Below are 144179 nucleotides of genomic sequence, written 5' to 3'. Positions count from 1 at the left end.
TCAAGAAATTGAAGAAATTAAAGATCCAAGATAGATATACTTTAATAGAGTTAGATTAAAAAATCAAGTTCACAGGGTTAGTGAGGTGGGACAGTGGATAGAGATCAGCCCTGAAGTCAGAAGGACCTGAATTCAAATTTGACACTTCTGACACTTCACACTTCCTAATTGTATGAACCTGGGCAAGTCACTTAACTCCAATTGCCTCAGCCAAAAAAAAAAAATCATGTTCACAGCAACAAGAAGATTATACTATGATCAATTCTGATAGACATGGCTCTCTTCAACAATGAGATGATTCAAACCAATTCCAGTGATCCTGTGATGAAGAGAGACATATACATCCAGAGAGAGGACTGTGGGATCTGAATGTGGTTCACAACATAGCATTTTCACTTTTTTTGTTGTTGTTTGCATGCAAATTTTATTTTCTTTCTCATTTTTGTTTCCTGTTTGAATTTTTCTTGTGCAGCAAGATAATACTATGATCAATTCTGATAGACATGACTCTCTTCAACAATGAGATGATTCAGACCAATTCCAGTGATCCTGTGATGAAGAGAGACATATACATCCAGAGAGAGGACTGTGGGATCTAAATGTGGTTCACAACATAGCATTTTTACTTTTTTTGTTGTTGTTTGCATGCAAATTTTATTTTCTTTCTCATTTTTGTTTCCTGTTTGAATTTTTCTTGTGCAGCAAGATAATTGTATAAATATGTATGCATATATTGGATTTAAAATATGTTTCTACCATTCTTAACATTAAAAATCATATTCAATACTACAATAAGAAAAAAAGACATAAAGATATTCATTTACTAATATAATAAATAAAAGCTTAATTCTTGTAATATATAAGGAACTGTTAAAAACAAATTCCCAGTGTTAAATTCTAATCTCCAACCTGGTTGAAAGATATGAAAGGAATATTTAAAAAGAGAAAGACAAATTATTAATTATTTCAAAATATTCAAGCCGATTACCAATAAAAGAAATAACAATAAAATAACTGAGCCACTCTATACTCAACAAATTGCCTAAAATAATTATCAACAACACTCATTGCTGTTGGGCTCATGAAGAATCTCATTCTCTGCTGGTAGAATTGCAATCCTATGAAATATTTTTGGAAAGAAATCTGGTAGCACATAGTAAAAATTATGAAACTAATCATACTCATTGAACAATAATACTGTCATTGTGATTACATACTAAAAATATCATGCAGAAAAAATGTGCTATCTGTTCAAAAGATAGCACACAATTATATTTATTTAGCACTTTGTGATTGACAATTCAGTTAAATTTAACTGGAAGTTATTAAGTATTCCTGATGTGCCTAATGCTGGGGATAGAAAGACATATTTTTCTGCCCTGCATTCCACTGGGGAGAAAACAAGTTTCATAAATAAGTTATTAATCATCTGCAAACTTCACATGATTGATTTAGTGATGAAAAAAGTGCTAACAAATGCAGGCAACAGAAAGAATATGTTCTAAAAGATGAAAATTTAGGGAACTAGGAATTCCAAGAGTAGAAGTGAGGCATGTGCAAAAAAATAAGCAGGAGATGGCCTGTCATATGCTGTCAACAGTAAGTAGATGAGTTTAGCATGAATGTAGAGTATGTGGTATGGATTAATAGGAAAGAAAAATATGATTAAGCTTATAAAATTGTGAGTTGCAATTCAGATACATTTCTTTTACAATAAGTGAAATGTTTCCAGTTGTTACCAAATTTTGTTGTTTCTTCTTCAACAATATCTCAAGTATCTTTGCTTTCTCTCTACTTATACAGTACTGCCCTAATTCATATCTTTATCAAATCTCTTACCTGGGCTATTACAGTACGTTTTTCAATAGTTTCCCTGTTTCAGATCTCTTACCCTTGCCATTCTATCTTCTATATAGCTGCCAGAGAAATTTTTTCAAAATGTAGATCCATGTTATTCATTTAAGTACAGTTGCTCCTTGTTGCCTTCAGAATCTAATATATGTACTCTTCTGTTTTGCATTTGAGATTCTTCATAAACTGCTTCCAAACAATCTTTATTTAAAAAGCATTGTGAACTTGACAGATATTAAGAAACATATTTCAACATAAAATGAAAATATAGAAATGGGATTGTGTGTGAAACCATGAGTCTCCATTACATACTATTTTTCTAAAAGTGTATATTAATATTGTCCTATTTTTCTATATTTGCTTCCAAAATTTCTCCTGCTAAATTATGTGTATTTTATTTCTTTTGTTTTAAAAAAAAAACAGCTTTTATTGATACTTACATAGATCTGGAGATCTGTTCCTATCCCACCAACTCCCTGAGAGCCATGCCATATAACAAATAATACTTTTTTAGAGACCAAAAAAAGAAAGGAAAAGAAGAAAAAATTTAGCTTACTTACTAATATGTTGAAAAAGTATGAAAATATGTGCCATACTTGTGGACATTCTACTTTTATAAACAATGGATTGGGAATGTCTTCAATTAGCTATCCAAATCCATTTACATTGTGTTATTGAGTGTGTATGTTGTTTTTCTGACTGCTTACTTTATTCCATATCAGTTCGTGCAGATATTTCCATGAGTCATTGTATTCATCATTTTTTACAGCACAATCATATTCCATTTACATTTATTTATCCCAATTTGCTTAGCCATTCCTTAATTGATGGACATCAACTTTGTTCCCACTTATTTGTTATCACAAAAAGGACCGCTAAAAATATTTTAGTCTTTATAGAAATTTTCTTCTCAGTGATCTCCTTGGTGGGGTTTAAGCCTATAATGGAATTTCTGGGTCAAGTGGATATAGATATTTTAATGAATTTATATGTATAAATCCAAATTGGTTTCCAAGGTGATTGTACCAATTCACTTCTCTAGCACAGTGCATCAGTGTCCCTTTCTTCCCACAACTCCTTCAACTTTGACTATTGCCATCTTTTTTTTTTTTTTTTTTTCATCTTCACCAGTTTGCACATTTGATAGATGAAACCTCAGGGTTCTTTTGATTTTCATTTCTCTTATTGTTAGTTATTTGGAGCATATTTTCACACAGTTGTCAATCGTTTCAAATTCTTCTTTTCAGAACTATTAGTGTTTATCCTTTGATTATCTTTTTGGGGACAGCTACATCTACCCATACTATGTGCATATACTGACATACATTGCTTATATATCTTGCATAATAAACTAATATTAGAGAAATTTGACACAATTTTTTTTCTTTTAATCAGTTCCATTTTTATTCAAAGTACATGAATTTTGTAAGTGCAGAAGTTTTTTAGTTTCATGTAATCAAAGTTATTTATTTTTGTGTTTGCCTCTCTCTTATTTAAATGGATAAGAATGAATCTACCTAACCCACATGAGAAATATGCAATCTGGTTTTCTTCTAACTTTTTAGTAGATCTAATAATTTTTAATATTGAACATCATGTACCCATTTAGAATGTATCATGGATTATGGTATAAGGTGTTGGTCTAAGCCTTGTTTCAACCACATTGCTTTCAAATTTTCCCATGAATTTTTATTAAATAGGAAGTTCTTTAACAAGAAATTTATGTTTCTCAATTCATTAAACACTGGATTATTCAGTTATAATATTTTTAATTCTCCTTTGTCTACTTTGTTCTATTGATCACCCTTTTAAAATCAGTATTAGATGATTTTTATGACTTAGCCTGAAAGTGCTATTCCCTCTTCATCCTTATATTTATTCCTTTAATTTCTTTCTCCTGTCTTATTGCTATTGCTAACATTTCCATAGTGGTATCAGATAATAACAGGGAGACTAGATACTTTGTTTTTCTTGATATTTATTGGAAAATGTTCTAATGTATTCCCATTGCATATAATAATTAATTTTTATAATAATAGAGGATCTTCTATGTCTATATTTTGTAGGAGTTTTAGCCTAAATAAGTGTTACACTTTGTCAAAGGCTTTTTCTTCTATTGTGATAGAGGTGATTTTGAAACTTTGAGTTTTTAACATGATTAATTATGTTGATTATTTTCTTTATGTTAAATCATTCTTTCATTGCTCTACATAAATATATCTTGAAATTATTTCTTGGACAAATTACTATGCTCTCTTTGAAAGAATTTTATTTTAAAAATTTTGAATTGGTATTCTTGAATGATACTGGTTTATACTTTTTTTGTGTTTTATTCTGCACTGTTTTAGATAATTAGGATTCTATTAGTTTCTTAAAAAGACTTTGGTAAAGTGCTTCCTTTATCAATTTTTTAAGAGTAATTTGTGGGGTGTATGGCTCCTAATTGTTTTTTAAATGTTTGTCAAGATTCTTCTGTGACTCAATTAGGACCAGGAGTTTTCTTTTTCTTCTTAAATTTTTTTTGGTAATTCTATAGCTAGTTCTGTTTCCTTTTCTGAGATTACATTATTTAAGATCTCATTTGGCATTCTATTAGTTTGAATGATTTATGGTTTCAAAGTATTCTTATTTGTATATGTTCTCAGTTTTGTTATCAAAACTGTTCTTGATTATTCAAGCATCAGATCTGTTTTCTCTTCTTATTTCTTCTCATTTTGTGGTGATTTAACCTTATTCCTTTGTTATTTTACTTATTTTATTTTCTGCTTTAATCATAATGTCTAAATGTTCATAAATTTTGTTGGTCTTTTAAAATAGCCAGCTTTCAATTTATCATTATATAAATTTATCATTATATAAAGATATATATATATCTTTAGTTTCTAGGGTTTTAAAAAGTTCTCCTTTGATTTTTAAATATCATTTCTCATGTGTTTTTTTAATTTTATTTTAGGTTTACTTATTTGTTGACTTTCTAATTATTAAAATGTATGTTCAGTTTGTTAATCATCTTATTTTCTGTTTTAGTAATGTATATGAATATGATTTTTCACCTGTGTACTACTATAGTTGAACCCTAATAATTTTGGTACGTGGTTTTATAATTACAATTTTCTTTCGCACAGTTATTATTTCTATAATTTGTTCTTTGGCTTACTTATTGTGAGGTTTGGTGCTTTTTTTTTTTTTTGTTACATCTCCATTTGGATCTGCCTCTTATTTGTAGTCCTGGATTTTATGGTGTCATGTCCTATACATAATAAATTTACTATTTCTTTTTACTTTTTATATTTGTTTGCATAATCTCTGTCTGAAGAATATAATTTTAATAAAATTTCCATGTGGTACTGAAAATTATGAATATTCTTTAGCATTCCATTTAGAAGACACCTTATGTTTTTTACTCATTTTTTGCAACAATTTGTTTAATTTTATATTTGTCCTTTTTTGTTTTTCTGTTAGATTTCAGGATTATAACATATGTAAAATGATTAGCATAGTGCCCAGCACATAATAGACACTGCATAAATATTTATTCCTTTCTCCCTTCCTTTCCCTTTTCAATAAATTCCAGTGGCTTTCTGTCACCTTCAGGATCAAAACTAAAATCCTCCATTTGACATTCAAAGCCCTTAATGAAACCTACCCCCCTCCTACCTATCCTGTTTTCTTATATTTTGTACTTCCCCACTCCCCACCCGCCTTGCATTTTGGTGATACTGTCATTCCTCCTTTCAACTCTGGGCATTTTCACTGGCTATCCTCTTATGTCTGGAATGTTCTCTCTTATTAGTTCTTTGTCCTGGATTTCCTGTCTTTTTTTCATGTCCAAGTAAAAGTCTACAGTGTACAGGAAGTCTTTCCCAATCCTTCTTAATTTTAGGGTCTCTCTCTGTTTATTATTTCTAGTTTATTTTATTTGCAGCTGGTTATTTTCATGTTTTGTTTTTTTCTTACATTACAATTGTGAGTTCCTCAATGGCATGCTTGGACTGTCTTTATTTTTTGTGGAATTTGATGTAGCACTCTAACAAATGTGTTCTTAATCCACAGCTATAGATAATTGTTAACTGATTGTATTTAAATGTAAGATAACTATAAAACCCTGAATCTTCTTTATTGCAATCACTATTCTAAGGAACAGCAGCAGAAACTGGCTATCATCTCTTTCATCATTGATATTTTTTCCCTAGTTATAATAGTGCCTTGGCCTCTGCATGCACTGATTCATCACTCTTACTTGAATGCCAAACTCAGATTTCATATATTCCCAAGGGAAAATACTTTTTGTACAATAATCATCAGTAGTTTCCCATTGCTTAAATTTGTTGGAGATCTTGGGTATAAATTGATTAGTCATCGTCCTTCAGGACTAAGATGATATCTCTATGTTGGTGTCCAGGTACAGCAAGTCTGACTGTGGCTGATCAAAACAATATGAGCTCAAAAGGCTCTGTCGTGGGTCGGGCACACATAATCCCCATCAACATTTGGAATGAAGATGCCTCTAAATTTGCTCATCTCATGTTTCTTTTGAGCTATTGCAATTCTGCTTTGTTCATAGAGCTTGGTGGCTTCTTTAATGTGGACGTGCCTTGCTGGGTGATCCTGTGCTGGGAGGTGCAGCCAGTGTCTCTCACAGCTCTAGGATAAAGGCCAGGAACAGAGCCTTGGTGTGTACATAACGTTCATTCATCTGAACAACACTTTTGATACTTTCAGTTGCAGGGGCCCGTGGAAGATTATGGCAAAATTTAATTGCCTAATAAAGTTCATCAGTTCCATGACAGCATGCTTGCACAGGTTCTGGATAATGGATGCACTTCCCCAGTCACCAAATGATGTGAAGCAGGACTGTGTGCATGTTCCCAGGCTTTTTAGCATGATGTTTATAACAGTCTCATCATTTTCAACAAAATAACAATGGCATCAAGGTCAGCTACCACATTGATAGCAAATTTAACTGTAAAAGGTTACAAGCCAAGACTAAATTGAAGGGAGGATTGGTACATGAATTTCAGGTCACAGATGATTGATTATGTACTTGATAGATTAGTTTTCTGTCACTTGAGCAAGATTTGACCTGACAATTAACAAAATTCCCCACTAGCCAGTACCACACCATCTATTCATGGAAGCATTGATTATTCCAAATGGAAAAATTTTAATGCTGTAGATACCTTAACAGTATTTTTTCCAGGAATTGGTATAAATTACTGTAACTTCACAGTCATAATTTACTAAAAGTGTTTTTCATAATTCCTCTTTTCTTATCCTTCCTCCTTGTGACTATGGTGTGGCTGTATTATGCATGATTACCCTACATCCTATTTTGCATTATTGCTAGAAGTGGTAATGGTAGAAGAAGTTAACAGGGGTCCTTAAACTTTTAAAATAGGGGGCCAGTTCACTGTCCCTCCGACTGTTGGAGGGCTGGTCTATAATAAAAACAAAAACTTTGTTTTGTGGGCCTTTAAGCAAAGAAACTTCATAGCCCTGGGTGAGGGGGATAAATGTCCTCAGCTGCTGAACTTCCTCAGCTGTGGAATCTGGCTCTTGGACGGCAGTTTGAGGACCCCTGAAGTAAGAGCTATATTTTTATGATTTCATCTTTTTTTAAAAAGGTCATCCCATAATGATTACTTATGTGTTCATATATAGGGCAGGGCTTCTTAAACCCCTTTTCATCTGAGAAATTTTTATGCAACCCTGGGTGTGTAAGTAGATAAAATAAGTATATAAATCAAACATTTATCGATAATACTGATAATAAATCATAATTTTGCCACTGCCACATTCAGCCACTGTTTAAAAAGCTTTCATATATTGCAGATGATATGATGGTATACCTAGAGAACCCCAGAGATTCTACTAAAAAGCTATTAGAAATAATTCATAATTTTAGCAAAGTAGCTGGCTACAAAATAAATCCCCATAAATCCTCGGCATTTTTATACATCACCAACATAACCCAACAGCAAGAGATACAAAGAGAAATTCCATTCAGAATAACTGTCGATACCATAAAATATTTGGGAATCTATCTACCAAAGGAGAGTCAGGAATTATATGAGCAAAATTATAAAAAAGTCTCCACACAAATAAAGTCAGACTTAAATAATTGGAAAAATATTAAATGCTCTTGGATCGGTCGAGCGAACATAATAAAGATGACAATACTCCCTAAACTAATCTATTTATTTAGCGCTATACCAATCAGACTTCCAAGAAAATATTTTAATGATCTAGAAAAAATAACAACAAAATTCATATGGAACAATAAAAAGTCGAGAATCTCAAGGGAATTAATAAAAAAATCAAATGAAGGTGGCCTAGCTGTACCTGATTTAAAATTATATTATAAAGCAGCAGTCACCAAAACCATTTGGTATTGGCTAAGAAATAGAGTAGTGGATCAGTGGAAAAGGTTAGGTTCACAAGACAGAATAATCAACTATAGCAATCTAGTGTTTGACAAACCCAAAGACCCTAACTTCTGGGATAAGAATTCATTATTTGATAAAAACTGCTGGGATAATTGGAAATTAGTATGGCAGAAATTAGGCATGGACCCACACTTAACACCATATACCAAGATAAGATCAAAATGGGTCCATGACCTAGGCATAAAGAACGAGATTATAAATAAATTAGAGGAACACAGGATAGTTTATCTCTCAGACTTGTGGAGGAGAAAGAAATTTGTGACCAAAGATGAACTAGAGACCATTACTGATCACAAAATAGAAAATTTTGATTACTTCAAATTAAAAAGCCTTTGTACAAACAAAACTAATGCAAACAAGATTAGAAGGGAAGCAACAAACTGGGAAAACATCTTCACAGTTAAAGGTTCTGATAAAGGCCTCATTTCCAAAATATATAGAGAACTGACCCGAATTTATAAGAAATCAAGCCATTCTCCAATTGATAAATGGTCAAAGGATATGAACAGACAATTTTCAGAGGATGAAATTGAAACTATTACCACTCATATGAAAGAGTGTTCCAAATCATTAGTGATCAGAGAAATGCAAATTAAGACAACTCTGAGATACCACTACACACCTGTCAGATTGGCTAAGATGACAGGAAAAAATAATGATGAATGTTGGAGGGGATGCGGGAAAACTGGGACACTAATGCATTGTTGGTGGAGTTGTGAACGAATCCAACCATTCTGGAGAGCAATCTGGAATTATGCCCAAAAAGTTATCAAATTGTGCATACCCTTTGACCCAGCACTGTTTCTATTGGGCTTATACCCCAAAGAGATACTGAAGAAGGGAAAGGGACCTGTATGTGCCAAAATGTTTGTAGCAGCCCTATTTGTAGTGGCTAGAAACTGGAAATTGAATGGATGCCCATCAATTGGAGAATGGCTGAGTAAATTGTGATATATGAATGTTATGGAATATTATTGTTCTGTAAGAAATGACCAGCAGGATGAATACAGAGAGGACTGGAGAGACTTATACGAACTGATGCTAAGTGAAATGAGCAGAACCAGGAGATCATTATACACTTCGACAACGATATTGTATGAGGACATATTTTGATGGAAGTGGATTTCTTTGACAAAGAGACCTGAGTTTCAATTGATAAATGACGGACAAAAGCAGCTACACCCAAAGAAAGAATACTGGGAAACGAATGTGAACTATCTACATTTTTGTTTTTCTTCCTGGGTTATTTATACCTTCTGAATCCAATTCTCCCTATGCAGCAAGAGAACTGTTCGGTTCTGCAAACATATATTGTATCTAGGATATACTGCAACATATCCAACATATATAGGACTGCTTGCCATCTAGGGGTAGAGGAAGGGAGGGGAAAAATCGGAACAGAAATGAGTGCAAGGGATAATGTTGTAAAAAAATTACCCTGGCATGGATTCTGTCAATATAAAGTAATTATTAAATAAAAATTTAAAATAGAAAAAAAAAGAACCTTAAAAAAATAAAATAAAAAGCTTTCATATAGAGAACAGAGAGCTAAACTCGATCCTATTTCTGAATCTTATTGATTATGTGACCCTCGCCAAGTAATTTAACTTAACTTTGTGAATGTTTCCACATTTATAAAATGAGAGAATAGACCCAGAGATTTAAAAGCCTCTTCCAAAGATAAACTTAAATTATAAAGTTGGTGGAAACTTAAATATGTGCGCGCGCACACACACACACACACACACACACAAACAAACAAACACAGTCATTGTTACTTGGACAGATCTATAGTAAATCATCTTGCAAGATTAAATTGGCCTTGGGACTCATACCACATTAATGCTCTCTGCCTATTAAGGACAGGAGACAGGATAACCATCTGTTTATCACCAGGGTATATTCTTAAACTTCTTTATACTTCTCCATTATGTCATCATGCCCCTGCCTCAGGTACCTTCTCTTTCCCTTTCCTTTTTCCCACCTCTTTTTGTGTGCTATGTTTCTCTATTAGATTGTAAACTCCTTAAGGGCAGTTTTTATTTGTATTTGTATCTCCAGGGCATAGTATAGTACTATGACACATAATAGGTACCTGATAAATATGTATTGACTGATTAAAATTATACTTTCTTCCCTTCAAGTAGCAAAATGTTTAAGTTATATTTCTTATGAAAGCTTGAGGTTTTTGGTTTGGAAGTGTCAAGTTTTATATTTATCACATTGTGATAATATTAAATATTAAACAACCGATCATGAACAGTATATTATTTATTCATTTTCACAGAAGAGAGATTTTGTGAAAAGAGGAATCATTCAGTTGGCTGATTTATTTTTATATTTGCATGAACACCTAGGCATTTCTAACAGTGCTTAAATCAGTCACATTGTCAGTTAAAGATGCTCCCATATCCTAAAAAATTCACTCAGAATGAAAAGTATCTTTGTTGGTAGTGCTGCATTGCAAGGATGCACTTTTGTAGAATCATCATCATGACTGAATAATAGATCAAATTGTATAGCATTACTCAGACACAGCATGGCTCAATCAAGCAAAAAGCGTTTATTAAATGCTTACTGTGTGTCAGGTACTGGAGATACAAAGAATTAAATACTTCTTCCTTTTAAGGAGCTTATGTTATATCAAATGAAGCAATATGAACACATAAGTAAATGTAAGACATCTGTAGTGAGGGTAGAATCATGGTACCAACAATGGAAGGATCAGAGTATCTTCCCCTTGATAGGGGTGGCATTTAACCTGAGCTTTAAGCAAATCTAGGGATTCTAAAGACAGAACTGAGGAAGCATGATGTACAGCACTGGAGGTTTGAGATAGAGTCAGTTGTGAGGAATATAGAATGATTGAAAGAGAGCACGAAGGAAAGCATTTTTATAAAATAAGCCTAGAAAGATAGACTAAAGTCAAATTGTAAAAGACTTTAAATATCAAAGAAGAGAACTTTTATTTTGCTTACAGTCAGAATGGAGCCATTGAGTTTATTAAATATGATCAGACATATGCTTCAGGAATATTAGCTTGGTAGTAATATGAAAAAGGAATTGGAATGGGTTGATATTTGAGTCAGAAAGACCAATTAGACTATTACTATAGCCAGTAAAGAGTTATTTTTGTGAGTATAAATGGACTAATGGGGAAGGTACTTTGGAGGTAGAACTATTAAGACTTGACAAGTTGGATTATAGGATATATGGAGGAATTAAAGATGTAGAATGACTCCAGATTTGGGAAAATTATGTGACTAAGATAATGGTAAACTCTACAGAAATAGTAAGTTAAGAAAGGGGAAAGGTCTGAGGCAGAGGGAGAGAGATAATAACTTTTGTTTTCATTAAACATCTAGTTTAGTTATATCCAATAAATAGTTGGTGATTTGAACTAGAACTCAAAAGAGACCTAAAGCTATATTATAAAATAGCAGTCATCAAAACTATTTGGTACTGGCTAAGAAATAGCGTAGTTGATCAATGGAATAGTTTACATTCATAGGACACAATAGTTAATGACTATAGTAATCCATTGTTTGATAAACCCAAACACTCCAGCTTTTTGGATATGAACTTACTATTTGACAAAAATTGCTGAGAAAATTGGAAATTTGTATGGCAGAAACTAGGCATTGACCTACACCTAACATCTTATTCCAAGATAAGGTTGAAATGGGTTCATGATTTAGACATAAAGAATGATATTATAAGCAAATTAAAAGAACAAAGAAGATTCTGCTTCTCAGATCTGTGGAGAAGGAAGGAATTTGTGGCCAAAGAACTGGAGTTCATTATGGAATGCAAAATGGATAATTTTTATTATATTAAGTTTTAAAAGGTTTTGTACAAACAAAACCAATGCAGTTAAGATTAGAAAGGAAGCAACAAACTGGGGAAAAATTTACATCCAAATATTCTGATAAAGGCCTTATTTCTAAAATATATAGAGAATTGACTCAAATTTAGAAGAATACAAGTCATTCTTCAATTAATAACTGGTCAAAGGATATGAATAGACAATTTTCAGATGAACAAATTAAAATCATTTTTAGTCATATGAAAAGGTGCTCTAAATCACTATTATTCAGAGAAATACAAGTTAAAACAACTCTGAGGTACCATTTCATACCTCTCAAATTAGCTAAGATGACAGGAAAAGATAATGATGAATATTGGAGGGGATGTGGGAAAACTGGGACATTGATATCTTGTTTGGTGGAGTTGTGAACTGATCCAATCATTCTGGAGAACAATTTGGAACTATGTCCAAAGAGCTATCAAACTCTGCATATTCTTTGATACAGTCTGCATCCCAAAGAGATGATTAAAAAAGGGAAAAGGACTCACATGTACAAAAATGTTTGTGGCAGCCCTTTTTGTAGTAGCAAGGAACTGAAAAGTGAGTGGATGCTCATCAGTTGGAGAATGGCTGGATAAATTGTGGTATATGAATGTTATGGAATATTATTGTTCTATAAGATATGATCAGCAAAATGATTTCAGAGAGACCTTGAGAGATTTACATGAATTGATGCTAAGTGAAGTGAATAGAACCAGGAGAACATTGTACACAGCAATAGGAAGATTATATGATGATCATTTCTGATGGATAAGGCTCTTTTCAACAGTGAGGTGATTCAGATCAGTTCTAATGGTCTTGTGTTGAAAAGGGCCATCTATACCCAGAAAGAGGACAGGAGGAACTGAGTGTGGATCACAAAATAACATTTTCACTCTTTTTGTTGTTGCTTGCTTACATTTTGTTTTCTTTCTCATTTTTTTCTTTTTTATTTGATTTTTCATGTGCAGCATGATAATTGTGAAAATATGTCTAGAAAAATTACACTTGTTTAACATATATTGGATTACTTGCCATCTGGGAGGAGGGAGAAAAAGGAGGGAGAAAAAATTAGGAAAATAAGATTTTGCAAGGGTGAATGTTGGAAATTATCTTTGCATGTATTTTGAAAATAAAAAGTTTTAAAAATGAAACAAAATTTTAAAAAAGAAAAAAGAAAACTATTAGTTCTTATCCTTTGATTATTGATAGATGGTTCTTATTCTTATCAGTTTAAATCATTATTTATATAACTTGAATATTATACCTTTGTCAGAGAAACATTTCAAAGGTTCAAGTCAATCCCTTCACTTTCAACTATATGGGTTTTTTATGCAAAAACTTTTGGATGTGATATAATCAGAATTGTTTATTTTATCTTTTGTGATCTTCTCTATTTTTAGATCTATATCCATATCTATAGATTTGAATGGTAACTTCTTTGTTTCTTTAATGTCTTCATTTATGTTTAAGTACTATATCTATGTGAAATGTTGTTACTCTATGCCTTTTTTTTTTAACCAAACTACTTGAAAGTTTTCCCGGTTCTTGTCAAAAAATGAGTCCTTATCCCAGTAATTAAAATCTTTGCATTTATTGAATACTGTGCTACTCTGTTCACTTGCTTCTGTGTATTTTCATCAATATGAAATCGTTTTTGATGATTACTTCATTCTAGTATGATTTGAGAACTGATAGTATCGCTCTTTAGTTTTACTCTTTTTTCCTGAAGGAATAATCCTTTGAGAGTCTTGTCCTTTTATTCCTCCAGATGAATTTTAACATATTTTCAAATTCTATAAGTAATCCTTTGATAGTATAATTTATATAGAATTCAATAAATTAATTTTGATAGTATTGTCATTTTATTGTATTGATTTGGTCTAATGAACAAGTAATATTTTTAATATTTCTCCAATTACTAGGCCAATGTAAATTTTTGAAGATAATGTTTTATTGTTACATTTATATAGTGCCCATGTGTGCCTTTGAAGATAGAATTCCAAGTATTTTATATATTTAACAGCTTTTTAAGTGGAATTCTCCTTTCTCTGTCTTCTTATCCAGTTTTGTTGGTAACATTAACAGAAATGTTGATATTTATATGGATTCATTTTATATCCTGAAATTTCACTAAATTTATAGCAGCTTAAATTACATTTTTATTGACTTTTTAGGATTTTCTAGAAGTTTACTATTTATCATCTGAAAACAATAAATCATTTTCTTTCTAGTTTGGGTTTATTCCCTATATTTTTTCTTATGATTTAATTAGCATTTCTAGCACTCTATTAAATAGTAGTGGTAACAATGGACATCCTTGGTTTACACTTCATCTCATTAGAAAAAACTCTTCAACCTTTCTCCATTACATGTAGTATTTATTCTTGTTTTAAGTTTAATGAAGATGCAATGTACCATGTTATGTACTTATGCTTTCTATGTTTATAACTTTTCTTAGAGTTTTTTACATGTTGAACAAATTGTATATAATCATATATTCCTAATATAAATCCAGTCTACACATGAGTATATATAATCTCTTTTAAAATGTTATTGTTATTTATTTGCTAATATTTTATTTTAAAATTTTTATATGTGTTCGTATAGGGCATTTGCTCTCTAGTTTTTTTATTTGCATTTTCCCTATTTTAACTAATTAAATCTATGTTTGTAACATAGAAAGCCTTTACACCCTTCTTTTCTAGTTTTAAAAATAATTTATATAGTATTAAAATTAATTGTTCAATCAAATGTTTGATTAAAACCATTTATAAATCTATTTCATCCTGAAGTGTTTTCCTTAGGAGATCATTTATGACTTGTTCAATTTATTTTTCTGAATTTGGTTATTTGGAAGAAAACTGTTTCTTTTGTTAATCTAAGTATTTTATATTTTTGTGAGTATCCATTTTTTTTAACATTGCCAGTTTTGTTGGCATATAATGGGATAATTTATTTCCATTAGTTTATTTCCTCTTCATTTCTTGAAAATTCTGCTTTATTTATTTATTTTTTTACAATTTTGTTTAAAAAAATCTCATGAGCTATTTATCAATTTTTTAAAAAAAAACTATTAATTTTATTTATCAGTTCACTGAGTTGGTATTTTTGTTTATTTTTGCTTTCAACTTGGTTAATTTCTTCTTTAATTTTCAGAATTACTGCTTTTGTATTTAATTGGTTGAGGTGGAATAGGGTAGTAGTAAGATGGGGAAAAGTAGCATTGCTTTAATACTTTTCTAGTGTATTTTGTTTTACCCTTTAGTCAATGATTTTTTATTTCTTTTATTGATGAAAATATTTGAGTTATATCTCATAAATTTGGGTATGTTGTCCCAGTGTTGTCTTTTTCTTTGATGAAATTGAATAACATGGCTATGAGACATGCCTATGTATTGTGGCCCAGTTCTCCCATGTGGCCACAAGTAATAAAAAATTAGCCTCTGCTAAGCTCCCAAAAAAGTGCCGAGTTAATTCTTTGACAGATTCACATAGAAAGGTTGGCATAAGCCATAGCAAGAAGAAATGTCATTTCTTCATCATAGAATGGAGTAAGAGAAGAGAGAAGATGTAAAGTTGTTGCAAGCTATAAAGGAAAAAAACATGATTTGAGCAAATTTCATTACTGAAAAATCTCCATTTATTTTAAAACTAACTACAATTTTATCATGGACGATCTATTTTCATTAAGCTAATTTAACTATTTTTAAATGGGTATAGATAAAAGATGAAAAACAGTTTTGCTGTTATCTATTCTTACAACCAAAAGATAACACAATATTTAGCTACCATTTCTTTTGAATCCATTCCAGATCTTATTGCTGTCTTTCTGTCTTGAAGAAAGGTGGCTGTTTTTGATTCTTAGTTCCTGAGGCATTCCATTTAGGTTCTGGCAAGCTTTTGCCTGTGTCAGAAAGAATGAAAATCTGTTTTAACCAGACTACAGAAATTTTTTTTCCTCTGCTTTGTTTCTTGCAAATCTCTGGGGCTTTCCTCCTCTCATAGTTTTATTTTACTTTTTTAAACAAACCAAATTAAATATTCATTTTGTTGTTGTTGTTGGAGAGTCCTTCAGATTCCATTTTTAAGTGTTTCATTTTACCTATATGAGGAATTAGCAAACTTTTTCTGTAAAGATACATCCAGATGGTAACTATTTCAGGCTTTGTGGACCAAGGACAAATTGAGGCTATTATTTAGGTAATCTCTTTAACAAGAGATAAAAAAAATTTTCTGACAATATTTTCTTAATGAAATTCAGAATATAACAATAGTACATTTATTTTGTTTTGTTAATACAACTCTACTAATGAGAAGAATGAAATTCTCTTTTGGGGGATAGTATTTTACTTAATAGGAGTTCAAAGTTAGAGCTCCTTATCATCAAAATTGATTTCAAATGTTCATCTGTTAATGTTGAGCTATTGTTAATGTTGATCTATATTGAAATTTTATGTATTTCATCTTTGAAAATGTCTTTTCCCACAAATAGGTACTGCCAAATACTTATTTCAATTCATGAGCATATGATTTTAATTGAGCCAAAAGGCTGATAGTCTTAAACAAGTTTATTTTCTTTGGACACATTTCCTCGGCTGATGCAATCAGATATGATTTAATTACTTCACCATCTGTAAACAGCTTTCATTCTTGGCTAACAAATAAGCCACCTGGAAACTTACTTTGGTTGTAGCCTTATTTTCATTTTTATTTGTTTTAAGAAATTCGACTGTGATGAGATAGTCCATTTTAAATTTTCTAATTTTTATGACCATTGCTTTCCTGTAAGTTAGTAATGCTTTGATATGTGTTTAGCCAGTAGTAATGTTGATAAATATATATAAAATATCGTGTTCTTTTAGCATCGCTACAGTCATTGAATAATAAACACAATGCTCTGTGATCTAATTTGATAACAAAATAATCCACCATTTACTGTTCCTTAAATGTAAGACATTTGAAGTCCACTTTTATCATCTTTTCATATTTTGAGATGATAGGTATTAAAAAATAAATTATCATGGTACTCTAACACATTTGACACTACATGCTTTTGAGTTATAACTATTACTGATGTTTATAGTGTGTCAAACAGTACCATGAAACAATGAGAGTGTCCTATGCAGTCTCTGCACTGTCACAACTACTCAACTCTGCTATTGTAGCATTTTGTAGCAGCCACAGACAATATGCAGATGAGTGAGCATAACTATGTTACAGTAAAATTTTATTGATTCTTAAAATTTGAATTTCATACAATTTTTACATCATGAAATCCTCCTTTTAGTTTTTTTTCCAACTAATAAAAAATGTAAAAACTAGTTTTAGCCTGTGAGTCATACAAAAATAAGCAGTGGATCCATTTATAACCCTGATCTAGACTGGAGGGTCTTTTTTATTAAAATGTTTAATTGAACCATTCCTTAAACACCAACACTTGCAAGGGTCTATAATCATAGTGTATCTATATTTAACATATAGATGTCTCTTTTTCCTGGACCTGGCAAAACTTTCAACTTTTCAACTTATTTGTTAAAATTCACATGAGCTCACATAAGATGACAGAAGAGAAAGGGTCAGAAAGCCACTTGAATACGTATAAGTGTATTCATTCAGACATCAAATATACAGAGATAAAGATAATTCAATTCCCAATTGAGTGAAAAATATTCTAAAATTATTTATAAACTTTGTCCACATATGGTTGAAGAAAGAAATAGTCCTTCAACACTAATTTTTCTTTCTGCAAGTTAAGATTTCAATTTGTTTTGGTAAATCTATTCATTAGATACTATTCTAACCTTAGTGCTGATACCACTATTTTTTTTTTTTTAAACAAAGGCAGAGTTTGACAAATCTGGCAACAAATGACCAGATGCCTCCAAATGAAAAACAGGCAAGTACAGCCAGTTTCATTACTGAAAACTCCAGTAAAGATTTCAAAAGACCCCTTACCTTTACAAGTAGAACCTGGGTTTTAGGAGACAGTGACCTATGTTGGAAAGCTACCTTCTGCTGGAATCCAGAGATTGTAATTTTCAATCACAACACCATACTTGTTGGAGAAAAAAAAGACTCATGTTATGTCTAGGATCAGATATTCCCAAGTCACAATTATTTATATTTACAAGCAGTCTATAGGAAGACTTCTTAAGCTAGGCATTAAATCCTCCAAGCTGCAAAACAGACCAGCAGAAATTTTCTATATTTATATGTTCCTGTGTACATGCGTACATATATACACAAATATGTATATTGGTGATAGGTATGTGCATTTGAATGTGCACATGTATGTCAGAGAAAAGAGAAGTGAAAGGACGTTAATTGGGATTTCTCTGATCAACTATCAACTATCAATAAGCAACAATTATTCTCAACTCAATTTATTAAATTACAGACGATACAAAACAGGTAACAGATAATGAGGTGTAATTATATATGTATACCTTATTCCTTTTTTATGAAGTGTAAGAAGATATGTGATCAAAATTTGTGGAATTACAGTATAGCTAGCTCTGGCTGATAAGAATTGGTTGCTAAATGCCCCTTTAAAAAGGGTATTCATTTAGAAGATTAATAAAATTTTTTAAGCTCCACTGGTGATACAACGAAAGGCAAGAGAGTTCCTGTCCTCAGGAAGCTCAGAATCTACTAGGGGAGAGAGCAAGTAAACAAATACATGCAAACCATTTGTACAAAATAAATAGAAATAATCAGTAGAGAGAAAGCCCTAGAATTAAGAGATATTAGGAAAGGTTTCCTGTAAAAAGTGAGGATTTAGCTTATACTGAAGGAAGCTAGAAAAGCCAGGAGACAGAGGTTTGGAGTAAGAGAAAATGCCCCAAAATGGGAGTCTTGCTCAAGGAATAACAAGGAGATCAATATCACTGATTCAAAGAGTATGTGGTAAATAGCTGGTGGTCGGAGTGTAGTAAATTACAAGAAAACTGGAAAGGTAAGGATGGAGAAATAAAAGATTATAAAAGACTTTGAATGCCAAACAGAGGATTTTGCATTTGATATTGGAGGTGTTAGGGAGCCACTAGAGTTTATGGAATAGAGAGAGGAGTACATGGTCAGGCCTATTTAGGAAAATCACTTTAGTGGCTAAATTGAAGATGGGTTGGAATGAAGAGAGGCTTGGCAAGCAGATGAAGCAGCAGACTATTTAACTACTCTAGGTGTGAGGTAATGATGGCCTGCACCAGAGTGTTGTTCGTGTCAGGGGAGAAAAAAGGGTGTGTTCGAGATGTAGCAAATGTAAAATCAATGAGTTTGGCAACAGATTAGTGAAAGATAGTGAAGAGTTGAAGATTATGCCTAGATTGTAAGCCTGGGAGACTGGATGGGATGCCCTCAATAATAATAGGGAAGTTTGAAAGGGTGGAGTGTTTAGGGAGAAAGATAATGAATTCAGTTTTGGATCTGTTGAGTTTAAGGTATCTGTTAGACATATTTGGAAGGCAGTTGGACATGGTAATACCAGAGGTCAGGTAAGGGATTAGGGTGGATAAGTAGATTTGAGAATTGTTAGCACAGACGTGGTAATTAATGGAAGCTGATAAATTTCTGTAGGGAAATAGTATAAAGGGAAAAAAATGAAGGAAAAAAAATACATCGCTGTGGGATACCCACAATAGCTTGATATAATTGGGATAAGGATTCAGAAAAAGAGACTGGAAAAAGAGCAGCCACATATGTAGGAGAACCAGGAAAGAGTGGAATTTGTCCCAAAAACGTAGAGAGAGATTATCAAGGAAAAGAAGGTGATCACAGTGTCATAGGCTGCAGAGAGGTCAAGAAGAATGAAGACTGAGAAAAACCCTTGAAATTAAGATATTTATAATTTTGGAGAGTAATTTTGTTTGAATGATGAGGTTAGAAACTGTATTGTAGAGAGTTAAGAAGAGTAAAACTAGAGGAAGCAGAAATATCTATTGAAGATGGCCTCAAGGAGTTTGGTCACAAAGGCAGAAGAGATATGGGATGAGTAAGGGAATGGAAGGATCAAGTCAGGGTTTTTTGAGGATAGAGGATTCATGGGCATGTTTATAGACAGTAGGGAAAAAAGCCAAAAAATGGAGAGATTGAAGATAAGTAATAAAGTGGGAATGACAAAGGGCAAAAGCTGAAAGAAGAGGCAATATCCTGGGATTACTTGTGCAGTTAGAGGTGCAGGTAAGGAATGTGGCTACTTTGTGTGAGATGAGTGAAGAAAGAGATGGGACAGAAAGCATCTGATTGATATGAGACGTACTCTATAAGGAGTTCTTTGAGTCAGGAAATAGTTCTGAATAATGTGCACATTGTCAGCAGTGAATAAAGTCAAATATAGAGGAAGAATCCAACTCTTGAGAAGGAATCACTTTTTTGCTCACATATTTATCAGATGGCATTATGCAGAGAGGGAATTTCTTTCTTCCATAGGTTATAGATACTATAAACCTTATAGATATTGCTCAACAAAAGATATCACATCCATCAGAGAGTGCTCTCAACAGTAAAAGTAGACAGTATCTCTAAAAATATGACTACTGTGAGTCAAAAAAAACCCTGCACTGGCTATTGAGTGATAAGCTATGGAGAGGAACAGACTCAGGGAATCCTGTAGAATGATGCATCCAGCAGAACCACCTTACTCAGGAGAAGTCACATCAGGGCTTCGCAATAATGGAAAGAACATTGGGGTCTTCTGGTCTTATTGATCTGAGTTGACTTGGCCACATCTTCCCTAAGTCTGAGCCCTTATTTATTTACTCTAAATGTGTGTCCTCTTAATGTATAGAAGAGTATGTCATAGGTTTATGTATAGGTTTTATATAGGAGTGTTTGATAGTGGTTGTTTTTATGATACTATGTTATAAATTCTTTTGCTTAAAATTCGGTTTGTTTCCTTTTAAATGTCAATTTATCTGTGGGGGTTTGTGAGCTATATAGTTTTATAAATGAGGATCCACAAAAAACTTTTATTTTTATTTTTTAATTTATTTTTTATTTTATTATTTTTTTAAATAACTTTTTATTGACAGAACCCATGCCAGAGTAATTTTTTACAACATTATCCCTTGTACTCACTTCTGTTCCAACCACAAAAAACTTTTAACTTGGGGATAGTTGATCTATGAGGATTCAACCCATGAATACAAGTTGGGGATGGAGAGGTAATCCAGAAGGAGACCTATTATAAGTAGTATCTATAGGTATCTACCTATCTATAGGTAACTATATATCTGCATATCCATGGATGTACATAAATAAAAATGTGATATCTCTCTAGATACTCCTACATGTATATATATGTAGATGTAGATATGTATGTGTATGGACCTATTTATATGTCATGTATATGCATGCATACATATCACACAGCCCCAGATTTTTTCCACTTAGAGATCCATTTCTCAATGGCACTTATAATTGGCATATATCAAAGCCCAACTCAACAACTACTGCAGATTGCGTTTGGGGAAGGGCAGGTTAAGTCTGAATAATGATTAGGCCTGAAAGTTTGTTGTCATGGTACATAGGTAGGTAAGCACTAATGCAGGGTGCCAAAGAACAGTTGGAACTGAGTTATTGCCAAATGTAAGCCAAAATATTTCACTATTATTTCAGTCTTTAGAGTAGTAAAGGAGGAAATCTGCAGACCTGTAGCACCAGACAAGATCATTGTTTGCAATTGGTTAAAGGCACCTATTTAAAACCTACTTTACATATTTGGATACTGTCCTCAGTTGGCACTGATCATTTTTGAGTTAATAGAGTTAAAAGTTATACCTCTCATAGTCTTTATTGTTCAGTAAAAATGAAGTAATATTTGGATATATTCCTCATTTTTGTACACAATTCATTCTTTTTATATTGAGTTGAGTTTTGTTCTCTTAATAATGGAGAAGTACATGACCTAGCTGTTTATACTACTGTTTATACATGATTTTTTAATATCTGCATTTAAATGTGATTTGTTATTAAGTTTTTTTTTCTCTTAGAGGTAAGCTTTCAAAAAGGTTATAAAAAGCTCCATGGATATTTCTGCTATTCTGACATTTGTGAATCACTCTAGTTGGTGATAGAGATGATTGACTATAAGAGCCCCTTTTCTGTCACAGAGTCCTTATGAAGTTTTCCCATGAGGACATATAATGGAGTTTATCAAAGTGAAAAAGTCACAGAGCTATTTTATCTACTCAAGCCAAAATGATGCTGACAGCTTTCTGGACACTTAGGTTCTTCTAAATTATAGAGATTACTAGGGGAAATAGTTTTTGTATCTCCCAGTCTTTTTGAGTAAAAATATAATGTGGAATATAGCTACAGGGCTGTTATTGTCTTTCATTTTATTCTACTTGTAGGCATTTTGCTATCCTAAGAAAGTTGTTCACAATGTCTTCCAGATGCCTCTTTTTCAAAAGAGAAGCTTACTTACTTCTTTGACTCTTGTAGTAGAGAGAGATGTTCTTGGCTGTGAGGTTCCAAGCAGTAGGTAAGGAATGGAAGTCTAAGGACATATTCATAATTCAATGTCAAAAAGAGTCCAGTTAGTATATATAAAAGTTGTTTATAAGAAGGGCATTCTGAAATAATAATTGTGATGATTTTATGATATTTTTGAGATTTGCATAGCACTTTGCATTTATTATTATATTTGATCTTTATCATGGCACATTTGTTATTTTCCTGGGATTATAGAAATTAAGTGACTTATTCATGAGTTGTACAATTAGGAAGTATTAGAGACTGTATTTGAAAGTATTCCTATCTATAAAGAGTAGAGAAAGAGTGGATGTGCTGAATAAAAGTATAAACAAGGAAAAGGATTTATTCTTCAAATATGTACTGGACTAAACGACTTTTGAGTTCATCTTCCTGAGTTCAAACGTTTACTAACTGTGTGACTCCGGGCAAGTCACTTAATCTAATTTGTCTTAGTTTCTTCATTGCAAAATGATCTGGAGAAGGAAATGCAAACATTTCAGTATCTTTGTCAAGACAACCCCAAATGGGGTCATGGAGAGATGGACATGACTGAAACAATTAAAAAATAATAACAACTAGTTTGCAAATTGTTCAGCATATTATTGTGTTAAAATGGTGATGTAATTGAAGAGCTTACTAGTAGTCATTATGTTATCTATTAGAATAAAAACTCCTTAAGGACAAGGACCAACTTGCTTGCTTGTATTTATATCTCTAATATTTAGCATAACAGTTTCTGGTACATAGAAAGCACTTAATACTCTTTCTCTCTATTTAACCAACCTATGTATCTATCATCTCCTATCCTAAGCAGAATTTTATTAAAGGAGTATTTCTATTAATAATTTTTGCTAATATTTGCAAATAACACTTTTCTTTTGAGCCAAAAGTTCAAAAAACTTTTTTCAAAATTCAAAAATCCACTCACATAAGTTTTTTCTCTTCATAAGAGGTTATAACTAGGGAAACTCATTACATCACTGAATCAACTTTATCACATGTATTTTATATTTACAGACTTTATTATAACATTTGAAACACATCCAACTAATAATATAAGGCACTATTCTAGAGACCATGAGAGGAAGAAAGAGAGCAGTGTCTTTGTCTTCACGTTACTTATAGTGTGATAGATATGATATGTGCACATTGTGAAAGCTCAGTAAAAGAAGCACAAATTACTGTGTATGTTCAAAATAGAGAAAGATAATTTTGACCTGTCTTCCGAAAATTACATGTTTGACCTTGCAAAGGGCAGGAATTGGTAAAGTGAGAGGCTTTCTAGGAAGACTATGAACAAAACTATAGAGATAGAAAAATATTGGAGGGTGACTGGAAAAAGATTGACTAGTGAGCCAAGTAAGATATAGGAAGGAGAGCAAAGATAAATTTATAAAAGTAGACCTTAAATATATTTATTTCAACAGAGTATGATATTTTCAGCTCTTTAAAGAAACATTTTATGAAGTTCTTATTAGTGGAGAGAGAATGATATCATCTATACTTAATATGTTACAAAATATAAGTGAAAGCTGGTGTATTTGAGTTGAGAATTTAGCTTTGCTTAAGTATTTTCAAATTGTATGATACCTTTACTTTAATATCTGTGCCTGCATCTCTTTCATAAGCATTTTTGTATGTGTGTTAAGAAGGAAGAAATTATATAGATTTTCACTTAAGTTTTCACTTAAGTGTAGAAATAGTAGTATTAAGACATTTGTCAGGAATACTTGTTACAAATTCCCTTCCATAAAACTGAGTTTTCAAAGGGACAATGTAGGATGAAAAAGAAGATGAGGAAAATGGTTCTTCATTGTATTGCAAGAGGCTGCATTTTCACATAGTTGAGAAAGGGAATGAATAGAGCTGGGTAATAGTCCACCTGAGGTTTGTGTCCACAATCCAGAATTTTAGAATAAAGAACAAAGGGCTAGAAGCTTTTAAACAAAAAAGTTAATAGTTTAGGCACAAGACATTGAGCTGTGAAGCTAAAGTATTAGAATAGTACAACTTGATGGATTCAAAGTTATATGAATAACCAAATCCAAAGAAGAGTAATTAGTGGAGGGAAGTTCTTAGTATAATGACCCAGAGATTTCTCTTTTGCCATATTCTGTCTACACTGATGACAACATAAATAGCATGTATATGAAATCTGTATTTGACGTGAAATTGGGAGTAAAACTAATAAAGTGAATTACAGATTTAGGAATTATATTTTTGATATCTATAGAACAATGGACATAGGACACTAGCAATACGAAATTTAATAGAGATATTGGTCAAGTTCCACGCTTGATTTTTAAAAACTGAATTGCACAAGTATTGAATAGGGAAAAGCTGGCTTAGACATGGTTCCTATTAAGAAAGACCTGGGTATTTGAGTGGATTCTAAGCATTTGAGTCAGTAGTATGACATGGCAGAACTTCAAATGAATGTGGTCATAGGTTGAATTAATACAGACACAATGTTCAGAACAAATGTGATGATCCCACTATATTCTGTTTTATTCAAACTATATCTAGACTTCTGTGTTTATATAGGGAACATCACATTTAGGAAGAATATTGTGAAAATGGAGCAAGTCCAGAAGAAGATGATCTGGTATTGGGGCTTTAACAAAATGCTCTTAATTATTAATATAAAGCAGCTGAATCAGCCAAACAATTTTTAAAAGAAAAGGCAAGAAAGAATATTGCTATCTTTAAAGCATACTAATAGAAATCATTGGGACCAGATTAAGAAGTAGCAAAACAGGAAGTTGTGAGGAAGCCTGCAAAGATTTATTTTCAGAAGTTAAAGTAGGAGGAAGGGAATGAGAAGAAAGAGGAGGAGGAGAAAGCATAAACTAATTTGGTAACTGCATTCAGATTATACATATTTATCATATATTATATATATATATGTGTGTGTGTGTGTGTGTGTGTGTGTGTGTGTGTGTGTGTGTGTTCTTAGAGGCTTTTTGCATTGGACTTTTGGTAGGCAACTATTAATTTTGAAGGTCAGTTGAATAGACTAGCATCATCTCAGAAAACAAAACAATGTCTGTGTGAGACATTGTTTACAACCAGCTATTGAATTTCTAGCAAGACTGAAAAGGCTGGCCAGTGAGCAGCTAGCCAAGGGAGCTTTCCTCAAGAGTTATTGACAGGGATGATGAAAGACTGCTAATTTCATTTCCAGCTAGTGTGAAGATATTTGTAGTCACTTTTATAGAATGCACTGTATTTGTTGGTTATGGCATATTGTTTATATTATGGCTCCATAACCATTATTTGTACTCAAAGCTTAGACTAGTCTCCCTAGAAGAGAAGGTAAAAGGGCTCAAGTGCACCACTCTGTTTTCCAAGTTGTCAGGGAGGATCCAGTATTCCTTGAAAGAAAAAAAACAGAATAAAAAAATGCCCCAAATCTTTAATAATGAGAGAAATGCACATTAAAATTTCTGAGATTCCATTTCACACTTATCAGATTGGTGAAGAAAATGACACTGACCCAACAATGTGACATAAAAGGCAAAAAAATCACCACCACAACAAAAACAAAAACAATTTAGGATGGCTTTAAGTAGGGACTAGTAGGGACATCATGTCTAGATCAAGTGAAGTGACAATTTTATTGTGGTCAGGGAGGCATACTAATGTGGTAAAGCTGCAAATTATTCCAAAAACATTCTGGAAAATAATTTGAGGCTATACCAAGTCACTATATTTTGTGGAGCAGCTTGTTGGTGCAGTGGATATAATGTTTGATCTGGAGTCAGTAAGACCTGAGAACCAATCCGACCTTAGACAATTACTAGGTGTCTGACTATAGGCACATCACTTAACCTCTTTCTGCCTCAGTTTCTTTATCTGCAAAATTATAATAATAATACCACTTACTTCCCAGAGTTATTTTGGAGATCAAATGAGTCAATAATTTCAAAGTGCTTAGGACAGCGTCTGGCAATGATAGCTATTATTAATATTGTTATTGTTTACAATTTTTTTTGCCAGGCAATACTGGAAACAAAATAGGAACCTCCCAGTTGATGAATAACTGAAACATTGTGGTATATAGATGTTAATGAAGTTATTATTGTAATATAACATGATAAAAGAAATGGATTCAGAGAAAACTGGGATAACTTGTATCCCCTAATACAGAATAACATGTGCAGAGCCTGGAGAAACATTTACATGATGATGAAAGTACTCAAATGGATATGTGATCTCACTGAATTTGGAGTTCTCTTCAATTATGTAGACCTCAATCCATACTTGCTTATCCTGTGGAACACATGCCAGGAACCCCCAGGGAGTCTACTCCCATCCTGAAGGTCTTCAACACTTACTCCTAACTTTTCATTTGTGCCCAGGGGACACTTCTGGCGACCTACCTCTCAGCCTTCATTCTTCCTCTATGACCACCCAATTTTTTCCCTATCATATACTCCATTAGTCACCTCTTCTTCAGAATTTCTCACTTCTAGGCTGCAACCTTTTCATACCTACCACATGCCCTAGTAATTTCTCTTTGTGTGATAATTTTTGGTTCTTCAAAGGCATTTGTTTTTCATGTTTTGCTGTCTAAAGCAACAAGAGTTGGCAAAATATTGGATATGTAATTTAAATGTTGGTATGAAAAAGATGGGCATGAGACTATTAGGATCAGTAAAAGAGCTTTGCAGTTTAGTAAAAGCAATCCAGACCACTCTCTTTTTTCCAGTTAACTCTAGTCCAATTGTGTTATCTGACCCAAATATGCATACAGCGAGGCAAGCTCTGTAGGTTGTTCATTTAAATGCATATTGTAAACTATGCAATATATACTTTTTAATCTATTTAAATCTATTTCCTTGTGCCTTAGGACAGGCCATATTCTTTTGCGTGATTATAGACCTTCTTCTTTTGAGCGATTACAGAAGATTCTGGAATATAAGGAAATGCATAGCATGTCATCTACAACCAGGAGCATCTGGAAGACTTTACATTATATAGGGATCCTCTCTTGGACTTGGATTTGGTGTTGTATCTTCTCTATCACTGTGGTGGATGTATTTGGTGAACATATTTTCCCATTTCATGTCTCACCTCATATTTATTATCAGAAAGTTATTTTGCATGGTTAATTCTATATTATATATTAAATGCAGAGAGACTAATACAATCTTGGACTTTATTAATACTAGAAAAAAGGCAAATTCACTCTTAGTATTAATAAAGCCCAAGATTTCTTCTGCACTTGGTATCTTCCCCTCCTTCAGAAACTTTGTATTAGTCTCTCTGCATTTCAAACACATTGTCTCCTTCATGGATCTCCTCTATATCTACCTTTTCTACCTTTTTTTCTTTTTAGCATAATTTCTAATACCTCTATAACTAAACCTCAGATTGTGATGTTAGGCTTCAAATGTGCTACTTCTACTTTCTTTAATGGAAATAACTTATCATAATGATTTTTTATCAATCTTTTCCATATTTCTTCTATTTGTATTCCTCCTTCCATTTCCATCCCTATATGTCCTTGGGATGGCTTTGTTTAGTTTGATATCTTGTCAAGCTTTTTAAAAATTGGTTTTACCCTTCAGTGCTTCTGCTTTATGAGATGACATTGCTTATAATCATTCATTATCCATCCTTATAAGATTTATACAATGAGGTTTATATTCTATCCCACTGCTGACTTTAATAGCCTTCTCTCTCCATTCTGCATTTAAGTCAGATGCTTGCTAAGGATCTTCATCAGAATGCTACAGTAACCTTTACTTGGCCTTCTGCTCTATAACATTTTAATCATTAATATGCATAAATGCACAGATATCATGCTTATTTTCCCCTAAACCCAACTTTTTCTCCCAACTATCCTATTTCTATCCAAAGATATCACCATTTTCCTAGTTACCGGGGTTCACTTTTACACATCAACCACATATCCATCTGATGCCGAGTCTTGTTTCTCCTTCACACTCTCTCACCACTGCCACTCTAATTTAGGCCATCATGACCTCACACCTGGGCTATTACAATAGCCTTTTAAGGTCTGCTTGTCTCCAATCTCCCTCCTTCCCCTATTCCATACTCCACTTAACTGCCAGAGGGATTTTCCATTAAAAGGATGAGTCTCTTCATATCCCTCCTCTCCAAAGAAACACTGGTGATTTTCTATTATTAGCTTCAGAAGTTAAATATAATATCCTGTGTGAACATTTAAAACTTTTCTGTCCTGGCCCCTTTTTTCCTTTCCAGTCTTTTTTATATTTTACTTTCTTCATCATATTCTACAATTGAGCAACTGTCATCCTTGCCAGTCCTCTTACATGATGTTCCATCACCTAATTCTGGGCTTGCTCACTGGCTGTCCCTCATCTCCAGAATGCTCTCCTACTTTGCCTCCATCTTGTGGCTTCCCTCAGGACTTCCCTCATGATTCAGTTCAAATCTCATTTTCTGCAAGTTTCCCCCCAATTTCCTTCTCTATTTGTTTTCCATTTATATGTCTGGTATGTTCTTAGTTTGTTCTTACTTAGTAAGTATGGACTTAGTTAGTCCCCCTTTAGAATGTGAGTTCCTTGAAGGCAGAAATTGTTTTTGCACTTCTTTGTATTTCTAGATCTTAGCACAATGCCTAGCACATTGTAAATGATTACTAAGTGCTTATCGAATGATTGTTTATTAGATATTCAGATAGCATAAAATTTGGAAATCAATGTGTAGAGTCAGAATGCCGCCCATTTACATGTAAACAATATTACAAATGTGAAGTACATTTGAGTTGGAAAAGGAGTTTTTAACTTTAAGGAGGAAAAAAAAAAACAGTTCAGGTTTCTATATTGGCTCAACATTGTTTTTGTCCTAAATTATATTTTTGTCCTAAATTATATCTTTTGTCTTTTGTTTTTAATGGATCAAAAAATATTTTGTCACTTTTCCAAATTCTGTTTTATAGATTTAGAGGGTTAGAGGGAGATAGTTTTAGTTCTCCTCAGAATTAACAGAGGAGAAATTATGTCTGTAAATATTGTAGTCCAAAATGATACAATTTTTCAATGAATTCTTCTGATCATCTAAGTCTACCACATATTATATTAAAAATTAAAGCTCTAATTAAAGTATAACAAGAATTCTCACTCATTCACAGCAAACTGCATTCAAAGAATGAGAAGAACACCTCCATTGGATGAATTGCAGCCACCACCATATCAGGATGACAGTGGCTCTCCACATCTCTCATGTACACCTTCAGAAATTGGTGACAGTAAATGTGAATTTTCTCACTGTAGCAACAGCCCAAGATGTTCATACAATAAGTGCCCAAGCGAAGGAAGTACAGGACATGAAATAGAAAGTTTTCATAATAAAGGCTATGAAGAGGATGTGCCCAGTGACAGTACTGCTGTTCTTAGCCCAGAAGTAAGTAAAAGGGTACATAATGTTTCCATATGATCTTTTGGGTAAAGGTACAGTGCTGTGGTTGTATTTGACCTTGTCTGTGATAGTTTGTTATCCCAATTTACATCTTAATCCCTTAATCTAGTCTTTACACTTTTGATCAGGGCCACTTAAATTCAAGTTAGGGAGTCTTATACTTCTTATATACTTCTAGTATTTTGAAATGCTTAAAAGAGACTAGTTGTAGAAAAAAGAAATGACTTTCTAAATAGGCTTGCGACATTATGGTTTCAACTTTAAAATAGAAATGTCAGTTCCCTGCTTAAAATGAATTTTGCTAATGGCATTGTATTGATATCAGCTATAGTTATTGATTTTTTCTTTGGAGAGGAATTACATTTCTAACTCATAACTCACAACAGTAGCAACAGCTTAATATACATACAACAAAAGTTGTATTTTTTATATCAACATAAATAAATGGGTTGAATTCATTTTATTTCCATTATAAGGTTTGAATTCATGGTAAATTTGATTTGGGGGATATTTCAGTGTTTGTTTGTTTTCGAGACCAAAATGAGAAAAAGAACGAGTATTCATATTAGATTTTGGAAAGATTTGGTATATTTTCCCTTTTTCTATAGGAATACAGCTGCAACTTTAATTTTAGTTACTTTTTCCTAACTAGGGCCTTCAATTTGTAATTTCTCATTATAAATTAAAACTATATCATTGTGGGCATTAATGATCATTACCATTTAGATCAGGGCTTCTTAAACTTTTTTCTACTTGTGACCCCTTTTTGCATGAGAAATTTTTATGTGACTCTGGACATATAGCATATAAAATAGGTATACAAAGCAAACATTTGTTGATAATAAATCATAATTTTGGACCCTTACATTCAGTTATGATACCCCATATAGTCTCAGAAACCATATAATATGATGATATCATATTATATATATATATATACATATATATTTACATGTAATGTGTAAATAGTATAATAAAATAATTGATAAATAGGTTTATACATACATATATGTATATATGTGTATTGTGTGTATATGTATGAGAAAGAGACAGAGAATTAAGTTTTAAACCTAAGTTTTCAAATGCATCGTCTTGGAATAGCTGAACTTTTAAATAGTGAAGTCAGCACAAAGACAACTTGATATAAAATGACAGCCTAGTATAGTGGGGAAATCACTTAAGTTTAGAGTCTTGACATTGGTATCAGATCTCAGTTCTTCTACTTCAGAGATATATAACCTTAAGTAAGCCACCTCACTTCTCAGTACCTCAGTTTTCTCATATATAAAATGAGATTTGGAAAATCTAAATTTTCTCTGAGGTCTAAATCTATAGTATAATAACTCACTGATTCTAAGATCAGGGAGAATTTTTCAGACAACTGATTAAATAAAAGTTTTAAACTATTGGGAAAGAACATCTGATGTAAAACTTTGAAATCTGTTAAAGTACCTATTTAAAATCAGTACTTAGTTCTGGCTGCTAACTATTCGTAGGATCATTTCTCAGATTCACATGACCTGAAGAAGGCAAAACAAATGAGCTCTGGAAGTCCAATGGCACATCTGTTACCAAGATTCCAAAGGGAGATATAAGCATTTTTCTTATTCTGATATCAAATAGAAGTCCTAAATAATAATGGGGAGGACCCAGATCTCTAGACTAGTGAATCTAATACTGTGTGTCATATAAGTTGTGTGTGTTGACAACCTAATGTAATTCTAGGGAATCTGTGTCTGTGTTCATGTTTTGAGAACATATTGTGCTTTGGATTGGATTGTTATCTGCTTAAGAGTTTTAGGCAGAATTCACTAAAGGTCTTAACAGTGAATACTTTGGTATCATGAAGCAGGTTGGTAGCATGGTGAATAGAGCACCAGGCCTGAAATCAAGAAGACTCATCTTTCTGAGTTCAAATCTGGCCTCAGATACTTATTAGCTTTCTGCCACTGAGCAAGCCACTTAACCCTTTTGTCTCAGTCTTTTCATCTGTCAAGTGAGCTGGAGAAGAAATGGCAAACCAGTTTAGTATCTTTGTGAAGAAAAATGCAAATGGGATCATGAAAAGTCAAACATGACTGAAATGATTTTTAAAAAACTCTATGACACAAAGTAATTAGTAGTTTTAATAACTATATCTTTGCCCAAACCTTGTGAATGGGTCAGAGCCAAGATGGTGGGAAAAGATACAGACTCACCTTTGCTCTCCCAAATTCTTCTTCAAACAACTTTAAATAACTGCTCAAAACCAATTCTGGAGTGGCAGAACCTACAAAAGGACGGGGAAAACAATTTCCTAAACCAAAACAATTTAGAAGGTCAATAGAAAAGATCCATCCCACTTTGGTGAGGATAGAGCATAGTCCAGCACAGGCAGGCAGATTCCAGCAAACCAGCAGCAAGCCTTGGGGGTGATTGAATCAACTGTCTGCTGTCCAGAATTCTCAACCCACAGATGCTAAGGGAGTTAAATAACTGGTCAGAAGGAGAATATAGGAGTCCCTTTACTGGCACTCTGTTGCATTTACTGGCAGGACTCTGTTGCATTGCCTATAAGTGGATACAGAAAGGATCACTAGCACACCAGAGATTGTGGCCACAAGAATTAGGGATCCTATTCATAGTTTCAGAAATGGAAAAGTATACTTGTGGTCACCCACAGACCAGAGTACAGAACAGGACAATAGGAAATACACCTCTTCTTAGGTTTTACCACCTAAGAAAAACAGAAAATTTATAGATTCCTAGAACTAACTTCTCAAAACAGCTGCAAAACAAACAAACAAAACCCAAAAATACCCTGAAGATTGGGACAGTGCTCCCTTTACCCTGGAGCAGAGTTCAACTTTAACATAAAGTTAAAAGTCAAGAAATATACTGGAACATTAGCAAGCAATTAAAAAGAATTTGATGATACAAAGTTACTATAATGACAGGAAAAATCAAAACACAAACTCAGAAGAATCAACAAAGTCAAAACTGCTACATTCAAAACTTCAAAGAAAAATGCAAATTGGTCTCAGGCCCAAAGAGAATTCTTGGAAGAAAATCCTGGAAGGGTTTTTATATTTGAATAAGAGAGGTAGAAGAAAAAAATGAGAAAAGAGATGAAAGTGATAAAAGAAAAACATGGGGAAAGACTCATCAACTTAGTAAAGAAAACACAAAAAAAAATATTGAGGAAAAACCAGAATAGGCCAAATGGTTAAAAATAAAAAACAAAAAATAAATGAAAGAATACCCCCTTAAAAACAAAATTGGACACATTAAAAAAAGGAGGTATAAGAATTCCCTGGAGAAAAGAACTTCTTTAAAAGTAGAATGGTCTAAATGGAAAAGGAGAGATACAAAAGCTCACTGAAGAAAATAATGGACAAGTGGAAACTAATAATTCCATGATCTATCAGGAAACAATTTTTTTAAAAAAATGAAAAAAATAGAAGAAAGCATGAAATACCTAATTGGAAAAATAGCTAATCTGGAAAATCAGTCAAAAAGAGATAATTTAAGAATTACTGAACCTTCTGAAAGCCATGATAATTTTAAGGAAAGCTGCCCTGAACTAGATGGTAAAATAGAAATCAAAAGAATCTACTGATTACCTCCTGAAAGAAATCCCCAAATGAAAACTCCCAAGAATATAATAGTCAAATTCCAGAGTTTCCAGGTCAAGAAAAAAAAAAAACATTGCAAGTAGCCAGAAAGAAACAATTCAAATAACATGGAGCCACAATCATGATTACACTGTATTTAGCAGTTTCATTATTAAAGGATAGGCAAGTTTGGAATATGATTTTCTAGAAGACAAAGGAGCTAGGATAAGAGGCAAAAAATATCTATTTAGAAAAACTGAGTATAATGTTTTGGTCAGAAGCATAACAAGATAAATAGGAAAGATAAAACATAAGGAATTCAAAAAAGCTTAAATTGTTTATATTCATACCTGGGAAGATGATATTTGTAACTTCTAAGAATGCTTAGTATTAATAGGTAGGTAAAAGAATAGATAGAAGACGTATACACAGACAGAGAGCACAGTATGAGTTGACTAAGACAAGAAAATATCTAAAAAAAAAATTTAGGAATGAGAGAGAAATGTACTAGAAGAAGGGGAAGGAGAAGTAAAATGGGGTAAATTATATTGCATAAAAGGATCTTGAAAGAGCTTTTACAGTAGTGAGGAAGATTGGGGATGGGGAGAGCATGCTTTAATCTTATATTCATAGGAATTGGTTCAGAGGAGGAATAGCATACATATTCAGTTGAATACAGAAATCTATCTCATTCTACAGGGAAGAAGGAAGGGAAGGGGATAAGAGAAAGGGCAGAGTGCTAATAAAAGAAAGGTTAGATTAGGGGAGGTAATAGAAGCAAAATGTTTTTTGAAGATAAAGTAAAAGGAGAGAGAAAAGGATAAATGAGGAAAACAAAATGGAAGGAAATACACAATAAATATAACTGAAAACATCTTTATATTAAGTTTCTTTTATTAAAGTTTCATTTCTCAACTCTGTAGAGAAACTTAGTCAAATTTATTAAAAATAAGAACTATTTCCCAGTTGAAAAATGGTCAAAGGACATGAATAGGCAGTTTTCAGAGATTATCTATAGTCATACGAAAAAAGCTCTTGATCATTTTTATTAGAGAAATGCAAATTAAAACATATCTTAGGTACTACTCCATATTTATCTCCTATCAGACAGGATATCTAACATGGTTTTAAAAAAAGTTAAAAAAAGGATAACCTAACATGAATTTTAAAAAATGAAAATATGTTGGAGGGAATGTGAGAAAAATTGACACATTATTGCACTATTACCAGATTTGTGAATTAATTCAACCTTTCTAGAGAGCAGTTTGGAACAATACCCAAAGGGGGCTATAAAACTATATATATCCTTTGACCTGAACAATACCATCACTATGTTTATATCCCAAAGAGATTTTTTTAGAAAAGAAAATTTTAGAAAATTTAGAAAAAAATTATGTACAGAAATATGCAGAGCAACTCTTTTAGTTGTGGCAAAGAATTGGAAATTGAGAGGATGTCTATTGGGGAATGGCTAAACAAGTTGGATATGATAGTGCTGGAATACTATTGTACTATAAGAAATGATAAATAGGATACTTTCAAAAGAACTTGCAAAGTCTTACATAAACTAATGTAAAGTGAAATGAGCAGAAACAATAGAACATTGTACCAAGTAACAGCAATTGTGATGTTATAATGATAACCAACTGTGAATGACCTAGCAATTCTTAGCAATACAATGATCCAAGACAATTTCATAGGACTTAAGGTTTAAAAAAATGCTGTCCATCTCTAGAGAAAGAACTTATTGAGTCTAAAATCATATCAAAGCATTTTTTAAAACTTTTATTTTTTGGGGGGGTTTTGTTTTCTTTTACAACATGACTAACATGGAAATAAGTTTCGCATGTCTGTATGTGTATAACTTATGTCAAATTGATTGTTTTCTCAATGAGTGGGGAGAGAAACATAGAAGGGTGAGAACTTGGATCTCAAATAAAAAAAACTACTGTTTTAAATTGTTTTTACATGTAATTGGGGAAGAATAAAATATTAAACAAGTATATAAAAATGTAAGCCCTTCCTATTCAGTAAACATGCACTTTTGCAGAAGCATCTGTGTCAGAAGTTATGAAATTCTGGCAGTCAATAGTCACAGGACCTTGACAAAAGGGACACATGATATATCTTATTTTGATCATCTGTTCCTAAGAAGTCTCATATACTTCTGTCAATCCTGACAGGATGCTCCCCTGCAGATGTTGTAAAGAAAAATTATGAAAGGCAAGCAGTACTGTCTGACATTCATTCCTGGGATGCCCAGGGTAGTTGGACTGGCATGTAATTGATAATTCTCAGGAGAAGAATGGCTATAACAGGGAAATTCTTTTCTTACACCTTTGTAAAAACTTTAAATTTTTCCAAAAGAACTTTAGAACTTCAGAATCTCTTATCAGTAATGAATTTATGAAGTGTTTTGTTTTGAATAATTGTTAATGAAAATGTTTTGAGAGTAAAACACAATCGACATAAAGAATATTTGGAGGAAAATTTTTCTGATACTGTAATGTTTATACTTTCAAATTAAATTTCCTCTATTTTTCAAGTCTTGGGTTTTTTTAATATTAGTAATGATACTTCAGAGCAATCCTTGAAAAATAAATTTAAATTCTACTATGCTTTCACTTTCTTCTAATTTTTAACTAAGCTAAATATAGGCTAGTAAACATGTTCATAATTTTAAAAGAAAACTTTGGAAGTTTTCTCAATTTTACACATTTCTATTTAAAACGATTCCCCTCTTCCTCTTGAAATCTGAAATGACATATATGTTTTAAAAGGCTAATATTTTAGTGTAACATTGTTGCTTAGGTAAACTACCTTGGCCTCATAGATATATCTTTTTTGGGTTTTTTTGGTCTTCATTGTTATGAATTAAGTTCATATTAATATCACCAGGCTTTTAAAAGGTCATGCATATCATTTTCTACTAGATTGACAACAAGACTTAAAAATTGAAACATTTACATTTATTTTTCTTAGGATGTGTCAGCTCAAGGATCATCTTCACAACTTCCTAAACCTTTTGATCCTGAGCCAGAAGCTAAATATGGCACCCTGGATGTGACTTTTGACTATGACTCACAAGAACAGAAGCTCCTAGTAACAGTGACAGCTGTCACAGACATCCCAACATACAACAGGACCGGCAGCAACTGCTGGCAGGTGCACCTTGTTCTTCTGCCCATAAAGAAGCAGAGAGCCAAGACAAGCGTCCAGCGAGGGCCATGTCCTGTCTTCACAGAAACATTCAAGTTTAACCATGTTGAATCTGAGATGATTGGAAATTATGCAGTTCGCTTTAGACTCTATGGTGTACGTCGCATGAAAAAAGAAAAGATTGTGGGTGAAAAAATTTTTTATTTAACAAAATTGAATCTTCAAGGGAAGATGTCATTACCTGTGATTTTGGAGCCTTCTTACAGTCTTTCCGTGAGTATCTAACAAAGTAGCCTTTGAAGAAGGTACTACATGCATGCACACACACGTGCACATACACATATACATATACACGTGTTTCTGCATGGATGGATGGATACTGAAATATATATATAATATGTATATATATACACATAAATGAAGTATATGCTTTATGTCATAGACACACGAACATAGTAGATGGCCTGGGTTCTCCATTTACAAGATGCAAACTATTGGATCTCTAAACGCCTTAGGCACTCTTTAACACAACTTATAGATGGGTTGCAGTCTGCATTAGCGGAAGAGATTTCAATCCTGAAAAAAAAATTACATGTCCTTTAAAAAATTAGCATATGTAATATAAATACATATGTAATCAATCTATTTTTTCAAACTGTTTTCTACATGGTAGTGATCCTGTTATAAAAAAAAATTCTCTTTTATTTTGTAGTTTCAAAATTATAGATAGTTAGGAACAATTACTTTTCAATTCAAACAGCATTTGCCATGTTTTTCTTTATTGTTGTTGTTTTGAGTCCTCTTTTTATTATGAATGAAATTTTATAAACTAAAATGATATTTGAACTCGGGTTGTGGTAATTAAAGAATAGCATAATGTCTAATCAATATGTGGCGATGGTGGTTTTTAAAATCAAGAAGCATATTTTTTTAAAGTTTTGCAAATTAATGTATAAACTACATCTGACATAGTTCTCAGTAATTTTATTTTAAAATTTTGGCATTTCCTGGCAAAATCCTAGAACTGGCAAACCGTGTTAGCATATGCTTTCATCTATATCAGAGATGGAGATTTTGTGAGGTTTTTTTACATAGACTGTTAGATTATTGAATTATTCAAAGGGATCTTATAAAAGAGGTATAAATCAGTTCTTCTCTGTGTCTGTGTCAGAAAAAGAAGAAAATATAGACTTAAATTTAAGCAGGTGAGTGTATTAGCTGGTCATAAAAGGAAGAACTTTTCCAGGAACACTCAGTAAAAAATTGTTAAGAAGTACCTGAAAATGCATGGATAGGGCCATTTGCATGGCTGTCATAAATTTTAAAAATGTACCCTCTGTACATTATAGTCCAGCCAAGACTTTAAGCCTTCTTTCTACCACTTGAGATTTACAAATGAATATATTCATTTCATGGAGAGTAGAATTTTATCATGTTAACATGCATTTATAAAAAAGTCACATTAAAGAGAGTTCTTCAAGGTTTTGGAGAAAGATCCAGCCAAAGTTGTCTTCACCCCTTTACAGGCTACACTGCCAACATCTCTCCACAGGATTTTCTCTTTTTGAGATCTTTTTGGGTGATTATATGCTATTGTCACCATTCTGATGTTTAATATGGAAAGAATATCAGGTCAGATGATAAAGAAAATATAGAGATAAAATTGACAGCATGCTAGTAAAGAAAGCTTGAGATAGTAAAAAGAGCACTTGACTTGAGAATCATGAGACCTGAATTATAGCCCTAGTTTTTATTAGATGCATGTATAACTTTTTACAAATCACTTTGCTTCTAAGTCTTGGTGTATTCAGCTCTAACATAAGGATATTGGCTAATCATCTCTAGGATTCCATTTAGCTCTAACATTTTACAAAACAGCTCAAGATTACATTAAGTACTTACTGTGTGCTAGGCCTTGTGTTGAGTTCTAGGAATATAAGGAGAAATAAAGAAAGTGATATAGTCTCAAGGAGCTTGCATTCGCAAGAGAGATGACATTCATAAAAAGGACCTGAAAAGGGCATGAGGGATGGAGAAGGGACTCTGAACAGGGACGTGGGAGAAAAAAATTCTGTGGAGATGAGTTAGCAGTATAGCCTGCAGAAGTAGCAAGCCATCTTTGGCCTAGGCCACCTCCTTTAATTGCAGGCTTTTAGGAGAAGCCAGCTAGTCATATGGTTAGACCACAGAAGGGTAGAAACTTCTAATGTGAGTAGTCCAGGAATAGAGTGAGTTTTCAAAATAAAGAGGTTTCTGTGGCATGATAGAGAAACTTCTGAGGAGATCAGTTAGCAGTGCACCTGCAGAGGGCTGGAGAGGAATAAAATTGATATGAATCAAATGTAATTAGAATTTTGAAGAGAAATATATTTCCATCCCGGAGAGATCAGGGAAGATTCCATGGCATAAGTGGCACCTGAGCAGAGCCATCTAAGGGTGAGTAGAATTTCAACAAGTAGAAATGTATGGGTAGGGTCCTCCAAGGGAAGTACAATAGCAGAAAATCCTGGGATCTGTTCCTAGAATAATTAAATCCATCAAATTGATTACAGAAGTGTGGACACAATAAATTCTTGTGGACTCACTGACCAAGCTAAAGAATTAGAACTTTATTGTTTAGGAAATAGTGAGCTAGTGAAGGTTTTTGAATAGTGGAATGCTATGGTGATGTCTCTAAATTATGAAAATTAATCTATCATTGTGAAGAAGAAATAAGGAATAGGACAAATAGAGGTGAAGAAACCAGTAAGATTTCTTGGTTGATCTGCAATTTCCAGGCAGTAATGAGAACTAAACTAAGGTAGTGGCAAGTGGGAAACGAAGCAAGAAAAAAATGTGAGTCATTGCAGGTATTGAATATATAGAACTTGAGGAGCCAAAGATGACAGTAGAGATTTGAAGCATGCCATAAAATCAAGAAAAAGAACAAGGTTTGCGATAGAGTAGGTTTCGTTTTAGATTCTTGAGTGCCAATATCAAGACTACTAAAAGAGATGATCAAATTCAATATAAAATTAAGAGGAATCAGGAGAAACGTCTTGAGAAGAAAAGAAATTTTTTTCCCATCTATCTACATTATTGTATCATTATTTATATTGTTTTGATTTTTCTTGCTTCACTTTCCATCAGTTCTTCTTATAGTTCTCTGTCTTTATCTTAATCATAATTTATCATAATTACAGACAATACTTTTTAGAAAATTGTCTTTCTGACAATACCATTTCTGTCCATATGAAGCACTATAAATGGTTCATAGTCCTCCATTTTGATAAATCTTGACAACTTAGCCATTTGGTCTTAGATATATGCCTCAGGAACACATTAGAGAGCTCTACTGCAGTCAGGTCAGCAAATCACTGTTTCAGTATCTTTAAGGAAGATTACTAGTCTTCTTTTGTCCCTTAATGGATTATGTCTCACCTGGCATCCTTTTTAAAGTTCTAGTGTAACAAGCAGCTTCTTCTTCCTTAGAGCATCTATTGCCTCTCTAGGAAGAGTCAAATTTGTTTTTAAGTCTTAAGTGTACAGCTTTTTCTTTGTCCATTTCACATAAAAATGAGGTGACTGTTTTTCCTTTGTATACCCAGCACATAGCCCAGTGCCTGGTTCATGTTAAGTGCTTAATAAAAGCTATTTTCTTGGTTGATCTGCAAGAGTTTTTAATCTGGTTTAGCTCATAGCAACCCTGTGAAATAGACACTATAAACAATGATATCTTAATTTAGAATTGAAGAAATTGACATTAGAGGTTTAGTATTTCTTCACTCAGTGAGCAAGCATTTATTAAATACACCAGACCTTGGGGATACAAATTCATGCAAAAAGATAGTCCCTGCCCTTAAGAAGTTTATATTCTAATGGCAGAAGACAGAAAAAGGGAGATCAAAAGATAGGAGATAGGAAGAAAAGACACCCAAGTGGGGGCATATCTTGCCAAATATTTTATAGATTTTTTCAAGAATAGTTCATCTTTTTTCACCTAGATATAAAAGCTGCTAAGGTTATAATTGATTACCTCACCAAATCTGCTATGAAAATTGTGTGTGTTTAAAAAGCAGTATGACTTTGCTTTAATTTCTGCCTTCTTTCCCCAGTTTTGCAGTGCTTGCCGAAGAATTGCTAGCTTATTGTTAGGGAGTTCTTTAACTTTTTTCCTTTTTTTTCTGGTTATTAGACATATACCTCAGTCAACATATTTCTGGCATGCTTCCCATGAGGTCCAGCAAATCACAAGAGAGAGAGAATTGCTATACTGTTTACTTGAACAAGGAAGATACATTATGTCACTTTCTCGTTTAAATTAGGGTAAAATCTGTGATATGCAATGAGTATAAAAATGAACTATATTTTTCTCTGTGAAAAAATGAATTAAAAAATTTAATGATAGAAAATAAAGCAAATACTAGTTTTTACATCAGCTTGGGGAGAGAGAGAACTTTAATATGTATGAATATAACCCTAAGGTTAGTGTCTCATTGAATTCTTACCATGTAGTAGCCTTGAGGTGCCTTCATTCACAGGGGAATTGTTTCATTTTTATTAGATGACATCAGTGTCTTTTAAAATCAAAAGGTGATGGTGAAGGTGATAGATTGCTATTGCTTAGTAGACTGAATTTCAGTTCTTATTTAAAAAAAATTAGAAGTCTGTTAGATGTCTATAAAGATTGGGGTTGTCTTTCTTAGAAATATCAAGAGCTATTTGTGTGAAAAAAGAATGAGAAGTTGCAAACAATAGTTCATAAGAAGAAAAAAATTTTAAACTCTTTTTTAAGTTAAAAAAAGAAACATTCTACACTTTTAACTGTCATATACATTGTCTGAATAAAAACTTGCTAAAATAGGAAAAATGTAGTCATTTCTTAGAATAACTCTGATCCAAATTAGAAATTAAAGACAAACTATTTTTGAGGGAAACATTTAAGATATTGTATTTATCTCAAATTACATTTATTCTAGTTTCATTTTGTTTATCATTCAGTTCATTTCAGTATTAGTTGCTCCTAAAACACAGAAAATGGTTTTTATGGATACAAATGCTTCTCTGGCCAAAATACTTCCAAATAAATTTGTAAATAAGCATGTTCCCATTAGGGTAAGCTTGGAATCCTATATGATTAATAGAATCAATAGAGAGATGAACTTTGGCAAGAAGGGCTATCTATTTCTATGAGATTGAAGTAAAGATATAAAAAAGCTTTAAAATAAGAGAAATAAATTTGGAACAGCTAATGAATAGATTGAGGACTCATCAGGGAGAAATGAGACTTCTATCAGTAGTAACCTGAGTCACTAGCCACAATAGTCAAGTCTAGTGATGAGCATAGCTTTAGAATCAGAGAACAAATGGAGAAATTGAATCCCCCAGTAGTCATCTGATGGAAATGCCAAATTAAAACTCCTAGGAATATTATAGCGCAAATCCAGAATTTCCAGATTAAAGAAAATAACAATGTAAGTGTCCAAAAAGAAAGAGTTCAGGTATTGTGGAGCCATAGTCAGAATTAAACACAAATTTGATAGCCTCTACATAAAGGAACAGAGAGTTTAGATATTCCAGAAGACAAAGTACTTGCAATAACTAAGAATAACTTACCCAGCATGACTGAATACAACCCCAAGAGCTAACAAGTATCTTTAATGAAATAAAGTATTTGCCAGAATTCCTGATGAAAAAACTAGAGATGTGTAAAAACTTTGATGTATAAATGCAGGAATCAAGAAAAACATTAAAAAGCAAAAATGAACTGACTGTCATAAGGGTATAAACAAAGAAGTTCATTTCAGTAATACATAGGGAAACAGTAGAGAAAGAGGACAAGGGACATAAAAGGGAGAATAGATTAAAGGAAAATTTTGTTTTAAGCAAAACAATCCCTAAGGATATTAAAAAAAATATGTATAAGTCTGTGGTACCAAAGATTAGATAGAACCTTCTGTGAATGAAAAGATAATTGCCAAAGGAAATAAGCTAAAGAGCCTTCATTTTGTGGATGGGCTCAGGGCCTGCCTTCATTCCCCTCCCTGTCCTGTACTTGACTTTCTAAACTTCAAAACAATACCCTGAGACTTGGTACTTTCCTCCTCTTCCTTCTTCTCCTCCTGGATTTCAGTTCCCTCTTATGTATTTGTAAGAGGCTGAGGCTTGAGTTGATGCACTGAGATCCCAAGCACATGAGGCTAAATAGTAATTGGACCATACTCTATTAATATATATGCTTGGAGAAAGAATGGCCCCTGCCCACTCTTTGTGCAAGTCCTGATGTGTTGTACAGGAAATGATGATTTTGATGGGTGGAGGCAGGGGAGTAGAAAAGGAAGGGGAAGGAGAGACTGCTTGCATTGCCATTGCCATGGCTTTTCAGCTCAGATCCCCCTCTGTTAGCTGGCTTCCTGTCGCAGCTGCCCATATTGCTATCACAATCTTTCTTGCCCATATTGCTATCACAATCCTTATTCACCTCTTCACTTCAATAAAGATTGAAGATTTTTTCTTTAACGCCTGATGCGGGCTGATTTTAAATACGTGGTCATTACATGTATTGTCTTTAACTTTTAGAAAGGAAGCTCCTTGAGGGCAGAATTTTACTTTCTTTTTTATTGTATTTAGCTCTTAGTACCATGCTTGAAACATAGTAGGAACATTCAATATTTATTGATCTAACTTTTAGTCTCTTAATTGTAACTAATTCTGCCTAATTTGATCTTTTGCAAAAAAATATACAATAAGTCAATTTCTTTATTTTGATTCATATTTTTGGAAGTAATTCTGTAATGTGCTTCCTAGAGCCCCCAAATTAGGGTGACAAAATGTACCGTTGATTTCTAGCGCTCCCATGCTAGAGTGCAAAAATATACTGTTCAGACTAGCTCTCTGGAGCATCTTGGGACCACCTAAGTCCTTGGTCACAAGCCCAAGTCCTTGGTCTTAGTGGAGGAATGATGAAGGCAGGAGATTCACAAGGATGATCAGAGATGGAGTTGGTTTATTTCAAGTCCTCTCAGCCCTAAAATACCTTAGTATGATTACATCACTATAGCATACTGAGCATGTGCCAACTGTAGAACCATTGCATCACCATCTCATACTGAGCAAGTGCTAGCTATAAGCACTCTGTTATTGATAGTGAAGTGGAAAAGCACCCCAAATGGGACTGGGAGAAATATAATCTTGAATCTTTTTAGTTAGAAGTTTATTACTAGTTCTTCATGCCCTAATGTAGATGGTATTTTTTAAAAAATCCATCGCCAATTATGTAATAGCTGGGTTATCTTTAATGGAGACCTGTGTGTAAAATTTGGAGCTGTGGCCAACAAAATTTTCCACTCTGGGATAGTTTCACAGCATACATTAATTTGTGCATTGGTATAAAAGGTGTATATCTTGTCAAGTCTTATCCCAGATAATTGTACAATTTACTTAATGGCCTTTAATAAAATTCTAGCCACAAGCACTGGGTAAGGAGTAAGGCTTTGTTCTGGTTGTGCTGGGAGATTCACCCACTCTATCACACTGTCTCCTTGATGAAGGACTGCTGTGAGTGCCTCTTTCATAGCAAAAACCATTATTTCCAAGAGTTTTTGAATAACTCTTTCAAGCACATTGGATAAAGTCAGTTCAACTTTTCTCAAAGCCTCTTGTCCTTCTTTTGTAAGTTGGCATGGTGAGTTTAAAGCATTGTCTCCCCTTAAAATGTCATATAATGATTGCAATTGATAGGTAGTTAAGCCTAACACTGGAGACATCCAATGGATGTGTTAAACTGAAAGTTTTTGTACTGTGAGTATCTTAGGATATACTTCATATCCTAAATATTGAAAAGGAGCATGCTTTTGAATTTTTTCTGGACCTATATGCAATTTGTAATTCCTTAGTGTTTCTGTAATCTTTTGTAGACATACTTCTAATATTTGTTCCTCAGGTGCACATCCCAATGTATCATCCATGTAATGTAATAACATAACTTTTGGAAATGCTTTTCTTACTGGAGCAAGAGCAGCAGCAACATACGTTTGACACATAGTAGGGCTGTTTTTCATTCCCTGTGACAAAACTGTTCATTCATATCTTTTATAAGGCTCAGCTAAGTTAACGCTGGGCACTGAAAGGGCAAATCTTTTCGTATCCTCCTTATCTAGAGGGATAGAATGGAAACAATCCTTAATGTCCATAACCAAAAGAGGCCATTCTCTAGGCAATTGAATAGAAGATGTAAGCCCAGGCTGAAGAGTTCCCATAGTTTCCATCTGTTCATTTACCTTTTTTAAATCAGTCAACATCCTCCATTTTCCAGATTTCTTTCTTACAACAAATACTGGGGAATTCCAAGGACTTAGAGAAGGTTATAAGTGTCCTTGGTGAAGTTGCTTCTGTACTATATCTAATAAGGCCTGAATTTTATTGTTACCTAAGGGCCACTGTTCTATCCACACTGGTGTATTAGTTTTCCATTGGATAGGAACAGGTGAAAGCAGCCCTGCCTAAAAAGCCAAAGTACTCATTTGTAATCCTAACTGTTGTAAGATGTCTCTTCCCCATAGATTGAGGGGGATTTTATTTACTAGAAAAGGAGTAAAAACTCCTGTTTCACCTTCAAATGTTCATCTCAAAGGGGTAGCGCTAACTTTAGCTGCTATTGATTTTCCTATGCCAGACATATGGGTGTCTATTGTAATCTTTGGCCAATGACTGGGCTAGCTGGCACCTCTAATGACTATACGACGTGTACTTGTGTCTACCAGTACTTTCTATGGTAGGCCATTTACATAGATAGTGAGCATTGGATGGTTAGCTGTAACAGCTGTAGTCTAGAATGTTCCTGGATTCTGTTGTGGGAGTCAAAATCTAGATAAATATCACCAAGTTGCCTATCAGGAGTGTGAATCAGTAAACCTGATACTACTACTTCTCCTGGGTGATAGATCATACATTGTCTACCTGTATTAGTGACTGGAATATTAGTTTCACATTCCCCAGTTTCCCAAATCAGTGTATGTTTTGTAAGCATTCTCAGGAGGTGAAATGGTCAAGCCTATTGTGCCTGGAGGCAAGGGATCCATAGGCTGGACAAGGACAGATTTCACCTCTCCAGGGGATATCTCAGTAGTCCCAGCTGTGTACAATTCTGTTCTCTCCAATTGTAATCCCTTTCCCTCATCAGGTTGCTTCTTGGCTGATTGATCATGTTGGAGTACTGAACTTTTAAAGACTCTTTGGGTGTAACATTGGCTGCCATCATTACTCAAGTGTTTTTGCCTAGGTGTTGGAGCTGAGCCCCATCTCTCTAATGAGCACATGGAGGATGGGCAAAACTGCTTCATGGGCGGTGCTGATAGTATCATTGCCCCTCCCACTCCTCCTCCTCCCTCCCATGAAGGCTGAGTTGAGGGAAGAGGGTCAGGAGATGGGGAATACCCTAAGGGCCCATGCTTGGTTGTAGGCAGAATTGAAACCGAGCTTTGAATGTGAAAAGCATTACACCTTTTCTCATCAGCAAGGTTCCTAATGTACTTAATTCCTTTTCTGCTCAATTAGCCATGATACTTAAGATACTTAACTCTTTTCCTTCCCAAATGGCCCTGCCCTGTAAATCTCCTAGAGCAGTAACAAGCAAAATAAGTCAGTAAAATGCTAAAAAAGACTTCTTTAACTATTTTCTACAACATGTTGTACCCTCTAAATCCAAAGCCAGCAGTCCTCTGTTTGTTTCTCTCCTGTTATTTCCTTATTTGGCAGTCCAAGTTAAAATCTCTAGAGGATCTCGGGGCCAGCCCAAGTCCTTGGTCTAAGTAGAGGAGTAAAGAAGGCAGGAGATTCACAAAGATGGTCAAAGATGGAATCCGTTTATTTCAAGTCCTCTCAGCCCTTAAATACCTTAGTAAGATTACATCACTACAGCACACTGAGCATGTGCCAATTGTAGAACCCTTATCACCATATCACACTGAGCAAATGCTATTGAGCTACTTTGCTATTGATAGTAAATACCTCTCTTTACTGTAAGTATCCCTTGCTTCAAGTAGAACACAGGTTGTTACTGCCCCCTGACTTCTCAGGAAGGCCAAGAGTTCTTAGGGAAGATGGAGAGCTGAACCAGACATTGTCAGCTGGTTTCCTTTGGGCTGAAAGGTCTTATACCTCACCAAGAGCTCCCCCATATCTGAGGGCCTCTACATAATTCATTGTAAAATCACATCAAATTGAAGCAAATGTAATTGCATTCAACATTGTCTATTCTTCTTTCTCACTTGATGTTTAATTTGACTGTTTTGACCTTTACTATAACCATCTGACTGTATGCTACTGATTGTAATATGATTTCTACTTTCCTAGTTGTTTCCTGAATGTTAAAATGTAATTTAATTTTCTTCGTATTGTTTTGTACCTGCTGAGTTCAGCACTTCTCTTTCCCTTAAGAAAATATTTAAGGTATAGTTGTGAAGTTTCTACATAGCTTAAAAGTTTCTTTTCCCATTTATTGATTTCCTGGTCACATTTTCCAGCTTAATTTTTGCCATCTTCCTTTGTGTTCAGTTTTTTCATTTAAATTGCTGAGTTTCATAAGATATGGTTACATAATTTATTATGTCATTCACATATTGTCTCTACATTTTCATCCTGTGCAAGAGATACCAGTATTTGTAAATTCCTTAAATTCAAGAAGCTATTTTGTCCTTATGTTAAAATCTTTCTGTCTAGCACTGTCTGTGGATTGTAGTGTTTAATAGTTCCTTAATACATACTTGTTTGTTGGTTGAATAGTAGATAAAAGATATGGGAGACAACTCAATATCAGTTTGAGAAAAATCTTAAGATTTAAGTGGGCTTACAAGGTAAGTGAATCAATAATGTGGCATAACAGTTTAAACAAGCAAAAAGAAAACAAATGCAATTTTAGTCTACATTAAGAAAATTAGAGGCAGGTAGGTAGACAGAACACTGGCCCTGGACTAAGGAGGACCTGAGTTCAAATCCAGCCTCAGACACTTGGCATTTATTGTGTGACCTTGGGTAAGTCACTTAACTCCAATTGCCTTGCAAAACAAAGAGAGAAGATATGGGATCATTTACCTGACTTGTGCTTTATCTAGAGTATTGTAGTCAGTTCTGGGTGCCATATTAGGTATAGGAAAGAATACTTTCAGAATACAAGAAAGTCTTAGAATTCATCTCATATTAGGATTAATTAAAGGGATTAGGAATATTTAACCAACAGAAGAGAAAGAAGACCAGAATTGAAAAAAGATTATTTTGAATATGACTTCATTTGTTCTGGTTGGCTTTATATGGAAAAAATAAGAGCAATGGACTAGAAACTGTCTAGCTATAGTGGCAAAGATCAAGGTAGTCAAATTAAACATCATGTTAGAAAGAAGAATAGACAATGTTGAATGCATTTATATAGCTACAGTTTGATGTGATTAAAAATGTACTACCCCCCAAAATAGGAAATAGATCCAAGTAAAGAAAGTGACTTATACTAATTTTTTTTGCAAAAGATCAAATAAGGCAGAACTAATTACAGTTAAGAGACTAAAGAGTCAAATTTATATAAAAACAAACTTCTTAATAATTAGAACTATCTAAAACTATAGAATGGACTCCTTTGGGAGACAGAACTCAGCTCTGTCATTAGAGTTCCAAACAAAGGCCACATGATTGGTTGTCAGAAAAGTTGTAGATAAAATTCTTATTTATTAAACTTGATTGCCTTTGTTGTCCTTGATCTGAAATTCTGTGATTTTAAAACCTCAGAGCAGGCATATAACTTCCCTATGACTTCTTTTTCTCATTTGTAAAGTGAAGAAGTTGGAAAAGTTTACCTTAAAAGTCCTTCAAGCTTTAAAAGTTTACTACAAATTTCCCAAAATATCATTAAATGGTTCTGCAGAAACATTGTGTTATGAAAAATAATGTCTTACAGACATTTTGTTCTATCTGTCCAGTTGCACATGGAAAATTAACAAAGTTTCATCATTTTACAAGGGATGGAGATTATTATTAATTTGTCATTAATTGATTGTGTTATGTTATTATTAACTTCAATTGTGTATATAAAGCCATTGTGGACAAAATATTTTTATTTAGGCTATGACAATTCTTTTTTAAAAATTTATCATTAAATAGATGAAATTTTTAATGAATTTTGATTGCTTTTGTTTTTGCATCATCTACATTTCCCAATGTATACCACAACATTTCTCTCACAAAATCATCCCTTATAAAAAAATTTTAAAAGGAAGAAAGACCTCCATGTCAAAAAAAAGTTTCACATTATCTTCAGTATTTCACATTCATAGTCTTCTTTTTCTTTAAAGAAGGAAGGAAAGTTCCTTCATGTGTCTTTTCTTTAGGGCCACGTTTGATCATTATAATTTCTTAGCATTCTGTTTCAATTGTTTTTATTCTTTACATTTATATTATTATAGCCAGAGTGTACATCATTTTCTTGATTTCTGTTTATTTTAAATAACATCTCTATTAATCACATTGTTTCCTAAAGCACAGTAATGTTCCATTATGTTCATCTATCACAACATGTTTAGGCATTCAGCTTTGTTTTTGGTTCTTTGCCACTATAAAAGTGCTATCATGAATACTTGATAATCTAAAATTCAGTAAAACTTAATGGCTGTCACACAGTAAACATTCAAGACACACTTTTTTGTTCTTTTTTTTTTTATCATTGAGCTGCTTGGGATATATATATGACAACAGAACTTCTGGGTGAAAGGGAATGGAGTTCATAGTCATTTTCTTAACATAATTCTAAATTACTTTTCAAAATAATTATAATTTACACATCCATCAATAATTCAGTATTCTTGTTTTTCTACTGGATAAGTTTTTTCATTGTATACAACTGTGTTTACTGTTAAAAATAATCATGTGACTTAGAATTTGCCTGAGAAATCTCCATAATTTCTAATTATAGAACATGTATCCTATAACTAGAACATCCTTATCTACCTAACCCCACAAGCTGTGTTTCCCCTATAATCCAAATACTTTTACTTTTGAAAACTTATCTCTTTCAGATTTTAAGAACTGCCTCTTTCATTCAAATTGTTGGGAAATTGGAAAAAATATTTCATATTTACTTTACCTATACCTTCCATGATGTTATTAGCTTCTATCATATGCTTTCATATTTCTAAACTTAAACTGATCAGAAGATTCTCTATTCAAGGCTCTCTCAGTCTTCTCTTGAGTGTGTTAGTTGGCATTCTTTGGATATTCTCTAGCTTCCCTATATATAAACTTAACATATACATCTAAATCTTTTTTGTCTATCTTGAATCATATGCCACAACCACCAACTGAAAATAGAAATTTTTCTTTCAAACCGTTATCTTGTATACTTGATACTGAATAATAGTTTTTTAACTGATTTTTTTTCATTTAGCACATTTAATTAAGATTTGAGACCATTTAGATAACCTAAGACTGAAAATTTGTAAAGAATAGAGATGCCATTTAAACTTATGCAAATTTATTGAGTTATGTAATTTTTATATAAAATATTTTCATATACCATCTACTAAAACACATTTCCAATGCCTCATCAGAACATGAAAATAAGAGGGTTATTGAATGTCTGTACATCTATGAGTATATATGCTTAGATTTGATGAGCTTCAAAAGGTTAAAATGACAGTGAAAATAAACAACAGGATTGAGGAAGTCCTAAGTGAAAATTTAATGGTCTAAACATGTCAATACTTCTAACAACTAGGAAGGTTTTGATTATGGGCCCAGTAACATACTGTATCTGTCATCTGAGAACCAGGATAGATAAACTTAGCAGTTTGAATACCAGGTGATGATTTTTTTTTTCTTTTGACCACAGCAACTCTTTAAACCAATCATTTAAATCAACTAGTAAGTTATTGAGGTACTGCAATTTTTTATAAGAGCATATTCACATATTTTCTTGTGGTATCAAAACATTTTCATATGTGTGTTTATAGATTATTTACTTTAAAATTATTATTTGCTCTAAATAAGCCCCCTTGATTGTTATGGTAAAATTTACAAAAACTTGATTTGCATTTTTTGGAATACATTTTTTGCATGATATAATTTTTTTCCTGTAATTCTAACAGGTCTGCCTCCAGTCTTTTCCCCTTTCCTGTCCTTCTTATTCATTCCAACAAGATTAATTTACTTAAAATGTTACTTTTATTATCTTTTCAATAAACTTTCCATTGTCTTCAGGATAAAATTTATTCCTTCTTCCTTGCCATTGCCCATATTGGAATGTCTTTCTTTGCTCTTATCTACATCTCACCCATCATTCAAGCCTCAGCTCAAATCCTGCCTTTATCAAGAAACATGGACTTTGTTCTTTTCTTTTTGCCAATTCTTATAGTGTGTTCTTAAAACCAAGGATCTTAAAATCTATTCTTTATAGGCCACTTCAGGTACCTTATAACTTCAAAAATCACATTATGTGGTCTTCTTTTATTCAGATAAACATGTGACCAAATTTGTAAAGCTTTCTGAAGGAAAAAAAAAAAAGATTTAGAGAGGCATACTATAAATTGGATTGGTCATATGAGTGATCTGATTTTCAGGACATTGACTATTTAGAGTTTAGCAATTCAAGCGTTCAAGACATGCACAATAAAATATATTTTGGGCTAAGTAATTTGAAAAGAACTTTCAAATCAACTTTTAAAGACAAACTTAGTTGTGAGGCCCAAGATCTCTTGGAGGGAAATGAGCTCTTCAAATGCTGTCCTCCATGGATTGAGAACCCTAAAAGTTAAGAGGCTGCCATTTTCCCTTCACCCTTATGGCTGCTTTTGAGTTTCTTTTTATGTGCTATCGTCTGTTATTAGATTGTAAGCCCATTGAAGGCAAGGATTATCTTTTGCTTTCCCCAGTGTTTAGCGCAATAACTGGCACATAGTTGGTACTTAGTAAATATTTATTGCCTGACTGACAGTAATTCAAAAATAGCATAATTTTATAGATTAGCATGTTGAAATTTTTTTTTTAGCTACATCAATTTTTACTTGTGATTATAGTTGAATTTCATTCCTGACAATAAATTAGTACATATTATATGTGTGTGTATTTGTGTGTATATCATGTTATTTATTCTTAATTTCTTTTGTCAATATCTGCATTTTTTAAAATGTGATATCCATAATAAAGTACTTTAAAATTAGTATTTATCATGAACTCATAAACATAACTAAAGACAACCACATGAAAAAAGGTGCTATGTATGAGTCCAACTATCTAGATAATCAGTAACAGAAGACATGCCTCTTTTCAAGACAAAATTAAACAGTCATAATCCTATTATAGATAATTATCCAAGGAAAAAGTAAATAAGCACATATTCCTGACAATTAATAATCATCATCTGAGAATTGCTTTCAGGATATCTTGCTGGGGAAAAAAGAGGAAGTAAAAGGCAAAAGGGTGCAAGAATACCATTTATCTTGGTCCAACTTACAATTTTTAAACTAATAGGGATAGAAAGGAAATAAGATGACATATGTCAGATCTTAAGATGGTTATAACATACAGGAAATTTGTATAACAAAAGCTAAAATACCAGAGGCAAAAATGAGATTCCAGGTAAACCAGCCATACTAGAAATCAAAATATACTATATAGATAGATAGAAATCTTTAGTCAAGTAATAAAGAAGAAAAAGCAGATAAAATATTTTGGTATTGTTATATTGTGAATTCCTTTATATAATTCACTTTTACAAGATATTGATTTTGACAGTCAGTTTTCCTTGAGGAAAGAAATTAACAAGAATTAAATGGAAAGAAAAGACTAGTTAGTAATTTGGGGGTATAACTAGGGATTGTGACAAGGGTAAATTTGGATCTAAGTGTGTAGCATACCCTATAATTGGGGTAGCTTAAGAAACATTGAAACAAAAAGATAAAAATAATGTTCTTCTTCTTTACAGAAGTATTATGAAAACAACTAGACATATACTCTACCTGGAAGAGAGAGAGACAGAGAGAGACAGAGAGAGAGAGAGAGAGAGAGAGAGAGAGAGAGAGAGAGAGAGAGAAAAGAATGAGAATACAGATGTATAGCTAATGTTTGTCTTATCCTACTACTGAGTAGATATGAATAGTGAATGAATAGTAACTTCTTTTGGGAATATCCTGAGATTTAAAGACAGACAGGAAGTAGCAAATAGTAGCAAATCTACAATTCGTCTTTCATTTAAGTTTCTTTGTAAATATGATAGTAAATGCCTGTACTTTGACAAAAATATTAAAAAACTAAAAGTGTTTAGAGGCCAAAATGGTAGCCTCGCTTTCACAATTTTTAAATTAAAAAGCATTAATAATTCACAAAGAAATCACTTGGTGAATACTTCCTTAGGAGATTATTAAAATAAACAATGATAGTTAGAGAAGAAAATTTATCAGATATACTAGATATCCCCAACTCTTCATAACCCTTTTGGGGTTTCTTTGGTAAAGATGTTAAAGTGTTTTGTCATTTCCTTCTCCACCTCATTTTATAGATCCGGAAACTGAGGCAAACAGGGAAAAGTGACTTGCTCAAGGTCATATAGCTATCTGAGGCCAGATTTGAATTTTGGAAGATGAGTCTTCCTGACTCAAGGCCTTGATACTCTACCCACATCTACCTTCCCATAAGCATTGATTAAGCACCTGATACGGGACAGGAACTCTTCTAAGTTCTGGGAATACAAAGAAAGACAGAATACATTCCGTGCTCTCAAGAAGCTCATAATCTCATGAGGGAGACAATACGTAAATAAATATGTACAAATAAATCGCATATATAGAAGGCATCTGAGTGATTATAAGGTGAGAAAAAGAAGTTTGTGGTGAGTGATATTAATTTTTTTCAGTAACATGAATATTCAGAACAAGGTTCTTAGCTGAGAGGATTTGTAGAAGGGCAGCTATGGGAAGTTTAAGGAGGGAATAAAAGTTTGGAAGAGCTGTTGTGGAGAGTGGCATAGTGAGTTAATAAGGAAGGTATAAAAGAATTGCTTAGAATTAATGAGAGCTCAGTTGAGGCTGCCTAAGAAATTTGTAGTGAACATAATCAGAACATTTGAGTGATTTTTTTCCACCTTCATTCAGCAGCATGTGTTTAGGAAGCGAAATAGTATGTGGTGGAAGTGATGCAAGAGTGAGGCTTCACAGGACAATCTGTAATATGATAAAGGACAAGAGACTCAAGAGGACAGGGCAGAGTGGAGCTGGTTCATCAGGGATGTGTCAAGATAGGGAAAGAAGGAGAAGTGGCGAGAAATGAGGAATTGAAGGTCACAGAATTGATGAAGAGTAAGGTTTGATATAGGAGAGCAGAAAGATGAAAAGACAAGAGATTGTGATCAGATAAGGAAATTTCAAAGTTCTTGAACACAGAGGTGCATTTGTAGCTGATAGCAACATTAAGAGTATGAACATCTTTGTGTATGGCTTTTACATCAGAGTGGAAGTAACTTAGTTGAGGAAGTAGGCAGTTAGAATATCTGAAGAAGTATTTTTATGTATATTGAATTCTAGTTTGGGGAGAGGAGGATTGAGATAAAAGACTGAGCCCAGGTACTGAATTCATTGTGAGAAGAAAGGTAATATTCTAGAGATATGTTGATATCAGCCACCAGTATTTTGATTGGATGGAAGATCTGGAATGTATGAATTTCAAAAGAGCTGATAGGTTATTGAAATCTGGAAATTGTGAGAGGGAACTAGAGATATTCCAACTCTCCTATCTAAACCAGTGCAACAAATACTGGAAAGATTGGCCAGGGAGTCTTTCAGTGGGGAGGAGCCATGGTGTCAGTGATTGCCAAAAGATTAAAGAAGTGAAAAAATAAAGGATTTTAAGATTTAAGGAAGTTTGTTGCCTGTGGAAAGGTATTTCAGAAGGCATAGTTAAGGAGTGAATGGACTTTGATTGAGATTTCAGATTGGAAGTTGAGAATAAGGAATTGGGTGGTAGAATATAGGAAATGGAGATTGGATGCTCACCTGCAGGATTTCAGAATTACTGCATTATGGGGCTTAAACAGGTATGAATATATTAATAGTAAGTGAGACCCATTTCCAGAAAAGACTGGGAATTAGTCAGGAGTCAGTATTGGCCAAGATGGAAGTCTTGCCCTTGCCCCTTGCCGTCTTCTTTTCCCTCAGGGACATATACAGCAGGAGTTGGAAGACATGGGTAAATGTAATCTCACATCTTTCCCATGAGAGGCTGGAAGATCAGGAGGGTGCAGCAGGAGATGGAGGAGTAGAGGTCATGCTGGCACATGTGAAGTTGTGGCCAGGCCCTGTGTTATCTTTCCTCGACAGAGAGAGAGAGAGACAGACAGACAGACAGACAGAGAAACAGAGAGAGAGATAGGGAGAGAGGAGGGGAGAGAAAGAGAGACATGCAGAAGACAGACAGACCAAGAGGGAGAGACAGATAAACATGGATATAGATCATATATGTCCTCACCAAAATCCTATTCCTTATACTCCATCACCCAATTCTATATATCATATATGTGTGTTATAAATATATTCCTTTCATCTGAGGACATTCATTGTTTCAAAAAAGTTAAAAATATCATATGATGTATATTTCTGTAGAGGGTCACAGTCAGTGGGGAAACTCTGGGTAAGGTATAAGACCCTTCAACTCAGAGGGAATCTGCTGCCAAAGCCCATCTCCCCTAAAGGCTCTCGGCCTACCTGAGAAGTCAGGAGGTGGTGACAACCTGTATTGAGATTGAGGCAGAGTGATAGCAGGTGGAAGAGTGATACGAGGGGCAAACTACCTAGCAAGTTCTTTATGTGGTCCCATGTGAGCAGTGCTATTTTTGTTACATTATACAAAGAGGAAAGTCCTTGAAAAAAACGGACTCCATCTTTCCACCTTCCTCAGGAGTCCTGCCTTATCACTTCTCCACTAGGAAAGTATATCTTAATCACCCTGGTGTGGAGGGTCTAGAAAGCAATGGTATGTTTTGTCACCCCAACTTGGGGGCTCTAGAAAGCAGGACACAACATATTACCTATGAAATGTGTGATTTGAGGTAGGAATTTTTAAAACTAAACAAGAGATAGAAGGAAAAGACTAACTTCAAGCCTTTGCCTTGATACTTAATCTTGAACAAATCATTTAATCTCAGTTTAATCATTTGTAAAATGAGTATCAACTTCTGACCCAGATGATTTCCTGGTTGAGAAGCAGACCACCCATTCCTGCATTCCTACTCCTACAAGTAACAGATTTAGTGAAAACTGGAGTATAATAATCAGAAATCAGTAGCCATAAGAAAACAAGAAATGTTAGCACACAATTAAAAGACTGAAAAATGTAGAAGAAAATGTAAGATCTCATTTTCTTTTAAAAGAAAAAACCTGGAAAGCACCTTAAAAGAGAGAATTTCAAAAATCATCAAACTCCATAAAAACCATGTCTTTTTTTTTCAAAAAAATCTAGACATATTTCAAGAAATCATAAATGAAAACTGCCTGCTGCTATTAAAAATAGAAGGTAAACTAAAGATGAAAGAATCTACTAATCATACCTTGAAACATCAAGAGGACAATTCCCAGGAATGTTATATGCAAAATCCTTAGTTCCCAGAATCCCAAAAGAAGTAGTTCATGTACTAAGAGCTTACAATCAAAATAACACAACATCTGATACTTTCTACTAAGAAATGGTAGATCTTCAAATACCCTGTCCAAAATAGAAAAGAGAAAGATATATAATAAAAAACAATTTACTTTGCAACATTAAGAATAATCCTACAGGTAGAAAAATGAATCATTAATGGAATAAAGGACTTGCAGATATTTTTGATCAAAACTGAGTAGGACCCTTAAAATGCAAACACAAGAGACCAGAGAAGACTGGAAAGGCAAGTTTGAGTAAATGAAAGTACTATATGATGATGATGATATATTGCTAATTCTAATGGGGGAGAAAAATAAGTATCTTTCCATACTAATATTTTAAAACATTATTGAGTGAGCTAAATAAAAATAATTAAGATCCTGGAGGCAGATTGTTTTTTTCTGAGGATTTGAAGAAGGGAAGGAAAAAGAAAAGTAAAAGGAAAAATATACTAGTGTCAAAGAATAAAGAGGATCAAATATGGTATTTTCATGATAAAGGTATATAGGTGTGGATACAAGTATAGAAGTAGGAGTGGAGGAAATGGTTATCAGATAAAACTTATTTATCTAAAATGCCAAAGAGAGAGTTAAATTTACATTTAGAGAGCTTAAAATATAAATATATCAAACTTAACAAGAAAAAAGGCAGGAAGTAGGTGAGGAAGGAGGGAGGATCATCCAAGAGAAAGAATACTCTCAACAAATCAAACTTTTAATTCACAAAGTAGAGGGAGTAGAAGTAAATGGGGAGAGAAGAGCAAAGAGCTAGAATCAAAATGTGCTTTAAATTGTCTTAGACAATTGGGGAATGACTGAAAAAAATTGTGATGTATGAATTAGTGGAATATTATATTGCACCACAAGAAAGAATGAGACAATTTCTTAGAATTATGAGTAGGTACTATGAACTGAATGCAGAATCAGAAGGACAATAATAATAACAATGTAAAGAAAAACAACTTTGAAAGACTTAACTCACCAATGCACTGAACAACCATGATTGCAATATGACCCATCTCTTGTTACCCAAAGTTACCCATCTATTGACAGAGACATGAATAATACAAAGAGAAGAACATCTATGTTTGGGGATATAGTGACTCTGTGGACCAGCTTTGCTTATTTGGTACAAGGAGTTTTCCCTCTTTTCAGCTAATGTAGGGGGAGAGGTGCAATGATGCTATCCCTCAAAAAAAAAAGGCCATTGAAAATGAATACAAACATGGTCAGAAGGAAGCACAGACTAGCAGTATAATTTTGAAAGTAAAGTATTGAGTTTATCTTGTACTTTAAGAAATGTCATATGAAATGCAATTTCATATTTTCATATCCAATTCTTTCCCCCCACTATTTATATTGAAATTCTTTCTTTGGTGATGTTTAACTTCAGAAGAAAAAATTTTAATAAAAATGGGAATACTCATATTACCAACTTTATAGGATTCACGTGGGAGAAGCATTATATAAATTGTAAAGGTAGTAAAAAAAAAGTAAAGAATATAAATGTGCGTTTTATTATAAGAAACATATTTTTCTTGCCAATTTTAATGATCAATAATAAGATCTTAAATAAAATTGATCATTTCCAATTGAAATACTTTTCTCCAAAGAATGTTAGATTTTAATTTTAAAATATGTTTGAAGCTTGACATGTTTAGGTTCATGAAGTAATTAATAGATTCTCCAAAAAATACTGGTATAATTTTGAAAAAAATTAAATCGAAAAAGTCTTATAAATTTATGAGACAAAAAATTATTGTTCTCTATCAACATTTTATTTTACATTTATTTTATTACATTTTATTTTTATTCCAGGTAAGAAACAATTTGAGTCAAAATATAATCGTCATAAACATATATTTCTAGATGTATCATACAGCTGAATCAAAGCTGTTTTTGTCCTTTAAAAAGTGTGCTTCCCTAGCTATCTTCAAGCATTGTGGGCTTCCTTAGTAGTTGGGTTTTAAGTGATGATGAAATAAATAAATATGCAGTTGTAGATTTTGAACATTCATAGAGATGTCTTCATGAAAAGATTAATTCTCCACTCAAAATTGTTACTGATAAGAGTTAATGAATCCTGAGATAAATGGGTTTTTAAAAATATAAAAATGCCTTGGGAAAGTTAGATGGCACAGTGGATAGAGTACTGGCTTTGAAGTTGAGCGTACAGTCCAGCCTCAGACACTTAACACTTACTAGCTGTGTGACCCTGTGCAAATCACTTAACCCCAGTTACCTTGTAAAAGAAAAAATGCTTGTCATAGGCAAGATGATACAGAAATAAAAGTACTCAAGATTAGAAAAAGATAATTTCCAAATAAATAAATATAAAGATGCTTCCCTTCAAAATTTTTTAGTTGAATTCCTAAACTGCTTTATTATTTTTCCTTTAAAACTTTAGGGTATTGTTATAGACACATAATGACTGTTGACTTTGCCTCTTTTCTTAGAGCTAGAATTATTTTTATAGTTTGCAGCTTAGCTATTAACATTGTTTTCTTTTTCCAGTCTGCCAGTTTTGGACACATAATTATTAGAATGAGTCTAATTTAAACTTTTCTCTAGTGCAAACTGAAGACTTGATAAGCCTTATACACAAACTTTTGTTTTTGTTTTAGAATTTCTCTGATATTTTTTATAATTGTAGGGAATAATTTCTTTCCATATTTCTAATATGTATAAATAAGTTAAAATAAGAAACACATTAGGCTCCCTTGGCACATTTGAGAAGGTGATGTAGTTTTAGTTTATGGAAAACAGGCTATGAACACATTTTGAATTAGCTAGAATCTCTAAGTAGAAGCAGAGATCTTCTAGCCCAATGTTGTTATGTTATTTTAAAGGCAGTTTGGGACTTAAAGATTGATACTGTTCTGCTGTGCTAAACTTAACTTAAAAAAATAATTTCCACGTACTTAGTAATTCTACATATAAACTATATGATAGAATGCAAAGATTGAGGCAGTTTAGGATTTTGGCATCTAAGTTACTACAGATTTAAACATGAGTTTGTAAATTGTTACTTACAGCTATTAATAATATCTTAATTGTTTTTCAAGAGACCTCTCTTTAAAGGGGATGTTTCTGGGAAAAAATAAAATTTAAGTTCCATTATCAAGTACATTAATGGGGATAAATTGTGATGACCGCGTATTTAAAATCAGCCAGAGTCAAGAATTCAAGTTAAGGGAAAAATCTTCAATATTTATTCTCAGTAGAGGTGAAGAAAGATTGTGGTAGCAATATGGGCAGCTGCAACAGATAGCCAGCTAGCAGAGGTGAAGGGGGATTGCAGGTGAAAAGGGGATCGGAGGTGAAGGGCGGTCTTGATAGCAATATGAGCAGCTGTGTCAAGACTCCAGTAGCAGTCTCTCTTTCCACTTTCTTTTCCACTCCCCTGCCTCCATCCACCAAAATCATCATTTCCTATACAATACATCAGGACTTGCACAAAGAGTGGGCGGGGCCATTTTTTCTCCCAGCATATATATTAATAGAGTATGGTCCAATTACTATTTAGCCTCACATGCTTGGGACCTCAGTGCATCAACTCAAGCCTCAGCCCATTACATCAAATTATGAACATACATTTATATGTATTACATATACACATACATATATAATATAAAGTATCTATTGTTTATTATCTTGCAAACCAAATTATTATTTGAGAAATATGATACAAAAATGTTTCTCCTATTCCTATTACTCCATTCTTTTATTTTTTTAGATAAGAAATTTAGTAGAATTTCTTCTTCCACTTCCCTTTAATTTATTTCGTTTGTTGGTTTAACTTTGATTTTCTTTGCCTTTTTCTAGAAAAGATGTCTTTCCCTTACTTCATCATTTATCTTCCCCTTTTGTCTATTTTAGACTTTTATTCTTTGATTCATGACCATCATACTTATTTAATCATTCTTTATTATCCTTGTTCTTCATGGAATTAAAACTTTTAAGATATCTATTTGAAATTCTCTCTTCTAAATTATTTCTGATATTTCCTTGTAGATATTTTCTTCTGCTACTTACTCTTTTTTCACTTTTAGAAAAATACCAATTATTTCAGGTGATTCAGGTGAAGATATTGCCTTATTTTTAAGATTGTTTGAAGCTATGTTTCTGATTATTCATTTCATTATTGACCTTCCCCTTGGACCTTTTTTTTTCTCATTTGCCTCAAAAATCTATTCCTAGGCCCCTCCTCTTCCATTTATCTGGGTGTCAGGTGCCAAAAGGAACTCTGATTCCCTTTCCCCTGTGGTAGGATGAGTGGTTTCTCTAAGTACCAGATTTCTAAAAATAATAATCTATTGTAAGGTTTTTGTTTCCCTTTCTAGAATAGCCCTATTATCTCAGAGAAACATTTACGATTGGTATCTCTTCCATTCTTTTTGAAATACCATAGGAATTATTTTCTTTTCATTGTTAGCTTTTGACTTGATTAGGGTGCATCATAAATTCCTCTGTCTCCTTCTTGCCTTTTTATTCATCTTCCTTTTTGATAATTTAGTCTCTACCGCCCCTCCCTCAAAAAAAAAAACCATTAATTGACCCATAGATGGTGATATTTCAGGTCTTTTTTTTCTGGTTCTATTTCATTCTTGTATCCTCATATTTACATTGAGAAAGAAATTTCTAAATGATCTGTTATTTTGTTATTTACTGTCATGCTTAGTTACTTTTTTTTTTTTTTTTACCTTTCTTGTTTTCTTTCTTGTCTGAGATGTTTAAAAAGCCAATAAGCTCTTCAGGTCTAGCTTTCTTTGTAGGAAAGTTTCATATACTTCTCTTGAACTGAAAATGCCTATTTTTTCATATTTGTAAGAGAGGTCACTTTGGCTGTACCTTCAGCACCATTGTTCTTTGGAATATATAATTCAGTTCTTTTCTGCAATTTTTTCAGAGAACAGAATAGTTTTGTGTTATTTAGATTGCCTTTTCTTTATATTTGTAAACTTTTCTCCCGATTGTAGAATTTGTTGTTTATCTATGCAAGTGCTTTGTTTTGTTTTGTTTCTGGAGGTGATCTATGAACTCTTTCAGTTGGCACTTTATTTTCTATATACAGGTATTCTGGACAGTTTTCTTGTATTATTTCTTGTATTGTCATGTTCAATTGTTTTGACTTGTTATGTTCTTTTGGATGACTTTCAATGCTTGGTTTATATCTACACATATAGTTTTCAAGATCATTTTTATTTTGCTTGTATGGAGGTCATAATTTCTTTTAATATTATTGCTTTTGGTTCTCTTCTTCCAGATTGTCTTTCATTTCCTTGCATTTGCACAAAGTTTCCTGTCTTTTGTTTCTTAATAAAACTTGCTACCTTAACTTCAAGTTTTTCTATTTTTGTTAATTATTTCTGCTGTGTAGGCCATAAATTCTACTCACACAATTTTTATTTCCCTTTTTAAATCATTCAGAAGCACTGTGCAATCATTGCATTTTCTCTTTAAAATACACAGAGTCTTTTGGATCATCAGATGTTGAATCATTTCCCTTGGTTTTACAATGCTTAATTATAGAGATGTCTCATCTTTTCCCTATTAATGTCTTTCCTGCTAATTTATCTTGCTGTTGTTGTTGTTGTTGTTATTGTTGTTTCAGTCATGTCTGACTCTTTGTAATCCTATTTAATGTTTTCTTGGCAGAGATACTGGAGTAGTTTCCCATTTCCTTTTCCAGCTCATTTTTTAGATTAGAAATTGAGACAAATAGGAATAAGTGATTTGCCCAGGGTCTCATAGCTAGTAAGCATATGAAACCAATCTGTTCTTCTGTACCACCTAATTACCTTTATCTAGGTATACTCAAAGTTTTTCTGAGTTTTCTTCCTCCTTGATCTTTATGTTTTTTTAAAATAAAGGTTATACATGTATATTCATTTTTTATATATTTCCATATGAGTCATTTTGGGAGAGAAAAATCAGAACAAAAGGGAAAAACTACGAGAAAGGAAAAAAAAACAAGAAGATAAAAGGTGAAAACAGTATGCTTCAATCAGTCTCCATAATTCTCATGCAAATGATATTTTCTACCCAAAGTTTATTGGAATTGCCTTGGATCACTGAATTGCTAAGAGCTACGTCTGTCATAGTTAATCACATAATCTTGTGGGATCTTGCTGTTACTGTGTACAATGTTTTCATGGTTCTGCTTGCTTCACTAACCATCACTTTTCATAAGGCTCTCCAGGCTTTTCTAAAATTAGTCTGTTCATCATTTCTTATGGAACAATAAGGGTTCTTTGAGGAAAAAGAATTGGATGCTGGGCTTTTTCTTTCAAGCTCGATAGTGGGGTAATTCCACCATGTCCTATCTATGTTCCCTCTGTTCCTCTGTTCTCTGGCCCAGCAACATAGAACTCTTATTTGCAACTGGAACAAATTTCTTTCTGGATTTTTGATCTCCATGTGGGGGGGGGAAGGGGTAGATATACAGTGTAGAGTTGAATTCTATTATAAGCTTTGATACTTATTCCGCTCCTGTTCCTCTTCTTGTGCTTTTCAACTATAGAGCTCTGTGGTGGCACAGAATGCAGTCATAAAGCTGTCACATCTGAAAAAATTTCTTCTGATCAAAGTTTGGATCTATATGTCATTAGTGGAAAGAGAAAATGTCAAAATGTGGAGTTGAGTCATTTTGAAAGCCCATGGGTCTGTTTGAGTAGCCTAGATGCAAAAATTTGTTGAATGGTAAGGGAAAGAATGTTGGATGATGACTTTACTTTAGGACTTAGGGATTATTGGCCTTTTCTGCTTCATCAAGTTTTTGCCTTGTTTCCTATAGATCTTTCTCAGATGTTGAATAATTTGTGTAACACAAGTATTAATTATCCTTTAAAATGTTTGACAGAATTTCCAAGTAAATCTGTATAAACTAAAACTTCTTTTCCTTTTCTAGTTCCTTTATAATTCAGTTTTCTTTTCTGCCCCGGTTCCCTTTTCTGTAAAATGAGAATGTTAGACTGGATAGACAGCCCTGATGGTTTTTCCAGCTCTATGATTCTGTGCTCTGTCAGTTATATAATAGATACTTGTTGAAAAAATTTATGTTAGAGACTTTCCTTGTGAGAATTTCCATGTATGCCGTGCCAGCTGGTCGGATGGACCCAGGAGGTAGAAATAGGCCTCCGAGGCAGGAGGTTGTGTCTTAAAGGTGCTAGATCTTTTCTCAGGATGCAGCACTAACTCCAGGTGTCTCCCTTCAGGGATCCACCTACGCAGTGAGGCAGTGAGGGGCACTCCCAGAGGAGAGTGGATATAAATGGCCAGCTTTGCCATAGGCGAAAAGAGAAGAATGCAAGAGAGACGTAGAGAGAGGCAGAGAGGTAGAGAGATTCAGGGAAGCAGAGAGAGATGCAGAGACATACACACACCTGCTCTTGCTTCCTGTTAACCCCTGCTGAGATTATCAATAAAGAAAGGCTGTTTGGCACTTTAACATCGGTCTGGTCTCCATGTCTATCAGGGAAGATTGGTATGTATGGTCCTGGCAATCCATAACCTTGGAGGTAGGAGGTTACACATCAACTTTTAAAATTGAAAATAAAGACTGACTCAAAGTCAACTATATATATATATATATATATATATATATATATATATATACATATAAAATGACAAATTAGCTCTGATAGTGAATGCAGCTCAATGGTTATATGCACTGAATTTACAAGTAAGATTGTATTTGAGTCATTTATTTAAAACGTGATCTTCCACCAATCATAGTGGACTTATAATAAAGATAAGTCATTTATATTATATCATCAAGATATTTGCTACGTTTGAATATAACTATATACATTTAAAGTTTATATTTCTGTGAAAAGTTGAAAGCATCATACTTCCTATTAAATTACATCATTCAGTGACTTCACAAATATCTGCAACTTTTAAAAATGGAAATAATTCAAGAACATTTATAGGTATTTGAAATTGTCAAGAATTTGAATTTATATTGTAGAAATTATAATGAATTCTTGATTTTGTTTGAATAAAATATGAGTTAAAATTACATGTGTTGGTTTTTTTTAATGAAAATGATGAGATAAAAGGAAGGTATTGGACATTTATTAAGTACTTACTATATGCCCAACACTATGCTAAATGCTAGGTATATAAATACCAAAACAACCCCTGCTCTCAAGGAGTTTATATTCTAATGGAAGAAGAGGATATATAAAAGGACTGAAATTCAGTAGTCAAGGCATGATTTTGGAGTCTAGAAAGTCAGAAATAGGACTAGAAGGATAATAAATACAGGCTGACAATTTTTTTAATGCTGTTGTTGTTGTGGAAGACCATGATAACAGGGAGGTGATTCCTTGACATATAAGTGAATTAGGTTTAAGTGAGGGAGAACTATGCAAGGTCATCTGCCTCACTTGCCCGAAAAACAACAGATCTCAATTCAAGTCCCATTTGGTCATTGTTTGGACTCTGATTGGCTCACAATAAATGTAAATAGCAATTCATTATGTTTTGGCCACAAATCCTGAGGGAATTCCCTTACCAGTTTGATTTCTTTCTTTCTTTCTTTTTTTTTTTTTTTTTTTTTTTGACTAGGTAAAAGAGACCATTTTCTGCTTGGTTCCTTCCTTAGACTTAATCACTGAATGGGCTGTTGCCTCATTCAAACTGAGACCTATTAAAGACAGTTATAGGGTCTTAGAAGCATATATAAGAATAGAAAGATTTACTTAGTATCAACACAGTTGCTCAGATCACAAATTTCAATGTTAAAAAAAAAAAAAAGAGTTGAGGCCATTTCTGAATCCTCCATTTTTAGCTTCAAGTTAGGATGCTCATTTATTTTTGTTTTTCCTGATTGTAGCCAGTAGGTATTTCTGTGGAAGATTTCCTTGCTAGGAAGAATTAGCCCTGATTTCTTGCATACCAGTTTACTTCCAGCTATAAGGCTTGACTTGAAGCAGAGCCTTTTCTTTGGACTCTATCCCTTTTGACTCTAAAGACTGCCTCAAGTTCTGAATGAACAAATAAATAAAATATTTATTAAGCATTTAGTCGGGTGGTACAATGTGGGATAGAGTTTATGAAGAGATAAAATAGGCACCAGGAATAGTAAATGTGAAATAGTTTTGGGAGAGCAATAAATTGGGGGAGGGAAGAAGTATAATATAAAAATAACATAATAAAGATTCAGTTTGCAGTGTAGAGCAACCATGACAAGATATCCATCACATATTACAAAGGAATACTATTTATTATGTGAATTAACAAGGAGTTAGCAAAGAAAGAGGTTTTAACAATAAGGGGAAAGAAACTTGCAGTTAACTTTGAGGAAGATGCCAGTAAAGAGAATACATTGTGAGGTGGGAGTATGCCATTGACTGACAGGCTAAATTCATAGAGGAGTTTAACAGAGTAACTCACAAGGGATCCATACAGGTGTGTAACCCATTGATTGACTGACATCCTAAAAGGGATTTGGTGAAGATCTATAGGTTAAATATCACTTGGAAGTTTGAGATCATAACTTGGCTTTCTAATTGGATAAAGGTGGGACTTCTGGAGACCTGACCTGAGATGCAATTATAATGGAAAGTCCACTTGTATGAAAAGGCCTTCTTAAAAACAAAATCATAATGAGGTGATCCCATTCTGCCCTTCATGCTTGCCCCAAGGTTACTGTAATACTATTAGTGCTGCTCTACTAAGGCTCTTCTAGCATTCTAGGACCTCTTTATTTTTTAAAGAAATCTTTTGGAAAAGTGGATTGGGGGTCATCCCTAAACAGGAAGGTGTTTAGGAGACCAACACTAAAATTTTAGAGCCCAAATCTAGAAGCATTTCTTAAATCATGTCCAGAAACTGGGAGTGAAACACAATGGCCTGTGGAGTATTATAGAAGTCAAATTTTGGTGATACCATAAAGGTACAAAGTTAGTTTTTAGGGCACAATAGTGGGAATTGGCAGAGGGTCAGTTTGCTTCATACAGGGGGTTCAGTCAGACAGACACTATTGGAATCCATTCACCTTACTAAGCAGTAAAATGAGGAGGTCCCAGGTAGGTAGGTGGGTGTTAACAGAGAAAGCCTGAAGCACTTATACTCCCTGGGACAAGCAGGAAAGGCACTGATAGGAGTCCCACCCCATATAGGGGTCTTTAGAAACTTCACTTTTTCCTATCTAATCAGAAAATCAAATTATGATGTCAAATCCCTGACATCATATTTCCCCTATAAAAGATCTGCTCATGATGAAGATCTTCCCAAAATCCCTTTGGCATCTTGGTCCATGGAGTCTTTTCATCCCTTCTCCTTTGTTTATTTCATAATGTCTTTCTTCTTGTTGTAGCTAACTTACTAGGATGCTAAACTCCTCGATGGATTTAACCTGCCAATCAATGGCAAATTCCCAACTCATGGCATATTCCCTTTAATGGCTTTTTAGTTCTAGTTAATTGTGAGTCCCATTAGGGAATTTGTCTTTGTCTTTGTTAATTGTTAAAACCTCTTTCCTTGCTAACTCTTGTGTGTTAATCCATATAATAAATAATACTCCTTTGTACCTATGATAGATGTCTTATCATGGTTGCTCCCTGTTGAAAACTGAATTTCCATTATTCTATTTTTATATAATATTATTTTTACAATTTATTGCTCTCTGTTTCATATTTACCACTTATGATGATTATTTTACCTCTTCATTTAGACTTGGAGTCAGAAAGTTTTTGTTGTCTAGTCATTTAGTCATGTTTGTCTCTTTGTTTTCTTGGCAAAGATACTGGGGCAGATTGGTTGACAGTTCCTTCTCCAGTGAGATTAAGGCACAAAGCGGTTGTGACTTGCCCATGATCACAGAGCTAGTAAATTTCTGAGGTAAAATTTGAACTCAGGTCTTCCTGACTCCAGATCCAGCAGTCTATTCACTGAGCCATCTATCTGGAATCAGGAAAACTTGAGTTGTCATTTATCTCTATTACAGACAATGCCTGCTCTTTGTTTTACATAGATGTTACTTAATGTTTTAAGAAAAATTCTATTTATTACCATTTCTAACCAGTGGTTTTTTTAAAGCAAGAATACATTATGTTTTGTGAAAAGCTGTTCTCTGCATGTACTGAAATTATATATATATATTATTGATATACTCATTTACCTGGTTTTCCTAATACTGAACCAGCCCTGCATACCTGATGTAAACCTAGTCCATATAATGTATAATCTTTGGTTACTATATTCTTCTTGTTTTTATTTAAAATATTTGTATCAGTATTCATTAGTGAAATGGGTTTATAGTTTTGTAATCTCTTTTTGCTATCCCTGATTTAGATCTTAAGATCATATTTGTGTCATAGAGGGAATTTAGTAGAAATTGTTTTTTTTATCTATTTTCAAAGCAGTTTATTTAATATTTTAATTAATTGCTCTTGAATCTTAAAATTCATTTGTGAATTAATTTTGGTTTCGTTTTTGTATGTTTTGGAGGGGGAGAATATATGTGGCTTGCTCAATTTATCTTTCTAAGAGCTTCTAAGTATTCTGTTTATTCCTCTTTTATTAATCTTCTGTTAATTTCTGTTTCGTGTTTAATTAGGAGGTTTAAATTTTGTTTCCTAGGGGCAGAGGGAGATTGTTGTTACATACCCAATTTGTTGATCTTCTCTTTCTTTTAATCTATACTTTAAAGGCCTTTTATACATTATAGTCAGAAAATATGTATTTAATATTTTTGCTTTTCTTTATTTGTGAGATTTTTATGTTGTAATACAGGACAGTTTAGATACCATGCATATCTGTGAAATAGGTATACTCTTTTCTGTTCCTATTTAGTGTTCTCCAGTGATCTAATATATCTGACATTTCTAAAATTCTGTCCACCTTCTTAACTTTTTTGTGTTTTTTTAATAGTTAGATTTATCTAGGTCTGAGAGGGATAAACTGAGGTTCCTCACTATTAAAGTTTTACTGTACTCTTTTAACTTTTCCTTTTATCTGCTGTCACACTGTTGCTATACTTCATTCCCAGCCAATTTCAGGGTCCATAGACCTCTTTGTCTATCTCCCTTAATTGTTCTTGATAAAGCAAAAAAAAAAAAGTCATAGCGAATCATTTTTCTAGCCCAGAGAAGAAACCAATATGATGTAAGAACTAGAAATTGCCTTTTTCAGTAAATCCATTAAAGAAACAAAGACTTTTAGCCTACCAATAAAATACTAAATTAGAACTGGAGGTGAGAAAAGATTGACTAAGATAAAATATGTCTTTGGTTTGAAGTGCTGCTATGATTAAGAACAATTAGACTTCATTTATTTAGCCCCAAAGAAAAGAAATGGTAGCAATGAGTAGAAGATACTATGAAATATATAAGAACTATATTAGGTTCAAAATAAGGAAAACTTTTAACAATTTTAAGCAAATTTTACCTCATAGATAGCTCTGAAATATGGAAGAATGGCATCCATATAAAGAATAGGTCACAAAAAGGAATAGTAAAAAAATAAATATTTCATTTTTGTACAAATTTACAAATTAAAGAGAAGGGTTCAATGGAATAAATTTGGAAGTTGGTTGGAAGTAATAGATAAAGAAACAGAACTAATACTACCTCCAGAGTTTGATATAGAAAATCAGGACTAAAGGAAGGTGTTTAAGAGTTTTCAAAGCAGGTCACCAACTTGTTATAGGAGCATGACACATTATTAATATGGAATTTAAATTACCTCTCACAAAGTATTTCTCACATTCTTCTGTCATTCTTTATTTAAATGGCCACCATTGTAATTCAGGTAGTTCCTCTTGTTTGGAGTATTTCAGTAGTTTGCTGATCTATATTCCAATTTTTTTCTCCACACAGCAACCAAAGAAATTTTCCTAAAATACAAATCTAATCATTTCATTCCCTAATGAATTAGGGATTGCAGTAATTAACCAGTGAATGAACTCAATGATTTCCTTTTACTTTTAAGTAAAAGTAAGGAGTAAATAATTATAAGTTCCCCGATATAAAGCCCTTCATAACCTGCCTTTCTAGGCTTATTACTTGTTTCACATATACTACAGTCCAGCCAAATTGACTATCTTACTATTTATCATAAACACTATTCCCATGTGTCCATGTATTTGTACTCAGCCTTCTATACCTGAAACTCCTTCCTTTCTCACATTCACTTCTTAGAAGGACTAGCTTTCTTTAACACTCAGTTTACATGACACATTTTATATGAAGCTTTGCCTGATCCTCCCTTCCCCCAATCCCCAGCTATAGGGCTCTTTTATCTCATCTCCATTTCCTATACAGGAATGCCTCATTTCATTGTGCTTCACAGATATTGCAGGATTTGCCTTTGTTTTTTTACAGAATTGAAGGTTTGTAACAATGCTGCAGTGAGCAAGTCTGTCAGCATCATTTTTTCAACTTCATGTATTCACATTGTATTACATCTTTCTAATCATAATATTTCATACCTTTTCATTATCATTATGGTGATCTGTAGTCAGTGATCTTTGATGTTACTATAGTAATTGTTTTGGGATACCCATACAAATCATGTCCATATAACATGGTGAACTTAATAAAAGCCGTATGTTCTGACTGCTCCACCTGCCAGCCATTCCCATCTCTCTCCCTCTCCTCCAGCTTTCCCTGAGACACAGAAATGTGGAAATTAGGCCAATAAATGACAATACAGTAGCTTCTACATGTTCATATTAAAGAACCAATCCATGCAGCAAACTTCATTGTCTTATTTTAAGAAATTGCCATAGCCAACCCTCAACCTTCAACACCTTGATTAATTAGCAGCTATCAACATCCAGGAAAGATCCTCTGCCAACAAAAAGATTATTACTCACTGAAGGCTCATTTGATGGTTAGCATTTTTAACAATAAAGTATTTTTTAATAATCATTGGGTTTTTTAATTAAAAAATTTTTAATTTTAATAGTATATTTTTCCAGTTACATGTAAAAATGGTTTTTGACTTTCATTTTTGTAAGATTTTGAATTCCAAATTTTTTTCTCTCTCTTTCCCTTCCTCCTTCTCTCACCTCCTCCCTCCCAACAACAGTAAACATATATGGATATATATTTAAACACATATTCTTTTAAGTAAGCATATGTAGATTATACATGTACATTTGTTTTTAACATATTTCCATAAGAGTTATGTTGAGAAAGAAAAATCAGAACAAAAGGGAAAAATCACAAGAAAGTAAAAAAAAAAAAAAAAAAACCAAAGGAAAAAAAGACATATGCTTCTATATACATTCAGTCTCCATAGTTCTCTAGATGCAGGGGGCATTTTCCATCCAAAGTTGTGTTGATTTTTTTTAAAAAGACATAATACTTGGGCAGCTAAATGGAGCAGTGGATAGAGCACCAACCTTGAAGTCAGGAGGACCCGAGTTCAAATCTGGCCTCAGACACTTAAGACTTCCTAGCTGTGTGACCCTAGGCAAGTCCATCCCAATTGCCTGGGGGTGGCGAAGATATGATACTAATACACACTTGATAGACTATAGTTAGTATAATGTAAAAACAATTTTTATATGCTCTGGCTAACTAAAAATCTCATGTGACTTGCATTGTTGAAATATTTCTTTGATATATGGTCTGAAACCAAACCCACAATATCTCAGAGATATACCTTTAAACATACATACATATATGCGTGTATAGATGTATAGGGCCACTGATAGTGGGGAACCCTGGGCAAGGTATAAGACCCTTTAGTTCAGTAAAAGGAACCTTGCTGACAATGCCTGATTTGGCTCCCCATCCTTCCCTAAGGGCTCTCAGCCTTCCCGAGAAGTCAGGGGGCATGACAACCTGTGTTGTAATTAAAGTATAGTTACACCAAGTGGCAAAGAGACATCTACATATAATACCAAGTTGTTTATGTGTTGTTTATGTGGCCCCGCGTGTGTAGCACATAATTAGCACATGTATAGTGTGCTATAGTTTTGTAAGGGTATTAGGGTATATAAGGCTGAGAAAATTTGGAATAAACAGACTCTATATTTGACCATCAATATGAGTCTTGCCTCTTCACTCCTCTGTTAAGATCGAGGACTTGATCTGGTACCAAGATCCTACAGTAAGCTAGTCTGGACATTACATGTAGATGTACATATACCTACTAAATATATACATTTATGTATGTGTATATATGTATATATCGATATATGTCTATGTAGAATGAGATATACAAACATACATGTTTTCTCCTCAACCCCAATGGATTATAAATTTCTTATATAGGAACTGTTTAATTTTTTTAGATTTAGATTTTAATAAAGGATTATGTCTTTTGTTTTTATACTCTGAATTTCCCACATATTCTTTCTCTTCTTCCAACCTAGAGAAATATTCCTTCGAAAAAAGAATTTTTCAAAAGAAAAAGGAAAAAAGAAAAGAGGCAAGTCTGCAAAATTAATCTATATTTAATATATATTTTAAAAACCTAATGTTACCAATATTCTATAGTCATCTCTGTACCAAATCTTATCCCACCTTCGTAAATGAATGATCTATCTTCTCTTATCTCTTTTTGGGAACCACGCTTGTTCTTTTATAATTTTGCATCATTCATTTTTTTTTTACCATTCTAATGGTTTTTCTTTCCATTTCTATTGTTACAGTCATTGTCTCTATTGTTTGCCAAGCTTTGCTTACTTCATTTGATTTGTTTTATGAAAGTTGCCCATTTACATTTTTGTAGTCATTGTGAACATAGTTTTCTTGGCTTTCTTTGCTTCACTGTGCCTAGCATATTGCCTGGAACATAGTGGGAACTTGATATAATGCCTGTTGATTAATAAATCATCTCCCAGAACTCACTGCAAAACAAAAACAGAACAACTATTAATTTCTTGCCTTTCCTTAATGGTATTTTCATCCTTCAAGTTTTAGCAGTAACAAAGAATTGCTATTCTGAATTCTGCTGATTCTGGCCAGCAAAAAGGGAAAGATTACCAAAGTCAAAATGAAGGGAGCCTTGGAGAAAAGTGTTTACTCCACTTTTGAATTTGTTATAGAGAATAAGAGGAAATCTAGGCAAAATCTGACATGTAGAATTCGGGAAAATAACATTCAAAGAAAAGAAATATTTAATCCCACAGACTACAATTCTTCAAGATAAATGAAGAAAGAGAGAGAGCTAACTAAAGACATCAATCAGTATGGTACACAGGACATTCATCACCAATTTATATTTGCAAAAGACATATAGAGAAAGTAGAAGCATAACAAAGAAGGATGAATATATAATCATAAAATAGCTCATTAAGGATATTGTCAGTACTGCTGAAGCTCATTGTGAGTTGAGTCAGACAGAGGATGGCTAAGGATAGCAAAACAGTCTTGGGTTTTGTTTTGTTTTGTTTTGTTTTTAGCTTTCTCCCAATGTGTGAGAGCCTCTATTTGGTGTGATTAGAAAGATGGTAACAAAAAGGACAGAAAACAAAATTGCTTAGCTTTGCTTTAGCTTTTATTTACTCTATAAATAGATGGTAGACTTTTTACCTAAAAAATGGTTAAAATCCAAAATCAATAGAAAGATAGTAAAAGAATATTTAGCTGCCTTTAATGATTTAAAGTCATCAAGTCATCATATTCCAGGAAAACTGAACAAACCAGAAGGAATGATTATTAAAATCACATCTTTGAGTGATCATGGAGAATAGAAAAGATGCCACAGCACTAGAAAGGGATAAGTAGTAATAATAACCAACTTTATATAGCATTTAAAGTCTTGCAAAAGGTTTTACATATATTGTCTTGAGCTTCATACCAATTCATACTGATACTATGAAATATGTAAATTACAGACATTATCTCCATTTTACACATGAGGAAATTGCAACTTGTAGACAGTAAATGAATTCTTCATGGTCACATAGATAACAAATATCACAGCAAATTTTGAGTCACTTCCCTTTAACACTTGCTCTAGCAGTCCATCCGTGACACCAAGTTGCCTCCCAAATGTGGTAATAAATTTCAAAAATAAAAGAATAGCATAGATGAACTTTAGGCCAGTGAACTTAACTTTTAAAAATGGCAAAATTCTAAAATGCAATTTTTATTTTTTTAAATTAACTTATTTTTTTTTAACACACATTGCTTTATGAATCATGTTGGGGAAAAAAATCAGACCAAAAGGGAAAAATCATGAGAGAGATTAAAAAAAAAACAGAAAAAAAAGAAATGAACATAGCATGTGTACATTTACATTCAGTCTCTTTAGTTCTTTTTCTGGGTGCAAATGGCATCTTCTGTCCAAAGTCTATTGGGATTGCCTTGGATCACTGAACCACTGAGAAGAACCAAGTCTTTCATAATTGATCATCACACATTCTTGATGTTATTTTATACAATGTATTTCTGGTTCTGCTTGTTTCACTCAGCATCAGTTGATGTAAATCTTTTCAGGCCTTTCTAAAGTCAACTTGTACATCATTAAATGATTTTAAATGATTAAGCAACAACTAGGAAAAGAAGTGATTACAGATAGCATAAGTTAAGAGAGAATTAGTTAAGCTAGACTAAACTCATTTCCTTTTTTTGATAGGGTTATAAAAGGTCCAGAGCATGCTATAGGTAGTTTATAGCATAAACTATTTTGACAAAATCTCTCATGCTATACTTACCAGTCAACAAGCATTTAACATTCACTGTATTTAGTATAGGCTGGAATAGTTTTTTATTTGTTTTCCTAAAAGACAAGGAAATCATTCTCAAAAGACTAAAGTCCATGGACATGGTTTTCTGATACTTTGTTTGAGAAGTAAATAGATCTTCTTAGGAGTAGTCCTTAGATTTCAATTCAGTAAATATTTATTAAGCACCTACCGTGTATTAGGAACTGTGCTGAGCATGAAGGATAGTCATAAGAAAAATAAAGGCAGTCTCTTCACCAATTATTTAGACTCCAATGGGGAAGACAACATACAAAAGGAAGCTGGATCACAGAAGGGAGGGAGGGTGGAAAGGAAGTGTTAATCAGTCTAGGGACACCTTGTTCCATGGAATTGAAATCAAGCAGAGCAGCAGATTGAAAGTGGAATGAGTTGGAAGTCTAATTTCTGTCCTCTGTAATGAAAAAGCTTTGGGAGTTTAGTTCTCTAGTCAGAGGTAAAAGAAAGATGAAGGAGATGGGAAGGAGTTTGAGTATCCAGGACTGAGTTAGCAGATTTGAAGTAATCAGTTTATACTGGGAGAACCATCTTGTTCCTTGGAGTTGAAACCAGTCAGAGCCACACACAACAGGCAAATGAGGTGATGTGGAAAGTTGCTACAATCCCCATACTATGAGAGTTAAAGACATTTTTCTGACCTAGAGTAATTGTGCCAAATGCAGTTGAAAATGAAATCATGTCCACCTGAATCTCCAATAAGCTGACTTATTTTTATTGAATTTCACATGGTTCACAAGGATGCATTGAATTTCTCAATCCTGAATCTGAGCCACTGACCTGCTTTGAGTTAGATCTAGCATAGAACAAGGCTGGGAATTCAAAGTAAAAGTAAAATAATCCCTGTGCTCAGGAAGTTTATGTGCTAATGAGAAAGACCACATGGACATATATTTATATATAAACTAGTTACAAAGGAGATACAAATTAACCTAGAGAAAAAAGTAGTTGCTGGTACTTGATTTGAGTCTTGAAGGAAGCTAAAGATTTTAAGAAGCATGGCTGAAAAGAATATCCTAGGCATGGACTATTGATACAGAAGCATGGAGGTGAGAGATGGAGCATCATGTGTGAGAAATAACAAGTAGGCTAGTGGGGTTGGACCATGGGGCAGCTGGATGACACAGTGAATAGACTATTGGATCTGGAATCAGGAAAACTAGTCTTCCTGAGAACAAATCCAGTCCCAGACATACTTAGTGTGATCCTGGACAAACCTCTAACTCTCTCAGTTTCCTCATCTGTAAAATAAGCTGGAGAAGGAAATGGTGAAACAATCCAGTATTTTTGCCAAGAAAACCCTAAATATGGTGATGAACAGTTAAAATGTGACTGAAAACAACTGAACAACAAAAGTGCTAGACCGTGGAGTGAGTGGAGGGGAGTAATATAGAAGAATAGAAAAATAGAAAGAACTCAGGTTTTGAAGAACTTTAAATCTTGAATGGAGTTTATATTTGATACTGCAGGTAATCGGTAAAACTGAGTAGGGGCTTGACATAGTCAGATGTGTACTTTAGGAAAATCATTTTGATAACTTTGTAGAAAATTTTGGGGATAGAGAAAGACTTAAGAAAGACTAATTAGCCTTTAGGAATAGTCCAGGGAATAGATAATAATGACTGGAACTAGGGAAATTAGTGAAGAAAGAAAGAAAGAAAAAGAGAGAGGGAGAGAGGAAGGAAGGAAGGAAGAGAGAGAGAGAAAAAAAAGGAAGGAAGGAAGGAAAGAGAGAGAGAGAGAGAAAGAAGGAAGGGAGAGAGGGAGGGAGAAAGGAATTATTAGTCAGAAGACAGACTTTAAGCATTTAAGACTTTAAAAGGGGGCACAGAGAAAAAGAAAAAGATAAGTATAAGACAGTAAGATGAAAGAAATTATAAAGTGATTGGTTATAACTGAATTAGAATGAAATTAACTCACCTCTAAAACAGAAGATCACAGAATGGGTTACAAACTGGAATCTGACAGTATATTATTTAAAAGAATCATGCTTGAAACAAAAGGGTACATATAGAGTTAAAATAAGAGCTGGAGCAACACCTATTACATTTTAGATGAAATGAAAAAGACAGGAATAGCAAGAAAGATCCTACATTTTTCTAAAGGATATCACAAATGATGAATTAATATCAATACTAAATATATATGCATCAAGTATCATATCATCTTAATTGTTACAGGTAAGTGATTTACAGGAAGAAATATACCACAAAACTATAATAGTTGGAGCTATCAGTTTATCCTTTTCTGACTTAAATAAATTAAATTTTAAAAAATAAAGACGATTAAGGCCTGAATTGAAATTTTAGGAAAGTTAGCTATGAAATACTTTGGAAAATAATGAATGGGAATAAAGGAGTATACCTATTTTTAAGATTTGTATGGCACCTTCACAAAACTTGACCATATATTAAAACAAAAAAATCTCACAGACAAATGCAGAAAGATTAAGTAAATATTTTACTGATTGTAATATAGTAAAATTACATTCAATAAAAGGCCTTTGAGATAAAAGTTAAAAATTAATTGGAAAATAAAATTTAATCCTGTGGAATGTATTGAAGATCATTGATCAAAGAATATATTATAGAAACAATAATTTTCTTAAAAATAGTGACAACCATGAGACAACATATAAAATTTTGTGGATTCCAATCAAAGCAATAATTAGAGAAAAATATATTTCTTAAATCATCAATTGTAATGACCACGTATTTAAAATCAGCCGGAGTCAGGAATTCAGGTTAAGGGAAAAATCTTCAATCTTTATTGAAGTGAAGAGGTGAATAAGGATTGTGATAGCAATATGGGCAAGAAAGATTGCGATAGCAATATGGGCAGCTGCGACAGGAAGCCAGCTAACAGAGGGGGATCTGAGCTGAAAAGCCGTCGCAATGGCAATGCAAGCAGTCTCCCCTTCCCCTTCCTTTTCTGCTCCCCTGCCTCCACCCACCAAAATCATCATTTCCTATACAACACATCAGGACTTGCACAAAGAGTGGGCGGGGGCCATTCTTTCTCCAAGCTTTTATATTAATAGAGTATGGTCCAATTCCTATTTAGCCTCATATGCAACTCAAGCCTCAGCCCATTACAATCAATAAAAGGAAAAAACAGGTCAATGAATTGAGCATAAGAGAGAGAGAGAGGAGGAGGAGGAAAGGAAGAGGAAGAAGAGGAGAAGGAAAAAGAGAAAAGAAGGGAAGGAGGAGGAGGAAAATAAAAAGGAGGAGGAAGGGAAGGAGTGAGACAGAGAGAGGGAGAGAGGGGGAGAGAGAAAGAGGAAGAAAAGAAAATTAAATTAAAAACCAAAACAGAAAGAAAAAGAGAGGTTAACAAAATTGCAAGCAAAAATAAATCTTAGGGGGCAGCTAAGTGGTATAGTGGTTAGAGCACCAACCCCGAAATCAGAAGGACTTGAGTTCAAATCTGATCTCAGACACTTAACACCTCCTAGCTGTGTGACCCTGGACAAGTCACTTAACCCAATTGCCTCAGCAAAAAAAAGAATAAATTTTAAAACATTAAATTAATAAGTAAAACCAGATGCTTTGGGGAAGAAAAACTATAACGTGGATAAGCTATTACATAATTTGATTAAGAAAAAGGAAGAAACACAAATTATCAATATAAAAAAATGAAAAAGGAAAGTCACAATCAATGAAAAAGAAATAAAAATAATTATTTGGAATTCTTTTGCCCAACTATATATAAATAAAATGCAGACTAGTTGAAAAGGATTAATACTTACAAAAATATAAATTATACAGATTAACAGGAAATTGAGAACTTAACATAGTTAAGTAGTAGAAAAAGAAATCAAACAACAAATGAACTTCCCAAATAAAAAATCCTAGGCCAAATGGATTTAAAAAGGAACTCTATCAAATGTCTAAAGAATAACAAATTTTAATACTGTATAAATAATTTAAAACAATAAAGGAGTCCTATCACATTCCTTCTGGGATACAGATAATGGTCTCTTGATACCTAAACCAGGAAGAGCAGAAAAGGAAAGTTATATCAATTTCTGTAGTGACTATCAATGCAAAAATTTTAAATAAAATGTTAGCAAGGAGGCCATAGCAATACATCAGACGATCATAAGAATACAGGGCCAGTTCAATAATTAGAAAACTATAAACATAAAACCAACAAAAACATGATTATATCAATATGTGCAGAAAAAGCTTATCACAAAATACAACATTCATTCAATAAAGCATAGAAATATATGAATCTTTCTGTAAATTGAAAACATGTCTAAAACCAAGAGCAATTTAGAAGCTTTTCCAGTAGGATGAAGGGTGAAACAAGTTAGGTCTATTAGCACTATTAATATTTATTATATATTATTTATATATTATAAATATTTATTTATAATAAATATAATATTTATTATATATTATACTAGGAGGTCAGTCTGTAGCAACAAAACAATAAAAAGAAATTGAAGGAATAATTGTAGGCAACAAGCTAACAAAACTTTCACTTTTGGGGTAGGATGTGTACTTACAGAACCCAGAGAATCAACCAAAACAACTAACAACTTCAGAAGGTTGTTAGAAATAAAATAAATTCATAGAAATCAGCATTCCTATATTTTATCTGCAAAATCCAGCAAGAAGAGATTGAAAGGGAAATTCTATTAAAAATAACTACACAATATAAAATACTTGGGATAATTTTACCTGCCAAAATATACATAGAAACTATATAAACACAGTTACAAAACACTCTTCATACAAATAAATACAAACATAAATAAATGGAGAAATATTAATGCTTAATAATACATAGGCCAAGCCCATGTAACTAATTTTAGATGGATTCAAAGTACAAATTGCAGCATACATTTTTCTCTTAATTTAATTTTTTAAAATAATATTAATGTTAGAATTTCTTTTGTATGACTATACACATTTGTATAGTCATACATAGATTTTATATTTCTTGCCTTCTTAGTATGTGGACAAGGGTGAAGGAGTAAGCAGATAATTCAGAATTAAAAATAGAATAAAATTGAATTTTAAATAAAGAAAATCAGGGGAAAGTAAAAGGATAATCTTTCTGCAATGAGGGCTCAATTGAGATTAAGTAACAAATATGTAGTGAAACTGGACATTATGCCCCTCCCCCCCCCCAGTACTATGTAACTGTTATAAGTAAATGATATTATGTATAACCTAAAGTTAGGGTTTTGTGAGTCTTTTTTTTTTTTACTAAGTATGAGTGACATAGTTGAAAAATTAACTTGAAAATAATATTTTATCAGAAAAATTTTGAGTCAATGCGAGCCCAGTGTGAGTCAGCATTCTGCTACAACATCCAAAGAGGCAATATGCCTATGTTAAAATAAACATTCTTTATTGATAGTCTTCTTGTACTCTTCCTTGATCGAACAAAAACTGATTTAATTAAGAGCATATTAAGGGCATTGTTAAGCTGGCAAGCATCAATGGGGAAGTAATATAATATTTAAAAAACAACGACCTTTGAGGTCCTGCTATGTAACAATTGGTCTTAAAGGATATTTAACTTAGTATTAGGTTTTCTTTCTTAAATTTAATAAAAACATTAATATTTATATGTTTGATGATATTCTCCAGCAAATGTTTGTGAACTAGGTTTTTTTTTTCCTTTTGGTAGTCCCCTTATGGCTTGTTCAATTTTATTTTCTGAAACTGGAGCATATATTGGAATATTGTATACAAGATTTGAGGATATGCTTCACATGTCATTAAATTAGATTGTTTTTAGTTGTTCCTTTCTTTTAAATATGTGGTTTTGTTAGCATGTGTTTATGTATAGTAAAATCTAATAGTTCTTATTATTCTATTAAAATTTTGCTCATTGATTTTTATTATAATTTTGTTTTCCTCCCCTTTTTGGTCTTATTAACTAAGAGTTTCAATTTTGTTAGTATTTTCAAAGCATCACTTTTTAGTTTTGCTTATCATTTTTAGAGTATTTTTGTTTTCCCTTTATCTGATTTTCATAATTTCTTTTTTTCTGCTCATTTTGGGTTTATTGATGTTTTACTTTTTAGATTGTGTGCTGATGTATGTTTCCAAGATAATTTTTTTCTTCTCAGAACTATTGTAGCTGCATTCCAGAAATTTTCATATCACTTAATTATCATATCACATATTTATTTTTTTTTCTATTTTTTCTTTTACTTATTTAGTCAATTTAATATTAAGAGGAATCTTCCTTTAGATCTAACTCTTTTGCTTCTAAAGATTCCTTGTATTAATTTCTATTTGTACTGCATTATGATTGGTAAAGGATATGTATGGTTAATATTTTGTATATATTTATGTACCCTGGTACAATCTGTTTTTGTAAAGGAATCAAGTGATGCTGAGAAACATATGTATTCTTTTTTTTCCACTGGCAAATTATATGAACATTATTGTCTAATTCCATTGTTTCAATGTTATTTTTTGTTTGTTTATTATATTATATAGCTTTTTATTTACATGATATATGCATGAGCATTTTTTCAGCATTGACAATTGCAAAACCTTTTGTTCCAACTTTTCCCCTACTTCCCTCCATCCCTTCCCCCAGAAGGCAAGTTGACCAATACATGTTAAATAGAAACATATATATTCTTTAATGTTCCCAAAATATTCCTTGTTTCCCAAGCCACATTTCTCTAGAAGATTCATTAAATTTTTTCAAAGTTTATCTTTCTGTTAGGTTTTTCAAGCTTTGATAGAGGAATATTAGTCACTGGAATTTTTGTTACTCTGCAAGCAGCAACTCCTCTTCCAAGTCACAGTAAAGAAGAAAAGGCAGCATCACCCTGTCACCCTTTCCAGATGGAGTTGGAGCTGGGAGTTACCTCCTCTCCACATAACATACACAATCACTGAACTTTAGATTCTTATCTTTAGTTGCCTCTTCAACATTTAAACTAAATGTCCTAATATATCTCAAATTAAAGCATGTTGAAAAGAGCTTTTTATCTCAAACACACATACATCTTCCACATTTCATTACTTCTGTTCAAAGAGCATCACCAATCTCCTAAATCTATATTCCTACCAATTTCTTCAGGTCCCACTTTTCTCCACTCCATATATCTAATCAGGTGTAAGCCTTGCCATATCTACCTTCACAACATATTTCACATAAGATTCTTTTCTACTTCCATACTTAGTCCTCAGTTCCCTTACCAATTTTTAGCTCAGATTATTATAATTTCTTAATTGATCTCCCTGCTTTGTTTCTCTCCCAACTCTAATTTACCCTCTACACTATTTCCAAAGTAATTTTCTTTAAGTACTCATCATGATCCTAGATGAGTGGAAATATGATGATGATATCAACAGAAAATGAAATTTTTAGAGAATGGATATATTTGGGGGCTGAAAAGGAATATAATGAATTCTCTTTTGGATATATGAAGTTTGATTTGCCTTCTGGAAAAAATGTTATGTCTATAGATGGCAGTTGCTAACATAGAACTGGCACTTAAGAGAAAGACTAGGGCTGAATATTTCAATTAAAAGGATAATTTATTAAATAAAATATTTGATAATATTGATAAATTTTATTGATTGATAATTATTAGATAAAATATCTAAAAAATTAGATAAAACTAGATAAAATAATTGAATACTTGGGAGTTGTTAAATTCTCCAAGTAATAGAGCATATGGAAAGAAAAGAAGAGCATCTAGAATCAAAGCTTTGGGATATGCTTACACTTCTCTATGAGAAGATGAAGATTCAGGAAAAAAGACTGAAAAGGAATAGTCAGACAGAGAGGGAATCAGAAGAGAGCAGTGTTAGAGAAGACAAAAGATAAGTCAGTGGTTGAAAGTGACCATAATTACAAAAAAAAATGCAAAAAGAATGAGCACTTAGGAATGATTTGGTAGCTAAACAATCATTGGGTAACATTGGAGAGAGTTTTGATCAGTTAGTGGAATTGGAAGTCCTACTCTGGCATTTGAGGTAAAGCTGAAGAAATGGAAGCAGAGGCTTAAAATGATCGTTTCACATACTGTGAAATAAATAATAGAGAGAAGATGATAATTTTAGGTAATAGAAAGGATAAATGAAGGTTTTTCAAGAATAAGCAAGAATGAACACAATTGTATTTGGTGAGGAAGATTGTGTTTGTGTTTGGTGAGAAAAAATTGAAGATGAGAGCAAGAGAGAAGATGAAGATTCAGGAAAAAAGACTGAAAAGGAATAGTCAGACAGAGAGGGAATCAGAAGAGAGCAGTGTTAGAGAAGACAAAAGATAAGTCAGTGGTTGAAAGTGACCATAATTACAAAAAAAAATGCAAAAAGAATGAGCACTTAGGAATGATTTGGTAGCTAAACAATCATTGGGTAACATTGGAGAGAGTTTTGATCAGTTAGTGGAATTCGAAATCCTACTCTGGCATTTGAGGTAAAGCTGAAGAAATGGAAGCAGAGGCTTAAAATGATCGTTTCACATACTGTGAAATAAATAATAGAGAGAAGATGATAATTTTAGGTAATAGAAAGGATAAATGAAGGTTTTTCAAGAATAAGCAAGAATGAACACAATTGTATTTGGTGAGGAAGATTGTGTTTGTGTTTGGTGAGAAAAAATTGAAGATGAGAGCAAGAGAAATAATAACAAAGGGATCATCTTCTCGGGAGATGGGAGGTGATAGGATTTTTAAAAAATCCTAAAGCATTAGTGAAAGCATTAGTCTTGGTAAAGAGAAGGCTATTAGAAACTGGTGCAAAAGGGGAGATACAAAGGCTTGAGTGGAATGGGGGAAAGGGAATTTTGTAGAATGACTACTTTCTTCACAGAATAAGAGAAGGCAGTTCTTCTCTTGAGGAAGAAAAGGAGATAGTATAGAAGAGGAGAAAAAAGGAAATGTTTATAAAAATATTCTTAAGACTACAAAGGTATTGTATAGATACATATACATAATAATAAGGTATTAATATTATTGTTATAGTAAGCTAGCCTACTGGACTTTGCTTTTTTAATCTTGAACTTTATGTTTCATATCATACTTTTTGTCTTTCTGTTATATTTAACTTATCAGCATAAAAATTTAATTTTTAAATGAAATTAGAGACAGTTAAATGCCACAGTAGATAGAATGCTGGACCTAGAGTTAGGAAGACATAAATTCAAACCTCATACTGAATATAACCTCAAACATTTACTAGCTGTGGGGCCCTAAGTAAGTCACAACCTCTGTCAACCTCAGCTTTCTCAAGAACAAAATGGTCATAATAGCATCTACCTTCTAAGATTGTTGTGAAAATAAAATGAAATAATATTTATAAAATACTTTGCAAACTGTATAGTCCAACATATGTATGCTAGCTATAGTAATAATTACTATTACTATAAATGCATGATGACATAAAATAATATATGGTTGGGGCAGCTAGGTGGCACAAAGTCCAGGTCAGACTCAAGAAGGCCTGAGTTCAAATGTGACTTCATACACTTACTAGCTATGTAACCTTGGGTAAATCACTTAATTCTATTTGCCTCAGTTTCCTCATCCGTAAAATGAGCTGGAGAAGCAAATCACTCTAGTATTTTTCACAAGAAAACCCCAAGTAGGATAAGGAAAAGTCAGGCATGATTCAAATAACTGAGCAGCAACAAAATCAGTATATGGTCATTTATAAATTATTTTCAACAGTATTTTGTTTTTGCTTTTTATGAGTAAACCGGCATAGTTTATATGAGCTTTACCTTATATTCAGCCTCTTTAAAGCAAGATTATTGCAACACTGGAAGTCATTAGAATTAAATTTTCAAAAATTGACATATACAGTATTTCCTGTATTTGATTGGTCTTTAAGGAACATGAATCTTGTCAAGATATACCAAGTGGCTCATTCATAGCACTCAAGGCCATCTTTGTGATATATCCCCACTTGTAATGTTCTAAAATTCACACTTAAAAATGATGAAAGGAACAAAGATTTCATTTATAGATTTTATTCCAAACAAATGTACAATATGACCAAATGAGATAAAAAAGCATTACTATTTCAGTGAATATTAACATTTCCTTTCTTGGGACTTATTTCAAAATCTCTATTAGGAGATTTACAAAAACAGCAGTAATATCAATGTTGTATAAAATAACTCAGCCAGGGAATTTGCAATGAAGTTGTACAAATGATCTCCAAAACATGATTCAATATTCAGAGTTTTATGAATATATAAATCATATTTTCTGTTTCATTTTATGATTAAATTACTTATGACATCTGAAGTTTGAAAGGAAACTAATATTCTAATAGCCTAATTTGTGGCCTAAGAAAATTGTTACTACCACTTAAAATTTTAAGAAAGGAAATTTGAAATGCAGGATAATTATATTTATGCTAAATGCAACTATACAAAATAAGGATTTATATTAAAATGCTAACTATAATATATTGATAATAAGTTCAAGGTTTTTTATTTTTATTCAGTGTTTTCACAAGGAGTAAATGAGTTTATTTTTCATAGCAGCATGCATCTTGGTCCTCTAAGAGCAGCAAACAAAAATCCTTTACTTTATTGATGGAAATTAATGCTTTTATCTTCATCATCTAATTTTAATCTTATTAAAATATATTAATATATTTTAGAAGAATCTTCCCTTTTATTTGGATAGTTTAATTAACACTAAAGGGCATTACTATTCAAATAAAACTTGTTAATATGAAGGGGATTATATAATAATTATATATATTCAATTTTATACTAAGAATATAATTTAAATTTATATTGCTATAAATATTAGATTTTAATTTTAATTCACGTGGTATAAGGATGTTAGGACTTGTGGCATTTTTGGTCAAGACAGAAAATCTAAAGAAACATATAAAATGTTATATTTTGTTTTTTAGTATTTTTTTGCCAGTAATTATTACAGCAATAAGTTTATGAGTGGTTCTATCAAAATGAGCACTCCTTTCAACAGTGCAGATCTTAAGCCATCCATATCTAATGTTACTCTTGTCTATTTCCTCTTATAAATCTATAAGTTATATGAATCTATAAAGGATTCATCCATTGAACTGAAAACACCACACATCTACTCCCACTCCCTTAGGCTTTTGACTAGCATTGCATATTTGGGTAGTCCATCTGTTAAAAGTTACAGTTACTGCATGAGCAGACACTTCCTTTTCTAGTCCTATATTTTCTAAATTATAATTATGTACCTCTTCTTGCACACAGATCATTATTCACAATAAGCTACAGCATATTTGTGACCACTATACATCTCCCTATTGCTGTTTGAGTCACTTAACATTTTAATTCTTTAAAGATTGTGTTCTTCAGTGATTTATAGTTATGGGATCATAGATTTGGAGTTGGAGTGAACTTCAAAGATTATCCTGTCCAATTCCCAACAGATGAACAAACTGAGCCAAGAAAGAAAGATTAGATGGCTTGCCCACGATAACAAATAGTAGAGCTGGAAGCTCAGCTCCCAGAGTGCACACTTCTCATTTCATTGTATCACTCTGCCTAACCATAACATAGCATCAGAATACAGGTTGTTGTTAAAAAGATGGAATGTTATTTCTAGAAGAAGCTCAAGATCATTAAAATGTTTTTTTCAAATACAATCTATTGTACTCTCGTCCTTGTTTTCATTTCATTGCCCAGTTCAGCATCCATCTACAGCCTGTGTTCAAAATACAGGTACTGATGGATCAGCTCTTTTGTCTGTCCCTACAACTTCTATCATAATCCAGACAGGAATCATTCTTTTTAAAAATTATCAATGGTATTTTATTTTCCAAATACATATAAATATTTGCAACATTTATTTTTGTAAGATTTTGTGCTCCAAATTTTTCTTCTTCCCTCCCTTACTTCTCCCTTTCCCAAGAAAGCAAGTAGTCTAATATAGATTGTTGTACAAGAAAAATCAGACAAAAGTGGGGGGAGGTAACTAGAAGGAAAAAACAAACAAAAAGTGAAAATATTATGCTTTAATCCCCATTTAGTCCTCATAGTTTTCTTTCTAGATACAGATGGCATTTTCCATCCTAAGTCTATTGGAATTGCCTAGAATCACCATTTTAGTGAGAAGAGCCAAGTCCATCACAGTTGATTATCACTTAATATTGTTGTTACTTTGTACTGTGTTCTCTTGGTTCTGCTCACTTCACTCAGTATCAATTCGTGTCAGTCTTTCCCAGTTTTTTCTGAAATCATCCTGCTGATCATTTCTTACAGAGCAATAATATTTAATTACATTCATATACCATAACTTATTCAGCCATTCCCCAACTGAGTGGCATCCACTCGATTTCTAATTCCTTGCCATTACAAAAAGGACTGCTACAAACATTTTTTGTACATATGAATCCTTTTCCCTCTTTTATGATCTTTTTGGGAAACAGACCCAGAAGATAACACTACTGAATCAAATGGTATGCTCAGTTTGATAATCCTTTAGACATAGTTCCTTTAAAAAAAATTTTTTTAAGCTTTTTATTTTCAAAACTTATGCACAGATAATTTGACAACCTTGACCCTTGCATAGCCTTGTGTTTCAAATTTTTTCTTCCTTCTCCCCACTCCCTCCCCCAGATGGCAAGCAATCAAGTATATGTTAAACATGTTAAAATATATGTTAAATCCAATATGTATAAACATATTTATATAATTCTTTTGCCCCACAAGAAAAATCAGGTAAAAGATAAGTAAATGAAAAACAAAACAAAATGCAAGTGAATAACAACAGAAAGTGTGAGAATGTAATATTGTGATCCACATTCAGTTTCCACAATCCTCTCTCTGGGTGTAGATGGTTCTCTTCATCACAAGGTCATTGGAACTGGCATCAGTCATCTCATTGTTGGAAGGTATCATGTTCATCAGAATTGATCATGATATAGTCTTATTGTTGTCATGTACAATGATCTTCTGGTTCTGCTCATTTCACTTAGCTTCAGTTCATGTAAGTCTCTCCAGGCCTCTTGAAAATCATCTGATGATCATTTCTTATAGAACAATAATATTTCATAACAGTCATATACCATAACTTATTCATAGGCATGGTTCCAAATTGGGCAAGAGCCATTCTTTATCCAGTTGGTTATTCCTAGATGGATTAATAACCCCAACTTTTGAATTGCTATTGATCTCATTAAGGAGACATAATATTCTGAAGGTTTTTGAAGTCAATACAATCATTGGCAAATAGAATCATTCCTATTTCCAATTGATTCCTTAGATATCCTCAAAGAAGGGTAGCAAACCCTTTTGGCAAGCAACTATCTCCCAGTTTCATGAATTTTTTTTTGATATTGATAATCAAGAAATCTTGCCATTAGTGTGGAAGACACTCTTTTAGAAAGTTTTTATGGTTGAATTTTACTCTTCAGAATCATACTTTTTTAAAACAATAAACACTCTGATTTTTTGTATATCTTAAAGTGTATGTCCAGCCATATTAAATTTGAAACTTCTAAAATTCATCTAATTTATCTTTCCTCCTTAGCCCTCTCTTTTTCCTTGTGTTCCCATTAAAGCCAAGCACCATCAATCTTCCCAGTCACCCACGCTCTTGACCTAATTATTATCCTTAGCTTCTCACTGTTACCCTCCCATATCCCACTCAAATGCCAAGTCGTATTGATTCTACCTTCATACATCTTTTTTAGTTTCCTCTTTTAGTTTTCCTCCTTTTTTCCCTCTGATATTGCTACCATTATTATATAAGCCCTTACTATCCCATTCCTAGACTATAGCAACAGTCTTTTAGTTGATCTTTCTGCCTCATGTCTCTTGGCTGTGCCCCACTCAACTATCAAACTAATCTTCCTAAGGCTCATGTCAAACCTATGTCTGGCCAATAAACCCAGTGGTTTCACATTATCTCGGAGATCAACTATAATAACTTAAGTCCCTCATATCTGGACCCTTTCCTACTTTTCTAGTTTTCTTCCATCTTACTTCCATCCATGAATTCTCTGATCCTCTAACTTCCACACTCAGTAGATGGAACCTAGATGAAGATCCATAATCTCCTACTGTACTCTTCCACAAGCCTTTGCAAATGCATTAATATGCAAGCCAGTGTTCCTTATGTCCATCATTTATCTTCACTTGGCAAGAAGATCAGGTATTTGGTGACTATGGTGATTTCTCTATTCTTTCTCTATTGAGATTTATGAAACTTACGTCTCTTAAAATACTATGAGAAATCAAAATAATCCAAATCAGGGTTTTTGTATGAATTAGTGTGAAGCAAAATAAGCAGGACAAATAAAAAATTATACATGACCACAGATGGAAAAAAAAATCTAAAAGAAAGAAATATTCTTACTGAAAAAAACTTAGTGAATGTCTGAGAAAAGAGATAATGAAAGTTTCCTTCTACTACACAATGGAAAAAAAGGAAAAAAACAATAAAGAAAAGGGAGAATTAGTACTGCATTTTTTATAGTCAGATGTCACAGAGTTTTTAAATTATCTTGAGTTGTCACCAGAGAAGATCCTGTCTGGAGAAGAGTTGTGAAATCAATATGATATAAAGAAAAAAGGCATCAATAAAATTTAACTTGATAAAACTTTCTTTTCAGTTGGCAGTACATTTGACTGTTTAAATACCCTCATGATTTTATTGTTGCAAAATAGAAATTTTAATTTTATTAGGTAGCATATTTCACCATAACCAACAACAGTATAAATGCAGTTTGAATTTAGGAGATACAAAATCAATAAGATGACTGAAAAAAAATTCAATTTTCATGAAAATTTCCTACATTGGAAAAAAATATAAAAATGGAATTTGAAAAAAATATTTTAAAGGATTTATATCTTTAATAAAAAAATAAATAAAATACATTAGAACATGGGCCATTGCTCATTGGATCAAGAGGAATAGGCACCTTTAATATAAAAAGAAATCCAAATTGTCAATATTAAAGAAAAAAATATTCTAAATTGCTAATAATTAGACAAATGCAAATTAAAACAATTCAAAGGCTGTACCTTGCACCCTTCAGATTTGCAGATCTGACAAGAGAGCACAATAGCATCTGTAGGAGTTGTAGGAGAATTGACCCACTAAGGATTTGTTGATATAGTTTGTAGATAGGAAAAGATTCTGGGAATTTCATTTTTACTCTGGAAATCAATTTGAAACTATACTATATAAATACCAATGGGTAATTACTTTGGTTAAGCAGTATGAGTGGAAGTGAGTGTGGGGGAGTTGCCCCAGAGAAGGTTTACTAACTTGGTTTTAAGAATAACAATTTTATGTAGTAATTTCTACTTACTCTGGTAGCTACCAAACCTCCACAATTGAAGAAATTATTTTTCAAAATCTTCCACAAGGTGTCAGCAGCACTTTAAGACATAATGAACAAGGAAATGTAGCATAAAAATTTAAATAAAATATCTAAATTCACCAATTATTGAACATTGGGGAGTAAAGTGTTTAATTCTTTTGTTCCATCTGCTGCTTTGTATAGTCCCCATAAGTCATAAGTAATTTAAATAACATATAGGAAAAATAATTTTGTATTGTATGCCACGAGATGCTTCATTTTTTTTTTTTTTTTGATCTGGGATATTGGTGTCCCTAATTTTAATATTAAACAAAGGAATTCCAACCTCTCAGAACTATCATATAGTGTATGTAGAAGAAACTGGGGTCACCAGGGGGCAGCACTATCTTAAAAATTTTTTTTAATTGGGAATGACATAACCATGTTAAAAATAAAAGGATTTCTCATTGTTCAATAGACAGTAAAGACCAACCAATAACTTAGAAGATATTTTTAAAGATACTAAGTGTTTAGAATTTGTGATTATTATTCTATATGTTCTCTAGTAAGAATTCTATTAAAAAATCTTTCCATTTGTATTTAGAACACAGTTTTAAACTAGTTTGTTGACAGGAGGACACTAAAGGTAGATGTGGAATCCTGAAAAAGGCTTGGCAAGTCCTAACACTATAGGTGCTAGTTCTTCTTCAGTATCCCTAATTGGCTTAAAGTGTGATTGAGAGGGAATATTATTACTCCTACAACTAGCCCCTGAGATTTTTGCTTAATAACCAGTTTGACCTGGACATCTGTTTGGCGTCTAAAGCCCCTCCCAAAAGACAATTTGACCCTTGTCTTGTCTTGTGAAATCAAAGGAGATTTGCCCTCTCCCCAACTTTCATAGAGATCAAACTGGGTGGTTCTGGTCTCCTAATGAAGATAACAAAAGGCAGATGAATCCCATAAAACAATTAACCTTCCTTATTCATCAAAGGGACATGATCATCCACACTTGAAGTTCAATCCATGTGTCTTAACTGGAGACAATTGTAACATCCCTTAACCACTCAGAACTCCTTTCTTACTCGTGGGCATCACTAACTCCACTGAGAGGGCTATTCTGATCCATTAATAGCTATATGTATCACTGATAATAAACTGATCCTCGCTCAGAGAAAGATGCCTGTTTCTGTCTTAATTGCATTTCACTTACCATAAAGTACACATGAAAGACCATCTCAGAGAGAAGGAAGAAAGGGAAAACCAAGAAAGGTTGCTTACAGAAAGTGGAATTTGAGCTGAGTTGAAGAGAACCAGAGAAGCTAGAACTATTAAAAAAAGTAGAAAGTTGTTGGAGCCGAAATTAGGTTTCTAAACAATGGAGTGGCAATATAATATAGTAGAGAGGGGCAGACTTCAAGGAAGACCAAAATTTAGAATTTAGAATTGACTTACGAGTTCATGACTCAGAGTAATAATGCTCCAAAGATAAGCAACTGCAGCTGTCTCCATGGGCTAGGACACCAGAAGCCAAAAGAAGATTTTTTTAAATGAATGAAGTGATACTCACTGACCCTTCCCCATCTCTCACACTACTGACAGCAAGGCTGCAATAAGGCACCCCAAAGATCTATCACAAAAAATCCTAACCCCACACCTTTCCTCTTCTTTCCTATTTCAGTGCTATGAAGACTCTGGTTTTGATGACTGACCAGAGCACAATTCTTCAGGGGGCTCCAACCCCATCACACCAAACCTGCAAAGTTCTTAACTTTCTGAACTGATGTTGGTGAGCCAGAGAACAGAAAACAGAGCCAAGGCACTGTGTGTGTGTGTGTGTGTGTGTGTGTGTGTGTGTGTGTGTGTTTTGAGGACATTTTTTTTGTAGGACTCCATTAAGCCAGAGGGAAATACCACAGTATCCACTGAACCTTATTGTGGCCAACCAAAAATCACTTGGGGCAAACCTAGGCTAGTGAATGTCCCAGCATGGGAAAAAGTTGAAACACTTTAAGATGTAGCCTTAAGAAAACCAACATCTAGGGGGACAGATTCAGAAAGAGAATAGGGGAAAGTCCAAATGTAGGGGATGGGGAGGAAGAGACTGAAATTATCAAAGATTTCGGGAAGAAGAAAGCTCAAAGACTTTGAACCTAATCAAATAAATCAGCAAGAAAAACATTCATAATAGAATGAAATATGACCTCTTGCTTTAGTAAATGAATCCAGGCATCTATGAATAAATAGTGTTAAAAAAAGAAAAATAATCCAACATTTGATGAAACAGAAGACTCTATGGAAAAAAGAGTGGAAACACAATTTGTTCCTGTGTGATTCAAAAGAGAGAATTATGAGAGTAGAATTTATGACCTATACAATTAAAATAACAAGCAAAATAGAAAAGCTAGAGTCTGCAATGGCAAATCTCACCAAAGAAACAAAAGAGAAAATAATAGACTGCTTACTATCCAAGGAAAGCACACTGATCTTGAAGGCAAGATGGTTCATAAGTCTCCCAGAAGAACATGATAGGATTGTTATTGTGCAATAAGAAAGAAGAATTCAGTGAAAGTAGAAAAAGTTGTATGAATTAGTGTGAAGCAAAATAAGCAGGACAAATAAAAAATTATACATGACCACAGATGGAAAAAAAATCTAAAAGAAAGAAATATTCTTACTGAAAAAAACTTAGTGAATGTCTGAGAAAAGAGATAATGAAAGTTTCCTTCTACTACACAATGAAAAAAAGGAAAAAACAATAAAGAAAAGGGAGAATTAGTACTGCATTTTTTATAGTCAGATGTCACAGAGTTTTAAAAATTATCTTGAGTTGTCACCAGAGAAGATCCTGTCTGGAGAAGAGTTGTGAAATCAATATGATATAAAGAAAAAAGGCATCAATAAAATTTAACTTGATAAAACTTTCTTTTCAGTTGGCAGTACATTTGACTGTTTAAATACCCTCATGATTTTATTGTTGCAAAATAGAAATTTTAATTTTATTAGGTAGCATATTTCACCATAACCAACAACAGTATAAATGCAGTTTGAATTTAGGAGATACAAAATCAATAAGATGACTGAAAAAAACATTCAATTTTCATGAAAATTTCCTACATTGGAAAAAAATATAAAAATGGAATTTGAAAAAAAATATTTTAAAGGATTTATATCTTTAATAAATAAATAAATAAAATACATTAGAACATGGGCCATTGCTCATTGGATCAAGAGGAATACGCACCTTTAATATAAAAAGAAATCCAAATTGTCAATATGAAAGAAAAAAATATTCTAAATTGCTAATAATTAGACAAATGCAAATTAAAACAATTCAAAGGCTGTACCTTGCACCCTTCAGATTTGCAGATCTGACAAAAGAGCACAATAGCATCTGTAGGAGTTGTAGGAGAATTGACCCACTAAGGATTTGTTGATATAGTTTGTAGATAGGAAAAGATTCTGGGAATTTCATTTTTACTCTGGAAATCAATTTGAAACTATACTATATAAATACCAATGGGTAATTACTTTGGTTAAGCAGTATGAGTGGAAGTGAGTGTGGGGGAGTTGCCCCAGAGAAGGTTTACTAACTTGCTTTTAAGAATAACAATTTTATGTAGTAATTTCTACTTACTCTGGTAGCTACTAAACCTCCACAATTGAAGAAATTATTTTTCAAAATCTTCCACAAGGTGTCAGCAGCACTTTAAGACATAATGAACAAGGAAATGTAGCATAAAAATTTAAATAAAATATCTAAATTCACCAATTATTGAACATTGGGGAGTAAAGTGTTTAATTCTTTTGTTCCATCTGCTGCTTTGTATAGTCCCCATAAGTCATAAGTAATTTAAATAACATATAGGAAAAATAATTTTGTATTGTATGCCATGAGATGCTTCATTTTTTTTTTTTTTTTTGATCTGGGATATTGGTGTCCCTAATTTTAATATTAAACAAAGGAATTCCAACCTCTCAGAACTATCATATAGTGTATGTAGAAAAAACTGGGGTCACCAGGGGGCAGCACTATCTTAAAATTTTTTTTTTTAATTGGGAATGACATAACCATGTTAAAAATAAAAGGATTTCTCATTGTTCAATAGACAATAAAGACCAACCAATAACTTAGAAGATATTTTTAAAGATACTAAGTGTTTAGAATTTGTGATTATTATTCTATATGTTCTCTAGTAAGAATTCTATTAAAAAATCTTTCCATTTGTATTTAGAACACAGTTTTAAACTATTTTCTTCAAAACTTTAAATGCCTAGTTTAAATCAAAGGAAAAAGTTGCCCTTTTGAAATATAACTAAATTGAGTAAATATAATTATTATTCAAGAAATTCTGGTTTTACCAGTTCCTTTTATCCAGTGATGAAAAAAGCCACATACATACAGAGAGAGAGACCTATGGAAACTGAGTGTGGACTACAACATAGCATTTTCATGCTTTCCGTTGATTTTTGCTTGCATTTTGTTTTCCTTCTCAGGTTTATTTTTCTTTCTGGATCCAATTTTTCTTGTGCAGCAAAATAACTGTATAAATATGCATACATATATTGGATTTAACATGTATTGGATTACCTGCAATCTAAGAGAGGAGGTGGGAGGAAGGAGCGAAAAAATTGAAACAGAAAGTTTTGCAAGGATCAATGTTAAAAAAAATTAGCCATGAATATGTTTTGTAAATAAAATAAAATTTAAAAAGAATAACAGGAAAAAAAAAAAGAGATTCTGGTTTAGTGACTGACAAAAGGTTGGCCTTTGGAGATTTCTACAAAATTCTGATCAGAATCTTAGAATTCATATTTTATATCATGGCCAAATGTTTGAGTATTTTTATTTTTATTTCTACAATGTTCCCTTTTGTAAAATAAAACATTTGCTTCTCTTCCCTATGTCTTCAGGTGGTGAATAAGCATTTATTAAACTTCTATTTTGTGCCTGGAACTGTGCTAAATGCTGGGGACATAAATACAGAGAATGAAACAATAATTATTCTTAAGTAGCTTACATTTTTAAAGATAAATTTTTGACATCTTTTATTTTTACATAAACTTATTTCTATATTTTCTTCTTCAGCTCTCAGAGAGCAATCCTTTGTAATGAAGTATGAAAACAAGGGAAAAACAGGAAAAATAAATGTACGATCAAATTGTATGCAATACCCCATATGCATGAGCCTCCATTTATGCAAAGGAGTGGGAGGAATATGTTTTTTCATGTATTATCTTTGAAGCTAAGCATGATCATTATAAATTTACAGTATTTGGTTGCAATTATTATACATATATATTTTTTCTTTCCATTTGCAGTTATAGTTCGTGTATTTTTCTTTCCTGGTACAGCTTAGTTCATTTTGTATCTGTTTACTTAAGTTTTTCCATGCTTCTTTATTTAAATATACTGTTTCTCACAGCACAGTGAAAGTCCTATTTGAGGTTTTTTGGGGGGGTTGGGGGAAGGTGTATAGATGGGAGAAAAGCCCGTGGGCCAATCGGGATTAAATAATTTGCCCAGGGTCACACAGCAAGTAAATGTTAAGTATCTGAGGTCACATTTGAACTCAGGAGTTGGTTCTTCCTACCTCTAGATTTAGTACTCTACTCATTGCACCACCCAGCTACTCTTTTCCAGACTAAGTATCTTTGTGTGGAAAGTTGAAGAATTTACAGATTAAACACATATTGATCAGAGACTATTAGCTAAAGTAGATCAAGCCTATAGGCCTTAGTTTCAGCTTCTTTGAAGTCATGTGGTTTTAGATAAGGTCTGGACTACATTCTATTCTCTAAAGAAGGGATTAAAAACATATACATGGCTGCAGAAGCTGTATATTACCTTGTCTACTATATTTCACTGACCAAGTAGGGGAATACAGACTTATATGACCAATCACAACATATAGAGGGTGGGATTTTGGAAGTTCTTTGTCTGAAATGAATAAAAGCTGTGAACATTTTCAAGGGAGTGGCTCTCTCCTGCTGTGAATTTGGCTCACAGACCAGGATGGGGTCCTCTTCTCAAAATTCTAATAAATAATTCTGCTTTCTATGAGTGATCTCTGTAATAGTCAATTTGGGTAGGTCTTTTTGTCCAAAACACCTTCAAACTCCATACAAATCCAAATGTTAATCCACTGAAGTATTCCTTCAAGTATGCATCATTTCTGATTTAAAATCAGAGACTGCCAATGTTGTAGTGATTGTCAACTTTCTGACTCAGTCTTCCCGTGTTTGTTTCCTGAAAGAATGGACTAACCCAGAGTAACTCCCTAACTCCAACTTAAGACAGTGATATTTTTAATTTAGGTTTAATTTAGGTTCTTCTCTTTCTTAAGAATTTCCTTCAGCATCTTTACTGTTAGTTGTCCTTTGCACAATAAGACCTCTAAAGGGTGAAGACAGACACCAGACGCTCCTCCCAGATCTTCCATTTGAGGAGAATATCCAGGGCATTTACCTTAACGTTTCCTAACCAGCTCCACTCCTGGACTTTATGATCTCCAGAAGCTCATTATCCTGCAAGATGAAATCACATCTGCTCATATTTCCCATCTTGGCTGCAGGACTTCATCATACCCCTCTATTGGATACAAACCTCCTTCACCAGCCTCAATTCTCAACCCCTAACCCGCTCCCCCACCCTTTTTAGTTTCTTTTTATTTGTTCTCCCATTAGATTCTGAGTTCCTTGAGAGCTAAAACTGCCTTTCTTTGTATATGAAGTGCTGAGCTGAAAAACCGTATGTTTTCAACGATACATGTCTCTCCTCTATTAACTCTAATTGTCCAATACAATCATAGATTATCAGTATAGCGCTAGAAGAGACATTTGAAGTCGGCTAGCACAGATCCTCACTTTACTTTTGGGCCACAGAATTGAAGTGACTCATCCAACGTCACAGAAATGGCAATAAGAATAAAGAAATGGGTTTCATAGCTACCACCTGTCTCTAGGTTCTATTTGATTACCCTTCCACCAGAGTTTCTTTTTCTTTATCCCTGTACCCGAAGGAGGCTAATTCCCATCTTTAAGCCTAACACAAGGAAGCAGCAGCAGACTAGTGCAATTTAGTGCCAGTAAGCTCCAACCCTGGTCTCAAAATAGCATGGTTTAAGAGGGAAAGTTTTGTCCTAAGCCAAAGAGAGCACAGGTCAAAGAAACCAGTTGCTGTCCACAGCTATTGCACAAGTCAAAGTCAAGCTGCTTATTCTGGTTTTAACTAGAGCAAGGCCTAGCCTTCTGCAGAGTTTTATTCTCCTGGGCTTTTCAGGGCTTTTACCTCACTAGGAGGCTAAATGGCCAGCCCTCTTGCAGGGTTTCTGTAGGGCTGCATCTGGTGGCTGCTCTTGCTGCTAAGAGTCCTATAGCTGTTGCCTCCAGCTATCTTCACCACCCTGTGCTTCCAAATGTTCACTTCCCTGGGGCATGGAGAAGGCCCCGAGGAAGAGGCACTGTTCCAGGAAGTAAAGCTCACTCAAAGTGGCAGCTCTGGCCTGGGAATGGGAATTATCATCCTTTTTTATACTTCAATATTATTTGCCACCCCTGCCACCCCCCTCATCTTCAGAAAAAAAATTAAAAACAGGTTGTGTATGAACCTAATATGATTAAATCCAAGAAATCTTTTAGAAACAGTGAAAATAAAATCACTTGACAGTGAAATCTTAAAATTTGCAATAATTTATAATGTACATTTAACCACCTCACAAAGGAACTGTTAAATATGAGTGGTTTGTGAGCAAATGGAAATCATTTTATGGTTATAATGTAAAAGCAGAAGTAATTTTACAGGAGCTACACTTGATAAAAAAAAATATATATATTTTGCCTTTTCTTTGAGCCAGTCTTTAATTCATGTGGAGTTCATGGTTTTGTTACTATATTTTTTAACTTCCCATTTAATTTTTGACATATTGGCATTACTTAAAGAAATATGATGGGCATAATTAATTCTTATGTGATGAAACAATATATGCAGTTTATTCTTTGCTTTCTCCCTGAAGGGAAAACAACAACAACAACAACAACAACTATTTCCCCCCCTACCTTCATAGAATGTCTTATAACCCTTCACCCTTGAGGGAAAGTGCTAGAAAGGAATAGGATATTGTGTTGGGTAGGCATAGGAAGAAGTGATGCTTTTACTGTTATTTGCCTGTAGGACTGTTCCTTTAAGTAGACCTAGTAATGACTGGAATTTGTTTGACGGTGGGTTAATCACCAACAGCTACTGCTACCTAGGCAAGCCCTAGTTATAAATTAATGATGGGAGCTGCAGAGAGAGTGGGTGGAGATCTCTGGATATACACTGAATTGAGCAGCATGCCCTGAGGAATATTCTGAAGAGAAAAACCACTTGAGTATACTGTATCCATATTTAATTTGTTTTTACTACAATCATTCTATTTCTATAGCTATTTCTATGTAGCTTTTATTGTAGTTGATGAGATTTCCACCACTGTGCCAGTCATGGATAGATAGTTACTTTGACTATTCTGGAAAAGTCAGACGATCCAGTTTAATTCTTTTTTTTTTTCCCCATGACTGAAACAGAGTGAAACCTGTTAGAATGACACTTTTTTGCCATTCATTTTCACAAGTCCTCCTAGACTTCCATGCAGCTTGAGATTCCCACAAGATCTTAAAACTATTATTTTTGGAAGCGGACAATGGAAGGGAAATTTCACCATTCGCTAGTCAAGTATGGAACAGGAATCGATCATCTTTCTTGTTTGAATTCCCAAAGCTTTTCACATAATTCTCTTTAAAAATCATCATATTGATAAAATATAGGGGCAAATGTTATCTGTGTCAATATGAAAACGTTGGGAAAATTTCCATGGGAATCAAAATTTGGTTACTTACTAGTGATCTCTACTACTTATCAGTTATTATTCATCTCTAAGACTCAGTTTCCTAACCTATAAAATAATGATAATAATAATTGCCTCTCATAGGAGGAAAATTCTTTGTAAACTAGAAAGGCTTATATTATTTTTCTTTTATCTGATTCCAGGTTAATAGACCTTAATTTGGAAATACTGTGTTGTGAAAAATAGATTTCATAATATTTTAAGAGATGCTGACTAGCATAGAAAACACATAAAATATACAAGAACATACATTTGATCCTAAAATATGTGTGATGAAATGCTAATTGAAATAGCTTTCTCTCTCCATTTTTTTTTAACAATTATAAATGCAAATCAAACCACACTGATAAAAATATCTCCTGTTGCCCAGTGGTTTGGAAATATAAAATGTATGACATTTTACACATTGCTTGGTAAAAATTATAGTAAAACTTTTGGTTTTCTAGTTTATGGTTAAGGATTAAGTTTGCACATGTACAATTTTTTTTAAATGAATCCAGTGGAATGCGTTATTGGTAGAGTTGTGAAATGATCCAACAATTCTGGAGAGCAATTTGGAAGTAAGCCCAAAGGGCTATAAAACTGTACATACCCTTTGATCCAGCAGTATCTACTGTGTTTGTATCCCAAAGAGATTATAAAAAAGGGAAAAGGACCCACATGTGCAAAAATGTTTATAGCAATCATTTTTGTAGTGGCAAGGAACTGGAAATTGAATGGATGCCCTCAGTTGGAGAATGGCTATCTAATGGTATATGAATGTGATTCATATTATTGTCCTGTAAGAAATAATGAGCTTGCGTGGTGGCCCTTTTTCTAGTGGCTAGAAACTGGAAACTGAATGGATGCCCATCAATTGGAGAATGACTGAATAAATTATGGTATATGAATGTTACGGAATATTATTGTTCTGTAAGAAATAACCAGCAGAATGATTTCAGAAAGGCCTGGAGAGACTTATATGAACTGATGCTAAGTGAAATGAACAGAACCAGGAGATCATTATACACGTTAACAACAAGACTATATGATGATCAAGTCTGATGGACGTGGCTCCCCTCAACAATGAGATGATTCAAAGTAGTTTCAATTATCTAGTAATGAAGAGAGCCATCTACACTCAGACAGAGAACTGTGGGAACTGAGTGTGGATCACAACGTAGTATTTTCACTTTCTGTTATTGTTTGCTTGCATTTTTGTTTTCCTTCTCAGGTTTTTTTTCTTTCTAGATCAGATTTTTCTTGTGCAGCAAGATAACTGTATAAATATATATACATATATTGAATTTAACATATTTAACATGTACTGGAACTACCTGCTCTCTGGCGGGAAGGAGAGGAACATTTGGAACAGAAGGTTTTGCAAGGGTCAATGTTGAAAAAAATTACCCATGCATATGTTTTGTAAAAAAAAAAAAAAAAAAAAAAGATATAATAATAATTAATTAATTAATTTTAAAAAAGAAATAATGATCTTGGGAAGACTTTTATGAACTGATGCTGACTGAAGTGAGCATAACCAAGAGAACATTGTGCACAGTAACAGCAAGTTTATGTGATGATCAACTGATAGATTTGGCTCTTTTCAATTAATGTAGTGATTCAAGGCAATTCCAATAGACTTATTCCAATAGATGGAATGTGCCATTCACATCCAGAGAGAGAACTATGGAGACTGAAGTTTATCAAAAACACAGTATTTTGATCTTTTTATTGTTGGTTTTTTGTTTGCTTAGTTTTTTTTTCCTTTCTTGTGGTTTTTTCCCCTCTTGATCTGATTTATTTTGCACAACATGAAGAATATGGAACTAGGTTTAGAAAAATTGCACATGTTTAAGCTATATAGGACTGCTTGCTGTCTTGGAGAGGAGGAAGGAGGGAGAACAAGAAAAATTTGGAATACAAGGTTTTATAAAAATGAATATTGAAAACTATCTTTGCATGTATTTGGAAAAATAAAACATTATTTAAAAAATTAATTCAGTGGATCAATTTAATTACCAATTAGATGTTGTTTAGAATGCAAATATAAAAATAGATATCAAATTGTAACTACTAGATTTTTTATAATTATTGCTTCTTTAGCTTCAGAAAATTAATATAAAGATTAGTATAAAATTAGTATAAAGAATTAGCATTTGATTTTTTTATTCATGGGAAAATAAAGATAAATAATATAGAAAAACCTATTATAATTTGGTTAAATTTCAATCCATCAGGGGCTTTCAAAAATTAAATTAAAGTAAAAGATCCTAAGAGATTTTCTTCTCATGATGTGTTCATTTAACGGTATTGCCTCAGAGTCAACAAGTGCTTGAATATTATGTTTTATCTCAGTGAAACTCTATATATTAATAAGTTCATAATTCAGATGATATGTAAAAGTAAATAATTACAGTATTATATTGCCTATAAGTATAATAAGAATACAAAGGAATCATTCTTTGGTAACCTCTTTTCTGGCGCAGTGATAAGAATTGTCCTTTAATGCCTGTTCTTGATAGTTACCTATACAAGTCTAGCAGATATAGTATTAACAATGTATCCCTTCACATGTCTTTTCCATAAAATATTTCTAATTTTTTTTTATGATTCCAGGGCTGTGGCTCCCAGATGAGCATGTCAGAAATGTCCTGTAGTGAAAGTACCTCCTCTTGTCAGTCTCTAGAACATGGCTCAACTCCAGAAATCCTCATTGGCCTGCTTTATAATGCCACAACTGGCAGATTATCAGCAGAAGTCATAAAAGGCAGCCACTTCAAAAACTTGGCAGCAAACAGACCACCCAGTGAGTGAAAATCTTTTTTTTTTAATTTTTGTTTACTCCTAATACTTTTTATACTTGTGGGATTCTCAGTGTTGGGGACTTCAATCCTATCATTTAGACCTACCCAATAAAAATGAAATGATACAATCATCAACTAATCTGTTTCATGTTTTCTATTTCTAATCATTTGGGAAATAAATCTAAAATTCAAAATATTAGTTATGAGTTGACAAGACTTTTAATTTTTTATGATAACTTGAATAAATTAGCTTTATCATAATGTTTAACTATTAAATATTAATGCCAGAAAAAAAATTAAAGCATTTTAAAGTATATCATAGTTAATAGAACTATGTAAAAGTATTGTTCTTACATAATAGGCTGATATCCTTGTATTGCTCTGAGTGTACTATAGTATTTACTCATGTATTTTCTCTCTATGTTTTTTTACTACTACATATTGAAAAGAGATTATTTTCCCTAGGTAATTATCCTTCATTTTACATTTTTTTTTCTACTCTTAAATAGCTGCCAGCAGACACTTCTCTAAGGTACATGTTCTTTATCCTTGCCAGGGCAGATAAATTAAAGCAGTCAGCTATCAGTACTAGTTGGTACTATTCCTCTGCCTCTGCCTTTGCCCTGCCCCTGCCTCGCTGCCCTTCCTTCCTCACCACCTTTATCTATATTTCCCCATCTAACTTCCCTAGGCTGGGATACTGGGAGGGAAGGGCTTCTGATTTTGTAACTGCGCTTCTAATTCTGCTGAAAATCATAAGCAGTGAACTAGGGCTTAAGATGCTTCCAAGTCATTTTCCCTTTCGTCCAAATGTATCTAAAACTCTAACTAAAATTTAAAAGAAAATATTAAAATATAAAGAAAACCCTTCAATCACTTGGAAATTTTTCATAATATTTGATATAGATTCCAGTTAACTTTGCTACAACTTATGATGTAAAATGGGAATGAAAAAATCTTAAAGATGAATGAGGTTTTGTCAGCACTAATGTTAAGAACTAAGATACTTTTATTAATATCCTTTTCCTTTATTCTTTTTTACCTTTCTCCTTCATATTTTGCAGTGAAAATATCAAGGAACAAGGAGGAAATCACATGAGTAAATACTACATATTGTAGTTAACTCTTAATTACTGATGTTAGTATAATTTGGTGGAAGGCATGGAAAACTGAAATCTACATTTTAGTTTACGTTTAATGTGTTTGAGAACTAAATCTTTAATTAGGTGGGCTATACTGCAGTAGAATAATCATGTGTATTGACCTTTCCATTTTTCCTCTAACTATTTTTTGGTCATAATACTCTTATAGCACTGCATTGGCCTAAACTCAAGGGACCAACAAAGAAAAAGAATTAGCTAGCTTATCTAATATACAAAATAAATTAATTAATCTGTAGTTGATTATACTTTGGATTTATTGATGAAATAATCAGTGTGTTTAATTATTAATAGAAACTTGCAAAATATAGAATGGCTAGAGTTTTCAGGTTAAGGAGACTTTTGTTACATTACTAATATTTTAGAATTAGTCCAGTAGTGTTAAAATCGATTGATAATGATGACTGACAATAGACTGGTAAGCTACATGCAATTTGTCTTTTTTTAAATGATAAAAATATTAATTATAATTTAATTAAAAGACTTGTTTTTCTTAGGATATTCCCTGCAATTTAAAAAAATTTATAGGTACTTCATAAATAATTAGGTCTAAGTTTTAGATTAAATAATGTTTGGAATGATCAAATTATATCCAAACTAACAATATTAACATTTAAGAGCAAAAGTTATAATTTTAGAGTTGACTTTTAACTTTGAATCATTTTCATTTCAAACAATTTAATTATATTTTATATTGAAATAATGTCAGTATTTTTATGCTAGATATTGCATGAATAAGATTAAGGTGTAGTAAAATAACAAAAAAGTATTCTATATTACCCTTCTTTAGTCTTTTATAGCCTGATCATTTGCATGATTCTTTCTATGTTCAATGTGCTTTAGACCAAGTAGAGATTGTTACAAAGATGTCCCTTTTTAAAACAGTGTAATTTTTTGCTAAAGATTACACAAAGGCCTTTAAAATTTTTTCATTCCATGAAATTTACCCAGCAGCCCTTTTGTTCAATCCTCTATCTGAACTAAACTGCTAAAACTTTGTGTTCTTCCACTCCAGTAAACAGTGTTTCCTCTTTAACTTTAACCTTTGACCCTCTCTCACCCAACGATTGACATCTGGTCATTATTTCTTTTACTGCTTTCCACCCCCTGTTGTCAGATGGACTGTTCTGTTGTCTAAAACACTTGATAGGTGGACAGGTTTATATAATCCGAGGTGAGTTACTGTAGAGGCTAATTGGATGTTGTCTTTTCATGCAAAAAAAAAAAAAAAAGATATAATAATAATTAATTAATTAATTTTAAAAAAGAAATAATGATCTTGGGAAGACTTTTATGAACTGATGCTGACTGAAGTGAGCATAACCAAGAGAACATTGTGCACAGTAACAGCAAGTTTATGTGATGATCAACTGATAGATTTGGCTCTTTTCAATTAATGTAGTGATTCAAGGCAATTCCAATAGACTTATTCCAATAGATGGAATGTGCCATTCACATCCAGAGAGAGAACTATGGAGACTGAAGTTTATCAAAAACACAGTATTTTGATCTTTTTATTGTTGGTTTTTTGTTTGCTTAGTTTTTTTTTCCTTTCTTGTGGTTTTTTCCCTCTTGATCTGATTTATTTTGCACAACATGAAGAATATGGAACTAGGTTTAGAAAAATTGCACATGTTTAAGCTATATAGGACTGCTTGCTGTCTTGGAGAGGAGGAAGGAGGGAGAACAAGAAAAATTTGGAATACAAGGTTTTATAAAAATGAATATTGAAAACTATCTTTGCATGTATTTGGAAAAATAAAACATTATTTAAAAAATTAATTCAGTGGATCAATTTAATTACCAATTAGATGTTGTTTAGAATGCAAATATAAAAATAGATATCAAATTGTAACTACTAGATTTTTTATAATTATTGCTTCTTTAGCTTCAGAAAATTAATATAAAGATTAGTATAAAATTAGTATAAAGAATTAGCATTTGATTTTTTTATTCATGGGAAAATAAAGATAAATAATATAGAAAAACCTATTATAATTTGGTTAAATTTCAATCCATCAGGGGCTTTCAAAAATTAAATTAAAGTAAAAGATCCTAAGAGATTTTCTTCTCATGATGTGTTCATTTAACGGTATTGCCTCAGAGTCAACAAGTGCTTGAATATTATGTTTTATCTCAGTGAAACTCTATATATTAATAAGTTCATAATTCAGATGATATGTAAAAGTAAATAATTACAGTATTATATTGCCTATAAGTATAATAAGAATACAAAGGAATCATTCTTTGGTAACCTCTTTTCTGGCGCAGTGATAAGAATTGTCCTTTAATGCCTGTTCTTGATAGTTACCTATACAAGTCTAGCAGATATAGTATTAACAATGTATCCCTTCACATGTCTTTTCCATAAAATATTTCTAATTTTTTTTTATGATTCCAGGGCTGTGGCTCCCAGATGAGCATGTCAGAAATGTCCTGTAGTGAAAGTACCTCCTCTTGTCAGTCTCTAGAACATGGCTCAACTCCAGAAATCCTCATTGGCCTGCTTTATAATGCCACAACTGGCAGATTATCAGCAGAAGTCATAAAAGGCAGCCACTTCAAAAACTTGGCAGCAAACAGACCACCCAGTGAGTGAAAATCTTTTTTTTTTAATTTTTGTTTACTCCTAATACTTTTTATACTTGTGGGATTCTCAGTGTTGGGGACTTCAATCCTATCATTTAGACCTACCCAATAAAAATGAAATGATACAATCATCAACTAATCTGTTTCATGTTTTCTATTTCTAATCATTTGGGAAATAAATCTAAAATTCAAAATATTAGTTATGAGTTGACAAGACTTTTAATTTTTTATGATAACTTGAATAAATTAGCTTTATCATAATGTTTAACTATTAAATATTAATGCCAGAAAAAAATTAAAGCATTTTAAAGTATATCATAGTTAATAGAACTATGTAAAAGTATTGTTCTTACATAATAGGCTGATATCCTTGTATTGCTCTGAGTGTACTATAGTATTTACTCATGTATTTTCTCTCTATGTTTTTTTACTACTACATATTGAAAAGAGATTATTTTCCCTAGGTAATTATCCTTCATTTTACATTTTTTTTTCTACTCTTAAATAGCTGCCAGCAGACACTTCTCTAAGGTACATGTTCTTTATCCTTGCCAGGGCAGATAAATTAAAGCAGTCAGCTATCAGTACTAGTTGGTACTATTCCTCTGCCTCTGCCTTTGCCCTGCCCCTGCCTCGCTGCCCTTCCTTCCTCACCACCTTTATCTATATTTCCCCATCTAACTTCCCTAGGCTGGGATACTGGGAGGGAAGGGCTTCTGATTTTGTAACTGCGCTTCTAATTCTGCTGAAAATCATAAGCAGTGAACTAGGGCTTAAGATGCTTCCAAGTCATTTTCCCTTTCGTCCAAATGTATCTAAAACTCTAACTAAAATTTAAAAGAAAATATTAAAATATAAAGAAAACCCTTCAATCACTTGGAAATTTTTCATAAATATTTGATATAGATTCCAGTTAACTTTGCTACAACTTATGATGTAAAATGGGAATGAAAAAATCTTAAAGATGAATGAGGTTTTGTCAGCACTAATGTTAAGAACTAAGATACTTTTATTAATATCCTTTTCCTTTATTCTTTTTTACCTTTCTCCTTCATATTTTGCAGTGAAAATATCAAGGAACAAGGAGGAAATCACATGAGTAAATACTACATATTGTAGTTAACTCTTAATTACTGATGTTAGTATAATTTGGTGGAAGGCATGGAAAACTGAAATCTACATTTTAGTTTACGTTTAATGTGTTTGAGAACTAAATCTTTAATTAGGTGGGCTATACTGCAGTAGAATAATCATGTGTATTGACCTTTCCATTTTTCCTCTAACTATTTTTTGGTCATAATACTCTTATAGCACTGCATTGGCCTAAACTCAAGGGACCAACAAAGAAAAAGAATTAGCTAGCTTATCTAATACACAAAATAAATTAATTAATCTGTAGTTGATTATACTTTGGATTTATTGATGAAATAATCAGTGTGTTTAATTATTAATAGAAACTTGCAAAATATAGAATGGCTAGAGTTTTCAGGTTAAGGAGACTTTTGTTACATTACTAATATTTTAGAATTAGTCCAGTAGTGTTAAAATCGATTGATAATGATGACTGACAATAGACTGGTAAGCTACATGCAATTTGTCTTTTTTTTAAATGATAAAAATATTAATTATAATTTAACTAAAAGACTTGTTTTTCTTAGGATATTCCCTGCAATTTAAAAAAATTTATAGGTACTTCATAAATAATTAGGTCTAAGTTTTAGATTAAATAATGTTTGGAATGATCAAATTATATCCAAACTAACAATATTAACATTTAAGAGCAAAAGTTATAATTTTAGAGTTGACTTTTAACTTTGAATCATTTTCATTTCAAACAATTTAATTATATTTTATATTGAAATAATGTCAGTATTTTTATGCTAGATATTGCATGAATAAGATTAAGGTGTAGTAAAATAACAAAAAAGTATTCTATATTACCCTTCTTTAGTCTTTTATAGCCTGATCATTTGCATGATTCTTTCTATGTTCAATGTGCTTTAGACCAAGTAGAGATTGTTACAAAGATGTCCCTTTTTAAAACAGTGTAATTTTTTGCTAAAGATTACACAAAGGCCTTTAAAATTTTTTCATTCCATGAAATTTACCCAGCAGCCCTTTTGTTCAATCCTCTATCTGAACTAAACTGCTAAAACTTTGTGTTCTTCCACTCCAGTAAACAGTGTTTCCTCTTTAACTTTAACCTTTGACCCTCTCTCACCCAACGATTGACATCTGGTCATTATTTCTTTTACTGCTTTCCACCCCCTGTTGTCAGATGGACTGTTCTGTTGTCTAAAACACTTGATAGGTGGACAGGTTTATATAATCCGAGGTGAGTTACTGTAGAGGCTAATTGGATGTTGTCTTTTCATGCAAAAAAAAAAAAAAAAGCAAACCCTAAAACTTGCCAGCAGTGAAGCTGTCCACCATGTTGGTTTCCAGAAAATGCATATTTCTATCTGTGGTACTATTAAGTACAACTAACTGTAGACTTATCTCTGATTATGGATGATGGTATTCAGAGCCCCTACAAAGTTACAAATATGTGAAGAGCTTCTTTTTCCAAAGTTTGCGAATAACTTTAATGTTCCAATAATTTTATTTTGATTCATACAGCAGAAAATGACGTTTCACGTTTTTGTTAAGAAGCATGTCAATTTTCTTTCATGTTAATTAAAATTCTATCATAAAATATATTTATGTATATATATGATGGAGCAATATGCTATATACCATTTGCATGGGTCAAAAGAACTAGAAAAGAGGTTTATCACCCAAGTGATAGAAAGCAATGCATAAGTAAAAATTCATCTTATACACTATACATTGCATCAGTTTTTTTTTATATTTCATAAAAATATTAGCTGACATCTCAAAATTTCACATTTGGTTGTGAAAAAAATCCTATAGCATTTATTTTATTTTTCCCCAAAAAGCACATTAAATGTATTCTTGCATGAAAATAAGGAAAAGGACATTTTACTTGGTTTTCTAAACTTTGAACACCTAATGCATTTGGCTTCATTTTGGTCTTTAAATGTTTTGTACAAAATAAAAATAAAAAACCACATCCATGCAGAGATTTTTTTGGCATTTCATCCTGAGCTGTTTTGATGTCTCCTTTGCACTTATATGTTGTTCCTCTCCTCCTTTTCATTAGTTGCCTTCATTCCCACTTGTTTATTTATTCTTATTCTCTAAAAGCATAGTGGAATGCTTTATAGTGTTGTGGCTAATTCGAGCTTGCTAAATGTTTAATAATGCTATGGAATCCTGCTTAGTAAAACTAAATGGGGGTGGTAGAGGTGGCAGGGGTGGTGGTGGGAAAGAAAGGGAAGAGAAAGGATTATGAGGTATACCTTTAAGTAAAATTTCTAACTAAGGTACTACTGTTACTATGTAGACATAGTGAGGTTATGTCATCATTGCACCAAAATTATTTTACCTTCTTAGTTTCCTATTTATATTTACAATATACAATATTTGTGTTTAAGTGGAATTGATTGAACTTTCTTCAGTTAATATGGTATACGCCATATCCTTAGAGAATGTTAATATATAAATCATCTTAGCAAATCTTAAATTTTCTTTTTTGAGTTTATGTTCCAAAAAAAATTTTGTGCTTTTTTTTCTCCCATAGATACATATGTTAAGTTAACTCTTCTGAATTCCATGGGTCAAGAGATGTCCAAATGCAAGACATCCATTCGCAGAGGGCAGCCAAATCCCATATACAAGGAAACTTTTGTCTTTCAAGTGGCACTGTTTCAGCTTTCAGATGTGACCCTTATACTGTCCGTGTATAACAAACGCAGCATGAAACGAAAAGAGATGATAGGCTGGATTTCTCTAGGTCTCAACAGCTCAGGAGAAGAAGAGCTCAATCACTGGACTGAAATGAAGGAATCCAAAGGACAACAAGTATGTAGATGGCACTCATTATTAGAGTCATGATGGACAGAGCCACAGGCAATTACAACTCAATATAGCCTCATTTCTGGCTCCAAAAAGATTGTTTTTACTTAGCCACTACCAGGAGAGCAGTTCACAGAAGTTTCAGATTCAACATTCCACCTTAAAACATGCACTAAGTGCTATGGAACAGAACAGCTAATACGACATCTTTTCATTGACTTTATCTCTGGTGGAAATTATTATGGAATATGAGAAACTTATATGATTGTGGTCAAGCTAGCAACTCTTCAGAAGTTTAATCATATGATGTTGGTTTTTACAATAATTTCATTTTTAGCTAAAGAGCTAGCTATTTCATTAAAAATCAGAATTTTCAATGATAAAAAATGGAGAATTTTGCTTTCAGTACTGTAAGAATATTGGCACTGTTCTAGAGGTTCTCCATAAAATATTTCTTGACCAATCAACATATACTGTTAGTGATGAATAACTTGTGGTCAGTTTGAAAGAAACTTAAATCAGCTTTATTAGCAAAATTTCAATCACATTGAAAAACATTTTGTTTCATTTTTTTCTCTTTGTATAGGTTATTATGCTTCATTTCTCTGTTACACATCTCAATAGCATTACGTCTAAGTGGAAGCAGGTATACTTTGACAAAAGAAGACAGTTCTTCAACATATCATGGGGACAAGTTCCACTTGGACCCAAGTCATTTTTCCCCTTGCCTGTGCTTCTGCTTAACCCAAAGAGACCAAGTCACTGTACTGGTCCCTTGCAAGCCTTCTTAGACAGGTTGTACTGTAGAATTATGTAACTTTCTGTTGAAAGCACTTCCTATATTCACGTATTCCAACATAGGAAGCTCATAGAGCAGGACTTGACTTTTAAAATTCTTTCAATAATTGATATTAATTTATTTTAAATGCCAGTATTGTGAAGAATATATTTTTAAAACAATAAAGTATAGTGAGTTAGCTGCTGAAAAAAAAATCCAGTGTGAAGTTTTAACTGCCTGGTACTAGAATTTAACCACAAGCATTGTTTTTTTTTTTTGTTTTGTTTTTTTTAGCAAAATAAGTATTCATATTAAGAAAGAAGCTGCTCTCTTAAGTGTTCAGTCTTACCTTCAGATACTAAACCTGTGATACAAAGACTATCCCTGTCTCAGATTCAGTCAGGACCTCATGTTAAAGACAGTTCTGAGACTCCTTCTGATGCTTCTAGTGATGTGAATAATTTTTATGAAATTTACAAATACGTTCTTCAACGTAATTAATATCATCCTGTGCCTTTCATGTCTGTTAAATTTGCTCATACAACTTGAGAAAGCTGTATTTGCAAAATTAGGCCTTCAATTTTTATAGATGTAAGGTTTCCTCAGAACAGTGTCATAAGATCTTTTTTCCTCTGGACTATGTAAAGTTATATATTATGTGCTAATTTTTAAAATGACAAAGGAGGTCCATTTGGGTTGATTTTTAAAAATTTAGCAACTTTGGTTGTAAGTAGCATTGAGTATTGTCCTATTTTGCTTCTCCTGTTTGCTGTCTATAACTTTGCTCATAAATGTTGTCAATTTTATATATGTACAAAATTCTTTTCCTTTGCCCTTTCTCCTTTCTGGGTCAAGTAGAACAAATAATTATTTGTTTACTAATTATTGTAAAGTAGCGTATGGTTTTCAAGAGATTCACAGTGTACTTTGAAGTACAAACACATAATAGCAAAACATCCTCATAAAAAAATATCATTTGAATTTGAGTTTATAGAAAGATTGTTCAACTAATTCCTAAATTTAGCAAACTTTGATTATTACCTTTTAGTTCAATTAAATTAAGTTTAGAAATGGCAGTTCAATAATTCACCTATATGAATTATAAGAAAAATTATTATTAGGTTAAACCAAAATTTATGAATGCATATTATGCATATGGGGAAATTCATTCTTTCATGAGCTTTTTCCAGAATTTTTATAAATGAGTTAGTCTACAATCATATGTGCATCATAAGACATAATATATGATTTAAGCAAGATCAGCAATAGTGTACAAGAAAGTTTTGAAAAGAAATCATATCTAGGATTTTGACATTTTAAGTATATTAGTTTTGAAAAGATTGGTTATGTTAATGTTAACTAGAATGCCCCTAATAAAAAGAGGTATCTACCTTATTTGTAGCCATATTAAGCCTTACCCAAACACAAGATTTCCTTGTTATTTTATCCTTGAGTAAGCAATCCACTAGCCAGCTGTTAGTTAAATTTGCCCATTTCAGACAAAACCCAGAGAGATTAGATATGTTTCAGGCTATCCCAAGCAAATTCTAAACAGAAGCCTACAGATCTAAATATTAAATAGGAAGTTGAAAATGTTAGATGAAGTCCCTACTCCCATGTACTAAAAAAGAAAAAAAATAACATAAGATTAATCTCTAGATTATATAAAAGTGAGGGTGTCATAATTCTGGAAGTGTTGAAGTTAGAAAATTCTTTTTCTTCTTTGTCTATTTAACTCAGAATAATCATAACCTAGTTAATGATTATCATTCCCATTCTGTACTTCTTTGCTTCTTCAAGTAAACAGAGAGAAAGAGAAAGGGGAGCGGGGGAGGGAGGAAGGAAGGGGGAGAAGGAGAGAAAGACAGCAATATACATATCTTATCCTGTGGATTGACAAAAATAGTATTGGTTCTTGAAGTAATTACTTCTAAAAAGATTGTCTTTTTTCTTAGAAAAAAGGCTTAAATAGGGCTCAAGAGACCCCTTTTACTATACCAGATTTAATATATCAGATAGTATTGCTGGGTTTTTTGTGCTTTAATTTTCATGAAAGCTTTAAGGCAAATTTTTATATTCTAGTAATTACTGCAAATAGGGCCTGCTGATGGGCAGTAAGTATGGCTTTAGAAATTTGAAAAAGAAAGCCTAACTTTTTACTATTCTGTTTAAAAAAAAACCCTAAGTTTTGTAATAAAATAAAAAAGGCCATATATGGCAATTAAGTGGTATGTGAGCTTCTGCTCCTGCAATTACAGCTTTTATTTATGAACCAAATGAGCTCTAAAACATAGTGGTTTCTTAGTACCCAAGAAACAGAAGGTATACTTCAAATCAGTAAAGAATATTGGGGCAATATTGATCTCAAAAATCTTCTTGCTTAATCTTAATTCTTTACTGCTATTCATATTTTCCATGAAATTTTATTTGCACATTATATTAGAGTCCATACATTAGGCATTCGGATATGATTATAGTAACAGAATGTTTCATAGTATTAAAATAATGGCTAAGATGGCAGCCTACCTGGGCATTCACCAAACAGATAAATAGGATAGATGCACCTTTGGCTAGTTTGGCTAGCATTGGAACTAGTTTCTAGACTAAATGAAATTCTTATGGCCCTCATTTGTAAAATAGTCAGAATGTTTATAGTAAATTGGAAATAATGTTGCTAGGTGATCTATCTCCAATATAGAAAGCAGAAGTGAAGTTGGAAAAGTCAGTCAAAAGGAAAACAGAATTCTTTAAGAAAAGCAAATTAACCTTTGAGTCTTATGTGTGACCTTGGAAACATGTGAATTTATATAGTCAGATAATTAGTGGATCTGAATTTCAGATGCTGTAAAAAAAAAAAAAATAACATAAGATTAATCTCTAGATTATATAAAAGTGAGGGTGTCATAATTCTGGAAGTGTTGAAGTTAGAAAATTCTTTTTCTTCTTTGTCTATTTAACTCAGAATAATCATAATCTAGTTAATGATTATCATTCCCATTCTGTACTTCTTTGCTTCTTCAAGTAAACAGAGAGAGAGAGAAGGGGGAGCGGGGGAGGGAGGAAGGAAGGGGGAGAAGGAGAGAAAGACAGCAATATACATATCTTATCCTGTGGATTGACAAAAATAGTATTGGTTCTTGAAGTAATTACTTCTAAAAAGATTGTCTTTTTTCTTAGAAAAAAGGCTTAAATAGGGCTCAAGAGACCCCTTTTACTATACCAGATTTAATATATCAGATAGTATTGCTGGGTTTTTTGTGCTTTAATTTTCATGAAAGCTTTAAGGCAAATTTTTATATTCTAGTAATTACTGCAAATAGGGGCCTGCTGATGGGCAGTAAGTATGGCTTTAGAAATTTGAAAAAGAAAGCCTAACTTTTTACTATTCTGTTTAAAAAAAAACCCTAAGTTTTGTAATAAAATAAAAAAGGCCATATATGGCAATTAAGTGGTATGTGAGCTTCTGCTCCTGCAATTACAGCTTTTATTTATGAACCAAATGAGCTCTAAAACATAGTGGTTTCTTAGTACCCAAGAAACAGAAGGTATACTTCAAATCAGTAAAGAATATTGGGGCAATATTGATCTCAAAAATCTTCTTGCTTAATCTTAATTCTTTACTGCTATTCATATTTTCCATGAAATTTTATTTGCACATTATATTAGAGTCCATACATTAGGCATTCGGATATGATTATAGTAACAGAATGTTTCATAGTATTAAAATAATGGCTAAGATGGCAGCCTACCTGGGCATTCACCAAACAGATAAATAGGATAGATGCACCTTTGGCTAGTTTGGCTAGCATTGGAACTAGTTTCTAGACTAAATGAAATTCTTATGGCCCTCATTTGTAAAATAGTCAGAATGTTTATAGTAAATTGGAAATAATGTTGCTAGGTGATCTATCTCCAATATAGAAAGCAGAAGTGAAGTTGGAAAAGTCAGTCAAAAGGAAAACAGAATTCTTTAAGAAAAGCAAATTAACCTTTGAGTCTTATGTGTGACCTTGGAAACATGTGAATTTATATAGTCAGATAATTAGTGGATCTGAATTTCAGATGCTGTAAAAAAAAAAAAAAGTCATATCCAAAAGGCTTCTCTACAACATTCCACAGGTATATGAATAGAAGGACCAAAAATATCTTTGCATTCAATTGACAAATGACTACATAAACTAAGCAGTTTATGTTCAGGCAGTTTCCAAGTTAAAACTCTCTTATTGTTCCCCAAAATTGTGATTTTTAAAAACTTCCTTTTTTTCTCACTTCCTTTGTCATTCACTACTATCCTTAAGCTAGATGACCTATGCTGAAGATGGTTGTTATCATTGTCATCATCACAGGAAATATTTCTGAGCACAAGACCAAGTATGTTGTTAAACTCTGTAGGAAATAAAATTTAAAAACAGTTTATGACAATCAAAAGAAAGACACCAAAATCATAGGTACTCAATGTGGGCATAAAACATGTGACATTCATTTCTGCCATTGAACTTCCAAAAAAGGAGACATTAGAGAGAAACATAGAACCATGAAAAAGATGATGATAATGAGGATGATAACAATAAGATTTGTCAAATTCTTTACTATGACACAAATTGTTCTTGTGTCACAGATTGTGAAATAATTCATTAGTATATCAACACTGTACATGAACGAGAAAAAGTTAAGGGATGAAAGAGATGTTTGGAATAGGAGAATATTTGAGTTTATCTTTAATTTACGATTATGGATTGAAAATGCGTTATTTATAGTATTTAAATTTAATTTATCCATGACACTTTTTAAGTATCTAGGGTTTTTATTAACTTTCCAAGATCAGATTTCTTTCCCCATAGAATGACAGGCCAATTTTTATAAACCAACATTGAGAATTTAAACAGGAAAGGGGGGCATAAAATAGTTTGTGGTACTCAAGAAAGGGTCTCTATTAACCATGTCCTAAAGGAATTATGATAGGAATGGCTATCTCTCCAATCTAATGTTTTATAAGATGCCTTCTGTCCCCCTTCCTCGTGTAGTATTTTTCAACATGTGAAAAACATGTACAAGAAAAAACTATCTGGCAGCAGAATCCCGTATTTCAGACAGGCCTCTGAGAACAGCATGCTAATAGAGCACTTTGCTTATGAGATGAAATCTAAAACATAGAAGGGGAAAGAAATAGACATTTTCCCCTTCGAGTACATGGAATATATATAGCTGCTTTTGCCTCTCCCACTTCACTCTTCAGAAAAAAATTCATTGCCCAGGTGTGAAGGATAGAATTGAATTTCTCTTCAAAGAAAAAAATTACTGACTAGGAAGAGCATTATTTCAATGATCTTAGGCTAGCATTTTAATGAAAGAAGTTTTATGTGTGTTATTAAATGAGTGAGGTGTTTAAACTAGGTTTAGTAGTGTTAGGGTTTTTTCCCTTTCCTTAAAAAAAGAGAGATGTGAAATGAAAAAAAAAATGAGGGGCATTTATTTGGGTACCTATATATTTCGGAGGACTACCCTAATTCAACATAAACCTTTGTCAAGATATTCCCCAGACTAATAAATAAATCCTATTATGGTGGTTTTATGAATCTTGAAAATTACCTTTAGATTATTGTTCAAATATTTCTTCACTGTGCTGCTTTTAAGATGATGAATATGAGACAGAGAAAGGATCTCAGAAGATATTCATCCAGAAGGCAAGTTGTATGACAAGGTCACATTTTTCAAGCTGCAGAAATAGCAGGAGAATCATTCTAAAAGCTATTTTCATAACAAACTACACTATCCCCCCCCCCCACCTTTTTTTTTTTTTTTACCATGCAGGTAATAAGGATGACCTCTTAAAGAGGAGAATTGTAATAATCTTTTAAAAAATTAAATAGTAGCAGGACCTCCTGTCTCTTATCTTATGTGCCATCTGGGCATTCATATTGCTGTGTTTGTCAAGCAAAAACTCTGAGTCTGAGAATCCTATCCTGAGAAATTCTTCCTTTTTTTTTTTTTCTTACTTATGCTTATAGAATAGTTGTGAAAATACTGAACTAACTCTGGTTTAGGCTATAGTTTCATCTCTGTTCCCTAAGAGTTGGAATATGCTCATTTTTCTTCTTTAAGCATTTTCATTGATATCTATTTATATGCTTTCTCACTAGAAAAATTTGATTTGGAGTTTAACATCCTTTACCACCTTGAGTTCAAATCAAATTTATTAAACCAGATTAAAGTTGTTTTTTTAATATATACTGCTTATTTGTCACATAATTTTAGATACACACACAAAACAATAACTTGAATTTTTCCAAGCAGTATTTACTTTTCTTCATCGAAGTGAAGACCCTGGGCCCTCAACATTTAAAAGTTTTTAGTTCAAGAAGGACTTTGCTATTAGTTCTCTAACTAGTGACTTAGAAGAAGAGATTGAATAAGCTAAGCCTGGAGTCTGAGACTAGAGCAGGCTAATGTGATTAGGAATTTCTCACCAGTACAGAAGGTTTTCAAAAGTTTTCCTTTCCCTGAGTACATATGTCACACAGGCCCAAATCAATATAAAAATGACTTGTTCATCTTTAAAGACCTTCCTAATTCTAAAATTCTAACGTAGTTTGAGGGCAACATATTTCTCTTACAAACCATTGTTTCAAAAGTTCTAGACACAGAGTAAGGCTCACTATATATTTATTGATTAATTTCAAAAAAACCCATTCTTCCATCTCTAAAGCTCCACTATGGACAAATAAAATCGGGGTTCCCTGAGCAGCTCAGGGTTACTTAGAGTAATAATAGAGGCTCTTTGGCCTCCCTTTTTACTGTAAAAATCTCCAAAATCAACACAACTAAAAAGAATTTCAATCACATGATATATTTAGTGACTAATGAAGCTTGTGTCATTTGGGTCCACATTAACAATTTCTGTAATCCTCAGTTTCATGTCCTCACTACACAACATGAACAAATTTTGGGGAGCATTCATGCGTAGCTTGGTACTTTTGCATACTTGTTCTGTGCATGTTCTTGTGTTCTCTCTTAGGATTCATCATTAGGATTCAGCATACATGTGTACAGCATTGGAGAATTTTTTTTCTGAAAGACTGGCCCTTCTACTTACTGACCCTGTGACAAATAAAATTATTATTAGATGTAAATTGATGCAGTTATCAGTCACGGATAAGCTGAGAATTTGATTAGGCTATTTTTCTTTATGTACTGCTTAAGGGGAATAGTAAACTAATAGAAGCATAACACTACTGTGTTAGACGGAAACTGGGACTCTGGTGTCCAAAATGAATTAGAAAGCTTCTCGCATCTTTTAATGTTTATACCAGGACAAAAAAAAAAAAATGGGCAAGGTTTTTGTTTTTCCATAAATTTTAATTTCCCGTCCTGTGTCCCCCTCACCACCTCCTCAGTGCCTTTGGAATTTATAAGACAGAGGTAAGTTTATTACAGTCATTCTGAAACAGACTCTGAATGATTGATAACTTTTTCCCAATCATATTGTTTAGCCAATGAGACGACTCAGAAGGTCTACCACTTGACCTTAAGACATTTTAAAAGCCAGTGAAACCAAGCCTTTATAGACATACTGCCCTCGTGGGGTTAGAGGTGGAAGTGTAGTAGCAATGAGAAAAGAGAAGCTCTTTTCACTTAGAAGCCTTAAAAATAAATCCATTTGTCTTGAAATGTGTGTATAAAACAAAAATCAGGTGATTTGGGAGGGGACTTAATTGTAAGTCCACCAAAAGTTTACGATAATTTTAGTGCTGAACTACTGCATTTTGCTTTTAGTACACAAAAAAAAAAAATAAGGCTATTCCTAAATAATTGATTATTAGAAGAAAATCACTGCCATGGCACTGTTATGCAAGATTTTGACATTTCTCCATTTTTAGTCTGACATTCTGTAGCTTGAGTTGTCTTATTATTTAGGGACCCTTCCTCCCACCTGCTTTTTACTCTTCTGATTATCAGTAAACCTAGTTTGTTCTGCTTGTTTTTTGAGTTTGTCTTCCTGAATATTCAAGATTACTTAAAAAAAAAGAAAAACCCTAAACGCCATTCAATTTATTCCTTAGCATGTGATCTCTCACCTGACACATATTGTGTTTAAAATGAATACCCAATAGATGAAATATAATGCCACATTATGCCTTGAAAAAAATAATAATTTTCTGAAATTGGTTTATATATTTAGTTATTGCTAAAATGCTTATTACCGTGGTACTTAGCACTTGATATTAAATATGAATACATTGTTTAATGAGGAAACAGGCTTTCCCTTATGATCTCTAAGACTTATTGTTTTTCTTTGTCTTTAACATCTGTTTGAAAGGATTGCTGGGAGCTTCTTAACAGCATTGCATTTGTCATTTTCTGAGTAGGTAACCTTCCTCCTCCTTCTGCTGTAATTTTCCTTAACAACCAGACCTTTTATACCCTGAGGGGTCAGTCTTCCTGTGATGCTCATGCATGACACCCATTAATACCGGTGAAAGTAATACACAAGAACCAACAGGAGACAAGACCCCCAAGTGTAACAGGATCAGCAGATCAGAGCACTGATACAGAATGGCGCCTGCAATACAACTAAATGTGATTTCAATTATAAATAGGGTAGAAGCCAGGAACTGGATCAAGAATTTTAAGTATCTAAATCTTCCTTCTTTCCTATTGGTTTGCATTTTTTCCCCAGCTTGCACATTTATATTTTATCTGAAGTGGGTATTTAGTGAATAAAAATTTTGAAATAATTCCACACATCTATTTAACCCTGAAATTCCAAAAAGTAGAGAACTAAAGTCAGTGCTTTGTAATACAGCTTATTTGTAGTCTTTTTGAGTAAGTAAGTACTATTAGCATTTGAAACATACTGTGTGTCTGCTATTTCTTTTGGGGAGAAGAGCACAGTAGTTTGTGTATAATTGGACCATGTATATGTATTAGAATGGAATGAAGCCCAATTGAATGACCATTTTGTTTTTATAAATAGTATCAAGTTTACTCCTAAACAAATTCCAACAACTGCTTAGCTTACAAAATTGTACTGCAAATATGTTTGCTTTTTTTTATATGTCTTCCCATACTTCCCCGACCAGTTCTTCCCACCTCGTACAAGATGGGTATACCACTGTAGCACCATTTTTGGAAGGATTTTCATGGCTGTCGTAAGGGGAGACAGCTGAACTTTGGCTAAGTTTTTACTAGAATTTTGAAATAAGAAAATTTCTAAATGTTATCTTTTAGTTAAATTTATCAGGGGGGACCAGGAGTGGTCCTTGGTTATTTTATGGTTGAAAAGGCCTGTGATGGTCACTGGGGCCACTCTCCTTTTCTGTAAATAATGAGGTGCATTGATGCTTAATACTGTTTCATTTCTCAAAAGTATTTTTAATGCAATTTTCATGAAAAACTTAAATTAGTGAAATCTTTTATTCGAATTTCCCTTAATTTGCTTTTTTGAGGAGAATTGTCTCCTTGATGTGTATGTGTACTTTCTTACAGAGCTTTCTTACCTATTTTTGTAACAGTGGATCTAATAGGATAAAGTTTAAATGCTCCATGAGCAAAATTATATCTCTCTTATTCTAAGGAAATATACTGCTGATTAAAGTCTTGGTCTTAAATTATTTTCAACTTGTTTACTGGTGAGTCTAAACCACTAACTGATCTCATTAGTAAATAACAAGTGTTTGTGCTGTTATCAGCAATGTTGTTGAAATGTTTTTTGTCACATTTTAATTCATGTTTTCATTAAAATATATAAATATGAGTGTGTGAAGCAGTCCATTCTGTAGAATAGTACATAACTAATGACTTTAGTTTGAGTCTGTCTATTGAAATGTGCTGTATTTAAAATTTTATTCACATACCTACTTTTATACTGCCTGTATAGCACTGATTCTCTCGGTGCTTTGTTCCTTTTGTAAAATTGTATTATGTAGAGAAATTGATGTCCTGGTGTGTAAACAGTGTCATGCATTTGAGAAATATCTTCAATTGATTATTCTAAGGAGGTCTTAAGTGGCAGTTTAGTTTTTCATAATAGAGTACAAATTTGCTTAGTGGGTTAAAAGTTACTTGCCTCTCCCTTCCTACTTAATGCTTTATGAATACCTACCCAGAGTAAGGAATTTTCTGACTTTTGTCCTATGGTGTTACACAAAGAATAATTATTCTTATTCAGTAAAAAAAGACTTTTTTATTTGGCTGTTACACAATAATTATTGTGCATTCCATGAGCAAATATATAAGCATATTGTAAATCACTGCTGAGAATGAAAACCTTTCATGTAATCTGGTCATATGTTATCACTAACAGCAATGTTTATGTCGTACCTTTAAATTGTGGTTTAAATCTGGATCCCAAACTATAGATCTATTTTTAAAAATTTTATTATCATTCTACATATTCTACCATCTTACCATTCCATAGTTCATAACTAAATCCAGAATTAAAACTAAATATCTTCAAAGAAATCTTTCTAATTTTAAGTCCAATTTGACATAGTATTCTGGACTCTATTCTATCTAAGTATATATTCTTTCTGGCACTGTACTTAATATGAACTTGTCAGTGTTTTCATTAACAATAACCACATTATAGTTTTGCTTGACAAAAATCATTCTCTACCTGTTTTGATTATGTAACTTTTGATTAATTTTTGGCTAGTTATCTCAGTTCAGAATAATCAGTTAAATAGTTACATTTTTCATTGTCTTGCTACTCGTTTTCATCAGTAAATAATTTTATAACAATAGAATTGTTTTTGAAAAGACCATGCTTACCAGCATTCTTTCACATGAAAAAGATTTCATGGTGCTGGAAAGTTGACAGAAATTAAAGTCACTACATTATTATTAAGTTACTAACTGCCTTTAAAATCCCTAGTTCCATAAATTAACCAGAAGCCATCCCAATTAATCTTTTAAAAAATATAACACCAATACTCAGTAATCACGTTTAAATTTTTCCCTTTAGAAAACATTATTACTTTCTACCAAAACATGTGAAATTGTTCTTTTTAAAACTAAATTGATTAATACTCCAGTTATAAGACAGAAATTGGGATCTTCTCCATTATTTACCATCGAATTATCCAGTTTCATCAAGTATTGTTAGTATCTATTATTACATTTTAAATTGAAAGAGCAGAAATAACAAATTTGTTCCCAAATACTCACCAAAAAATGTCAAAACAGTATTTTTCTAAATTTGAAAGTGACTAAATTGTTGTTAATTTGCTAGTTAGACTTTCCCTTCTAATAAGAGAGCTATTCTTATCTAGGTAGGTCATAGCTAAATTTCATTCATAGCATTACAGCTGGAAAAAAAAGACGGTCCTATGGTATATATGTACATCTGTTTGGTATATTTTAAACTTGCTATTAGTAGGGGGGAGATACAAGAAATTCATGTAATTAAATGTCATACCATGTCATTGTATCTGAAAATGTCAAAAACTGTTAAAACTATTCTGTCATATCCAAGAATCTCCAATATGCAAAATATTTATTAGTCACTTTTTTCTTTTTTCCATCTGAAAATAAAGTCATTCCCAATTTTAAAAGTCTTCATGTATATGTAGTGCATATATTTTGCCTGATATTTTTATTATAATAAATGTTGCCTTAATCTAATAGTACATTAGACTGTTAAGAATTATAGCCTACAAAATCTTAGAATTCAGAAGCATCCAGAAGACCATTTTATCCAGTCCTCTTCCTGATGCATGAATTCCCTCCAGAAAAATGAAATGTCAAATAAATAAGGATAACAACCCAACACTTGGAGGAGGAGACAAAAATAAAATGAATGAGCTTCAGCGAAAGTAAAAACAAGAAAATGCATTTAAGGAGAAATCTTCTAAACTCTACTTTAAAGGACAAGAATTCTGAACTATCAATTACAAAAACCCAATAATGACCAATATATACCTAATTAGTTCTTTAAAATTGAAAAATGCTTTACATGTTTTGATCCATTTGATTCTCACATCTTTCCTTAGAGATGGGAACTATTATTATCACCCTTATTACAAATGAGGAAAATGGAGACAAGAATACTTAAGTGACTTGTAGTAGTACTAGTCACACTACTAATGAAGGTTTGAGTTAGGATACAAACTCATGTTTTACTGACTCCCAAGTTAAGTGCTCTCCATTATGTCAAGTTGCCTCTTAAAAAAGATATCATGGAGCAGTTAGATGGCACAGTGGATAGAGCACTGACCCTGAAGTCATGAGGACCTAAGTTCAAATCTGATCTCAGACACTTAACACTTCCTACCTGAGTGACCCTAGGCAAGCCACTTAACCCCACATGCCTCCCCCAAAAGACATCACTATATAAACATTAGTTAAGCATTTTATCCTTACCCTGCAAATTAAAATTGAAAATTTCTGGGCATTGTAAAGAAATAGTATGTGGAAAATAAGGTTTTCATGTTTTTTCTCCACTGGATAAGAACGGATTCAAAACAAAATAAAATTGCAAAAGATGATGAAAGCAGGAATATGATGAAGGTTACGTAATCATGAAAACAGGATATAGTAAACGTGATCTTGTTGACCAAATTCACCAAACATTAAAACTAGGAGGGTATCTTTGAAAAATATAAAAGTAAATGTTAAGACCAAATAAAGCCAGTATTCCTTACAAAGTGTAGTAAATAGTATCATGAAATGTCAATTTGAAGGACCTCAGCATTTCTATTGAATTCTACTGTCCAACTCTTCTATGATTCAAAATTTTTGTTTTGCTACTTACTATATAAATGTTCAGAACTCTACCTCAACAGAGACTATAGACTAAAAATGTAGATTTGATAATAGATTCAATAAGGGTTTAAATAAATTCAAAATGAATTAATGATTTTATTTATTTTAGCTCTAAATTCTTTCCCTCCCTCATTGAAAAGGCAAGCAATATATCAATTATACATGTGAAACCATGCAGACCATTTTCAAATTAGCCACATTGCCAAGAAAAAAAAATAAAAAAGAAAAATGAAAAAACTATTCTTCAACCAGCACTAAGAATTAATCAATTTTCTTTCTAGAGGTAGATAGTATTTTTCATCTTCGATCCATTATTTTTTACTAAAGCTTCTTATTTTCAAAATATATGCATAGATAATTTTCAACATTCACCTTTGCAAAATCTTACATTCCAATTTTTTTCCTTCCCTTCTCCCCATCCCCTTCCCTTGACAGCAAGTAATCCAATATGTTAAACATGTACAATTTTCTATACATATTTCCACAATTGTCATGGTGCACACTATTTGGGATTTTTTAGAATTATCTTGCACCTAATTTTTCCGTTGATCATCATTATATATTATTATTGCTATATAACATATTGCTATATGTAATATATATATTATTGCTATTTCTGTGTACTATGTTCTTCTGGTTCTACTCACTTAATTTTGCATAAGTACATAAGATTTTCTAAGCTTTTCTGAAACTATCTTGCTCGTCATTTCTTATAGGATAATGGTATTTCATCACAATCTTATACTACAATTTGTTCTGCCATTCTGTCATTGATGAGCATCCTTCAATTTCCAGTTTAGCACCACAAAAAGAATTACTATATTTTCGTACATATAGGTCCTTTTCCCTTTTTTTTTTTTTTTTTTTTTTTGATATTTTTGGGATACCGACCTAGTGGTAATATTGCTAGGTCAAAAGCTATGCATAAATAGGAAGGATATTTCCAAATTGTTTTCTAAAATAATTAGACCAAGTCACAACTACCAACAGTGCATTAGTGTCTCCTATTTTTCCATATCCTATCCAAGATTTATCATTGAAGAATGAATTAATGATTAGTAAGAGAACCTGGAAGGTTTGAGGTACTACACTAATCTCTTAAGGGTTCCATCTTAGAGGAGATTCACATCTCCAACAACATATGCTTCATTAGCATTTATCAGAGACAAAACACTGAACTACATGGATACAGTATGTTTAGGCACAGTGTGCTATTTGCATTCTTCTGTTAAAACATATCCACATTCTTTGAGCCAAGAGGAAGTTAAGTATTCAGTTCCAATTGGGCACTATATTTTTTTGAATAAGTATTCTTTGCAAGTGTATCAAAATAGTTCCCATTCTCTTTTCTCCTTCCTCTTCCTTATGCTTTCCCATTTTCTCCATTCCAATGCACTCTGAAATATTAGGGAAATTTTTTTTTTTTTTTAGAACTTATTATACATCATGAGCCAACTAATCATATTTAGTACTTATTTATCTTCTTTGAAATATTGTATGAAGAACTGTTTAAATGATGGCTATATTGAGAAAAACACTAAACTTGATGAAAATTCATCCTCAGAAATACTATGCATGGTTGTAACAACAATATTTGTTCATAGTTAAGGTTTGCAAAGAAAGCGTGGTGACTGGCGCCAGAAAGCCTGAACTCCATTCCATGTTTAATACTAAATGTTGTATGATGTTAGGCAATTGCAATCTCCCTGGGACTCAGTTGTCTCCTTTGTAAAATGAGGGAATTGAACTAAATGATCTCAGCAGTTCCTTCTAGGTCTCAGCTCTTCATTACCTCAGATTTTAGCAAGAATATTGTGATTTTACATTTTACAGTTAAGGAAACAGTTGAAGAAACAGACCTCACAGAGAGGTGAGGTGACTTAGCTTTACCCTTCCCTTGCATTGTCAGTTAATTCAACATCAGCAAACGATATAGTTTTGTTAGTGAAAATGACATTAAAGAAGAAAGATTTCCATCAACTTTGCTCCTGCATCCTAAGGACCATGAGACTTCCATCTGACTTGAAGCTGAAACCTTCCCTTCTTTTCTCTTTTTTTTTTTTTTTTTTGGTGGGGGGCTTTATTTTATTTTATTTTAAATAACTTTTCATTGACAGAACCCATGCCAGGGTAATTTTTTACAACATTATCCCTTGCATTCACTTCTGTTCCGATTTTTCCCCTCCCTCCCTCCACCCTCTCCCCCAGATGGCAAGCAGTCCTTTACATATCGAATAGGTTACAGTATATCCTAGATACAATATATATGTGCAGAATTGAACAGTTCTCTTGTTGCACAGGGAGAATTGGATTCAGAAGGTATAAATAACCCGGGAAGAAAAACAAAAATGCAAGCAGTTTATATTCACTTCCCAGTGTTCTTTCTTTGGGTGTAGCTACTTCTGTCCATCTTTGATCTGAATTAACTCTCTCTGTTGAAGAGGTCCACTTCTATCAGAATACATCCTCAAACAGTATCGTTGTTGCGGTATATAATGATCTCCTGGTTCTGCTCATTTCACTTAGCATCAGTTCATGTAAGTCTCGCCAGTCCTCTCTGTATTCATCCTGCTGGTCGTTCCTTACAGAACAATAATATTCCATAACATTCATATACCACAATTTACCCAACCATTCTCCAATTGATGGGCATCCTTTCATTTTTCAGCTTCTAGCCACTACAAACAGGGCTGCCACAAACATTTTGGCACATACAGGTCCCTTTCCCTTCTTTAGTATCTCTTTGGAGTATAAGCCCAGTAGAAACACTGCTGGATCAAAGGGTATGCACAGTTTGATAACTTTTTGAGCATAATTCCAAATTGCTCTCCAGAATGGCTGGATGTGTTCACAATTCCGCCAACAATGTATCAGTGTCCCTGTTTTCCCACATCCCGTCCAACATTCCTCATTATCTTTTCCTGTCATTCTAGCCAATCTGACAGGTGTGTAGTAGTATCTCAGAGTTGTCTTAATTTGCATTTCTCTGATTAATAATGATTTGGAGCATATTTTCATATGTCTATAAATAGTTTCAATTTCTTTGTCTGAGAATTGTCTGTTCATATCCTTTGACCATTTATCAATTGGAGAATGGCTTGATTTCTTATAAATGAGTCAGTTCTCTATATATTTTGGAAATGAGGCTTTTATCAGAATCTTTGACTGTAAAAATGTTTTCCCAGTTTATTGTTTCCCTTCTAATCTTGTCTGCATTAATTTTGTTTGTACAAAAACTTTTCAATTTGATATAATCAAAATTTTCTATTTTGTGATCAGTAATGATTTCTAGTTCTTCTTTGGTCATAAATTCCTTCCTCTTCCACAGGTCTGCGAGGTAAACTATCCTATGCTCTTCCAATTTATTTATAATCTCATCCTTTATGCCTAAGTCATGAACCCATTTTGACCTTATCTTGGTGTATGGTGTTAAGTGTGGGTCAATACCTAGTTTCTGCTATACTAATTTCCAATTTTCCCAGCAATTTTTGTCAAATAATGCATTCTTATCCCCAAAACTGGGGTCTTTGTTTCCCTTCTTTTCTCCGTTAAAAAGCACTTTCTTGAGAGCAGGGATTGTCCTATTTTTCTCTTTGTCTACCTTAGTAGATTAATACAATGGTTCCTTCACAAAGCAAGCACTTAATAAAGGCTTTACTTATTCATTCAAAGTGTATAGTAGAAATGAAAGAGGGTGACTCAAGAAGAAAACTCAGGAAGGAGAAAAGTCATTCAAGATTGTTAGGGCTTGTTCCTACAACTCCAAACTACTAGAACTTGGAGCTGGGTTCTAACCCCATTAACTCCCATTCCTGTCCTTAGGAATTCTTAGAGGGATTCTTGAATAGGAATTTTTCATGTGCCATTTCCAATCCCCAACTCTCTTCCCTCTCTTCTCCCCCATCACTCCTACTCCAGGTCATGGAGCCACCAGCAGCAATTTAGATCACATTGATTGAGTGGAGAGGACAGAGAAAGGGAAGGGTAATCTTCAGTCCCTTTGCTGTGACACACAATAGAAGTTGATGAGGGTGAGGAAAAGTATTCTAGAGTACAGAATAAGGACTTTTTCTGTGATTTATTTTGTGATAAAAATGTTACTTAGATGTCACAAATTTAGAACTATCTATGCTAACTCCTTGTTTTGCAGATAAGTCTAAGATTCAAAGAGATTAAATATGCTTTGAGTACAATGCAAATTAAATAGGAAAGGTCTAGAAACCCACAGTCATCATGTCTAAACATTATTTCTATGAGGGAAAATGTGTTCTAAATTCTAAATCAACTATATTTGAAATTTTAAAACATAATTAAATAGTAAATTGGGGCTTTAAAGAAATCTAAAAAAAGAATTTTGCAGTCATGTAAAGAATTCACAATGGCCATTCTCTTTGGCAAAAGATAGGTTTATTTAAGAGAAGAAGTTACAGAAAAAATAGACATACAATAGACACCAAGAATACTAAATGTGAAATAAAATTGGGAAAGTACATAGTTAGCAAGGAAAGGGGTTTTAGGCATGGAGGGGGATGAGAGGAGAGAAACCATGAGACGTGGGGGAAAGGTGAAGGAAAAGACACGATGAGATATAGTGCTATGATGGCCTCTAACCCCAAAAGGGATTCAGCAAAGATTGTGTGAGCTATGCACAAATTTATAGGAGAAATTTAACCTCAGGGATTTGACATAACTTGGGTTTCTAATTGAACATAGCGGAGTGGGGCTACCCCATGACCTCCCCAGAGGATTATAAAGTTGAACTGATCCCCATCAGTGTCCTTGCCTGCTTACCTCAAGGAATAATTTCATCAATGCTTCACTCTTTCTCTGTGAACTCCATCTAGCTACTTAGGACCTCATCATTTCCCCACTCTTTTAATTTATTAAAGAAATCTTTTGAAAACTATGTTGGGGTCCCTAAACAGGAGGGGGTCTTGCAGACCAACGCTGAAATTTTAAGAGACCAAATGCAAAGACATTTGTTAAGTAGTGTCCAATGAGGGTGAAATACAGTGGCCTGTGGGGAAGAAGTGTTGCAGAGATGAATTGAGCCAAAGTTTGGTGACACCATAAAGTTGGTTAGCAGAGCAAAATAGTAGAAGTCAGTACAAGTCAGTTTGTTCCTTCCTGGGAGTCTATTCAGACACTTGGTAGTATTTTGGGGGAGGTTTATTCATCCCAATAACCAGTTTTTTTCCCCAAACAAATGGAGCACAAAGTCTTTTGGTGTATGGGGCAATGATCTCATCTTCTGAAACTACTTCCTGCTGGGAAGTAGCATAGAGCTAAGTCATCTTACAATTTTTTTTTTACAAATTGCACAATATACAATTTAGAAAGCAACATAACAGCTTAAATATATTTCATCTAATTAAAGAAAACACAAACATGTGAACAGAGAACTTTATTTAAATGCCCAGTTTTTGCTTAAAATCAAATCAAATGCAGATTTAAATTTCCAGTAGTAATACTTGAATATTGAAGATTAATGCACACATATTTCTAAGGTCTTATGCCCAGATAAGTTCGCAATTTTAGCATGTACCTCTTTAGAATTGGATTTTCAATTTATATCTTTTGAGATAAACTTTTGGAAACCCAGTTTTTTTCTCAAAGTGTAGGCCTCCACTTTGAAACTTTCCAACATTCAAAACTGTTCTCTTGGAGCCCTAGAATTTTTTGAGTGGCAATATGACTAGAGATGGCCACACAGGCTCTTGCCTGGATGGGGTACATGGGGACAAAATGGCAGTGATCTCCTCAAACCATGTGGATTAGCCTATCTAATTGAGCCACTTGCCCAAGCTCTTAGGCAGTCTCTGTGTAGGGAGAAGTGGGGAAGAAAAGACTACATTCTTTTACATCCTCAGAGTCCTCAAAGAAGGATTTTAGAACTCAGTGGGGTGGGACACCGGGAGTCCTAATGTAGAGAGAAATTGAAGCTGACCAGAGGACATCAGAGCAAGGGTTGGGGAGCCTACCATTCATTAAAGAGACTGGGCTGGCTGAACATGCTTGTCTTACAAGCAGCATTGGCTTGGCCATTTCACAAGTCTCTTCAAGGGAAATGAAGCTTAAAAAAGACATATCACCCTCTTCAAGCTGTTAGTCTTGGCAGGTTAGTTTGAATCACAAACAAAGGAGATTGTCACAGAGACTCAGAAAGGCCAGACAGGCAGATGCAGACACAAAACAGAAACAACACTGAAAGCATGGTTTTTTAAATCCTAGATGGCCAGATGTTACATTAATTCCCTTTTACAACGTTGAGGAGTGCAAGCACCCTTACAAACCAAAATTCTAAGCTCGAATGGCCTTGCCCACTCACCCAGCCTTGGGGAGAGAAGCGGGGATATCCAATTGTCCTCAGAAAAGGATTTTTGGGAACATCCCCCGGCTTTAGGACCATCACTCATTATCCAGCAAGCAAAGTGATAACATATGTGCCCTAGGATGTTCCCCAAGACTTTGCTAAGTTCTGGGTCACATCCCCATCACCAAACAATGTGATTTAGGAGCGTAATTGCTCGTTCCACATGCTGTGTTTGGGCTTTAGCACCAAATGATGAGATTGAGGTTCAATCCCAAATGGTGTTCAGTCACATAAAAAATTCACAATGGCCTTTCTCGTTAACAAAAGGTAGGTTTATTTAGGAGAAGAGGTTGCAGACAAAATCAAGAGATACAATAGACACTAGGAACAGTAAATATGAAACAGAGTTGGGAGAGCATATTGTTAGCAAGAAAAGGGGTTTTAAGCATGGTGGGAGGATGAAAAGAGTGAGACCACGAGGCAGAGTGCCATGATGTCAGGAGCTGTGTGTCTACAGGGCAAATTTAATATCAGGGGTTTGACATAACTCAGATTTCTGACTGAACATGGCAGAGTGGGACTACCCATGACTTCCCCAGAGAAATATAAGATTGAAATGATCCCCATCAGTATCTTTCTATGTTTGCCTCAAGGAATGAATCCATCAATACTTAAGTCTTTCTCTGTCAACCCCACCTAGTTACTCAGGATCTTATCAACACAGCTAGTTAAGAACTCTTAACTCCAGAGCCAGTATGCTACTTAGTTGTCCCCTCACATTTTTCTTATTAAAAACCAAGGATACCCTGTATAATCCCATAGTTCTTCCCCATTCCCATACTTCAAAAGCCTTTATTAGGCAGATCCTATTATCCCTTCAAGCTTTCACCCTATGTCTCTCCTCTTGTTTTCAGCCAAGCTCCATTAAAAAATTATTCACATTCATTGTCTACAATTCTTTTCCTTAACATTTTACAATTTGGCTTCCATTCTTATGGCCCAACAAGTGTAATGTTTTCTCTTTACTTTCTAGCCTTGCTATATATACCTCACTTCCTCACCACTACCATCATTTCATTGACTATCCCCCATTTTGGAATTCTCTCTTTCCTCATCTCTACCTCCTGTCTTCCTTCAAGCCTCAATTAAATTCCACTCTCTCTGAGAAAGTCTTTCACAGTCCCCCTGAATTTCAGTGCCTTCTCTCTGGGATTATCTCCAATTTTTCCTTTCCATATCTTGTTTGTATGTGATTGTTTATACGTTGTCTTCTCCAACACACCACCTTCAAAGTAGGACTGCTTTTGCTTTTCTTTCTGTTGCTAGCTGAGTGGAAGATGAACTAATACAGAGAGATTTGAGGAAGAAAAACTAACTTTCCCAGGTCTCAATTTGTTTGAGGCAACACCCATTTAGTGACTAAGGGTAGGTAAGAAATAAGACCAAAAAAGGCCTCTTTTACTTAGTGAAAAGCAAAACAAAAATATCAATATGGGAGAGGAAGACCCTCAGGGTATCTGACCAAAACAAAAACAATTACTATTTACACTCACTTTGAGCCACTAGAACTTGAACAAGATCCAGTGAGGCTTTTTGGGCCCTATTGTTGATCAGTTAATGAAGGCTAAAATAATTTGGGTTTAGGGAATGATCCCTAAAAAAGAAATCTAGCCCATAAATCCAAAGATATCTTATGAGGTTTCAATAGTCAAAATTTATATTCCTTTGGGCAGAGCACCTGCAGTTAAGAATATGATTCTCTATGTGGAGAGAGGAAAAGGAGGAAAAGAGAAAATTAGGGAAGGACAGAAGGAAGGAAGGAAGGAAGGAAGGAAGGAAGGAAGGAAGGAAGGAAGGAAGGAAGGAAGGAAGGAAGGAAAAATGAAAAAAATAGAGAAGAAAGAAAAGAGGAAGGGAAGGAAGGAAGAAAAGGAGGGAGGGAAGGAGGAAGGAAGGGAAGAACAGCATTGTCCAACTGAAACTGGCCAATTGGGTCCCTAATGGGGCAGCTACTACTACTCATTGCATATTGTTTGTCCTTCATTTTTGAAAAAGATCATGAAAAGGTGAGTCATGACTTTCAAGTGAATTGGATTTCAGGAAGGCAGGGCTATGCAAAATCACTGCCTCACTGTCTGTTTCCGAGCCATCTGGGTCCAGTGGCCAGATATAGATCAGGATGACTGGACATGGCCACTGGACAATAGGGAAGCAATCAGTAAGAGATTGAATAACCAAAAGAATGGGATAATAAAAGGAGCAATCTTCTGCAACAGATGATATGGGATGAGTCTCTTGTGCAGAAGAGTTTGCCTTAGCAAGGAGAAGCACAAACCATGTGAGATGAACTAAAGGAGGAGATCGTGGCAGAAAGCATCTCATTTATTTAAATAAAGAAGAGGAAAGAAAAAGGAGCTCTCAGTGAATGGCCTCATTTTTTTTTTCCAGTGAAATATGACATTCTCGGGTTCTCAGCTAAGGGCAACAGAGAGAGTTATGACAGTGCTGAGCAAAGATAATAAGGTTTGGCAAAGGCACTGTAGTGGATAGAATCATGATTCAATTAGGAAGGTTTAAAAGGATTGCCTGGTCACAGTTCAGTGCCTACTTGAAATGTAACATAAAATCTTAGTGGACCAGTCAGAAAGGTGATGGTATTGAAGGGGACAAAACAGAGAGAGAAAAAGAGAGAGAGTGAGAGAAAGAGAGAGTGAGAGAGAGAGAGAGAGAGAGAGAGAGAGAGAGAGAGAGAGAATTTGTAATTACTATAGGGTATGTGAGAAAGTCAATTTCCAAATAACTTTCATACTGTAGTGAAGATCTATGAGATTTAACATGGGAATTTGTAGTGGACTCAAGTGGTAACTTCTTCCATTGGTGTTCAGCTGTAGGGTTAGAGAGGGCAGATGGGGAGAAGTAGAAGGTTGATTTGGAGTTGAATATTGGCAGGTTGTGATGAACAGTAAAGACAAGAAGTGAAGATCCAGATATGAGGGTTGAGGGTTTTCTATAGTTGAGCTAAATCAACTATAAGGTCAAGAATGTGAAAAGAAGGCAGTGTTGAGAGAAGAGCAGAGTGGGAAGACTGGAGGTAATATTAAAGGAAGAAGAGTTGTATCAGAAACAAGGAAAAGATGGCAGGAGAGCTTGAGCTTATGAGTTTTCATAACTAAACAATCAATAAACAAATCAATAAACAATCAATAAACAAAACAACAAACAAACAAAACCCATGCCAACTATATTCTAGACATTATGCTAAATATTGTGCCAAGGGAATACAAAATAGAAAGTTAAAAGACAACCTATTCTCTAAGAGTTACAAACTCATATACAAACAAGCTAAGTATGGGGTAAATTAGCAATAATCAATGAAGAAAAATCACCAGAATTAAAGAGAATCAATAAAGACTTCCTGTAGAAGGTAGATTTTAGCTGGGGCTTGAAGCAGGGAAGTCAGGAGAAGGAAATAAGGAAAAAGCAATCCAGGCATTGAGGACAGCCAATGCAAATGTTCAGAGTTTGGAGATGAAGGAAAGAAGCCAGGAACATTGAATCAAAAAATACATGGAAGGGTGTAAGATATTAGAAGATGGGAAAGGTAAGGAAGGGACAAGTTATAAAGGGCTTTGAATGTCAAATACACACACATACTACTTAACTCAAGTTAACAATCTCAGGCTGAACAGAAAATTTTCTTGAAGTTGTGAATAAAAAATTATTCTCTAATTGGACAAAGAAAGTTATGGAGGGGCAGACTTTGGGCTCTCATTTGATAAATCTGTCTCTTTCAACTTCTGCCATGCATAGGGGGAAATGTGAGAGAAGATCAGAGAAGAATGGACAAAGAAAGTTCAAAACTTTTCTCTAATTTAGAATTCTGAGAAAAATGATCTTGGGTCTTACTTGCTAGGGAGATTAAAGTCACTGGCTACTAAAGAGGAAAAGTTTCCAGGGGTTTGATGGCAAGTGAAGCTTCAGAAGCCCCAGAGTATCTTACACTCTCCAAAACAGATTTTTGATTCCAAGCCATGAGTGGTACAAAACCATTTTATTCAAAATCTATCAATAAGATTAGTGATAAGAATTAGTGATGATTTAAAAATGAGTGAAAAGATAACAAATTATACTTACATAGTTTTGTTTAAACATAGTTTTAAGTTGTTTTTAGTTATTGTGTTTTAAGCTCAACTGATTTAATAAAGTCATTTATTCTTTCAAAAACAAGACAAACGTACTTATTTTCATCTTAGAGAAATCATTACAGAAGCATTAGAAACAGGTTCAACCATATAGCTAAATTAAAGGCATCCTTTTATGTGGTAGCTGATTATTTCAATTATTTTTTGTGGAAACTAAAAGGAAATTAACAGCTTCTTTGAATGATTTTATATATATATATATGTATATATATAAATGACTATAGTAACTTTACAAAGTCTGTTTCATTGCAAAACTTGAGTGAACCTGTGTGAAGAGAATATTTTCTTCCTTATGATTGTTATATGAGCCCTCCAATAACATCTAACAAGCTCCAACTGACTCATGTTTCAGAATTCGGGAATGTTATAGAATATTGGTTCAAGATTCCCCTGAAACAACCCACTTCTTGGGCTCCGATTTCTAGCAACTAAAGCTGAAGTGCTTTTTTATTTTTGTTTGTTTGAGAAAATACTATTATTTTAAGTAATAAGGGGAACCCAAAGAAGGGGTGTTGCTACCTAAGCTGAACTCTTCACTTGAGCAGAATGCCAACTGAGCTCACAGTCATGTGAATACTTCAACACTGTGGTGTGCCATCAATAGATATTAAACAAAGTATGATGCTAGGTATATTTGCACAAAAACAGTTACTGCTGCTCCACAAATGGAAATCCTGCTTCAGGATTAACTTTGACACTTCTGCTACAACCTCCTTTGGTGAAGGATGTTTCTGCAGTGGTTTTTCAGCAGCCATTTCTACATTTACAACATCTACAATATAGGATTTAGGAGAGAAATGGTGGTTGGTGGAAGGAGGGTACAAATGGACTGAGCACTAATCTGGAGATTCAAAGACCTAGATATCCCATACGCCATCTGGCTTTAAGAAATTACCTGCCTAGGACTCTATTTTCTTAGTGAAAGAATTACTTTAGATAATTTTAATATCTAACTTTGAAATTTCTATAACAAGCTCAGATGTCCAAGCTGCTCTAGGAGCAAATATGGGAAATTTTCGTTATGGTAAATATCCCCCAGATGACTTCTAATAAACAGTGCAGCATTGTTGATGTGGTTATGATGGCTCGTTTACAACCAATAGTAAAAATTTGGTTAAGGGAAGCTCCATTGTGCATTTTTATACTTTCTAGACCCAGTGCCCAGTGCCCAGCTCTAAGGCCACTAGGTAGTGCAGTGGATAGAACCTTGAGTCACTTAAACTGTTTGCTCAATTTCATCAAATGTAAAATGAGAATATAAACAACACCTACCTCTCATGGTTGTTTTGAGGGTCAAATGAGATATTTGTAAAGTGTTTAGCACATAGTAAGTGCTTCATAAATGCAGATTTCCTTCCTCTCTCTTCCTTTATCCATTGTACCATCTAGTTGTCTTTCAGTTGCTATTCAGATGTAGTTTGTTTTCTATCTTCAGAATCCCTGTTCTACACACTTTTTCTGGGTAGGATGCCCTATTCTTATCCCAGGGACCTAATGTATGTGTCTGAAGCAAGGACTTATAAGCAGGTAATTATACTATTAATCAGTGGCAGTGAAACTGACCCTCATTCATGTTGAAGTGTTTTTTTCTCAAATACTTGCCTTATAAGTCTTTATTTTCTCATGAGTCAACAAAAGACTTTTTCTGCCTTATGAAATGGATTTCTGGTGGGGGATGAACATTTTTTGGGGAAAAGGTCCCCGTAGACAGTACTAGACTTACTCAATTGGTTTTGAAGGGTTAAACTTAGTTTAGGCCTTTTGAGAAGGTGATTTAGGATGAAAATTAGAGGCTGAAAGAATGGTCTCCATCTCTTTCCTCTTACCTCAATAATCATCTCTTTTCCATGTATAACAATCATTCAGGCAAGGTATGGATGAGTTACCTTACAAGGAGGCCTAGGTTTCTAAAGATTCTGAATTATATTTTTTCCAATGTCAGGAAGAAAAGAAGCTACTGTAAAAATAGAACTAGAGGAACAGTTTTAAAATTTCTCTGGAGAGAAATAGAATTGGAGAAAGTACATTATTGATAGCAACAGCAAAAGGGGAATGAATCTACACCTTGAAGTGGTCTTTTCTTTCTCTGGTTTATCATTTGGTTTCTTAATCCAGAAGGAAGTGACTGAATTATGTCTATTCAGACTTCAGAAGAACTAGCATCTCTGGTTGGATGGTGGTTGAATACAATGGTGAAGAACTCCTTAGTTAGAGGAAAAAGTATTTTCTCTATCTCTCTTCTGTCCTGCACCTGTAACCACTTGACCAAGTGATAGATAACCTTGTGAACTTCAAATGGCTGGAAAATCTGTAGTTTCCGCTAGCATCAGTAGCAGTATCCCCTGGAGCTGGTAACAGTGTCCTTGGAAAGGCAATAAATGATGGAAGCATCTGACTTGGAATCTAAGACAAACACACTGAGAGAAAAGCAGTTTTTATATTCTATAAGGATTCTATATTTTGGATTAAAGCAAAGAGCACTTCTAAGAGGAAGTTAATGAGTATGCCCCAAAGACATAAAAGGACTTCTGGGAACTAAGAGCTATGAGTGTCCACTGATGACATTCATTCTCTTAATCTGAGTCCTCTCTCCATGAGAATTTTATATGTGCAAGGGTGAGTGTGCTCCCTGTTTGGGAGGACTTTTTTTTTCTGTCTTTAGTAAATATCCTTTCCTAAAAGATAATCGAGAGTCCTAGATGATAAGAACTTGGGAAGAACACTAATTAAAGGTTTTACCAGATAATCTTCAAAACTGATTGCAGAGTTCTCCCTAGATCCATGAGGAAGTGAGTGTCAACCACTTTTAGAGACCTGACCTCCCAATTCAAGAGTAAATTGAGGAAATAGCCCCAAGGGATGTTAAAATATGGAGACTTATGTAAGATAATTTTGGGGTTTTCTAATTTGCAAGGAGAGATTCTCCATCTGGGACTTTTGTTCTTGATACCTTAGTTTTGCCGTTAGGGATCCAACAGAGAAAAATTAGCATTTTTTTCTATTATTGCTTTATACAGCATAATTATACCTTCTGTTTCCATTGTGTTTCCTTACAAGTCAGACCAGTTTCTTTGTGATAACCTTTGCTTGTTTGAATGCTTAAGTATTAATATCTTTTGGATTACCATATCCTTATAGAGACAGAAGTTATTATATATAAATGTTTGTGTCCCTAAAATACTGGTGCCTACCAATTCACCAAGAATACACTTTCATAACTGATAAATATTTGATGCTTTCTTTTTTCTTTTTTGCTTTTAAAAAACCTATGCTGTTTTCCTGATTTCTTACATAAATCAAAGTAGTTTGTGAGATCCTTATGAACTCATAGTGATAAAGTTTGCCTACTGACCTTAAAACCTCAGTGATCCCCTAAGAGTTTGATCCCTTTTTTTGTGATTCATTGTTTTCTGGGGCTTTTCAGAGTTTGTTTTCCTAGTAAGATATGAGTAATGAATTGGCAAGGATTCTTATTTTGTATGTCCTATAGAACAAAGACCCAAACAAATTTATGTGTGGACCTATATTAGGAATGCCTGATTTCTGAGACATTTGGAAAGCAGTATCTGCAGACATTTGATATATTCTGTGTGTGAATAGAATGCCTAAATAGTTTGATGAAGGACAGTTGGGTTTTTCAGTTAAGGGGAAGAGTGACTTCTAGCATCCTGCAGGTATCTAAACTCTGTGGAGATTCCAACTCTGGAAGCTTTGTGGAAACCAGATTTTTCCTCTGAGAGAGAAACATTATCTTTTCATTTTCTTCTATATTGTTTTGAGTACAGCTTTGTAAAGCACCAAGACAAGCAGAAAACTAAGAGATGTAAAATGAGATCTATATGTTAAGTTATCACCATGTTTTTCAAAGGTTGGAAGAATTTTAATTTCTAGATTTTTTGGAGACTCTTTAAAACAAAGTACCAGGCAACGTGTTCAATCAAGAATTAGGGTCAACTTCCTTAACTAACTGTAGAGTTAGCCAGAATTTGAAGCTATGAACTTTCTACTTCAGTATGATTTTTTTTAGAGATAATACATGTCTAATTGATAGGGAATATAATGGTAAAATCTACCCCTAGTATTATATTGTTGAATTTTTAAACTGTGGTTTATATAATAGGGTTATATAAACAATGGTTTATATAACAAGACAATTTTAATTGGATCTGAAGTTGGTACTTTTACAGGGAATCAAGCTTTCTTAAACTAAGATTCATTGATTTTTTATTTTAAAACATTTTATTAATTATGTCGATATGATTGGTTTTCTCCTATGTATTCTATTTTATGCATTTAAAAATATCATTCTAAGAAGGTATCTGTAGTCTATGACACCAGAAAGTTAAGAATCCTTTCTGTAGAGAATTCAATGAGCTGACCCTCATTGGTTAGAGATACCAGCCAATAGGGAGAAAAAATTTCTCCCAGTTTCTGAAGAGAGAAAGCTGTAAAAAGTATTCCTCATCCAAACTGCCCTCCAACCTAACATCTGCTTCTGCTGCAGCTTCAGCAGCTGCTCACTGTCTCCAAATCTCTTTCCCCCACCCTTTTCCAGAGAGATTTCAAAATCTATTGTTATACTGGGGATGCTGACTAAGGTAGCATATATGGTCTCAATAGGAAAGAGCTTGTGTTCAGTATATCCAGTCCTTTATTAGTCCCTTTCCTGCTGGAATATAGAATGGACAGCTCCCCTAATCTTACAGGAATTACACCTTTTCCTTTATTCCAAGATAAGAATAGACACGTGTTTTCTGTTTATTTCATGCTATTTTCTTTCTTTTTTTTCTTGACTCTTCAAATATTTTTATAGCTTTTTATTGACAAAACATATGCATGGGTATGCATTTTCAAATTGACCCTTGCAAAACTTCTGTTCCAACTTTTCCCCTCCTTCTCTCCACTCTCTCCCCTAGATGCATACTATTTTCAATATCATTTAGGGACAGGTCCTAGCATCTAGAGTAAATGCCCAATAAATGGTTTTTCATGTATTTCTCTACAAGAATGATTCCTCTGGCACCTCTTGAGATTAGATTTTTAGGCTGCACCAGTACAAATTCTCGAAAGTCCTTATAAACTTGAGCCTTGATTTCAGTAAGCCCATTACCTAAGCACCAGCCCAGCTAAATTCAGAGAAGCTCAACACCAAAAAGCCAACCACGAGTCAATGAATGTCTGGCCACAGCTCCACATGAAGGCTTTCTACAAAGGCGTGAAGGGGGTATGATCTATGCAGGGTAGAGAGGAAGAAGAGCCATGTTGATGAAACAGCAGATGTTTTTGAAATATTGATAAGAACTATCCTTCCAATATCCTTATCCCTCTTATATTATTTTTTAATAATGATCATGAAATTTCTTATCAAAAATAAGTACAGAATAAAGTCTCCTTCCTTTATAGTGGTATCAAGGTAATTCAATTCAATTCAAGTATTTTATTAAGTACATATTGTGTATTCAGCTTCTTTTGGCCTCCATCATGCTAAAATTAACCATTGTTAAAACACAATAGATAGCTGGTAGTACATCAAATAGATTGCTGGACCTGAAGTCAGTAAGACCTGAGTTCAAATATAGCCTCAGCCACTTATGAACTGTGTTAACCCAGGCAAGTAATTTTGTTTGCCCCAGTTTCCTCAACTGCAAAATGGGGATGGTAAAAACTTCCTTCAGTAGTTGTTGTGGGTATCAAATGAGATCTTTGTCAAAGCACTTAGCACAGTGCCTGGCACACAGTAGTTGCTATATAAATGTTTATTCCCTTCCTTTTCCCCATTGCAACAGAAATAGCAGTGAATTATTTTTTTAATCATGTAAGGAATGCTTCATTTGAAGTCAGAAGCCATTGGTTCAAATCCCCTCCCATGACACTTACTAGCTAATCTTAGGAAAAGCTCATTTTCACCTTTGTAGATTTAGGGGTTTTGATTAATTCATTCTTAGTGTCCCTTCCACCCCATAATCCATGATTATTTGTCCTATAATTAATCATTCAATAAACATTTATTAAGCACCTCCATATGCACTACTCTAATTACCTTATTTATAAATTTAGACATGAGGTTCTGAAACTTTTTTATATACTGGTAGTCTAGTAAAGCCTATGGATCTTCTCAGAATCATGGTTTGTAATGCCTAAAACACAGTGGAAAATCTATTCCATTAAAACAAAATTATCAAAAAAAGTTTTTAAAGGTCATGGACCTCAAATGAAGAACCTCTGTTTTAGATGGTTGCATGTTGAGTTGTCAATAGGATAAAGCATTTTTGGAGCATTCTGAAGCTATCTAGATAACTTTATCCCCCGTTCCCTCCTGTCATTTGTTTGCTTTGGCCAAAGCACAAATTTACCGATTTACAAAAAGTGTCCTTTGCCTTTTAGTGAAGACATTTTCTTCTTGGTTTCCCCACTGAAAAAAGAGGTTTCAATTATGAGTCCTAAATTGGAGTAAGTCCTCACCTAAACCTTAATTTTCCGCCTCTGTCAAATGAAGATGATAATAATAATACCCACTTAGGATTGTTGTGAGGATAAAATAAGATATATTTTTTAAAGCTCTCTGGAAACCTTAAAGCTCCATGTATATGCTAGCTATTGATATTATGATAATGTGTCAGTTATCATAAATGACTTTATAGATAATCTAATCAAACCCCTTCTTAGGAGCCAAAAGACTTGGATTGAGTCCTCCTGTACCTCTATAATTGTAGAGAAGCTGCTTTCCTTCTCTGGTTCTCCATTTCTTCTACTTAAAATGAAGGGACTGCAGTGAATAGTCACTAAGCTCCCTTCCAACTTGATGGTCTGTGTTTTCCTTGGAGCTAATGAAGAGAACCAGCTGGCTTGTTGTATGTTTATAGACTTTGCCATTTTGTTGAGTATTAACCACTCTTGTTCTTTAAAAAACATCATTTAGAAATTACCTCAATATTATATTTTCTAATACTTCAATAGACTGTGACCCCATCAGCTAAGACCTCCTCTAGTTCACGCTTTCTCATCCTACACAGCTCTTGTCTATGTCTTCCCCCAAATGCTCCATTTTGGAGTCCAACCAACATACTGCATCCCCTCTATATATTTCCTGACACCAGCAAATTCCAATGGATCAAACACTGTCCTTGGTTTCTCCTGTTCTTTTCTCCTGACTGGCCAACATCCTCTTCAGGTCATCCAATATTTATCAATCTTATATAATTCTATACTGATAACATATTGCAGATCATACACATCTACCATGAACTTCTCCACTGCCCTTTGAATAAGTCACAATTAATTGGATAATTATTTGGCGGCTGGAGTATTGATAATGTATGGTCATATAGTATCATCAAAAGAATATTGGGTTTGGAAAATATGAAGCTTCGTTTCAGGAAAAAGTTTTGAGTTATTAAAAATATTTTGTCATTTCTCCAAGCTAATCTAGTTCCTTTTTTACTTCCTCAAATGTAGACCAACCTGTTGTTGACTTACAGTGTTGATATACTTATGTGTGTGTGTGTGTGTGTGTGTGTGTGTGTGTACATAAAACTTCTCTGGGTTGTCTATAAAACTACATACCATAATCTTGAAGTAAACATTTCATCTACTTTTCCCCCCATGTGGATAGTTGGCTCTTGAGTGATTATGGATCCCGTTTACAAGGCTCTTCAGTGTTTCAGAGCTTGATGCAATCAGCACAATACCCCATGGAAACAGGAACATCTGGAGGACCTCATAATTTGTAAGGAATCCTTCAGTTAGAGCTTTGAGCTAGACATCCTTCATGGCAGTTGAGAATAGCACCAACAAGCATAGCACTTTTGTGTTTTATGCCTCACTTCATATTAATAATCAGATAGCTGCCAAACCAAATTACCTCTGTTGGTACATCTTTCGTGCATTTTAGACATTTTTTTGGAAATTTTTTTACTATCCTTATTGTCCTGTAACAGCCCTTTGGATATTTAAAGACAAGTATTATGTCTCCACTGAGACCTTTTTTCTTCAGCTTAAATATCTTTAGTTCTTTTGACAGACCTTTAACTGACATGGTATGGATATATTCAAAGTCCTTCACAATGTCATTTGCCCTCCTTTGGATAATGTCATCAATAACTTTTTTAAACACTGTCACCTATACCTGAATAAAATAATATAGGACAGGCAGAGCATAATATCCCATTGCTTAGTCATTTTCTTTCAGTTTCAACCATAAAGGACCTCAGAATATTCTGCCTTATTTTTGTCCGTTATCAACCTTTCTGCAAACTTGTTTTATCTCCCATTTTCTTAAAATTTTATGAAGTGAACAGATCATAATTTTCTACTAAACTTCTTACAATTAGATTTTTAAAATAAATTGCCTTAGGACCTGCTAGATGGATAAAGCAATGGCACTGGAATCAGGAGTTCAAATCCACATTGAATATGAGTAACCAGTCATTTCTTGTCTATGAAAATATATTCAGTTTCATTTTTATAAAGTTGTTTGATGCTGGCCATGTCTAATATTTCCAAACTAGATTCTCTGTTTTTCTTTTTTTACTAATAGCTTTTTATTTTCAAAATATATGCAAAGATAGTTTTCAATTTTCACCATTAACTCTTGCAAAACCTTATGTTCCAAATTTTCCCTCCCTTACTTCTTTCTACTACCCTAGATAGCAAGTAATCCAATATAGATTAAACATATGCAATTCTTCTATACATATTTCCATATTTATCATGCTGCACAAGAAAAAGCACATCAAAAAGAAAAAAAAATAAGAAAGAAAAAAAAAGCAAGCTAACAATAACAACAAAAATGATGAAAATACTATGTTGTAATCCACATTTAGTCCCCATAGTCCTCGTTCTGGATGCAGATGGCTCTCTCCATCACAAGTCTATTGGAACTGATTTGAATCACCTCATTGTTTAAAAGAGCCAATTCCAATAGAATTGATCATCATATAATCTTGTTGCCATGTACAATGATCTCCTGGTTCTGCTCATTTCACTCAGCATCAATTCATTTAAGTCTCTCTAGGCCTTTCTGAAATTATCCTACTGAGCATTTCTTATAAAATAACAATATTCCAATACGTTCATATACCATAACTTATTCAGCCATTCCCCAACTGACGGGCATCCACTCACTTTCCATAGACTCTCTTTTCAAAGAAAGTAATAGTGATTTATACATGTGGTTTTTCTGTATATGAACACTTGTTCTCTCATTTCTCATCCCTTTGTTTCTATTTTTTAATTAAATTATTTTAATTACAAAAATCTATTTTCTCTCCCTCCTCCTTACTCTCTTTGGAAAAAAAGCACCTTGTAAAAAATCTACATAGTTAAGCCATACATATGCCTACAACATCTATATCCAAAAATTCATTTCACTTGGACCATAAGTTCATTACCTCTTTATCAGAAGGTAAGAAATATGCTTCATTATGAGTTCTTTTCTTATTCTTCAATCATATTTTCCAATATAATTCTTGATGATCCCACTTCTCTTTTAAAGTCACTAAATATCTAAAACCAGTAAGCATATTTTGTTCTTCAATCATTTTTCAGTCATGTCTGACTCTTCATGACCCTATTTGGAGTTTTGTTGGCAAAGATACTTCAGTGGTTTGCTATTTCCTTCTCCAGCTCATTTTACAGATGAAGAAACTGAGGCAAACAGGGTAAAGTGACTTGCCCAGGGTCATATGCCTAAGAAGGGTCTCAGGCTAGATTTGAACTCAGGACAACTTGTCTTCCTGACTCCATAATCTATGTACTATGCCACTTAGCTACCTAGTAAATATATATACTTCTGATTTAAAGCCATGTAAGTTAATTTGATTGGAGTATTTTATCAAATTTTTAAAATATAATTTACATGCAATTATTTTCCTTGTGGTCATTTTTGCAAATGTTGATCACAATGAGGGTCTTAGAGTACCTAAAAATGAGCACCCAGTCTTGGTCAAAGAGACTTACCAGTATCCAGATGACCCATCTGACAAAAGGGAAAAATCCACATTTTCTCAGATTATCTGAATAAACACAATGAGCAGGAATCCACTAATTCACCTAAACTTAGCATTTCTTTATTCTCTTTCATTAGATCTTAGTTTTCCTGGCTGGATAAGTCTTGCTCAAGATTTCCCACAAGGGTTGATTTCTTTGTGAGGAAGTAGAAAAATCCTTTGGTCCTAATTCAATAATTGGTTATTAAAACATGAAAGAAATAATCCTTTCTCTCAAATGGAAAAACTAAATGAATGAAAAATGTCTCTTGAATAGACTTGTAATATACAATTGGATGGCCAATCCACTGGTTTAGGAGATTTAGGAGCGTTCCTGAAGTTCAATAGTGAGTTGGGTTGAGTTGAAGAAAAGGAAGAAAAAAGGCTAGACCATATCCAAAATACCATACAGTGCTTTCATCTATTTCAAACTGGGAAGGCATAGACACTGGGCTTGATTTCAAGAAGACTTGGGTTCAAATATCACCTCACACACTATCTATGTGATCCTGGGCAAGTGCATTTTCTAAGTAATATTTCTTCCTCCCCAACTCCTTCAACTTCCTTGAGATTTCCTCCATTGGCAAAGAAGCAACACTAACCTAGTTATCTATTATTTTAAAACAAAGTACGAATAATAATTCATATTCACATAGTGCTTTAAGGTTTACAAATATAAAATAAAATATAAATATTGATATAAATACTGTGGGATAGCTATGTATGATTGCTCCATTTTATAGTTATAAAACAGATAACTCATTAAGTCATAATTATTGGGGTTAAGATTTGAACCTAATCTTTCTCACTTCAAACCTGGTGCTCTATCTGCTGTACTGTCCTATTTCAATAAAGTTCCATGAAACCCTATTAGCCACTGTTGATTTCAATATGGTTATGAATGCATTTTTGAAAATGTCATCCAAATCACTGGCTGCTGAGCCTCTCTGTGCCTTAATTTCTTCATCTGTAAAACAAGAGGACTGGACTTCAAAGCTAAGGTCTCTCCTAATTCTAAACCTATGAGTTATATTATCCCTTGCATAAATCATTTTTTCCATTTAAATACAAATGTTCTTCTGATGATGGTATATGTTTGTCAGTCTTGGAATACCAGAATCTCTAAAGAATATAAAGTATGAATAACCCTAAAGTCAATGAAAATATGCAGAGTTTCTAGAGCACATTGCAATATATTTTCAATGATGATTTATGTAAGCAGCATAAAGAGTATAACAGGAAATATATATCTATAAAGCAGGTAGGTTGGTCACGTAGTAAAAGCAAGGAATACAAAGAGACAGCCCAAGTGATACACTGTTACCCATGAAATTTAAGGACAACTAAAGGAAAATTTCCAATATACAGGATCTCTAGATCCTCAGTGCAACATCTGTATAAAATATGTATGAGAATCACGCAAAACAAAAATACAAGTAGG

The 144179-nt window shown here is 33.3% G+C and overlaps 1 protein-coding gene across 1 annotated transcript; it reads left to right on the top strand.

Moving 5' to 3' along the window:
• Positions 1-29751: 29751 nt before the first annotated feature.
• SYT14 (synaptotagmin 14) lies at positions 29752-108967 on the top strand. Its single transcript, XM_051998451.1, has 4 exons — positions 29752-30022; positions 36619-37058; positions 100843-101032; positions 108423-108967. Exons 1-4 carry the CDS (start codon positions 29764-29766, stop codon positions 108734-108736), a joined length of 1203 nt encoding a protein of 400 aa, XP_051854411.1. The 5' UTR covers positions 29752-29763; the 3' UTR covers positions 108737-108967.
• The last annotated feature ends 35212 nt before the right edge of the window (positions 108968-144179 follow it).

This window comes from Antechinus flavipes, chromosome 4 (assembly GCF_016432865.1).
Source record: "Antechinus flavipes isolate AdamAnt ecotype Samford, QLD, Australia chromosome 4, AdamAnt_v2, whole genome shotgun sequence".
NCBI classification, from domain to species: Eukaryota; Metazoa; Chordata; class Mammalia; order Dasyuromorphia; family Dasyuridae; genus Antechinus; species Antechinus flavipes.
Note: the sequence above shows the minus strand (reverse complement) of the source record. Positions and strands in the feature narration are given on the sequence as shown.

Bases quoted from the DNA above. Each gene is read 5' to 3' on its own strand.
- SYT14 (XM_051998451.1), top strand. From the start codon at position 29,764: ATGAGAAGAACACCTCCATTGGATGAATTGCAGCCACCACCATATCAG. The intron at 30,023-36,618 runs GTAAAAGGGTAC...AGGATGTGTCAG, and splicing joins TGTTCTTAGCCCAGAAGTAA to CTCAAGGATCATCTTCACAA. The intron at 37,059-100,842 runs GTGAGTATCTAA...TTATGATTCCAG, and splicing joins AGCCTTCTTACAGTCTTTCC to GGCTGTGGCTCCCAGATGAG.